This window comes from Trematomus bernacchii, unplaced genomic scaffold (genome assembly GCF_902827165.1).
Source record: "Trematomus bernacchii unplaced genomic scaffold, fTreBer1.1, whole genome shotgun sequence".
In the NCBI taxonomy this organism is placed as follows: Eukaryota; Metazoa; Chordata; class Actinopteri; order Perciformes; family Nototheniidae; genus Trematomus; species Trematomus bernacchii.
The window spans coordinates 1-109,358 of NW_022987806.1; the positions used below are offsets into that span (position 1 = coordinate 1).

A 109,358-nucleotide genomic window follows, 5' to 3' on the forward strand; every position below is an offset into this window, starting at 1 on the left:
TCTCTCTCTCTCTCGCTCTATCTCTTCTTCTATCTCTCGATCTCTCTATCTCTCTCTCTCTCTCTCTCTCTCTCTCTCTCTCTCTCTCCCCCTCTCTCTCTCTCCTGACAGCCTGTCAGTATCTCCTGCAGCTCACTGATCCAGTAATGAGTGACCCGACAGTGAAGAATAAATATATGTATAACTAGTTTATCTTGTTCCAGAGATAGATCAAATAGCTAAGTGTGTTAGGTCTAACTCTTAGGCCCCGCTCACACGGGACCGTTTGCGTTTATGCACAGTATGCGTATTCAAAAAAGTCTTCCGTTCACATGCATTAGTTTCATTTAACGTGTCTGTTCAAACGAGGCCGCTGGAAACGCTGTAGTACATATGCCGTGCCTGTAAGTGGCGCTGTAACTTCCGCCAAAATACACCAAAAGCAGCAGAAGAAGACCCAGAAGCAGCCGCGCAACAATGTTGCCATGGCTACCCTTCCAGTGTTGCCAACATGGCGACTTTCTCGTTAAATTCGGTGGCTTTCCAAACCCTCCGGCTACTTATTTTTGTCAAAAGCGACTAACGACTAATTTAACGACTTGTAATGGTGTTATTAGGGACTTTTCTGGTGTTTGGAGACTCACATATTGTTCAGCAGTTAACGAGCCGCGGGTGCTGCCGTGAGCCCCTCTGCCCTCCCATAGTACTCACAGGCGCTCACCCCGCAGCAGCTCAGCTGCAGTCAGAGCAGAGAGGAGACAGCCACACTCTCCCGCGTCGAGACGGCAAATGAATTGCGCATGAGCGGGATTTAAATGTAAAATGTAAATGTTTCTTAGAAAGAGAGATATTCTCTACAAACACCGGGTGAGATCGCTCCTTTGTCAATATAATGGATCAATGCATGAAATCTGACTCTGTTTATTTTGTTTAAGGAGTATATTGGGCGTTAACAATTCTGGTTTGCCTTTTATAATATTATTTCATTCAAGAACCCCTTGTGCGTTTAATTAACACAGCTATTTTTGATAGTTGCTACAGCAGTGAGCAGGAGAGGTGGGGCTATCGCTATTTTTTCAGGAAATATTCGTATAGAGGTGATTACACGGACTCGGTTGACCCCCCAGAGCGTTTTGTTTGCAAATCTATCCACCTTGGGACCCGTTATCGTTTGTGGGGTCAGTTTCTATCGGCCTCGTGTAAATAATAGGGCTATACGCACGCGAAACTATGCAGATACAAGCAGTTTTCTCCTCGTGTAAACGGCGCCTTAGTGTGTGTGTTGCTCCGCTCACCGGTCCGTCACAGCGGGTGGAGCTGCAGGATTTCTGCTTCACACACACGTTGCATACCGCTATTTTATTGTCTTTTTCGGACACTCGACACCAGTTACTGCCAGACTGGTGAAGCCATGTTGGCGAGCTTGTTTTGCCGCGCACAGAGAAAAGTGTTATGTATTTTACGTCATAATTTTACGTCATGCATTCGGCATTTTTAGAGAGCACCTGCTCGATCGGCAGAGAGTGAGTATCGGCCGATATCGATCATCCCTAAACGTAGATGTACTGGATATCTATCTTTCTGTAATGGTGGTAAAACTTGAAAAGAAAAATCAAATATTTACGCATGGCTTTCTTCTTTTTTTGGCAGAAAATCACCACCAAGAATGCCTTTGGTCTGCATCTGATTGATTACATGGCTGATATTCTCAAACAGAAGGACTCTGAGCTCACAAACTTCAAGGTATGAGTTGTTGTTTTTTGTCCACTCTTATAACAACTCCCTTGTTTCCTGAAGTTGAAAAACATGTAGCTAACACTTTGCATCACCTGTAGAACAAAAAAATGTGTGTTTTGATCATTTTATAAACCAGTATGCTTTCTTTGTTCTTTGGAGGAACTGTGATTTAGGACCTAAAACGTTTTTCATTCTCCTTTTTAAAGGTCTTGAACCCAGTGAAGTAGAGCAGTCATGTGTTAAATGACTTAAAAAGTGTGTTATCTGACAAACAAATCAATCTTCTTACTTTGATCAAATCTGTGGCACTCAGATTAAAAACCTTACAAAGGTCTGATTATGAGCCGTGTCATTTGAGGTTGCAATGGAAAAATCATTATCAGAATTAATAATATAATGTATAAATACTTATTTTTTATTGCATATATATTTGAATTTAGTTATTGTTTTAATCTTATATACAATGTGCACATTTTTACAAATTCTTACCTTTTCAAAATATATATTTATTTTATCTATCTTGGAATGTTTTAATACATATTTTATTCTATTTAATTTTAGTCTTTTATTAAACGTCTTATGTTGTTTTTTTATATTATATTTAATGTAATTGTTTTATTGCACATTTCTTTACTAAACTGTTATTCTAAATTAAAAACAACTGTCACAAAAATCCCCTTCCTCTTTATTTGACACCCATTATGTCACACATTGCCCCTTAGTGTTACAAAACCTCAAATGGACCTGTGTGTTCTGTGTGCTTTCCTCCTGCAGGTGGCAGCTGGTACTTTGGATGCCAGCACTAAGATCTATGCTGTGAGGGTAGATGCTGTTCATGCCGATGCCTACAGGGTCCTGGGGGGTCTGGGGGCCGAGACCAAACCTGGAGAAGGTGAGACCCTCTCCAATGTGTATTTTCATACATTGTCGGATTACAATTTTTAATAGACTGAATCCCACTGGAGATAGCATGCAGGATTTATCACCTTTTTCCTACAAATTGAATCCAATATTTGACATTTTTTGTGTCCTTTTTTTCCAGACCAGGGTTCAAAGGATGATGAAAACGACGGGGACGGTGAAGCGACCACCAAGCAGCCGAAGAAAAAGAGACCCCCGAAGAAAACTGTGGAGCAAAACCTGGGAAACATCAACAGCGCCGAGTCTGAGAGGAAGTGTGAGGTACGGGGGCGTCTTTACAGGAACATATTTAACACCTTTTCTAATACGATGATAGTTGGACAGAATCAACCTAACAATTCATATGAATATTTACCATTTTCTAATTCTTAAAATCTATGAAATCATCGGTTTTTGTGCTCAAACTCAGGAACTAAACCTGTGTTTCGAGCTGAAAAACTAAATGTAGTTCCTTTACTAAAGTTAAACATATAATATGTAATAATTCTGCATTAAAATATATTTAAAAAAACCCGACTTGACATATGTTCGATATTCTGTCGAGTTGTGTACTTACATTACCTTGAGATATATATAATTTGAATCAGAATTATTCCTTTATTAGTCCCACAGAGGGAAGTTTTACCTCGTTACAGCAAAATAATAAACAGTATTTAGTAAAGCGGCAAGCACATATAATAATCATTTTAAATCAAATAATAATTACATATTCCCTTTTTAAAGTAACAAGTTAAGTAGCAGCATAAAGAAAGAAAATTAAGTAAGTAGAAGCAGGGTGTCCGCGGGGTCTTAAAAAGTATTCAAAGTTGATCAATTTAGTGAAAATGAAGGCTATTAAAAATAATTAAACGGCATTTTCCAAGGTATTACATGTTGTAGCTAGTTTCCAATAAGTATATAAATTGTCCAAAGAGGTTGTATTCTACAGTCTGCCTGAATGTAATGATTGCGTAGGTGTGTAGTGTGATTCTGTGTAGTTTATTTATGGCATCCCGTTGGATTTGACGTCATCTGAACAGGACATCGCACACTCACTGCTTGATAGCGTGCGAAGGTCCGTTTACGCCGGTTGTTAAACAACATCGTTATGGGGAAATGCAAGTCTGCGTCCAAATGGTTGGAAGATAAGGAGGAAGGACAATCAATACTGTATATAGTAAATGTGAGGTAAAATGTGTCGCCAATGTAACCGGTTAGAACTCAAAGTGGCGATGAGGTCTTAAAATGTATGGAAAGGGTCTTAAAAAAGGTCTTAAAAGGTTTTACATTTGACTTCAGGATTCCTGAGAAAGTAATGTGGGATAGTAGCTGGAAGATAACGGTAGTAAATACTATATTTCCTAGTATATAAGTATATATTCAGGGCTCGACAGTAATGGTGGCCATTGGCATCCATTCAGAAAAAATGTCAACCACTTCTTGGCCTTTGGTTGCCATCAGTGGCAACCACTTTTTAACATAAAGAAATAAGGACAGCAAACCGCTAAATGTGCACCCCAAAATAGATAAATGTTAATTATTTGTTGTATTAAGAGTGATATTTAATTATTGTTGTGACCAGTCGGAACCTGATACTTATGTTGCACGTGCATTGGTGTGATTACGGAGCCAGAAAGCGATGCACATTTACTCGCGTGCGTGGTGTGTTTGTTTTACAAAAAATGGCGAAGCAAATTAAGTTGTTTGACTGTGGGGTAAAAAGTTCGGCCAACCCGTCAACATCTCAAACGAATGTCCAAAGTGATTCAACTGATATAGCGCAAGATGAACCCGAACGAAAGCAAAGAGGAAATGTGTAAAGTCTTGGGAGGCGAAATATAAGTATATTCTCCTCCGTTGTGCATTCACTTCCGGTAAAAGTTCCTTCAAAATAAGAGTCCCGATCTTATTACTACCAAAATAAAAGTGCTAAACGAAACTTTACCATAGGAAAATATTGGCATACAAATATAATCACTTCTATAAAAAGGTAACACATTTTAAATATAGTTAGACATATTAAAGGTAATTTACAGCATTAATAATTAATATCTAATTCTTAACTGTGAATGGTTTTCATTTATTTAACATTAGAAATGTATTAGTCTGGCCAATCAAGACTTCAATGTTGAAGGGCCAGTGGATCTGTGGTGGGGGTCAGCACAAAGGTCAAGACTTCAATGCTGAAGGGCCAGTGGATCTGTGGTGGGGGTCAGCACAAAGGTCAAGACTTCAATGCTGAAGGGCCAATGGATCTATGGTGGGGGTCAGCACAAAGGTCAAGAAACCCACATTTGAAAGGGAGACAACAGATGACCAAGAAACTAGTGACTTGCTCAATTCATTTGTGAGGGATCTGTGAAGAACATAACAACAGCTGCACTACTGGTATTTTGTATACCAGCAATTGAGGGTGGACAAGTTTACTACCACTTAAGTTTCAAATAATTGTGTTAATTACTTATTGTAAAGCATTTGAACATTCTTTTGTGTCACATTTTCATTATTAAGTTGATGTATAACGGTATAGTATCTTAATTATTTAAAATATAAGGTGACTAAAAATGGCAACTGTATTTTCAGTTTTGGCAACCAAAAGCTGATGCCTGGCAACCAGCCTGGCAACCACTTTTAAAAGTTAGCGTTGAGCCCCGATATTACACTCAAGGTAACGGTGGGTTTTATTCGGTCTCCTGCTATCGCGTTGTGTTCCCTTAAGTTTGCTTGTTGTTGTGGTTATCTTCTGGTATTAATCAAGCATTTTGCATCATTGTTCAATCCGTTATCGATCTAATTTGACCTATTTACACTCAAAATGAATATTTTAAATGGTATTTCCAGGTTGAGTTCCTCTTTTTCCATCATTTATGAGACCAGTTTAATATTCAATCAGTGGTGAAAACTTCAAAAACATTTAAATATCTGCTGAATAATGACTGATTGCTTGTGATGAGTAAGATAAATGTTTAGACGTGGGTCAGTCGGCTATCATCTCAGGAGCTTTGAGAGATTTAAATCCCCTTTCACTGATCCTCATGTTCAGATAACCAACATATATGAAGGACATTTTACTCTGGACTCTGTTTGAGTGCAATATATAATATGTTTTGACCTTGCTCCTGTTTTCATTTGACTTATATTAATAAATCTCTCTTCCCCCCAGGTGGACCCCATGTTTCAGAGAATGGCCGCCTCGTTCGATGAGAGCAGCACGGCGGGCGTCTTCCTGTCCGTCCTCTTCTGTCAGAACAGTCGCTGCGAGCTGCTGTTTCCCTCCAACATGACCCTGCTGCAGTCCACTCCCTCCTACTCTCCCCCCCGACCCCTGACCGTCCCTGCATCCCCCTTCATGGGTAAAGAAAACATTTAAAAGCTTCAATAATGTGCATGGATGAGATATGATATGACCCTGAAGGCAGCATCTATCTGGTTCCCTCCATAAAAAGCCAATAGGATATAATAAGAAATGATTTCATCGTTTATGATACTTATCTGTTAGTTCAGCAGGATAATCTCCACATACTACGACACTTTATGATTTGTGAAGTAAAAAGCTAACGTTGGGCTATAAAGGAACTACAGCACGGTCACATTACTTCACGTCACCACCGCTAAGCTAAAGGTGGCTAATGTTGGGCTATCAAGGAACTACAGCACGGTCACATGACATCACGTCACCGCCGCTAAGCTAAAGGTGGCTAATGTTGGGCTATCAAGGAACTACAGCACGGTCACATGACATCACGTCACCGCCGCTAAGCTAAAGGTGGCTAATGTTGGGCTATCAAGGAACTACAGCACGGTCACATGACATCACGTCACCGCCGCTAAGCTAAAGGTGGCTAATGTTGGGCTATCAAGGAACTACAGCACGGTCACATGACATCACGTCACCGCCGCTAAGCTAAAGGTGGCTAATGTTGGGCTATAAAGGAACTACAGCACGGTCACATGACTTCACGTCACCACCGCTAAGCTAAAGGTGGCTAATGTTGGGCTATAAAGGAACTACAGCACGGTCACATGACTTCACGTCACCACCGCTAAGCTAAAGGCGGCTAATGTTGGGCTATAAAGGAACTACAGCACGGTCACATGACTTCACGTCACCACCGCTAAGCTAAAGGCGGCTAATGTTGGGCTATAAAGGAACTACAGCACGGTCACATGACTTCACGTCACCACCGCTAAGCTAAAGGCGGCTAATGTTGGGCTATAAAGGAACTACAGCACGCAGAGTTCCCGTTAGAATATTTTTTTGCCGGTCAACATGTCCGTTAAAGTTGAAATCTTCTTCTTTGTTATTTATTGAGCTTTAAAACAAATTGATATGATTCGATATTAAGCAAACTAATTATAGTAGATTAACTACATTATTCAAACGTGTACAGTAACTTACAAAAACGCGGGAATAATAAACGGAGCGCTCTCCCCCTCTCCTGACAGCTCGCGGATCCAGTAATGAGTGACCCGACAGTAAAACTAAACGTATCTATAACTAGTTCAGGTAGTTTGAGAGGTAATTAAAATAGCTACGTGTGATATTCTAACCTGAAGTGTGTGTTTTGCTCCGCTCACCGCTGCAGGTGATCATGCAGAGCTGCGTGTCGACTCGTCAGCAGCAGCTGGTCTCTCTCTCCCGTCAGATTAGACTTCACTTGCGTTTATGTCCATATCGATCAGTTCTAGCTTGTTCTAGCTAATGATATGACTACCTGCTTATTAAAAGACACCTAAACAATAAGCGTCGCTATGCAACTGGGTGAGGCCATAAGTATTGCGTATAATTATGCATTTGTTTACATGCCCACCGGAACCCAGAGGCATTACCAACAGATCAACGCACAATCAACCCATACAGGACACTCTTTCTCCACGTTACGTGTGAGACATTAGAATTGACTCTTCTTGTCTGTCACATACTCTTCTTGTCTGTCACATACTCTTCTTGTCTGTCACGTACTCTTCTTGTCTGTCACGTACTCTTCTTGTCTGTCACGTACTCTTCTTGTCTGTCACGTACTCTTCTTGTCTGTCACAGACTCTTCTTGTCTGTCACAGACTCTTCTTGTCTGTCACGTACTCTTCTTGTCTGTCACGTACTCTTCTTGTCTGTCACAGACTCTTCTTGTCTGTCACATACTCTTCTTGTCTGTCACATACTCTTCTTGTCTGTCACATACTCTTCTTGTCTGTCACATACTCTTCTTGTCTGTCACGTACTCTTCTTGTCTGTCACGTACTCTTCTTGTCTGTCACGTACTCTTCTTGTCTGTCACGTACTCTTCTTGTCTGTCACGTACCCCTCTTGTCTGTCACGTACTCTTCTTGTCTGTCACATACTCTTCTTGTCTGTCACATACTCTTCTTGTCTGTCACATACTCTTCTTGTCTGTCACATACTCTTCTTGTCTGTCACATAAGTGGCGCAACTGATGCGGTATTGCGCTAAGGGAAAATTATTTTGACCGGACATTTTGACCGGAGAGATTTAGATTTGCCGGTCTTCAGCATATTTTACCGGTAATTACCGGCTAACGGGAACTCTGACAGCACGGTCACATGACTTCACGTCACCACCGTTAAGCTAAAGGTGGCTAATGTTGGGCGTGATGACACTTGTTAGCAACCTCCATTTTTAAATTCACCAGTGGGGTATTTACTGGTGCATTTTTTGTCGTAGGAGAAACATCTCTTGACCTTATTTCAAGAAAACAACCATAAACACATTCAGAAAGCATTGACCTGTGGACAGGAAGGGATAAAAGGCTGACTATTTTCTGGGTTTTTGGACTCATTCCTGCACCACTCCACTTCCATTAAGTGTTATCTATTCCTCAGTATAACATCATCTCTGTGTGTTTCCTGCAGCTGGACTTCAGCGCTCCAAAGAGAAAACTTCCATCTGCCCGTCGCTGCAGGACTTCTCCTTCACCAGCTGGGACCCTGAGCAGGTCAGAGAAACCACCAAACCTTATATTATAAATTAAATTAGAAACATATTTCCAAAGGTATTCGAGCATCGTAATAATCCCGACCCTGTGAACCTCCCTGCAGACGAAGAACCAGCTGCTGGAGAAGATGCAGCAGGGCGACCACGTGTTCGATGTGAACGCTGAGCCGGAGCCCGAGGAGGACGACGGACCCGACTTTGACGCCGACTACGACGATGCCGACTGTGAGGAAAGAGGGAAGGAGTTCAAGGAGCGCTGCGAGGCGTCTGGATCTGGCAGCGGGAGGTAAGATCTTCGTTGCCAACGCCACCCCTAAACATACTATCCATAGCTCTTTTATGATAACATGTCTGCAGAAGTATTTCAGACCCTGGTCACTGTGGTTGAAACACCTCAAACGTTTCCTAGCCCCCTGGGAAAGTTACTGGGGTTAAAAAGGGGCTTAAGAGACATCGGGTGTATCAGATAAGTGTATTCATTTATAATGATAATAACTGCTTACATTTATATAGCGCCTTTCAGGGGACTCGAGGTCGCTTTACAGAAAAACAGTCAGACAAATGGTAAAACAAATAAACTAGGAGCAGAAGGCCTTGGCAAATAGGTGGGACTTGAGGGCTTTTTAAAGGTGTCAAGAGATATAGTTATTTTACTTTTCTGAGGTGCTATATTTGATAAGATTTGTATAAACTCCGGCTTCGACAGCGCGCAGTAAGATCGGGGATTTTATGATTGAACAGTTATATTTGTTTTCTAATGAGGAGTAGAGACACTTACCCTTTTATCACAGACTACAGACTGATTTGTTTGATTGTATTTTGTATAATCTCAGGCTCACATATTTAATTCATTAGGCCATACTGAAAGGGTTAAAATACAAACAATCCAGCCTCGTTAACAGAATCCTGATTCATTGGATGCTCATTGGAAAATATTGGTTTCGGTGGATCACACGTAGATATTTAATCCATTTAGATCATGCAAAAAGGGTTCGTGTGTGTGTGTGTGTGTGTACTGTTTAATGTGTCCTCATGCTGCTGTGTTGTCGCTTCAGGGACGTTATTCCCATCGGAGAGGGAGACATCGCCACCATGTGTATGCAGCTGTCCTCTCAGCCCAGAGAGTATTCCTACTTCAGCCCCAGAACCATGGCCGCCTGGGCCGGGCCCGGGTACTGGCAGTTCAAACCCAAACACAAGCGTGAGTGGAAATTAATATCAAATATAACCTCCCTTTTATATTAATAGAACAATAATGTCATTGTTAGATAATGACATTATTGTTCTATTAATATAAAAGGCTGTTTTAAAGAGTACCTGACCTCCCTTTATATTAATAGAACAATAATGTCATTGTTAGCTAATGAATGTTTCCATGCTGAACAACGGCAACATGACAACGTTTTCATTGGTCCCTCTTCTTTAGAGAAGACCAGGAAATGATGGATACACGGATCGTGTTCAAATCAATAGGCACGCAATGACTCTAAATAATAATGATCACGCCACCAAACACACATTCAAACTAAAGGAACCAGCCTGTTTGGGAAATGTGAGAAGTAGAAAGTACAGGTATTTGTGTTCAACATGTGAGAAGTAGAAAGTACAGGTATTTGTGTTCAACATGTAAGAAGTAGAAAGTACAGGTATTTGTGTTCAACATGTGAGAAGTAGAAAGTACAGGTATTTGGGTTCAACATGTAAGAAGTAGAAAGTACAGGTATTTGTGTTCAACATGTAAGAAGTAGAAAGTACAGGTATTTGTGTTCAACATGTAAGAAGTAGAAAGTACAGGTATTTGGGTTCAACATGTAAGAAGTAGAAAGTACAGGTATTTGGGTTCAACATGTAAGAAGTAGAAAGTACAGGTATTTGTGTTCAAAATGTAAGAAGTAGAAAGTACAGGTATTTGAGTTCAACATGTAAGAAGTAGAAAGTACAGGTATTTGTGTTCAACATGTAAGAAGTAGAAAGTACAGGTATTTGTGTTCAACATGTAAGAAGTAGAAAGTACAGGTATTTGTGTTCAAAATGTAAGAAGTAGAAAGTACAGGTATTTGTGTTCAACATGTGAGAAGTAGAAAGTACAGGTATTTGTGTTCAACATGTAAGAAGTAGAAAGTACAGGTATTTGGGTTCATAATGTAAGAAGTAGAAAGTACAGGTATTTGTGTTCAACATGTAAGAAGTAGAAAGTACAGGTATTTGGGTTCATAATGTAAGAAGTAGAAAGTACAGGTATTTGTGTTCAAAATGTAAGAAGTAGAAAGTACAGGTATTTGTGTTCAACATGTAAGAAGTAGAAAGTACAGGTATTTGTGTTCAACATGTAAGAAGTAGAAAGTACAGGTATTTGTGTTCAAAATGTAAGAAGTAGAAAGTACAGGTATTTGAGTTCAACATGTAAGAAGTAGAAAGTACAGGTATTTGTGTTCAAAATGTAAGAAGTAGAAAGTACAGGTATTTGAGTTCAACATGTAAGAAGTAGAAAGTACAGGTATTTGTGTTCAAAATGTGAGAAGTAGAAAGTACAGGTATTTGTGTTCAACATGTGAGAAGTAGAAAGTACAGGTATTTGTGTTCAACATGTGAGAAGTAGAAAGTACAGGTATTTGTGTTCAACATGTGAGAAGTAGAAAGTACAGGTATTTGTGTTCAACATGTAAGAAGTAGAAAGTACAGGTATTTGGGTTCAACATGTAAGAAGTAGAAAGTACAGGTATTTGAGTTCAACATGTAAGAAGTAGAAAGTACAGGTATTTGGGTTCAAAATGTAAGAAGTAGAAAGTACAGGTATTTGTGTTCAACATGTAAGAAGTAGAAAGTACAGGTATTTGGGTTCAACATGTAAGAAGTAGAAAGTACAGGTATTTGGGTTCAACATGTAAGAAGTAGAAAGTACAGGTATTTGTGTTCAACATGTAAGAAGTAGAAAGTACAGGTATTTGTGTTCAAAATGTAAGAAGTAGAAAGTACAGGTATTTGAGTTCAACATGTAAGAAGTAGAAAGTACAGGTATTTGTGTTCAACATGTAAGAAGTAGAAAGTACAGGTATTTGGGTTCAAAATGTAAGAAGTAGAAAGTACAGGTATTTGAGTTCAACATGTAAGAAGTAGAAAGTACAGGTATTTGTGTTCAAAATGTGAGAAGTAGAAAGTACAGGTATTTGTGTTCAACATGTGAGAAGTAGAAAGTACAGGTATTTGTGTTCAACATGTGAGAAGTAGAAAGTACAGGTATTTGTGTTCAACATGTGAGAAGTAGAAAGTACAGGTATTTGTGTTCAACATGTGAGAAGTAGAAAGTACAGGTATTTGTGTTCAACATGTAAGAAGTAGAAAGTACAGGTATTTGTGTTCAACATGTAAGAAGTAGAAAGTACAGGTATTTGTGTTCAAAATGTAAGAAGTAGAAAGTACAGGTATTTGTGTTCAAAATGTAAGAAGTAGAAAGTACAGGTATTTGTGTTCAACATGTAAGAAGTAGAAAGTTCAGGTATTTGTGTTCAAAATGTAAGAAGTAGAAAGTACAGGTATTTGTGTTCAACATGTAAGAAGTAGAAAGTACAGGTATTTGGGTTCAAAATGTAAGAAGTAGAAAGTACAGGTATTTGTGTTCAAAATGTAAGAAGTAGAAGGTACAGGTATTTGTGTTCAACATGTAAGAAGTAGAAAGTACAGGTATTTGGGTTCAACATGTAAGAAGTAGAAAGTACAGGTATTTGTGTTCAACATGTAAGAAGTAGAAAGTACAGGTATTTGGGTTCAACATGTAAGAAGTAGAAAGTACAGGTATTTGTGTTCAACATGTAAGAAGTAGAAAGTACAGGTATTTGTGTTCAACATGTAAGAAGTAGAAAGTACAGGTATTTGGGTTCAACATGTAAGAAGTAGAAAGTACAGGTATTTGTGTTCAACATGTAAGAAGAGAAGTAGAAAGTACAGGTATTTGTGTTCAAAATGTAAGAAGTAGAAAGTACAGGTATTTGTGTTCAAAATGTAAGAAGTAGAAAGTACAGGTATTTGTGTTCAACATGTAAGAAGTAGAAAGTACAGGTATTTGTGTTCAACATGTAAGAAGTAGAAAGTACAGGTATTTGTGTTCAAAATGTAAGAAGTAGAAAGTACAGGTATTTGTGTTCAACATGTAAGAAGTAGAAAGTACAGGTATTTGGGTTCAAAATGTAAGAAGTAGAAAGTACAGGTATTTGGGTTCAAAATGTAAGAAGTAGAAAGTACAGGTATTTGTGTTCAACATGTAAGAAGTAGAAAGTACAGGTATTTGTGTTCAAAATGTAAGAAGTAGAAAGTACAGGTATTTGTGTTCAACATGTAAGAAGTAGAAAGTACAGGTATTTGGGTTCAAAATGTAAGAAGTAGAAAGTACAGGTATTTGGGTTCAAAATGTAAGAAGTAGAAACCACCTTTCTGGGTTTTTTAAAATGTACTCTATCTTTTACAGTGGACCATATGCCCGACAAGGAGCCGCGTAAAAGGAAACCCAAGAAGACGGTGGAGATCGACTTCAATGATGACGTCAACTTCGACGCGTTCTTCCGCACCACCAGAGTAAGAGCCAGACACAAAATATATCCACTGTTGCATTGTGGGATTACATTTCAGCGTTGTAGGGAGAGATCTCGGTATACAGAAACCCCCCTGTGCTATTTGTAGCTGTATTTAGCCTCCTGCCACTATCTAGTTCAGTGTTTCTCAATATGTGGTCCGTGAGCGACCCCTAGTGGTCCGTGAGTATATTGGTAAAATGTAAATAATACATTCAAAGTGTTTCTCAAATTGTTTAAAAGTGACTTGTATAGGTGGTAACAGAGACACGCAGTGCGTAAACAATGCTAAATAAATGGAACACTGTAAATAATTAACTTGTGTTTATCGTTGAATTCATGTTAAACTTGGGACTGCAACCATAGCTTTACTGTATTTTCTATTTAGAAAATCCACAGCGGAGGTTTGTGTCGTACTAAAAGCGGTGCATTTTGCATTTCTCTCAGTAGCCAAAGATATTCGGACATAAACTCCGTAATAAATGTAGTCTACGTTTCATATGAGGTGTAAAAGCTGAGCATTTAAAATTACATATGAAGGAAATACTTGTAGAATCTGTGGTTGTATTTGTATTGTTGATTTAATGTATGAACGAGGCGATACAGAGAAGGTGAGGCTGTAATTTGTTATAAACTGTTGGAGTGGTAAGCAGGCCTATTGTTTTTGGATATTTGGGGAGTTCGGTGGTCCGTGTGTGTTTTTTATTATTGGTCAAGTGGTCCTTGGCATGAGAAACACTGATCTAGTTTCATATGATACCAGTATCTCCAATCTCACATGTCCTACTTCCTCTCTTCTCAGGCGGCCACCACCATCAGTAAGTCTGCCCTCAGTGTGAGCAACAAGAAGACCACTCTGCCCGCAGACTTCCAGTTTCCCCCAGAGAGCCTGTCCCAGCTCAACCTCAAGCCCTCCAGCTCGGTGAGTGAAAGGTCAAAGGTCGACACGCAATAAAACACACACATCCCCTTCAGAAATACAGTCAACTGTTGGCTGAAGCTTGACATTATTCATCAATTAAGTCCAAGTAAATATCAGCAAAAATGTCGCATAATGGTTGTCAGCTTTTTATTCTAAATTTGACTCACAGCCCAAAGTGCTTTATAGAGTATGACAAAAAAATGACAATAACAAATGAGGAACATAATCAAAATATGTAAAAACAATACAATACTACTAAAAATGATAAGCCAAATCAAAAAGATAGGTCTTTAATTTACTTTTTAAAAATTCCAATTGAGGTTGCTGTTCAAAGATCAAATGGTTTGGGGCCATAAAAACAGAAAGCAGCCTCTCCAGTTTTCTTGTAAAGCACTCTAGATACTTTTAAAAGTGAAGCATTGGAGGATTAGTGTCCTTGCAGGTTGATAAAATGAGAGACAGCCACTTAAATATGTCGGGGCAAGGTTATGTAAATGATTAAAAGCACTTCTGAAGGACACCGGTAACCAGTGCGTGACATTATTCATCAATTAAGTCCACGCAAACATCAGACAAATGTTGTATAATTCTAATTGTTGTCTGCTTTTTATTCTAAATTTGACTTCCAGAAAGTTTATACATGCTACAGTTATCATATAATGTGCTCTGAATATCTGTAACTGGTTAGATGGATAGATGGATAGATGGATAGATGGATAGATAGACAAATGGATGGATAGATGGATAGATACTTTAATGATCAGACTTTATAATACAATACTTTAAATTCTTTAAAAAGTCGAAAAGAGAATTAACAATTAAAAATAAAATGAAAAATATGATATCTTATATGAAATATCAACAAAAAAATATACAATATTCTGGATAATTAAAAAAATAAAAAGTCAAAAATACAACAGGATCCAAAAATACTCCAGAGGCCTGTACTACGAAGCCGGATTTTCGCTTAGCCGGCTGACTTCAGGGTGGCAGGCTAAGAGATCAACTCAGTGAAAGCACCGCCTGCTGACCAATCAGAGCTCCGTGTGCGGAGTTTAAAGCGATCAAGTCATATTACAGGATAGAGGAAATACAGAAAAACTGCCGTTGCAGGAAAGACAGCCGGCCAAAATCAACTGACTGTGTGAACGTGAAAATTAATAGAATATCCCCTCCCATCTTCAGAGCAATCTGACTATTAGAACATTAGCGTTAAGAAAGCTTACTTAAATATCTGCCACGACATAAGTAACCGGATCAGAGTAACATTAAGTACAGTCCGCGGCACTGTGAGTGCAGACGTCGATGTGTGCCATTATCATTCATATCATATCACATCATAATGTATCATATATTTCCTTATCTGAGTCAGCTTCTTGAGCCGTATCTGGCCGTGCAACACTCACAGTGTCACATACTGTATGCAGAAGTATTATTTTAAGCAACACATTAAGTTAGGGCTGTGCGATTATGGCAAAAATCATAATCACGATTATTTTGGTCAATAATTGATATCACGATTATTAAATACGATTATTCATGGCTTTGAAAACATCCATTTATTGAACTTTTAAATACAAATAATAATTTGCACAGTATCTTTTTAACTGTTGATTTCCCTGAGCGTATAATTCAACTGAAAAACCAATACAAAAATAAATTAAATAAATGATACATTTAAAGAAATAATATCAAAATAATAAATACCAATAAACAAGATCAACAAATATTTTGGAGCGCACTTCAACAAGCTACTAAACATATATAAATATGATAAATACAAACACATTTGATCAAATATGTTGCAGTGCACTGTCACAACCTAGCAAAGCAAAAATAATCGTTTTTTTCGATTATGTTGTTTTCGTAATTGTGGCAGGCCAAAATCGTAATTGCGATTAAAATACGATTAATTGCACAGCCCTACATTAAGTTGACGAAACACTCGAGTCAAATGTAATTAAAGTCAGATCCACTCGTGTCTTGGACGGGGCAGTGATTTCATAAACCTGTTAATGTACGCATTCAAACGCTTTTTCTTTTACCAGCTGTATTCACCTTGCAGGTGCAGCTATGTGGCTTTTATCCTGGATACAGTGTTTAAGTCATGGATGTTTAAAGTTTAACTTCTTCATATTTGACTAATATTAAAGTTCACTTTTCATTCAGGAAGTATGACCCTTCGCTGTCAGTACGCTTGTCCATGTTTGTGATTGGTCGAATGCTCCAAATACCACCCCTTTCATGTGAACGCGCACCTAACTAGATAGGACACGGCTGGCTTGAGCGATCCACTTGATAACCAGCGTCGTAGTACAGCTTAGCGAGAGCGCGTATGTTTTGGATTGGGCCAACCGGCTAACTCCAACATATCCAGGTTAGGTTGAACCAGCTTCGTAGTACAGGCCTCAGGTATCATGTTTTTGTGTTTTAATATCTTGTTTTTGTACCTATAGTTGACTCAGGAGGGCCAGAAGAGGCTGTCAGGAGAGGTGGGAGAAGGAATCGGAGATTACGACTACAACAACGCCAACGACACGGCCAACTTCTGTCCAGGTCTCCAGGTCTGAACTGCTTCTTATATTTCTTTACATTCAATATGTTTTTATTAAAACCAGTTCCTCCCCAAGCCTGTTTATGATATCATGAGGATCTAATGATAGAGGATTATCATCAGACATCTTTTTAATATTCCAGCTCTTCTCCTTGTAACAACGTCCAAAAATCTAACTTTGCCTCTCTGATTTATATCTCAAAATATTCAAACTTTTCTCTTAAAATATTCAAACTTTTCCCTTAAAATATTCAGACTTTTCCCTTAAAATGTTCAACATGTTTTTCTGAAAATGTAACAACTTTTTTCTCCAATTATTTGAATTTTATTTCACAAAATATTCCCCAAAAAAATCTCAAAATATTCTAACTTTTTTCTCAAAATATTCAAACTTTATTCCTAAAATTTCTCCCCAAAAAATCTGAAAATGTAACAACGTCCAAAATCTAACTTTGCCTCTGCAACAGGTCTAATTGTGTGTGTGTGTGTGTGTGTGTGTGTGTGTGTCCGTCTTCCTCTGCAGGGTGGAGACAGTGATGATGACGCTGAAGGGTTTGCAGACGACCCTTCAGCAGAAAGCTTGCCCCCCCCCTCTCTGGAGGAAATCACCACCTACGGGGAGCAGGATTTGGTGCCGGAGCCGCATCGGGTCAGTGCCGGGCTTTAATGCTCAAAAGATGTTTTAATAATATAGTTACGACACAAAAATCTAATTTATTTACTTCACTGGAATTATCTCAGAGAATGGATCAGATAATTTGGAGCTTTATTTATACCCTTGGGGAAATGCAGGCGTTTATTCACACAATGTAAAGATAAAAATAGAATACAAATTACAATAATAATAATACAGCAAAGAAAAAGTGATAAAGTCACTATTGAAACAAGATATCACAGTAAATAGTTGAGTATTTGTATGAACATGTTACATATATTTACATTAGTGTGCAGATGTGAGTGCAATCACATAGCATTTACAATTAAACTACAATATTAGGCAGGCTACACATTGAAAAATACATTTCTTTATACACACTTTCTCCTATTTGTAGCCAATAAACACATCCCTGTTTAAAAATTTAAATATTTCTTAACATATGTTCCCTTAAACTAGTGTTCATTTAGTTAAAATAGGTGTTATCTTTATATTGTATAAAATAATACCGTCACCAATATTTTAGGACATCTTTGAAATCCTTTTAAAGTGTGGGAATTTTATAGAGAACAACAATATCTTGTAAGTTAAAAACAAACAAACAATGGGTCATGTAAAGCATTTTTTTTTGTTTCTTCTTGCCTCGAAAAAGCTCTTAAAGTAAAAAGCAATGTAATAATAAAATCGTCTTTTTATAGCAAAAATTACCTCGATCTGTAAAATCTAGGAGAATAAGTCTGTAAAATCCTTGCATTTAATGTTAAAGGGGACCTATCATGCAAAATGCACTTTTGTACGTCTTTTATACATGAATATGTGTCCCCGGTGTTCCAGGGAACTCACCAAGTGTCAGAAAACACAACCCTCTCTATTTTCCTCCATACCCAAATCTCTAAAAAAGGGGCTGCAACGGATCTGATAAAAACTGATCCAGATTTGAACACTGTCCTGACGTCAGGACGGTGGCGCTACGGCTATTGGGCCAACTCCACCAATCAGGAGGAGACAGCCACGGCCATTGCCGTTCGAAAGCGCTGGAGACGCTGTAGTACATATGCCAGGCCTGTAGATGGTGCTGTTCTCACAGAATCTGCCCAGAGCTAGACATTTTTAAATTGAGCGAAATGAGGCATGATCTGTTTGGTATTTTGAAAAAAAAAGTATAAATATGCCTTATATAGGTATGGTCCTACACTATATTATTCAAATATAGCATGATAGGTCCACTTTAAACAAGGCGTTGAAACCCCAGACAAGTATCTTGATATATATTTCCTGACCCTTACTTGTAGTTACATGTTAGAAAAATATCACTGGTCACCGGCTTGAGCTTCAATCTCAGGATCCATGTATCTCTGATCCTCTCCAGAATGGAAGTAGTCATCACATACAGAGCATCAACTAGTTCCTGAACAGTGTCCTTCACATGCTGATATCCAAGAGAGGGAGTTACACAGTCACAAGATGGAGGAATAGAAAGCAGTGTTCAATGTTTACTTCAGATTAGCTCCACGTCAGAAATGATCATGCTTGTCATATGTCTATCTCCATAGAGGCTGAATCATCATGTTAATCACATAGCTATCATATGCCTCAAACAGTCCTGATGCTCTTCTAGGTAATCAGACATCCTGTCATGTACACAGCTACAGTTGGGATACCTTTGTTATCATGTTACTCTCATGTTGGAAGAGGACATTCAGTATTTTCCCAACATTACATGTTTGCTTTCTGTATTTCAGGTCAACAAGATAGAGATAAATTACGCTAAAACGGCGAAGAAGATGGACATGAAGAGATTGAAGAACGGCATGTGGAGCCTCCTGACCGAGAGCCCCGACAAACCGTCGCAGGTAAAAAAACACTCAAAGGTTTACTTTGCATCTTCAGGTGTATACATTCAGATGTTTTGCTCAAAATAAATATAATCTTTTCACAAATTATTTAAACTTCTTTCACAAAATATTCAAACTTTTTCCTAAAAGATTCCAACATTTCTGGTATGTCCAGAAATTCAGATCTTGTTTTTCAGAAAATGTAACAACTTTTTTTCTCAACATATTTAAACTTTTTTTCACAAAATATTAAAGGTAGGGTAGGTAATTTTGGAGAAACCAGCTTGAGTGCGCTAGAATTTGAAAATACACAACCGGAGAAAATCTGCCACTTCCTTACAGAGCCCCTCCTCCAACACACACGAACGTGCACATGACCAATGAGGGCACGAGATAAGTTTGTGCACAGATGGAAGGCTGACAGGCAGGTAGGCCATCCAGTTACTTTAGCCGGGCCGGCTAAAATTATTGGTCGTGCTTTTTACAGTACTACGGCTTCCACAGATGACATTTATTTTATGGATTTATTGTCAAAGCACTTAAGATATTCATTGCTATCGGGATGTTAAGAGCATTCCATGGAATATAACAAAAAGTGTATCTCTAGCCGGTTTCTCAAACTTACCTACCCTACCTTTAAAGAAATCTCAAAATATTCAAACTTTTTTTCACACATTTTCAAACTTTTTATCTTAAAATATTCAAACTTTCTCCTCAAAATATTCAAACTTTCCCCTCAAAATATTCAAACTTTCCCCTCAAAATATTCAAACTTTCCCCTCAAAATATTCAAACTTTTCTCACCAAAATATTCAAAGTACTTTCACAAAATATTCAAACTTTTTCCTTAACATTTCAAAAATTTCTGGAAATTTCCAGCATTTTTTTGTAACAACTTTTTTCTCAAATTATTAAAACGTTTTTTCACAAAATATTCAAAAAAAAATCTCAAAATCAAACTTATTTTCACACTTTTTTCTCAAAACATTCAAACTTCACAAATTATTCAAACTTTTTTCTCAAAATGCCCAGCATGTTTCTGAAAAACTGATTTATTAATTAATCACTTCTTGTGCTAGAATTGAGAGATGTGTGTTTCTGGTTGTAATACAGTGTGTTTTATTGATGTCCCTGCAGGAGACGGATGCTGTGGAGAAAACAGAAGTGTTTGGAGAGAAGGCTTTCAGTCAGACCACAAAGATCCTGCTGCAGAGGTACGAACACGAGCAACAAATTAACAGATTTTAATATTCCGAGATCAGGGTTTCTACTTGGTTATAGAAGACCAGAGATGGGAAGTAAAAGTACTGCACTTTAGTACAATTTAGAGGTACTTTACTTGAGTATCCCCATTTTATGCTACTCTTAGTACTTCTACTCCACTACAGTTCAGAGGTAAATGGTGTACTTTAACTCCACTACATTTATTGAATACCATTACTTACTTTACAGATTTGGATTAACGATGTGAAATATAATCAACAAATGTAATTAAAATCAACGGATCTGTATATAATGTAAGTATTATAAGTGTGTCTAAGTAGCAAAAAACACACAAATAGTGCACTAATCAGAAAGAATTTTTTATTAATAAAAACAGAAAAGATGTGTGTGCTAACAAAGAGGCTTGTGCCCATTGCCTCAAAACAACATAAAGGAAATTAATTAAATTTAGTATAAAATAATTAAATACAAGATTTGTGTACAGAATGTTCTTGGTGTTTCTATTTTTGGGTTTAATTACATTGTTTTGTTTTTGTTGTTTTTCAAAAATGTGTTTCATAAGAGCTGTTAAAGAACAACAGCAGCACGTAGTACAAAAGTACTGTAAGAACTGGCAGTAAATATGAAGAAAACTGCCGTCGTGATTATTCAGAAACGCCAGCTGAATAGGGTTTATTTGATATTTTATTATCTTTTTTCACAAAATATCAGCTTTGTATTCCATTCAGTGCAAAAATACTAAAGACAAAAGGTTTGTGTTGTCCATTATTTATACTCAGTAAATTGCACAAAACAGAACGGTAATATTACAACAACAATAGTTAAAGGTTACAATACAATTAACAGTAGAAATATAACATAAAACAACAATAATACATTATAAATAAATAGCAGTATGAACAAAATAATTAACGCACAGTAATTATCAGTACTTTTACTCAAGTACAAGATCTGAGTACTTCTACTTTTACTCAAGTACAAGATCTGAGTACTTCTACTCAAGTACAAGATTTGAGTTCTTCTCCCATCTCTGTAGAAGACTCCATTTTGTATTTTGAGCACGGCAAAAGTCCTGCAGGTTTTTGCTCATCTGTCATTTGTTTTTAACCTGTTAAGCCCTGAGCCTGTTTTTCAGGTCTCAGGCTCGAAAATGACATTCCCAGAACAAATGACCATATCTTCCCTTCTAAAAGGGTTAAATTAATAATCTTTTTTCTCAAAGTAATGATAAACCTGTGAGTTGGATTTAGAAAAGTCAGAATCAATATAGATGTTTTTTATTTTAAAGAAAATTCAGATTTTACATAGTAAAAAACTGTAAATTATAGTGTCCGTCCAAAAATTATTTTTTACTTATAGTGAAAACTACCCTTGGATGATGGTAAGGTAGACTAAAAGCTTTAGGAATCCAAAGTACAACATATAAGTACCCTGTATCAAGATTGATGCAAAACAAGTGACATTTGACCTTTTTAGAGAGATTTAGCCAAAAGAAACCACTTCTGGGGTCATTTGGGTGGATTTTCCATATCTCTGGCCCCCCTTGCTCGATTTTGATGGTTGACACCTCTTTCTGACCGTTAGAGCCAATAGAATCGAAGGGGGAGTCCCCCACACACACATGTTGTGAAGAGAAAAGGTGGGGGCTTCGCGCATGTAATTTTCAATCAGAGTGAACCTATCTCTAGCTTTGACATCTGGAAACGGAAAAGCAGTTTTAATGCTTATGGATTATCAGAAATCATTTCAAAGGGACACAGACACATTGGATTAACTTCAGCAGCGTTTTTATCGTTTTAATGCCATTGAAGACCACTTTGGAGAGACTACAGAGCCAAGGTAAAAATGTTAGCATTTTTAGCTACCTAGCGTCACCTGTTTTGATGTCCGTTTTTGCTTATAACGTCGCAAATACATATAATTCAGTGGTAATGTCGGTGTCAATAGATTCTGTGTCACCTCACGATGTGAATCGATGTGTTGGATGTGGTGAAAAGATAAATAATAAGGTTTTGTGAGTGATTTTCGGTGCAGTAAGGTGTTAGCATTTTTCGCTCGTTGCTAATTCAGAGGCTCAGTGTTAGCATTGTAGGTTTTCTTTTGAAAAAAAAAAAAAAAAAGATCAGTTAGATGAGTTTCTTCCCGTTACATGGATATAAAACATTCATAGTTTTATTAAATGAACATGCCCTCAGACACTGTTTCCTGCAAGATGTTGCGGCAGTGCCCCGGTACCGGGGTCTCTCGGGCTTAACAGGTTAAACCCAACAAAACACTGTGAAAAATATCTGGTAATCATCAGATTGTTCTTATTGTCCTTGAAGGCACCATGTTTGTACACTATGATGAATATTCAGTAAAATGCATGGTGTTTCTCTCTTTGTCCAGACTGCCGAACACCATGGCTCAGAACCTCTCGGTGCCGCTGGCCTTCGTCGCTCTGCTCCACCTCGCCAACGAAAAGGTGACATTTTGTTTTATAGATGCATATTTATCAGAATCAGAATCGTTATTTTTTTACTTTGTTATTTGCCCCTTTTGTTTGTTTGTTTGTTTGTTCACCATGTAAAGCGGCCTTAGGTCTCTTGAAAGGCGCTATACAAATGTAATCTATTATTATTATCAGAATCAGAAACAGGTTTATCACCAGGTAGGTAACACATACGAGGAATTAAACTAGGTGTCGTGGTGCATACATACAAGTAAAACACAAATTAAAAACACAGATAGAAAACTATTTTAAGAAAACTATAATAACACAAAAAAAAAAGAAAGAATATAGCAGTATTTACATTGAATATGGTTGAAGTAGGATTGGTATAAAATATGTATAATGAAAAACAAGATGCAACATTAATGTAATGCATAAAGTCTATGATGTGGCTGAGGGTCAGTGACAGTTTGGGTCCCACTTATTATGCAATATGCAGTTTTTAGCATCTTAATATAATAAAATGTCTGGAGATTTTCTGTTTTATATCATATTTAAGGGAATGCCAAATACATTTGAGAGTAAATAATGTGCATGTAATTGGAGTTGAAGCCCTACTACTATAATATACAGTACAGTATTCTGCTATTAATTTTCTTTTAAAGACATAACGGGGCATTTCTTGTACAAAAAAATGGGGAAAATGGTTCCAAACATGCTTACTAAAACATTGTACAAGGGGACATTTTAGTATTAGATGTGTGGCCATGTATTGAAGAATGTAAAGTATTAATTTCCTTTATTGTAGTTTAAAATGTGGAATATTCTTTGTCTTTTTCACAGAATTTGGAGCTGGTGAAGGTGGACGACATGTCGGATATCATCATCAGACAAGGCCACTGAGGAGAAATGAATTATGGGAATATGTTACCTCTTCCTTCTCTCCTTAACTCTTTACTGTGTTCTATCTCTGTGGTTCTCGCTTGTTTAGTTTTTATAATATTTGTATTCATCCTCCAGCAAATAAAGTGTGAAATTAAGAAATCTTCCTCGTCCTTTGAAGAGAGTTTCCCATGTATATTGTCAAAAGAATAAAAACCTTTTTCTAAAAAAATGCCTACTTCATGTTAAAATGCTTTTAAAGGTGGGGTAGGTAAGTTTGAGAAACCGGCTCGAGATACACTTCTTGTTATATTCCATGGAATGCTCTTAACATCCCGATAGCAATGAATATCTGAAGTGCTTTGACAAAAAAATCCATAAAAAAATGTCATCTGTGGAAGCCGTAGTACTGTAAAAAGCACGACCAATCATTTGAGCCGGCCCGGCTCAAATGATTGGATGGCCTACCTGCCTGTCAGCCTTCCATCTGTGCACAAACTTATCTCGTGCCCTCATTGGTCATGTGCGCGTTCGTGTGTGTTGGAGGAGGGGCTCTATAAGGAAGTCTGAAGGAAGTGGCAGATTTTTTCCGGCTGTGTATTTTCAAATCCTAGCGCACTCGAGCTGGTTTCTCCAAAATTACCTACCCCACCTTTAATATTTGAGAAATATATAATTTGTATCTGTTCTTTGTGCCTTCAAAGAAAATACTTCAGGTCACCACCGCTAAGCTAAAGACAGCTAACGTTAGGCTATAAAGGAACTACAGCACGGTCACATGACTTCACGTCACCACCGCTAAGCTAAAGGTGGCTAATGTTGGGCTATAAAGGAACTACAGCACGGTCACATGACTTCACGTCACCACCGCTAAGCTAAAGGTGGCTAATGTTGGGCTATAAAGGAACTACAGCACGATCACATGACTTCACGTCACCACCACTAAGCTAAAGGTGGCTAATGTTGGGCTATAAAGGAACTACAGCACGGTCACATGACTTCAGGTCACCACCGCTAAGCTAAAGGAGGCTAATGTTGGGCTATAAAGGAACTACAGCACGGTCACATGACTTCACGTCACCACCGCTAAGCTAAAGGCGGGCCCCTTTATGTTACATTTTGACATGATAATTAAAATGTCTCTCAAATGGCTCCTTTAAAGTGGACCTATCATGCTATATTTTAATAATATATCGTAGGGCCATACCTATATAAAACATGTCTGTGAAGTTTTTTTTTCAAAATACCAAACAGATCATGCATTTTAGCCATGCCTCATTTCGCTCTATTTGCTCTTTTCCAGCCCTGTTTTTGCAAGGGCTGATTCTGTAAGAAGTCTTCTTCGCTGCTTTTGTGGCAGACTACAGCGCCACTTACAGGACTGGCATATGTACTACAGCGTCTCCAGCGCTTTCGAGCGGCAATGGCTGTGGTCGTGGCCCTTTCCCCTGATAGGTGGAGAGTTGCCCATATAGGCGGAGCTCCCTGTTTCTGACGTCAGAACAATTTCAAATCTGGATCAGTTTTTATCAGATCCGTTGCAGCTCCGTTTTTAGAGATTTGGGTATGGAGGAAAATAGAGAGGGTTGTGTTTTCTGACACTTAGTGAGTTCCCTGACACACCGGGGACACATATTCATGTATAAAAGATGTACAAAAGTGCATTTTGCATGATAGGTCCCCTTTAACCAATGCCGTATTATTTCTGACGTTGTTTAATCTTGATATATAAAGTGTTTTCTTACATTTTCAAATATTTGTTGTTGTTGTAGCAGACTCATAGAGGGTTATTTTTAGCTGCTTGTGATTCCCAGCAGTTGTCTGACTCAGTATCAAGGTGTCGCTCTGCCCTGCTGATGGAGGAGAAACCAGTCGGTGCAGCTGTGACAGAGCAGATCTGCAGGGAGGAGCAACATTAAACACTTATCTAACCTTTAGCCAGAGATACAGTCCGTCAGGGGTGAAAGAAGTTGAAGTAGAAGTACCAGAGCGTAGGAATACTCTGTTACAGTAAAAGTACTGCATTCAAAATGTTCCTCAAGTAAAAGTAAAAAAGTATTATCAAAATATAGTGAAAGTAGCAACAGTAAAAGTAGTGATTGTGCAGATTGGTCCATTTCAGAATAATATATATGATATGTTTTATAATGATTGATCATGAAAGTGTTCTCAAAGCTGGTAAAGGTGCAGCTAGTTTGAATGACTTTGTATACTGCAGGGTAGCTTGTGAATTTACTCCAGGTGGAACTAAAGTCTGATTTAACACTTGATTATATTTCACATCATTCATCCACATCTGTGAAGTAACTAAAGGGATTAAATACATGTAGTGGAGTAAAAGTACACCATGTGCTGGAATCATTGAACTGGTTATCCGTGTCTTTCAGAATAAATTTTAAAGTGCTTTTAATGATTTACACGGCTTTACGTAACCTGTCCCCTACACACATCAAATACTGCCTTTCATTTATAACAAAGACACTTAGATCCTCCAATGCATGTGTTTTAGAAGAACCTGAAAGTATTACAAAATAAATCTGGGGAGGCTGCTTTCTGTTTTTATGGAATTAATTGGATCGTACAGCAAACTCCATTTAATTTGGGGTGATTGTAGTCGTATCACTGTTCATGTGTTATTGTATAAAGTGTAGGAAAGATGGCTTTGTTTTTGACATTTTTAAGGATTATATATCATTTTCCAAACGATAATAAAACACAGCATGACTTTTAGACCGGCTTTGTTTTGAAAATCAAGAAGTAGTCCCTACGTTATTGGCCGCTTTACACATGACGCGGAGGAATTTGCTTTGAAAGGAGGAAAAAAAAAAGCAACCAGGAAGTCAGGCAGAAGAGGAAACGCTCGCTGTTGTTGGAGCATAAAACTCTGTAAACAACTAAAAAAAGAGTTGAATAAAACTTGTAAACAACAACAACTACTTTGAACCAACTTCATCCACCTTTTGGGGCTCAATCGGGACTATTTCCACCAACATGGACATTGATCCGGTAGGTGATAATGGCGGAAGCTTGTTTGTTTCTTCACCGTCACCGTGTTTAGCGACACTCAACAGGTGGATTTTATGGATGAAATAACTTTAAATCATGTCATAAAGTTAGTTTAATAAGTGTGTGTTTTAACTTAGCGTTGATTGAGAGAAAGTCCCTTTATTTCTCTGTAGAAACCAAACACTCTTTGGTGGAAATACAGGTTTTATTGTGAATTAATTTAGGCCAAAATCTTAAAATAACTCTTTTATTCGGTTTTAATTAATTGGCATCTTTTTATTTCGCTAATTAAGTGATACTAATGGTGGTTTTCCGCATATTTTAAAACACTTTCTTCACTGGTTGTCGTCTGTAAATACAAAATAAAATAGTGCAGGAAAGAAATAGACATTTAAAATAAGGTAAACATAAAACGATTAAATAAACATAAATAGGAATAATATAAAACTTGCATTTCAAAAAAGTTAGAATCAAACAGTGCAAGATAAAATTAAAACAATTAAATAAAGAGTTTTTAACTACATACTTTACTCTCTGATATAGTGGTAAAAAGTGCCACATTTCCCTCTCAAATGCACTTTTTGGGGGTAAAATTCCTACTTTTACATCCTGAGCTAGTTCGATAGTTTACTTTTAAGTTATATTATTATTTTAAATTGATCTCAGGGTTATATTTAAGTCATACATCACAACTTACATTTTTTTCCCTCTGATATACACCTGAACATCAGCAGGAGAGGACTCTTTAAAGTAGAGACACTACATACTGATATACACCTGAACATCAGCAGGAGAGGACTCTTTAAAGTAGAGACACTACATACTGATATACACCTGAACATCAGCAGGAGAGGACTCTTTAAAGTAGAGACACTACATACTGATATACACCTGAACATCAGCAGGAGAGGACTCTTTAAAGTAGAGACACTACATACTGATATACACCTGAACATCAGCAGGAGAGGACTCTTTAAAGTAGAGACACTAAATACTGATATACACCTGAACATCAGCAGGAGAGAACTCTTTAAAGTAGAGACACTACATACTGATATACACCTGAACATCAGCAGGAGAGAACTCTTTGAAGTAGAGACACTACATACTGATATACACCTGAACATCAGCAGGAGAGAACTCTTTAAAGTAGAGACACTACATGCTGATATACACCTGAACATCAGCAGGAGAGAACTCTTTAAAGTAGAGACACTACATACTGATATACACCTGAACATCAGCAGGAGAGGACTCTTTAAAGTAGAGACACTACATACTGATATACACCTGAACATCAGCAGGAGAGGACTCTTTAAAGTAGAGACACTACATACTGATATACACCTGAACATCAGCAGGAGAGGACTCTTTAAAGTAGAGACACTACATACTGATATACACCTGAACATCAGCAGGAGAGGACTCTTTAAAGTAGAGACACTACATACTGATATACACCTGAACATCAGCAGGAGAGGACTCTTTAAAGTAGAGACACTACATACTGATATACACCTGAACATCAGCAGGAGAGGACTCTTTAAAGTAGAGACACTAAATACTGATATACACCTGAACATCAGCAGGAGAGAACTCTTTAAAGTAGAGACACTACATACTGATATACACCTGAACATCAGCAGGAGAGAACTCTTTGAAGTAGAGACACTACATACTGATATACACCTGAACATCAGCAGGAGAGAACTCTTTAAAGTAGAGACACTACATGCTGATATACACCTGAACATCAGCAGGAGAGAACTCTTTAAAGTAGAGACACTACATACTGATATACACCTGAACATCAGCAGGAGAGGACTCTTTAAAGTAGAGGCACTACATACTGATAAACACCTGAACATCAGCAGGAGAGGACTCTTTAAAATAGAGACACTACATACTGATATACACAACAATAGCTCAGTTTCATACCAAGTATTAGCCGGGCTCTTAAGGCTATGTTAAGGTAGCTATTTAAAATAGCTAATTATGTTTCATCAAATCAAAAAATCACAAATCCTCAAGTGCACTTTTTTGGGGGGTAAAATTCCAACTTTTACATCCTGAGCTACTTTGATAGCCCGGCTTATATTTGGTAGAAAAATGAGCTAAAAATACATTTTTAAAAGTTCATATATCACCTAAAATAAATCATAGAATTATTATAGATTTGTTTTATGTCATTTACACAGCTATAGTTGTGCATTGAAAAACTTGGGTTCCTCAAACAATGCAATATAAATGTATATAAAAGACATAAAACAATTGAATAAAAACCATTAAGATAGTGCTCAGGAGTTTAGCAGTCTTATATTTGTGGGATATACTTTACTGAAGGCTTAAAGGTGGGGTATGTCATTTTGGAGAAACCAGCTCGAGTGCGCTAGAATTTGAAAGTACCCAACCGAAAAAAATCGGCCCCTTCCTTATAGAGCCCCTCCTCCAACACACACGAACGCGCACATGACCAATGAGGGCACGAGATAAGTTTGTGCCCTGATGGAAGGCTGACAGGCAGGTAGGCCATCCAGTTATTTTAGCCGGGCCGGCTCAGATGATTAGTCGTGCTTTTTACAGTATTACGGCTTCCACAGATGATATTTTGTAATGTATTTATTGTCAAAGCATTTAATGTATTCATTGCTATCGGGATGTTAAGAGCATTCCATGGAATATAACAAAAAGTGTTTCTGAAGTGAATGACCTACCCCACCTTTAAGGTAGTTTAAAATAGCTAATTATGGTTTAACATTTTAGGTTTAAAGCTGCTCTAAGTGTGTTAATAGATATATATCATGTTTTTGTATATGCTTCCTTACTGTAGAGCTGCATTGATGAGTCAAATAATTTATTAGTCGACCTGCAGAAAAATAAATGCCAACTCTGTTGAAACTTTAAATCCAAAATGAACACAAAATGATATTTTTAGTTTTCAAAATGAGGAGATTTGCTGCTTTTCTTGGTTTTTATATCGTTTTGAATTGAATATCTAGTTAGTTTTCACACTTGAAGACCAAACGAGACATTTACTAAATGATTAATCGATTACTCAACATTATCATTTCCACATTAACCTATATTTAATAATTGTTGATCGCAGCCTTATATTGTGCTAATAACAACTCTGTGATAATGGGTCTAACTCGCACCAAAATAAATCCAACAAAGTGCAAAACTTGGCTTTAAAAATAGTGATTTCTGAGGTTTTTGAAACATTAAAAGTCTAGAAAACCCCTTTTTAATGTACGCTACACTGACTCGGAGAGGAAGGGATAAACCCTGCAGAATATATGAGTGTTGTTTTACATAATCAGTGTCAAATCTAACTGCCTGTTGTTGCACATTTGACTAGATAAGGACCGGAGCAGTGAGGATTTAAAGTGATGAATGAATGAATGAAATCCACGCTTTGCATTTACAACTGCATTCAAATGACTTGGAGTCGATTCAACGGATTCACATTTCAGAGAGCCCTTTATCCGGATTCCTTTATGCACCTTTAAGCATATTTATCATACTTTAAAGAGTCCTCTCCTGCTGATGTTCAGGTGTGTATCAGTATGTAGTGTCTCTACTTTAAAGAGTCCTCTCCTGCTGATGTTCAGGTGTATATCAGTATGTAGTGTCTCTACTTTAAAGAGTCCTCTCCTGCTGATGTTCAGGTGTATATCAGTATGTAGTGTCTCTACTTTAAAGAGTTCTCTCCTGCTGATGTTCAGGTGTATATCAGTATGTAGTGTCTCTACTTTAAAGAGTCCTCTCCTGCTGATGTTCAGGTGTATATCAGTATGTAGTGTCTCTACTTTAAAGAGTCCTCTCCTGCTGATGTTCAGGTGTGTATCAGTATGTAGTGTCTCTACTTTAAAGAGTCCTCTCCTGCTGATGTTCTGGTGTATATCAGTATGTAGTGCCTCTACTTTAAAGAGTCCTCTCCTGCTGATGTTCAGGTGTATATCAGTATGTAGTGTCTCTACTTTAAAGAGTCCTCTCCTGCTGATGTTCAGGTGTATATCAGTATGTAGTGTCTCTACTTTAAAGAGTCCTCTCCTGCTGATGTTCAGGTGTATATCAGTATGTGGTGTCTCTACTTTAAAGAGTCCTCTCCTGCTGATGTTCAGGTGTATATCAGTATGTAGTGCCTCTACTTTAAAGAGTCCTCTCCTGCTGATGTTCAGGTGTATATCAGTATGTAGTGTCTCTACTTTAAAGAGTCCTCTCCTGCTGATGTTCAGCTGTATATCAGTATGTAGTGTCTCTACTTTAAAGAGTCCTCTCCTGCTGATGTTCAGGTGTATATCAGTATGTAGTGTCTCTACTTTAAAGAGTCCTCTCCTGCTGATGCTCAGGTGTATATCAGTGTGTAGTGTCTCTACTTTAAAGAGTCCTCTCCAGCTGATGTTCAGGTGTATATCAGTATGTAGTGTCTCTACTTTAAAGAGTCCTCTCCTGCTGATGTTCAGGTGTATATCAGTATGTAGTGTCTCTACTTTAAAGAGTCCTCTCCTGCTGATGTTCAGGTGTATATCAGTATGTAGTGTCTCTACTTTAAAGAGTCCTCTCCTGCTGATGTTCAGGTGTATATCAGTATGTAGTGTCTCTACTGTCTCCATGCTTTAATGTTCAAAAAGCTCTTTATGTTTCTCACACTGTGCTGCAGCACCTCTTTTCACCCTCTGTCTGAAACCAGAGCTGCTCTGATTGGTTAGCTGGTCGGCTCTGTTATGATTGGTCAACCGCTTAGAGATGTCCCGCCCCTTAGCCTATCACTTACAATGTGGAGCGCTAGCCAATAGGAGCGGGAGTGTTAAATAGTGATGTCAGTATGTTATAGAAGTAAACAAAGGAGGGATGTTAGCCTCTGCAGACCATTGACATGCACTAACACCTATATAACACACTAACTACATAACACACTACAGGAGCGGGGGAATGGCCTCTGTAAGTTCATGAAAGGAGCAGAGTAGAGGAGGTAACAGGAGAGCAGGGAGACATCAGGTGACTCAACAAAACCTGCTCTGTGTCCTGGAGACCGTTGTGTTTACAGCCCTGTTGCCTCATGGGAAATGGCTGCCTCTTATTACTCAACATAGAGTAAAGGGATTTTATTCTTACAAAAGCTACAGCGTAATAAAAGTGCAAAGATCCAGACTCCTTCATCTCCTACAATAAGTTGCAGAAATAATAAACAAATGTGGATTTTATTTACGACTTTGAGACATTTTCTTAGACAAAGTTATCCTGTGTTTGCTCACGTTTCTGTAGCTCATGATTCAAAGACTTAAAGGCTTTATTGTCATTTACAGGGTTACAGCTTCAGCTTAGTTTGTCAATGGAAATCTGAAGTCTCTTTCAATAATGCAACATGCAATAAACTGAAGACATAAAGAAACATACAATTGTGCAAGTGCAGTAATTTGCAAGAATACAAAAAAAAGCACTAGCTCCAAACTGGCCCTTTGGTGGGAAAAGGGCATTAAAGTCGATTGTTGTGTCGTTTTGATATAAGTTGATTACGCTTTGTGATTATTCATTATTTTTGTTAGTTTTGACATGCTAAGCTTCTTCTTTTCCGAAGAGTTGTACACTAAGTGCATCTCTTCAAAACAACATTTTAAATAAAGAGCTTTTTGGGGATTCTTTTTGGAGAAACTGGCAGGTCTAGTTCAGTACACATTAAATAGCTCCTTCATGAAAACTGCTATAAATAAGATCTGAGGATTATATTGAGTAACCTGGTCATATTTCATAAGTTTAAATTGGTGTTTTATAAGCTACAACTATTTTGATAATCCATTTATTGTTAAAGGTATTTTTCATGCAATTATGTCAGAAAATGCTGTTTAAACGTCTCAGAAATTGAGATATCCTTCTTTCTTTCTGTTTTACATAATACCTAAGTGAATATCCGTAAGTGTGGGACTGTCAAAACGAGACATTTATAGACTAAACAATCAAATCTATTGATTAATAATTGAAGATGAATTGAAAATGGAAATATTCTGTAGTTTTAGCCCATATCACATTCCACTTACTGTAAATTAATCCAATAAAACTAACTTTTGACAACTTTTAAGTATTTTTTAATTATTGTTTTTAAAGTAGTTTTAGCCCTACACCATACAGTTTATAATAATAATAATAATAATAATCAATTTTATTTATAAGCGCACTTTTCATTTGAGTAAACAAAACTCAAAGTGCTACAGAGTAAAATGGTTGAAACAAAACAACAAAAACTAATAAAACGACTAAATAAAAGTAGTGAAGTTTTACGTCGGCATGGCAACAAGTGGGTTTTTTAAAGATTTAGTAAATATATGCGTTTTTAAAAAAAAACACTGCCGCTCCCATGTGTAATGCTACTTTCCTCAACACATTTCTACATTGAATTACTTTTCTTTTTCTGTGTGGTCCCAGGAGCGAGGAGGAGCCGAGGCGGCGCCCGAGCCCAAAGACAAGGTTCAGATCCTGAAGGACCAGGTGGACGGGGTGAAAGACATCATGACGCAGAACGTGGACCGCATCCTTGCCCGTGGCGAGAGGCTGGACGACTTGATGGGGAAATCTGAGGATCTCCAGACGGGGGTGAGTTCTAGCTAATAATAGACTAAGAATGCCTAAATTAAAACTGATTAATGTCTCAAAAAACTAAGATGATGGTTAGTGACTTTACCGCCTGTAACTCCAGCTCGATGATCTGTTCCTAGAGCGTAAGAGTACGCCTTGTTCTCTCTCTTAATGTTGCCCTTCTTGGTGGTTTCCTTCTGGGCACTGCAGAAAGAGAGTGGAAGACAGAAGTTAATAAATGCTAAATATAGTGGTCTCAACGTTTATGCTACCGCTAAGCTAAATGCGGCTAATGTTGGGCTATAAAGGAACTACAGCACGGTCACATGACTTCACGTCACCACCGCTAAGCTAAAGGTTGCTAATGTTGGGCTATAAAGGAACTACAGCACGGTCACATGACTTCACGTCACCACCGCTAAGCTAAAGGTGGCTAATGTTGAGCCCATAAATGAACTACAGTACGGTCACATGACTTCACGTCACCACCGCTAAGCTAAAGGTGGCTAATGTTGAGCCCATAAAGGAACTACAGCACGGTCACATGACTTCAGGTCACCACCGCTAAGCTAAAGGCGGCTAATGTTGGGCTATAAAGGAACTACAGCACGGTCACATGACTTCACGTCACCACCGCTAAGCTAAAGGTGGCTAATGTTGGGCTATAAAGGAACTACAGCACGGTCACATGACTTCACGTCACCACCGCTAAGCTAAAGGCGGCTAATGTTGAGCCCATAAAGGAACTACAGCACGGTCACATGACTTCACGTCACCACCGCTAAGCTAAAGGTGGCTAATGTTGGGCTATAAAGGAACTACAGCAAGGTCACATGACTTCACGACACCACCGCTAAGCTAAAGGTGGCTAATGTTGAGCCCATAAAGGAACTACAGCACGGTCACATGACTTCACGTCACCACCGCTAAGCTAAAGGTGGCTAATGTTGGGCTATAAAGGAACTACAGCACGGTCAAATGACTTCAGGTCACCACCGCTAAGCTAAAGGTGGCTAATGTTGGGCTATAAAGGAACTACAGCAAGGTCACATGACTTCACGACACCACCGCTAAGCTAAAGGTGGCTAATGTTGGGCTATAAAGGAACTACAGCAAGGTCACATGACTTCACGTCACCACCGCTAAGCTAAAGGTGGCTAATGTTGGGCTATAAAGGAACTACAGCACGGTCACATGACTTCAGGTCTACACCGCTAAGCTAATGTTGGGCTTGTGTTAACCACAGACCTTATTTCAGGATAACAACCAGAAACACATTCAGAAAACAATTGATTTGTGCTAAAATGCTGACTAATTTCCTGGTTTTAGGACTCATTCCTGCACCACTCTATTTCTCATATGTGCAGCGATGCATCTCTGGTGTCTCTGAGTTTGTAAATAAAGATGACCTCATTGATAATCATCAGGAAAACCAGTACAACCAGTTCGTTAGTGAGATTAAAGACATTTCAAATGAACCTGACTAACATATAGTCCACATGGACATGGGAATGTTTCCTACTTTCTAATTTAAAAAAAGTATGTCCACAAAAGGACGATATCCATCCAAAATATATATTCTGTGGAGGCCAGTGGGACAACACACACAAGTCTTGTTTAATTTTCAGTCTGTAGCTTCGATGTCAACTAAAAAAGGCTTCAATTGGAGAGAAGCTAGAGCGTAGTTGTTTCCTCTAACAATGCTATATAGAATATACTTATAAATAAACCATCTGCATGTCAAATGTAAAGAAATATTAAGTTCAATCTACTATTGGATATTGTTCAGTGGGAAGAAATACTCGTTATGTAAAATTAGAGTGGTACAAGGATGTCTTATTTCTGTGTTGGACCCTGAAGGCAGCATCTCCCTGGTCCAATGGGATTTCTCCATGTGACAAACGCTTATGATGTCAAAAAAAGTACCAAAAACACATTATGAAAAACACAAGAAGTGCTAAAATGCTGACTCATCTTGGGGATTATTATGACTCATTCCTGCACTCATTCCTTGTGTCCCTCCCCATGCTAAAATCGTTATGACATCATTAAGTTGCCCAAATCTGATCAGCTCATTTTCAGACAGGTTTTTATATAAATGGATCAGGAGAAAAAGAGAGAGAATCTTTGTTCCTGAAGCTTTCAGAGTCTCTTTCCACAGAGGGGACACATGTTGATGTAGAAGAGACATGAAGAAGAGGGGACACATGTTGATGTAGAAGAGACATGAAGAAGAGGGGACACGTGTTGATGAAGAAGAGACGTGAAGAAGAGGGGACACATGTTGATGTAGAAGAGACGTGAAGAAGAGGGGACACATGTTGATGTAGAAGAGACGTGAAGAAGAGGGGACACATGTTGATGTAGAAGAGACGTGAAGAAGAGGGGACACATGTTGATGTAGAAGAGACGTGAAGAAGAGGGGACACATGTTGATGTAGAAGAGACGTGAAGAAGAGGGGACACATGTTGATGTAGAAGAGACGTGAAGAAGAGGGGACACATGTTGATGTAGAAGAGACGTGAAGAAGAGGGGACACATGTTGATGTAGAAGAGACGTGAAGAAGAGGGGACACATGGTGATGTAGAAGAGACGTGAAGAAGAGGGGACACATGTTGATGTAGAAGAGACATGGAGAAGTGGATTTTGCATAATAGGAGACCTTTAACATCACGCGTTCAGACCAGAAACACATTCAGAAAACTTCCATATAAGGGATCAAGAAGTGCTACAATGCCCATTAATCTTAGAGCTTATTATGACTCATTCCTGCACTCATTCCCATTGTGTGTGTGTGTCCCCCCTCAGGCTCAGCACTTCAAGCAGACGTCGGTGAAAGTGGCTCGTACGTACTGGTGGAAGAACGTGAAGCTGGTGGTGGTCATCGTGGTGGTCGTGCTCATCATCGTGCTCATCATCGTCCTCCTCTCCACCGGGGTCATTCCCACCACCACAAAGCCAATTACACCCACCCTACCACCCCATAAGCCATAAACACACACACACACGCACACACACGCACACACACACACACACACACACACTCTTGCACAATGTACATACCAAGTTACAGTAAAACAGAAAAGTAATATATAGACTCAAAGAAGAATAATAATAACTGCTGTCTTGGGGAAACGGTTTCTGCTTCATGCTCATTATGGTATTTGAAGACCAGTGCTTTTTTCTAGTTTATTGGTGATTTAGTTTATCACAATTCCAGCCTATAGTTAATTTTTTTAATTTGTGAGAAACTAAAGACAAGTGTCGCCTGACGGCAGCAAAAACATCTGCCCGAAAAAAGCCAGCTGCTCTTTGTTAACGATTATTATCCTGAAAGAAGTCAATTTAAAGAGTCCCTATTATCTGGGTTTTTATATAGGTTTTAGTTCCTCCATTGGACTCCTTTGTTTACTTCCAGACCAAAATGACATCACTATGCAAGACTCAGGCTCCTATTGGCTAGCACTCCAATACATTTTACATGATAGGCTAAGGGGCGGGACATCTCTAAGTGGTTGACCAATCACAACAGAGCAGGCAAGCAGTCTAAATCTGGGCAGATTAGGGCGCCTTTTAAAGTGGATTTCTTCAGTCTTTTACCAGACATTATTAGTCTTGAATGTAATCCCCCTAAATGCACCTTTACAACGAGAAGTTTGTATAGTTTAAAAGATAAAAATGCAGTTTAAAAAAAACATGTTTTCTGACAAATCTGTAATTTTTAGGTCAGTGGAAAGCTAAATTGTATATTGGATATGTATGTCACCGTCTGTGGGCTTATTATTATTATTATTAGTATTATTATTATTCCTGCTGTCACTTTTCTTCGTAGTCAGACAATCTAGAAAAGGGAATCATGTTATCAAATTATATTTACATTTGTAGGAACTTTTGTGCAATCAGATACTTGGTGGTGTGTTTGAGGAGAGGTTTGTTATATTAATAATACAACGTCAACGTCTAAACAACTGTTATTTTACACAGAAATCTAATAATATACCTGGGTTGGGTTTCAAAACACTTTAACATAATCTGTAAATATACATCAGAGTCTTATTAGTTCTAGAAAATACCTTTATTTAAGAAGTGGGGAAACATTTGCTAATGTCAAAAACATTTAAAAAAACAACCAAAGTTAGAGAATATCCAACGTTTGCAAGTTTAAAAAACAACATTTGAAGTTTCCTGTAGGACTTCTATCTTAATACTCGACCAAATGTAAAAATAAAAGTCCCAAATAATATAATATCACTTAACGTTGTGACTGATTATGGTTCAGAGCGTCCATTTTGTTTGTAATTGGGGATTGTTGAGTGTTTCCAGTCGTTATGCTAAGCTAACAAGGGGCTAGCTGTAGCTTCATATCAAACGTACAGACCAACAAATAACCCAAAGTGAAAGGTAAACCATCAAACATTCGTAGATGTAACTTTGACAGGAGATGCACATATTTCCCTCGATACTCTTGATACTCAATACTACATTTCAAAAATAATTATTCCAATTAACATCTAGTCACTTAGCGCTGCGACTTGGCTGAGGCAGAACTCAATGGGTTTTGCACAAATTGAGCAAATGAGATAGAAAGCTATTTTTGAAATTGTTGTTTGAGTCTTTAAGCTAAGCTAAGCTAACCAGCAACCGGCTGTAGCTTTATATTTACCATACAGACCAACAAACACACACAGAAGGTTTATTCCTAGTGTTTTCAGACGCTTATAATGCAAATCGGAGCCTAAAACTAAATATTAGTGGACGAACGTCAATTTGCTATCCTTGATATTCAACATACTTTTTTTTAAATGACCCCAATTGGTAAATAACACACAACATTTTGAGATAAATTAAGTCCTGATTGTTCCCACACTTCCATTTTTTGTGCATCAGGCTCTAACATTAATTAAAGATTATAACAATTGGTACAAAGACCCTGTGTGTCCCCCCCCCCCCCTCTTCTACCTGCTGTTGCAGTACCAAGTTATTCTCTAAAAATGTCATAATAATGATAAACTGTAAATAGTCAGCACAGTCTCTCCTCTTGTGTATATTTGCAAAGTGTTAACGAGTTCTTAACGAGGCTGTTTATTCAACGCGTCATGTCTTCTTCTTTTTTTCTGAACCTCAATGAGTCAATGAAGTGATTTCTGATTAGTCATGTTGATAATTGTCTAAAGGAAGCTGTGTATTTGTGACGCTCTGGGTGAAGGAGTGATGATAATCTTCCTGTTCTCACTCTGCGGTTTGTGATCACTGTCTGATTCGACCTGGAAACAGAAGATGCACCCTGCTCCGCTGACCTGAGACCAGCAGGGTTTTATCCTAATGACTTGTGATGTTTAATGGTTTTAATGGTCCTGAAATAAATGAATAGTATTTACCTCTGAGCTGTTGTCGTGCTGTTTGTTGATCCGCCACAAGATGGAGACACAGAGTCACAATAAGATCAACGAAAAGAGCAAAGGTCATCAAGATGTTCACTGAGGCGGAGAAGTACTCTGATCTGGTACTGTAGTAAAAGTAGAAGTACTCTGATCTGGTACTGTAGTAAAAGTAGAAGTACTCAGATATTGTACTGTAGTAAGAGTAGAAGTACTCTGATCTGGTACTGTAGTAAAAGTAGAACTACTCAGATATTGTACTTCAGTAGAAGTACTCAGATCTTGTACTTGAGTAAAAGTAGAAGTACTCAGATCTTGTAGTAAAAGTAGAAGTACTCTGATCTGTTACTGTAGTAAAAGTAGAAGTACTCAGATAATGTACTTCAGTAAAAGTAGAAGTACTCAGATCTTGTACTTGAGTAAAAGTAGAAGTACTCAGATATTGTACTTCAGTGAAATTAGAAGTACTCAGATCTTGTACTTGAGTAAAAGTAGAAGAACTCAGATCTTGTACTTGAGTAAAAGTAGAAGTACTCAGATCTTGTACTTGAGTAAAAGTAGAAGTACCAGAGTGTAGGAATACTCTGTTACAGTAAAAGTCCTGCATTCAAAATGTTCCTCAAGTAAAAGTAGAAAAGTATTATCATCAAAATATAGTTGAAGTAGCGACAGTAAAAGTAGTCATTGTGCAGATTGGTCCATTTCAGAATAATATATATGATATGTTTTATAATGATTGATCATGAAAGTGTTCTCAAAGCTGGTAAAGGTGCAGCTAGTTTGAATGACTTTGTATACTGCAGGGTAGTATTGATATGTTGGTAATGTGAAGGATTGTCTCCGGCAGCCTCCTCCATCACTAACCAGCAGCATGTCATTTTGATGTCATTTTTTTATGTTTTCAGTTTCTAAATTAGCAACCTATAGATTAAGTAGTAATATGTTTTCAAGGCAAGACAGAACAATATCCAATAACTTGAGAAACCTTTTAAATTAAATTACAGGTTGAATGAAAGTCAATGTACCAGTGTCCAGTTCAACAAACGTGTACAATTATTTAGAAATATCATGGCACAAGTCGCGACCTTCTCGATTTCTTTTTAGAAAATGAACACATTTCATGTATTTTCCATTGTCTTAGTCTTACTCTTTAGTTTTTACTGTATTTACTACCAACACATTGCTTTTGAAAAGCTAAGACATATTTGGATTTTGCAGTGTATTAATCCAAAAAATCCAAATGAAGTGACAGGAAGAAGCCTAATGTTTCCTGAAGCCTTACAGTGTGTGACGTCATGCTTCTTCTTTCCCCAGAAATGTTTCACTGTCTTCAGTCATCGAGAGCACTGTCAGAGTGGAGGGACAGCGGGAGGTAACGGTTTCCTATTACTATTATTTACCACATTGTACCGTAGATGGATTCTTTAAAATTGTATTCAAAAAGGCTCACACCTAGAATAGCTAAGCATGGGTTTTCCCTTTATATATGCAGTCTATGGTTTATCACTTTTCAGAGAGAAAAGTTGAGCAAGGTGAAAAAAGACCAAAGCATTGATAACTTTTTCTTTTTTGTGGAAAATGTAAAAGCTTTTGTAGGCAGTAGAAATCTAATTTAACCAGGACGAAAAGTAAGATTCATATGAGGAAAGCTGTTTCTTTCAATTCGATTACACGGCATAAATATGTCTTACTGGCAGTCACTAACTTTAAGCACTTAAAAAGGGGAAGTATAAGCAGGCCGGAAATGTGTACAATACAAGAGGTTCTCTATGTACTTGGGTGCCAGACACTGTACGCTCAGGATTATGTGTGTGTGTGTGTGTGTGTGTGTGTGTGTGTGTGTGTGTGTGTGTGTGTGTGTGTGTGTGTGTGTGTGTGTTTGGCTGACACCCTTAGGTATGCTATGAAGATGTTTCCTTCACATCCAATACTTTGGTCCAGTTTGCTGGTTTTATTTGCCTTACAAATTGGTAGGTAACACGCACACACGCTTGACGCACACACATTCTTCCTAAATCACGGAAAAGACCGTTAATTAATCCACAAAAAATGTGGATTAATTAAGCATGGTGTACTTTGAAGAAAATATGCCTTCATATTTTGTATAATCTGAATGGAAATGCATTGATGCTTACATTGGACCACTTGTGTGTGAGGGTCTTTAAAGTTAGAACTTGACCATCCGTTGCCTTTGGTTTCCCCCCCGTGCTAAAACTCCAAACGTATTTACTCCTTTAATAGAGGCGGAAGCTGACATTTCAGATGTCTGTCAGGATACAATGTCTTCTGATGACGTGAGAATCAATTTTTTTAATATTGTCCAAAGGTCACACAGTCACATGAAAGCCACCCACTTTAATGCAGATGTATCTTGTTGTTTGTGGTACTTTTTTCAGATCGATGTACTGAGTACTTTAGTGAAGGAGCATCATGTAGAGATGGAAAATATACATGATACAAACCTTACCTGCCTCCTTTACCCAACAAATATACTCAACTGCTCCTGGTCATTTAACACCTTACACCAGGATACTCAGCTCTTTGTCAACATCAGGTATTTTTTTAAATGATACATTACACATGTGGCATAGAGAGTATTTATGAATAATTAAAGGCATACTTACATCCTTACATTCTCTTTCCCTCTGTTTTCATGCAGCATCTGTGATGGTAACAAATCAGTTCAGTCTCCTGACCTGTCGTCTGAGGAGAAAGTCGGATCAAGGTCTTTAGCTCTGCATGATCACAAGATGTCACTTTTAATCCTACACTTCAACTTCACCCTGCACGGCAACTGGACAGTCTACGCCTCCAAATACGACCTCAACATGCTAGGTAATACAAGACAAACTCTCATTGAGCTCTATAGGGGAAACAGGGTAGGTTTACTTCTAGGGGTCAAAAGGTAACCAATAGGGCAATATCACGATGAAATAAACTTGATAATGGAGTGACAGGAATGTTGGTGTCTTACGTAAAAAAAATCAAACCATTTTTACCATATAAAAAGAGAGGGGAAAGCTATCGTTGATTTTTTTCACTGGCTAGTAACATATGGTTGTAAGCTTAGTTGCTAGCGGAAATCCGCAGTTCCGCCTGCATTTTTAATAATTATTGTACTAATGTTGTCGTTGTGTGTGCCACAGAGGTCCTGTCTCCACCCCAAAACATCTCTGCATCAATCAAAGATGGAGGTCTATTGGTGACATGGGGTTCGCCCCACTGTAGAGTCGACAACGACCCCTTCTGCTTTGAATACCAGCTGGACATGGGTGACCAGGTACAGTATACATGTGTGGATATGGATGTCAATTATTCAATAATGTAGGTTACGCTTCCTATGATGCTTTATAATGCATTGTAAACATACTTCTTATACAGAATAATGCTTGTATCACTGGTTGATTATCAAAATAAACATTTACTCCATTAAGCTACACCAGAATGCATTCTACCTATAAGGATACAACCTGTTTTAGCAAAAGGGCAAATGATATCCAACAAAGCCTTTCCTCTAGCTATCTCACTAAAATCCCTAAGAAAGCAGAACCTGCAGTGTCAACTCTTTCTGCCACATAATAAGGCAACATAATAAGGCAACAGGTGCTTTATTATGTGACAGAGGATTTTTATTGATCAGATCAGTAGACCTCAGTACGTTTTGAATGATCTGAACTCCTCCAGCGCTACACCCCAGCCAGAGCTTTAAGGTCTGCTGACCAGCTGCTGCTGGTAGTGCCCAAGACCAGGCTTAAAACCCGAGGGCACCGAGCCTTCGCAGCAGCTGGCCCGAGGCTCTGGAACACTCTGCCCCTCCATGTGAGGTCGGCCCAGACCCTAGGGGTTTTTAAATCTACTCTTAAGACACACTTCTTCTCCCTGGCCTTCTAGTCAGAGCGGAGCACGACTCCTGACTTTTCCCTGTGTTTTCTTTTTAAATATCTGTTGTAATTTATTGTCTTTTATTGTGATTATAGAAATGTGTTTTTATGTGATTGTAGTTATTACATGTACAGCACTTTGGCCCGAACAAAAATCGCTTTTAAATGTGCTTTATAAATAAACCTTGATTTGATTTGATTTGATTTGATCTGAGTGGGTGAGAGAGCGCACTGGACACAGCTTCAGATCCTGTCACTTAGTTGATGCTAGTGTAATAGAAAATTAGTTTGGAAATGGCATAACAAGGGCCTTAATTCTGATTTATACTTTATTGTTCTTTATTCTTTAGTCTTCTTCCGGTTTAATACTTAGATTTTGTATGAATTCTACCATTAGGTTATGTTTTGGCTTGTTTTTTCCATCTGTCTGTCAACAGGATTAGGGAAGGAATCAGACAGTGATGCCACTTTGTTTACTTCAGTAACATAGTGACATCACTATGTAACATTCACGATTCTATTGGTTAGTGCTCAACACTTGTACGTGACAGGCTAAGGGGCGGTTCATCTCTAAGCGGTTGACCAATCACAACAGAGCCGGCCAGCTAACCAATCAGAGTGGACTGGGCTCTGGTTTCAGACAGAGGGTGAAAAGAGGTGCTGCAGCACAGGCAGTATGAGAAAAATAAAGAGCTTTTTGAACATTAAAGCATGGAGACATGTCCCAGTAGAGACACTACATACTGATATACACCTGAACATCAGCAGGAGAGGACTCTTTAAAGTAAAGACACTACATACTGATATACACCTGAACATCAGCAGGAGAGGACTCTTTAAAGTAGAGACACTACATACTGATATACACCTGAACATCAGCAGGAGAGGACTCTTTAAAGTAGAGACACTACATACTGATATACACCTGAACATCAGCAGGAGAGGACTCTTTAAAGTAGAGACACTACATACTGATATACACCTGAACATCAGCAGGAGAGGACTCTTTAAAGTAGAGACACTACATACTGATATACACCTGAACATCAGCAGGAGAGGACTCTTTAAAGTAGAGACACTACATACTGATATACACCTGAACATCAGCAGGAGAGGACTCTTTAAAGTAGAGACACTACATACTGATATACACCTGAACATCAGCAGGAGAGGACTCTTTAAAGTAGAGACACTACATACTGATATACACCTGAACATCAGCAGGAGAGGACTCTTTAAAGTAGAGACACTACATACTGATATACACCTGAACATCAGCAGGAGAGGACTCTTTAAAGTAGAGACACTACATACTGATATACACCTGAACATCAGCAGGAGAGGACTCTTTAAAGTAGAGACACTACATACTGATATACACCTGAACATCAGCAGGAGAGGACTCTTTAAAGTAGAGACACTACATACTGATATACACCTGAACATCAGCAGGAGAGGACTCTTTAAAGTAGAGACACTAAATTCTGATATACACCTGAACATCAGCAGGAGAGGACTCTTTAAAGTAGAGACACTACATACTGATATACACCTGAACATCAGCAGGAGAGGACTCTTTAAAGTAGAGACACTACATACTGATATACACCTGAACATCAGCAGGAGAGGACTCTTTAAAGTAGAGACACTAAATACTGATATACACCTGAACATCAGCAGGAGAGGACTCTTTAAAGTAGAGACACTACATACTGATATACACCTGAACATCAGCAGGAGAGGACTCTTTAAATTAGAGACACTACATACTGATATACACCTGAACATCAGCAGGAGAGGACTCTTTAAAGTAGAGACACTACATACTGATATACACCTGAACATCAGCAGGAGAGGACTCTTTAAAGTAGAGACACTAAATACTGATATACACCTGAACATCAGCAGGAGAGGACTCTTTAAAGTAGAGACACTACATACTGATATACACCTGAACATCAGCAGGAGAGGACTCTTTAAAGTGGAGACACTACATACTGATATACACCTGAACATCAGCAGGAGAGGACTCTTTAAAGTAGAGACACTACATACTGATATACACCTGAACATCAGCAGGAGAGGACTCTTTAAAGTAGAGACACTACATACTGACATACACCTGAACATCAGCAGGAGAGGACTCTTTAAAGTAGAGACACTACATACTGATATACACCTGAACATCAGCAGGAGAGGACTCTTTAAAGTAGAGACACTACATACTGATATACACCTGAACATCAGCAGGAGAGGACTCTTTAAAGTAGAGACACTACATACTGATATACACCTGAACATCAGCAGGAGAGGACTCTTTAAAGTAGAGACACTACATACTGATATACACCTGAACATCAGCAGGAGAGGACTCTTTAAAGTAGAGACACTAAATACTGATATACACCTGAACATCAGCAGGAGAGGACTCTTTAAAGTAGAGACACTACATACTGATATACACCTGAACATCAGCAGGAGAGGACTCTTTAAAGTAGAGACACTACATACTGATATACACCTGAACATCAGCAGGAGAGGACTCTTTAAAGTAGAGACACTACATACTGATATACACCTGAACATCAGCAGGAGAGGACTCTTTAAAGTAGAGACACTACATACTGATATACACCTGAACATCAGCAGGAGAGGACTCTTTAAAGTAGAGACACTACATACTGACATACACCTGAACATCAGCAGGAGAGGACTCTTTAAAGTAGAGACACTACATACTGATATACACCTGAACATCAGCAGGAGAGGACTCTTTAAAGTAGAGACACTACATACTGATATACACCTGAACATCAGCAGGAGAGGACTCTTTAAAGTAGAGACACTACATACTGATATACACCTGAACATCAGCAGGAGAGGACTCTTTAAAGTAGAGACACTACATACTGATATACACCTGAACATCAGCAGGAGAGGACTCTTTAAAGTAGAGACACTACATACTGATATACACCTGAACATCAGCAGGAGAGGACTCTTTAAAGTAGAGACACTACATACTGATATACACCTGAACATCAGCAGGAGAGGACTCTTTAAAGTAGAGACACTACATACTGATATACACCTGAACATCAGCAGGAGAGGACTCTTTAAAGTAGAGACACTACATACTGATATACACCTGAACATCAGCAGGAGAGGACTCTTTAAAGTAGAGACACTACATACTGATATACACCTGAACATCAGCAGGAGAGGACTCTTTAAAGTAGAGACACTAAATACTGATATACACCTGAACATCAGCAGGAGAGGACTCTTTAAAGTAGAGACACTACATACTGATATACACCTGAACATCAGCAGGAGAGGACTCTTTAAAGTAGAAACACTACATACTGATATACACCTGAACATCAGCAGGAGAGGACTCTTTAAAGTAGAGACACTAAATACTGATATACACCTGAACATCAGCAGGAGAGGACTCTTTAAAGTAGAGACACTACATACTGATATACACCTGAACATCAGCAGGAGAGGACTCTTTAAAGTAGAGACACTACATACTGATATACACCTGAACATCAGCAGGAGAGGACTCTTTAAAGTAGAGACACTACATACTGATATACACCTGAACATCAGCAGGAGAGGACTCTTTAAAGTAGAGACACTACATACTGACATACACCTGAACATCAGCAGGAGAGGACTCTTTAAAGTAGAGACACTACATACTGATATACACCTGAACATCAGCAGGAGAGGACTCTTTAAAGTAGAGACACTACATACTGATATACACCTGAACATCAGCAGGAGAGGACTCTTTAAAGTAGAGACACTACATACTGACATACACCTGAACATCAGCAGGAGAGGACTCTTTAAAGTAGAGACACTACATACTGATATACACCTGAACATCAGCAGGAGAGGACTCTTTAAAGTAGAGACACTACATACTGATATACACCTGAACATCAGCAGGAGAGGACTCTTTAAAGTAGAGACACTACATACTGATATACACCTGAACATCAGCAGGAGAGGACTCTTTAAAGTACAGACACTAAATACTGATATACACCTGAACATCAGCAGGAGAGGACTCTTTAAAGTAGAGACACTACATACTGATATACACCTGAACATCAGCAGGAGAGGACTCTTTAAAGTAGAGACACTACATACTGATATACACCTGAACATCAGCAGGAGAGGACTCTTTAAAGTAGAGACACTACATACTGATATACACCTGAACATCAGCAGGAGAGGACTCTTTAAAGTAGAGACACTACATACTGATATACACCTGAACATCAGCAGGAGAGGACTCTTTAAAGTAGAGACACTACATACTGATATACACCTGAACATCAGCAGGAGAGGACTCTTTAAAGTAGAGACACTACATACTGATATACACCTGAACATCAGCAGGAGAGGACTCTTTAAAGTACAGACACTAAATACTGATATACACCTGAACATCAGCAGGAGAGGACTCTTTAAAGTAGAGACACTACATACTGATATACACCTGAACATCAGCAGGAGAGGACTCTTTAAAGTAGAGACACTACATACTGATATACACCTGAACATCAGCAGGAGAGGACTCTTTAAAGTAGGAGACACTACATACTGATATACACCTGAACATCAGCAGGAGAGGACTCTTTAAAGTAGAGACACTACATACTGATATACACCTGAACATCAGCAGGAGAGGACTCTTTAAAGTAGAGACACTACATACTGACATACACCTGAACATCAGCAGGAGAGGACTCTTTAAAGTAGAGACACTACATACTGATATACACCTGAACATCAGCAGGAGAGGACTCTTTAAAGTAGAGACACTACATACTGATATACACCTGAACATCAGCAGGAGAGGACTCTTTAAAGTAGAGACACTACATACTGATATACACCTGAACATCAGCAGGAGAGGACTCTTTAAAGTAGAGACACTACATACTGATATACACCTGAACATCAGCAGGAGAGGACTCTTTAAAGTAGAGACACTACATACTGATATACACCTGAACATCAGCAGGAGAGGACTCTTTAAAGTAGAGACACTACATACTGATATACACCTGAACATCAGCAGGAGAGGACTCTTTAAAGTAGAGACACTACATACTGATATACACCTGAACATCAGCAGGAGAGGACTCTTTAAAGTAGAGACACTACATACTGATATACACCTGAACATCAGCAGGAGAGGACTCTTTAAAGTAGAGACACTACATACTGATATACACCTGAACATCAGCAGGAGAGGACTCTTTAAAGTAGAGACACTACATACTGACATACACCTGAACATCAGCAGGAGAGGACTCTTTAAAGTAGAGACACTACATACTGATATACACCTGAACATCAGCAGGAGAGGACTCTTTAAAGTAGAGACACTACATACTGATATACACCTGAACATCAGCAGGAGAGGACTCTTTAAAGTAGAGACACTACATACTGATATACACCTGAACATCAGCAGGAGAGGACTCTTTAAAGTAGAGACACTACATACTGATATACACCTGAACATCAGCAGGAGAGGACTCTTTAAAGTAGAGACACTACATACTGATATACACCTGAACATCAGCAGGAGAGGACTCTTTAAAGTAGAGACACTACATACTGATATACACCTGAACATCAGCAGGAGAGGACTCTTTAAAGTAGAGACACTACATACTGATATACACCTGAACATCAGCAGGAGAGGACTCTTTAAAGTAGAGACACTACATACTGATATACACCTGAACATCAGCAGGAGAGGACTCTTTAAAGTAGAGACACTACATACTGATATACACCTGAACATCAGCAGGAGAGGACTCTTTAAAGTAGAGACACTACATACTGATATACACCTGAACATCAGCAGGAGAGGACTCTTTAAAGTAGAGACACTACATACTGATATACACCTGAACATCAGCAGGAGAGGACTCTTTAAAGTAGAGACACTACATACTGATATACACCTGAACATCAGCAGGAGAGGACTCTTTAAAGTAGAGACACTACATACTGACATACACCTGAACATCAGCAGGAGAGGACTCTTTAAAGTAGAGACACTACATACTGATATACACCTGAACATCAGCAGGAGAGGACTCTTTAAAGTAGAGACACTACATACTGATATACACCTGAACATCAGCAGGAGAGGACTCTTTAAAGTAGAGACACTACATACTGATATACACCTGAACATCAGCAGGAGAGGACTCTTTAAAGTAGAGACACTACATACTGATATACACCTGAACATCAGCAGGAGAGGACTCTTTAAAGTAGAGACACTACATACTGATATACACCTGAACATCAGCAGGAGAGGACTCTTTAAAGTAGAGACACTACATACTGATATACACCTTGAACATCAGCAGGAGAGGACTCTTTAAAGTAGAGACACTACATACTGATATACACCTGAACATCAGCAGGAGAGGACTCTTTAAAGTAGAGACACTACATACTGATATACACCTGAACATCAGCAGGAGAGGACTCTTTAAAGTAGAGACACTACATACTGATATACACCTGAACATCAGCAGGAGAGGACTCTTTAAAGTAGAGACACTACATACTGATATACACCTGAACATCAGCAGGAGAGGACTCTTTAAAGTAGAGACACTACATACTGATATACACCTGAACATCAGCAGGAGAGGACTCTTTAAAGTAGAGACACTACATACTGATATACACCTGAACATCAGCAGGAGAGGACTCTTTAAAGTAGAGACACTACATACTGATATACACCTGAACATCAGCAGGAGAGGACTCTTTAAAGTAGAGACACTACATACTGATATACACCTGAACATCAGCAGGAGAGGACTCTTTAAAGTAGAGACACTACATACTGAATACACCTGAACATCAGCAGGAGAGGACTCTTTAAAGTAGAGACACTACATACTGATATACACCTGAACATCAGCAGGAGAGGACTCTTTAAAGTAGAGACACTACATACTGATATACACCTGAACATCAGCAGGAGAGGACTCTTTAAAGTAGAGACACTACATACTGATATACACCTGAACATCAGCAGGAGAGGACTCTTTAAAGTAGAGACACTACATACTGATATACACCTGAACATCAGCAGGAGAGGACTCTTTAAAGTAGAGACACTACATACTGATATACACCTGAACATCAGCAGGAGAGGACTCTTTAAAGTAGAGACACTACATACTGATATACACCTGAACATCAGCAGGAGAGGACTCTTTAAAGTAGAGACACTACATACTGATATACACCTGAACATCAGCAGGAGAGGACTCTTTAAAGTAGAGACACTACATACTGATATACACCTGAACATCAGCAGGAGAGGACTCTTTAAAGTAGAGACACTACATACTGACTATACACCTGAACATCAGCAGGAGAGGACTCTTTAAAGTAGAGACACTACATACTGATATACACCTGAACATCAGCAGGAGAGGACTCTTTAAAGTAGAGACACTACATACTGATATACACCTGAACATCAGCAGGAGAGGACTCTTTAAAGTAGAGACACTACATACTGATATACACCTGAACATCAGCAGGAGAGGACTCTTTAAAGTAGAGACACTACATACTGATATACACCTGAACATCAGCAGGAGAGGACTCTTTAAAGTAGAGACACTACATACTGATATACACCTGAACATCAGCAGGAGAGGACTCTTTAAAGTAGAGACACTACATACTGATATACACCTGAACATCAGCAGGAGAGGACTCTTTAAAGTAGAGACACTACATACTGATATACACCTGAACATCAGCAGGAGAGGACTCTTTAAAGTAGAGACACTACATACTGATATACACCTGAACATCAGCAGGAGAGGACTCTTTAAAGTAGAGACACTACATACTGATATACACCTGAACATCAGCAGGAGAGGACTCTTTAAAGTAGAGACACTACATACTGATATACACCTGAACATCAGCAGGAGAGGACTCTTTAAAGTAGAGACACTACATACTGATATACACCTGAACATCAGCAGGAGAGGACTCTTTAAAGTAGAGACACTACATACTGATATACACCTGAACATCAGCAGGAGAGGACTCTTTAAAGTAGAGACACTACATACTGATATACACCTGAACATCAGCAGGAGAGGACTCTTTAAAGTAGAGACACTACATACTGATATACACCTGAACATCAGCAGGAGAGGACTCTTTAAAGTAGAGACACTACATACTGATATACACCTGAACATCAGCAGGAGAGGACTCTTTAAAGTAGAGACACTACATACTGATATACACCTGAACATCAGCAGGAGAGGACTCTTTAAAGTAGAGACACTACATACTGATATACACCTGAACATCAGCAGGAGAGGACTCTTTAAAGTAGAGACACTACATACTGATATACACCTGAACATCAGCAGGAGAGGACTCTTTAAAGTAGAGACACTACATACTGATATACACCTGAACATCAGCAGGAGAGGACTCTTTAAAGTAGAGACACTACATACTGATATACACCTGAACATCAGCAGGAGAGGACTCTTTAAAGTAGAGACACTACATACTGATATACACCTGAACATCAGCAGGAGAGGACTCTTTAAAGTAGAGACACTACATACTGATATACACCTGAACATCAGCAGGAGAGGACTCTTTAAAGTAGAGACACTACATACTGATATACACCTGAACATCAGCAGGAGAGGACTCTTTAAAGTAGAGACACTACATACTGATATACACCTGAACATCAGCAGGAGAGGACTCTTTAAAGTAGAGACACTACATACTGATATACACCTGAACATCAGCAGGAGAGGACTCTTTAAAGTAGAGACACTACATACTGATATACACCTGAACATCAGCAGGAGAGGACTCTTTAAAGTAGAGACACTACATACTGATATACACCTGAACATCAGCAGGAGAGGACTCTTTAAAGTAGAGACACTACATACTGATATACACCTGAACATCAGCAGGAGAGGACTCTTTAAAGTAGAGACACTACATACTGATATACACCTGAACATCAGCAGGAGAGGACTCTTTAAAGTAGAGACACTACATACTGATATACACCTGAACATCAGCAGGAGAGGACTCTTTAAAGTAGAGACACTACATACTGATATACACCTGAACATCAGCAGGAGAGGACTCTTTAAAGTAGAGACACTACATACTGATATACACCTGAACATCAGCAGGAGAGGACTCTTTAAAGTAGAGACACTACATACTGATATACACCTGAACATCAGCAGGAGAGGACTCTTTAAAGTAGAGACACTACATACTGATATACACCTGAACATCAGCAGGAGAGGACTCTTTAAAGTAGAGACACTACATACTGATATACACCTGAACATCAGCAGGAGAGGACTCTTTAAAGTAGAGACACTACATACTGATATACACCTGAACATCAGCAGGAGAGGACTCTTTAAAGTAGAGACACTACATACTGATATACACCTGAACATCAGCAGGAGAGGACTCTTTAAAGTAGAGACACTACATACTGATATACACCTGAACATCAGCAGGAGAGGACTCTTTAAAGTAGAGACACTACATACTGATATACACCTGAACATCAGCAGGAGAGGACTCTTTAAAGTAGAGACACTACATACTGATATACACCTGAACATCAGCAGGAGAGGACTCTTTAAAGTAGAGACACTACATACTGATATACACCTGAACATCAGCAGGAGAGGACTCTTTAAAGTAGAGACACTACATACTGATATACACCTGAACATCAGCAGGAGAGGACTCTTTAAAGTAGAGACACTACATACTGATATACACCTGAACATCAGCAGGAGAGGACTCTTTAAAGTAGAGACACTACATACTGATATACACCTGAACATCAGCAGGAGAGGACTCTTTAAAGTAGAGACACTACATACTGATATACACCTGAACATCAGCAGGAGAGGACTCTTTAAAGTAGAGACACTACATACTGATATACACCTGAACATCAGCAGAGAAGGACTCTTTAAAGTAGAGACACTACATACTGATATACACCTGAACATCAGCAGGAGAGGACTCTTTAAAGTAGAGACACTACATACTGATATACACCTGAACATCAGCAGGAGAGGACTCTTTAAAGTAGAGACACTACATACTGATATACACCTGAACATCAGCAGGAGAGGACTCTTTAAAGTAGAGACACTACATACTGATATACACCTGAACATCAGCAGGAGAGGACTCTTTAAAGTAGAGACACTACATACTGATATACACCTGAACATCAGCAGGAGAGGACTCTTTAAAGTAGAGACACTACATACTGATATACACCTGAACATCAGCAGGAGAGGGACTCTTTAAAGTAGAGACACTAAATACTGATATACACCTGAACATCAGCAGGAGAGGACTCTTTAAAGTAGAGACACTACATACTGATATACACCTGAAAATCAGCAGGAGAGGACTCTTTAAAGTAGAGACACTACATACTGACATACACCTGAACATCAGCAGGAGAGGACTCTTTAAAAGTAGAGACACTACATACTGATATACACCTGAACATCAGCAGGAGAGGACTCTTTAAAGTAGAGACACTACATACTGATATACACCTGAACATCAGCAGGAGAGGACTCTTTAAAGTAGAGACACTACATACTGATATACACCTGAACATCAGCAGGAGAGGACTCTTTAAAGTAGAGACACTACATACTGATATACACCTGAACATCAGCAGGAGAGGACTCTTTAAAGTAGAGACACTACATACTGATATACACCTGAACATCAGCAGGAGAGGACTCTTTAAAGTAGAGACACTACATACTGATATACACCTGAACATCAGCAGGAGAGGACTCTTTAAAGTAGAGACACTACATACTGATATACACCTGAACATCAGCAGGAGAGGACTCTTTAAAGTAGAGACACTACATACTGATATACACCTGAACATCAGCAGGAGAGGACTCTTTAAAGTAGAGGACACTACATACTGATATACACCTGAACATCAGCAGGAGAGGACTCTTTAAAGTAGAGACACTACATACTGATATACACCTGAACATCAGCAGGAGAGGACTCTTTAAAGTAGAGACACTACATACTGATATACACCTGAACATCAGCAGGAGAGGACTCTTTAAAGTAGAGGACACTACATACTGATATACACCTGAACATCAGCAGGAGAGGACTCTTTAAAGTAGAGACACTACATACTGATATACACCTGAACATCAGCAGGAGAGGACTCTTTAAAGTAGAGACACTACATACTGATATACACCTGAACATCAGCAGGAGAGGACTCTTTAAAGTAGAGACACTACATACTGATATACACCTGAACATCAGCAGGAGAGGACTCTTTAAAGTAGAGACACTACATACTGATATACACCTGAACATCAGCAGGAGAGGACTCTTTAAAGTAGAGACACTACATACTGATATACACCTGAACATCAGCAGGAGAGGACTCTTTAAAGTAGAGACACTACATACTGATATACACCTGAACATCAGCAGGAGAGGACTCTTTAAAGTAGAGACACTACATACTGATATACACCTGAACATCAGCAGGAGAGGACTCTTTAAAGTAGAGACACTACATACTGATATACACCTGAACATCAGCAGGAGAGGACTCTTTAAAGTAGAGACACTACATACTGATATACACCTGAACATCAGCAGGAGAGGACTCTTTAAAGTAGAGACACTACATACTGATATACACCTGAACATCAGCAGGAGAGGACTCTTTAAAGTAGAGACACTACATACTGATATACACCTGAACATCAGCAGGAGAGGACTCTTTAAAGTAGAGACACTACATACTGATATACACCTGAACATCAGCAGGAGAGGACTCTTTAAAGTAGAGACACTACATACTGATATACACCTGAACATCAGCAGGAGAGGACTCTTTAAAGTAGAGACACTACATACTGATATACACCTGAACATCAGCAGGAGAGGACTCTTTAAAGTAGAGACACTACATACTGATATACACCTGAACATCAGCAGGAGAGGACTCTTTAAAGTAGAGACACTACATACTGATATACACCTGAACATCAGCAGGAGAGGACTCTTTAAAGTAGAGACACTACATACTGATATACACCTGAACATCAGCAGGAGAGGACTCTTTAAAGTAGAGACACTACATACTGATATACACCTGAACATCAGCAGGAGAGGACTCTTTAAAGTAGAGACACTACATACTGATATACACCTGAACATCAGCAGGAGAGGACTCTTTAAAGTAGAGACACTACATACTGATATACACCTGAACATCAGCAGGAGAGGACTCTTTAAAGTAGAGACACTACATACTGATATACACCTGAACATCAGCAGGAGAGGACTCTTTAAAGTAGAGACACTACATACTGATATACACCTGAACATCAGCAGGAGAGGACTCTTTAAAGTAGAGACACTACATACTGATATACACCTGAACATCAGCAGGAGAGGACTCTTTAAAGTAGAGACACTACATACTGATATACACCTGAACATCAGCAGGAGAGGACTCTTTAAAGTAGAGACACTACATACTGATATACACCTGAACATCAGCAGGAGAGGACTCTTTAAAGTAGAGACACTACATACTGATATACACCTGAACATCAGCAGGAGAGGACTCTTTAAAGTAGAGACACTACATACTGATATACACCTGAACATCAGCAGGAGAGGACTCTTTAAAGTAGAGACACTACATACTGATATACACCTGAACATCAGCAGGAGAGGACTCTTTAAAGTAGAGACACTACATACTGATATACACCTGAACATCAGCAGGAGAGGACTCTTTAAAGTAGAGACACTACATACTGATATACACCTGAACATCAGCAGGAGAGGACTCTTTAAAGTAGAGACACTACATACTGATATACACCTGAACATCAGCAGGAGAGGACTCTTTAAAGTAGAGACACTACATACTGATATACACCTGAACATCAGCAGGAGAGGACTCTTTAAAGTAGAGACACTACATACTGATATACACCTGAACATCAGCAGGAGAGGACTCTTTAAAGTAGAGACACTACATACTGATATACACCTGAACATCAGCAGGAGAGGACTCTTTAAAGTAGAGACACTACATACTGATATACACCTGAACATCAGCAGGAGAGGACTCTTTAAAGTAGAGACACTACATACTGATATACACCTGAACATCAGCAGGAGAGGACTCTTTAAAGTAGAGACACTACATACTGATATACACCTGAACATCAGCAGGAGAGGACTCTTTAAAGTAGAGACACTACATACTGATATACACCTGAACATCAGCAGGAGAGGACTCTTTAAAGTAGAGACACTACATACTGATATACACCTGAACATCAGCAGGAGAGGACTCTTTAAAGTAGAGACACTACATACTGATATACACCTGAACATCAGCAGGAGAGGACTCTTTAAAGTAGAGACACTACATACTGATATACACCTGAACATCAGCAGGAGAGGACTCTTTAAAGTAGAGACACTACATACTGATATACACCTGAACATCAGCAGGAGAGGACTCTTTAAAGTAGAGACACTACATACTGATATACACCTGAACATCAGCAGGAGAGGACTCTTTAAAGTAGAGACACTACATACTGATATACACCTGAACATCAGCAGGAGAGGACTCTTTAAAGTAGAGACACTACATACTGATATACACCTGAACATCAGCAGGAGAGGACTCTTTAAAGTAGAGACACTACATACTGATATACACCTGAACATCAGCAGGAGAGGACTCTTTAAAGTAGAGACACTACATACTGATATACACCTGAACATCAGCAGGAGAGGACTCTTTAAAGTAGAGACACTACATACTGATATACACCTGAACATCAGCAGGAGAGGACTCTTTAAAGTAGAGACACTACATACTGATATACACCTGAACATCAGCAGGAGAGGACTCTTTAAAGTAGAGACACTACATACTGACATACACCTGAACATCAGCAGGAGAGGACTCTTTAAAGTAGAGACACTACATACTGATATACACCTGAACATCAGCAGGAGAGGACTCTTTAAAGTAGAGACACTACATACTGATATACACCTGAACATCAGCAGGAGAGGACTCTTTAAAGTAGAGACACTACATACTGACATACACCTGAACATCAGCAGGAGAGGACTCTTTAAAGTAGAGACACTACATACTGATATACACCTGAACATCAGCAGGAGAGGACTCTTTAAAGTAGAGACACTACATACTGATATACACCTGAACATCAGCAGGAGAGGACTCTTTAAAGTAGAGACACTACATACTGATATACACCTGAACATCAGCAGGAGAGGACTCTTTAAAGTAGAGACACTACACACTGATATACACCTGAACATCAGCAGGAGAGGACTCTTTAAAGTAGAGACACTACATACTGACATACACCTGAACATCAGCAGGAGAGGACTCTTTAAAGTAGAGACACTACATACTGATATACACCTGAACATCAGCAGGAGAGGACTCTTTAAAGTAGAGACACTACATACTGATATACACCTGAACATCAGCAGGAGAGGACTCTTTAAAGTAGAGACACTACATACTGATATACACCTGAACATCAGCAGGAGAGGACTCTTTAAAGTAGAGACACTACATACTGATATACACCTGAACATCAGCAGGAGAGGACTCTTTAAAGTAGAGACACTACATACTGATATACACCTGAACATCAGCAGGAGAGGACTCTTTAAAGTAGAGACACTACATACTGATATACACCTGAACATCAGCAGGAGAGGACTCTTTAAAGTAGAGACACTACATACTGATATACACCTGAACATCAGCAGGAGAGGACTCTTTAAAGTAGAGACACTACATACTGATATACACCTGAACATCAGCAGGAGAGGACTCTTTAAAGTAGAGACACTACATACTGATATACACCTGAACATCAGCAGGAGAGGACTCTTTAAAGTAGAGACACTACATACTGATATACACCTGAACATCAGCAGGAGAGGACTCTTTAAAGTAGAGACACTACATACTGATATACACCTGAACATCAGCAGGAGAGGACTCTTTAAAGTAGAGACACTACATACTGATATACACCTGAACATCAGCAGGAGAGGACTCTTTAAAGTAGAGACACTACATACTGATATACACCTGAACATCAGCAGGAGAGGACTCTTTAAAGTAGAGACACTACATACTGATATACACCTGAACATCAGCAGGAGAGGACTCTTTAAAGTAGAGACACTACATACTGATATACACCTGAACATCAGCAGGAGAGGACTCTTTAAAGTAGAGACACTACATACTGATATACACCTGAACATCAGCAGGAGAGGACTCTTTAAAGTAGAGACACTACATACTGATATACACCTGAACATCAGCAGGAGAGGACTCTTTAAAGTAGAGACACTACATACTGATATACACCTGAACATCAGCAGGAGAGGACTCTTTAAAGTAGAGACACTACATACTGATATACACCTGAACATCAGCAGGAGAGGACTCTTTAAAGTAGAGACACTACATACTGATATACACCTGAACATCAGCAGGAGAGGACTCTTTAAAGTAGAGACACTACATACTGATATACACCTGAACATCAGCAGGAGAGGACTCTTTAAAGTAGAGACACTACATACTGATATACACCTGAACATCAGCAGGAGAGGACTCTTTAAAGTAGAGACACTACATACTGATATACACCTGAACATCAGCAGGAGAGGACTCTTTAAAGTAGAGACACTACATACTGATATACACCTGAACATCAGCAGGAGAGGACTCTTTAAAGTAGAGACACTACATACTGATATACACCTGAACATCAGCAGGAGAGGACTCTTTAAAGTAGAGACACTACATACTGATATACACCTGAACATCAGCAGGAGAGGACTCTTTAAAGTAGAGACACTACATACTGATATACACCTGAACATCAGCAGGAGAGGACTCTTTAAAGTAGAGACACTACATACTGATATACACCTGAACATCAGCAGGAGAGGACTCTTTAAAGTAGAGACACTACATACTGATATACACCTGAACATCAGCAGGAGAGGACTCTTTAAAGTAGAGACACTACATACTGATATACACCTGAACATCAGCAGGAGAGGACTCTTTAAAGTAGAGACACTACATACTGATATACACCTGAACATCAGCAGGAGAGGACTCTTTAAAGTAGAGACACTACATACTGATATACACCTGAACATCAGCAGGAGAGGACTCTTTAAAGTAGAGACACTACATACTGATATACACCTGAACATCAGCAGGAGAGGACTCTTTAAAGTAGAGACACTACATACTGATATACACCTGAACATCAGCAGGAGAGGACTCTTTAAAGTAGAGACACTACATACTGATATACACCTGAACATCAGCAGGAGAGGACTCTTTAAAGTAGAGACACTACATACTGATATACACCTGAACATCAGCAGGAGAGGACTCTTTAAAGTAGAGACACTACATACTGATATACACCTGAACATCAGCAGGAGAGGACTCTTTAAAGTAGAGACACTACATACTGATATACACCTGAACATCAGCAGGAGAGGACTCTTTAAAGTAGAGACACTACATACTGATATACACCTGAACATCAGCAGGAGAGGACTCTTTAAAGTAGAGACACTACATACTGATATACACCTGAACATCAGCAGGAGAGGACTCTTTAAAGTAGAGACACTACATACTGATATACACCTGAACATCAGCAGGAGAGGACTCTTTAAAGTAGAGACACTACATACTGATATACACCTGAACATCAGCAGGAGAGGACTCTTTAAAGTAGAGACACTACATACTGATATACACCTGAACATCAGCAGGAGAGGACTCTTTAAAGTAGAGACACTACATACTGATATACACCTGAACATCAGCAGGAGAGGACTCTTTAAAGTAGAGACACTACATACTGATATACACCTGAACATCAGCAGGAGAGGACTCTTTAAAGTAGAGACACTACATACTGATATACACCTGAACATCAGCAGGAGAGGACTCTTTAAAGTAGAGACACTACATACTGATATACACCTGAACATCAGCAGGAGAGGACTCTTTAAAGTAGAGACACTACATACTGATATACACCTGAACATCAGCAGGAGAGGACTCTTTAAAGTAGAGACACTACATACTGATATACACCTGAACATCAGCAGGAGAGGACTCTTTAAAGTAGAGACACTACATACTGATATACACCTGAACATCAGCAGGAGAGGACTCTTTAAAGTAGAGACACTACATACTGATATACACCTGAACATCAGCAGGAGAGGACTCTTTAAAGTAGAGACACTACATACTGATATACACCTGAACATCAGCAGGAGAGGACTCTTTAAAGTAGAGACACTACATACTGATATACACCTGAACATCAGCAGGAGAGGACTCTTTAAAGTAGAGACACTACATACTGATATACACCTGAACATCAGCAGGAGAGGACTCTTTAAAGTAGAGACACTACATACTGATATACACCTGAACATCAGCAGGAGAGGACTCTTTAAAGTAGAGACACTACATACTGATATACACCTGAACATCAGCAGGAGAGGACTCTTTAAAGTAGAGACACTACATACTGATATACACCTGAACATCAGCAGGAGAGGAACTCTTTAAAGTAGAGACACTACATACTGATATACACCTGAACATCAGCAGGAGAGGACTCTTTAAAGTAGAGACACTACATACTGATATACACCTGAACATCAGCAGGAGAGGACTCTTTAAAGTAGAGACACTACATACTGATATACACCTGAACATCAGCAGGAGAGGACTCTTTAAAGTAGAGACACTACATACTGATATACACCTGAACATCAGCAGGAGAGGACTCTTTAAAGTAGAGACACTACATACTGATATACACCTGAACATCAGCAGGAGAGGACTCTTTAAAGTAGAGACACTACATACTGATATACACCTGAACATCAGCAGGAGAGGACTCTTTAAAGTAGAGACACTACATACTGATATACACCTGAACATCAGCAGGAGAGGACTCTTTAAAGTAGAGACACTACATACTGATATACACCTGAACATCAGCAGGAGAGGACTCTTTAAAGTAGAGACACTACATACTGATATACACCTGAACATCAGCAGGAGAGGACTCTTTAAAGTAGAGACACTACATACTGATATACACCTGAACATCAGCAGGAGAGGACTCTTTAAAGTAGAGACACTACATACTGATATACACCTGAACATCAGCAGGAGAGGACTCTTTAAAGTAGAGACACTACATACTGATATACACCTGAACATCAGCAGGAGAGGACTCTTTAAAGTAGAGACACTACATACTGATATACACCTGAACATCAGCAGGAGAGGACTCTTTAAAGTAGAGACACTACATACTGATATACACCTGAACATCAGCAGGAGAGGACTCTTTAAAGTAGAGACACTACATACTGATATACACCTGAACATCAGCAGGAGAGGACTCTTTAAAGTAGAGACACTACATACTGATATACACCTGAACATCAGCAGGAGAGGACTCTTTAAAGTAGAGACACTACATACTGATATACACCTGAACATCAGCAGGAGAGGACTCTTTAAAGTAGAGACACTACATACTGATATACACCTGAACATCAGCAGGAGAGGACTCTTTAAAGTAGAGACACTACATACTGATATACACCTGAACATCAGCAGGAGAGGACTCTTTAAAGTAGAGACACTACATACTGATATACACCTGAACATCAGCAGGAGAGGACTCTTTAAAGTAGAGACACTACATACTGATATACACCTGAACATCAGCAGGAGAGGACTCTTTAAAGTAGAGACACTACATACTGATATACACCTGAACATCAGCAGGAGAGGACTCTTTAAAGTAGAGACACTACATACTGATATACACCTGAACATCAGCAGGAGAGGACTCTTTAAAGTAGAGACACTACATACTGATATACACCTGAACATCAGCAGGAGAGGACTCTTTAAAGTAGAGACACTACATACTGATATACACCTGAACATCAGCAGGAGAGGACTCTTTAAAGTAGAGACACTACATACTGATATACACCTGAACATCAGCAGGAGAGGACTCTTTAAAGTAGAGACACTACATACTGATATACACCTGAACATCAGCAGGAGAGGACTCTTTAAAGTAGAGACACTACATACTGATATACACCTGAACATCAGCAGGAGAGGACTCTTTAAAGTAGAGACACTACATACTGATATACACCTGAACATCAGCAGGAGAGGACTCTTTAAAGTAGAGACACTACATACTGATATACACCTGAACATCAGCAGGAGAGGACTCTTTAAAGTAGAGACACTACATACTGATATACACCTGAACATCAGCAGGAGAGGACTCTTTAAAGTAGAGACACTACATACTGATATACACCTGAACATCAGCAGGAGAGGACTCTTTAAAGTAGAGACACTACATACTGATATACACCTGAACATCAGCAGGAGAGGACTCTTTAAAGTAGAGACACTACATACTGATATACACCTGAACATCAGCAGGAGAGGACTCTTTAAAGTAGAGACACTACATACTGATATACACCTGAACATCAGCAGGAGAGGACTCTTTAAAGTAGAGACACTACATACTGATATACACCTGAACATCAGCAGGAGAGGACTCTTTAAAGTAGAGACAACTACATACTGATATACACCTGAACATCAGCAGGAGAGGACTCTTTAAAGTAGAGACACTACATACTGACATACACCTGAACATCAGCAGGAGAGGACTCTTTAAAGTAGAGACACTACATACTGATCATACACCTGAACATCAGCAGGAGAGGACTCTTTAAAGTAGAGACACTACATACTGATATACACCTGAACATCAGCAGGAGAGGACTCTTTAAAGTAGAGACACTACATACTGATATACACCTGAACATCAGCAGGAGAGGACTCTTTAAAGTAGAGACACTACATACTGATATACACCTGAACATCAGCAGGAGAGGACTCTTTAAAGTAGAGACACTACATACTGATATACACCTGAACATCAGCAGGAGAGGACTCTTTAAAGTAGAGACACTACATACTGATATACACCTGAACATCAGCAGGAGAGGACTCTTTAAAGTAGAGACACTACATACTGATATACACCTGAACATCAGCAGGAGAGGACTCTTTAAAGTAGAGACACTACATACTGATATACACCTGAACATCAGCAGGAGAGGACTCTTTAAAGTAGAGACACTACATACTGATATACACCTGAACATCAGCAGGAGAGGACTCTTTAAAGTAGAGACACTACATACTGATATACACCTGAACATCAGCAGGAGAGGACTCTTTAAAGTAGAGACACTACATACTGACATACACCTGAACATCAGCAGGAGAGGACTCTTTAAAGTAGAGACACTACATACTGATATACACCTGAACATCAGCAGGAGAGGACTCTTTAAAGTAGAGACACTACATACTGATATACACCTGAACATCAGCAGGAGAGGACTCTTTAAAGTAGAGACACTACATACTGATATACACCTGAACATCAGCAGGAGAGGACTCTTTAAAGTAGAGACACTACATACTGATATACACCTGAACATCAGCAGGAGAGGACTCTTTAAAGTAGAGACACTACATACTGATATACACCTGAACATCAGCAGGAGAGGACTCTTTAAAGTAGAGACACTACATACTGATATACACCTGAACATCAGCAGGAGAGGACTCTTTAAAGTAGAGACATTAAATACTAACATGAACCTGAAAATCTGCATAATATGCCCTTTTAAAGGCAAACAATGACCACTTAAAGTTACTTCTAATTACAATATATTACATTCTAAAAAAGATTATAATGTATTGCGACTGTATGAATCATAATACACTATGACATTTGCAGTAAAAAGTTAGTGAGTCAATATCAAATACTTTATCATTTGCAGATTATTGTTATAAAGCATAATTTAAAAGTTCTTTCAACAATAATAACAGCGCTATAACAACAAATAAGTATGTTTATAATGCATTATAGACCAGGGCATCTTAGTAAATGTTCATATATTTGAGCTTTAAGTGCATTATTTTCTTGATCCTTTATTTTCTTTTAAACAGGAAACACCTAAAGAGTTCAGTGACCGGCTGTCCTATAGAGAGCCCAAAGTAGATCCCTCCTCCACCTACAGAGTGACGATGAGGACAAGGAAGGGCAACCAATGTGTGGAATTTTCTCAATGGAGTGAATGGAGCCATGCTGTCAGTGAGTGGGGCTTTTTACATCTTTAAATCATCCCCATCCATCTACACACAAGTTTAATTGGTGTCATCTGTATGTGTGTATGTGTGTATGTGTGTATGTGTGTATGTGTGCTTGTGTGCTTGTAGCTGTGGAACAGTCCAAACTCAACAATCTAGTGATCGTCTCAATTTCACTTGGAATACCCATGATCCTCCTGGCTGTGCTGCTGCTGCTGCGCCATCAGAGGTACTGTTTCTGTCTCCCGCTGAATAACTAAAGCATGATGATTGGTGTGTGAGACGCACACACTCACATCTGAACATCCTCAGAGACTATTTGATATGATTTGTATTCTGCTTCAGTTTTCTGTTTCTAATCTGACAACAGACACTCTGTCCTGTCTTCTAAATGTGAAACAGTGTCAAACAGACGACAACAACCATGTTGTAGAGTAAGTAAGAGTATGGGTGGTTGCGGTCCACACTAAACTTCCTTAACGTTAAGACAGAAACCCCCCGGAGAGACACAGGGGAAAACACAACATGAAACGCTGAAGAACACTAAGGACGGATGTGCATCTTTTCTTCCAATTTCATTATGGCAGTTTCACTTTAGATGGTCGACTTATTAATATATTAATTCATACAATGTCATAAATGGCAATGTGTGTACTAAAATGTGAGTAACACTTTATATGTCCAGGTCTATATAATGCATTAAAAACACACTTCTCAAATATCCTACTCAAAACTGTAGTTATTGCTTTAAGCAATCATAATAACTTTACATAATACTTTATAATCGCAGGTCACTTACTTTCTTTTTGTGGAAGGATCATAGTGTATTGAAAATATCATAGTTGTAATCCATTAGAATGTTTTTATATTACATTATAATGTGATTTAAAGTGGACCTATCATGCTATATTTGAATAATATAGTGTAGGACCATACCTATATAAGGCATATTTATACTTTTTTTTTTCAAAATACCAAACAGATCATGCATTTTAGCCATGCCTCATTTCGCTCAATTTGACATTTTTTAGATCTGTTTTAGCAAGGGCTGATTCTGTGAGAACAGCACCATCTACAGGCCTGGCATATGTACTACAGCGTCTCCAGCGCTTTCGAACGGCAATGGCCATGGCTGTCTCCTCCTGATTGGTGGAGTTGGCCCAATAGCCGTAGCGCCACCGTCCTGACGTCAGGACAGTGTTCAAATCTGGATCAGTTTTGATCAGATCCGTTGCAGCCCCTTTTTTAGAGATTTGGGTATGGAGGAAAATAGAGAGGGTTGTGTTTTCTGACACTTGGTGAGTTCCCTGGAACACCGGGGACACATATTCATGTAGACCATGTAGATCCACTTGATAACCGGCGTCGTAGTACAGCTTAGCGCCAGCGCGTATGTTTTGGCTTAGGCCAACCGGCTAACTCCAACATATCCAGGTTAAGTTGAACCAGCTTCGTAGTACAGGCCTCAGGACAGCCAGACAATAGATGTTGTGTGTACATTAAAAAGATAACACATTTACAACGTAGCTAGTCCAGATGCTGGAGAATGCATGTGTCTGTAAATAAGAAGAAGATGGATCCAGGTGGATGTCAACAATCCTGTGGGAGCCATCAGAGAAGTAGTATGGTGAGCATCATACATTTATACCACAGACATGTCGACAGGAGCTATTTAAGGTGCAGTATCTTGTCCAAGAACACTTCCCCATGTGAACTGGAGGGGGTGGAATTGGACCACTGATCGACTGGTAAACCCCATCTTTTAGCCATAACTCCATGAAATGATGAAGGTTTGGATATCAGTATGTCCAAGTTCAGGCTGTGTTTAGCTATCAGTGAATCATTAATGGACAAACATTGATATAAAACTGTATGCCCACTGAAACCCCCTTTGGACCTGCATGATGGTCAAATAAACGCTTTCATAACCGTCCAAAAGTTTAAACTTGGCTAAAAATGTAGATAAAGTAAAACCCAGAAGCTTCAATAAAGGCTGAGGCCCGATGAGGCTCAGTCGTCTTTCCCTCAGCTAGGTAACGTCATTAGCATCGTTAGCATTGTTAGCATCATTAGCATCATGTGTCTCCGAGGTCTCCTGCTGGTATCCGGGCTGTTTCTGAGCAGCTGGGCTCTGACTCCTGAAGAATGCAAGCCCTTGGTGACGCCACTCTCTCTGGCTGACCCCTCCATGGTAAGACCGCCCTCTGGTTCTTTTATTCACTGTTAGCTTCAATGCTAATAAGGACAACGCTACAGGTACAAAAAACTAAGGTAAAATATTTCTTGTGTTAATCTAAAATACTGTCAACAGATGTTTTGAGTAATAAAGTATGAAGAAGAGTCTGGAACAAAGACAGGGTTTTAAACTGCATAAAATAGTTAATAAATTGGAGAGATATAAAGTAAACGATACTCTGATGAAGATGACTGGGTTCAGTTTAAAGCCTTACCTCGTACTCTAAAGATGTGATGTTTGATGTTTCTTCAGATGTACGGACAGTCATATATCCTCGCCGGTTACAATGATAACGATGTGTTTAAAGCCATCCTGAAGACCCTGGAGAGCGCCTGGATGAATGTCACTGACTCACCTTCCGGGGTCTTCATGTCTCAGTTTAACAAACTGTGAGTGGATAACACTGTGCAGCTGCAGAAAAACAACTTTATAAAAAAATGCACATATCCTAACCGTGACAGCCAATCCACCACTATGCAGATAATACCAGGGGTGTTGCTTCATTGTTAAACCTATTTTTATGCAGTTTGAGGCGTAAAAAGTAAGCCTGAAGACAGCCTATGTATTTAAAAAAGTGATTATTATATAATCTTTTTCATTTAATTAATATAGTTCATTAAACTATCAGCTCCTTTGCAAAAAGCACAACAAATATTTGTGACCTCATTTTATACCTCATAATATAATTATTGTTAACATAACTCTTCCTCCTAATTTTTGTCCCAGTCTTCCTGTCTTCTCTCGAGAGAAACTGTCAACGTCACTTTTGACGGGAACACAGCATCAGTGTCATGTAAGGAACATCAGGCGAAACCATAGACTGTATATATAAAGAGAAACGTGCTGCAGCTTCAGAAAGGATGCAGCTATAAAAACCCAAATGTTCCACATGAAGAAACATCTTCAGCAACTTGAAAACACATGCAGCATTTAGAAAACATTCAGCAACTTGAGGAAACATGCGCAGCGTTTACTAAAAGCTGCAGAAACCAAACGCTGCAAATACAAAACGCTAATGAAAAGGAAATTACACCCCAGTAAAAAAGATTACTACTCTGAAGTATTTGCTCAACTATAAAAGACTCAACCAGTTCTGGATCGGCCCTAAAAATACTCACTACTTGATTTTAACTGTCTCTGTTGTTGGAAACTTACCTAAACAATGTTATGGTCTTATTTTAACAATGTGAAATGTGTTACTGAAGATCTGCTGTAAGCTAGCTAGCTAACGTAGCTAACCTTGTCATTTCAGATATACTGACAAACACTTACAGTTATGAGACAAACTAACTCTGAGACTCTGACAATGCATTGTCTTTTTATGCTGCTGAAACGCAAACATTTCCCAAATTGGGATCAATAAAGTACTTCTTATCTTATGTTATCTTATCTTATAAAATTGTTTCTGTCCTCAGTCATCAACATGAGCACGACGATGCTCATCCTGCCGGGCGGCAACGGTCTGACGGTCACCAGCGTCAACAGCACCGTCAAACACTTTGACCTGGCGCTTGAAAAGCTTAATATCCCCAGTGAGAACAGAGAGGAGATCAGCCTCCGAGCTCTCTACCTGATGGGTAGGTAGCTTAGTCTGTGCTTACTTTAACTGCTTTACATCCCTTTGTATTGGAAAGGATTTAACTGAGGTTTCATTATCTCCAGATTCTGTCAACATAAAACACAACGGAGGAAGAAGTATTTATATTCTTTACCTGAGTTTTAACACCAAGACTCTACAAGTAAAAGTGGAAAACCTTAAAAAGTAAAGCATTGAAGTTGCCGTTGAGTCTGTGCTCATTTTAGCTCCTCTACTTCTGGATTGTGTAAATGATGTATCTGAGGTTCTGGGTTCATTATCTCCTGGTTCTGTCTGCAGGCAGAGAGGCGACCCTGAAGGACTCGGACCTGGAAGAGTTCACGAAGCAGGCGAGCTGCCTCGGGTTCTCCGGAGAACCACAGTTCATCTACAACCCCAAGAACGGTGCTTTAAAATCACCTGATTAAACTATCTAAGGAATATATATTTAGATAATATATAACTGATTTATGTTTCTCTATCTGCAGGTTTCCTGCAACGTTTTGATCCTTAAACCCTTTAGATAATGCTGAAAACATGTGAAGTCGATCGGACAAGGTCTCTTTTCTACTTAGCAACAGTCTGTTCTACTTAGCAACAGTCTGTTCTCCTTAGCAACAGTCTGTTCTCCTTAGCAACGGTCTGTTCTCCTTAGCAACAGTCTGTTCTCCTTAGCAACTGTCTGTTCTCCAACTCTCTGTTCTCCTTAGCAACAGTGTATTTTCCTTAGCAACAGTCTGTTAGCGAGAATTAACAACCTCTGGAATGTCCAAACTGACCAATCAGAATAAAGTATTCAACCAAGCCGTTTAATAAGTCTTATTATTAAATCGTGGGACTCTGTGTTAATATGTTATTATGGTAGTGCTTATGAGTACACTGTAAAAACAGTTCCGATGGTGAAGTCAACAAAACTCAATTTTTTAATGTAATTTACTTTTTTTTCAATGTGCGTTTAAATAAGTAACACGTAAGCAACAATGAGAACATGTTTTAAGAACTCATTAAGTTGTAAATGAATATCACATTTTCTGAACTTTCTTTAAAAATAAGTTTTGGAAAACGTAATAAAAATTCTTTTGTCAACGCCACGGTCATGCCACGCCCTCAAACGAAAATACCGCGGTGTGAGACTTCCTGTTCCTCTTTGCAGCGGTTCTTCTAGTGATGGCAAAATGAAGCTTTGAATGAAGCATCGAACCACTTGGACAATTGTGTCGGAAATAGGTTCATTTCTCGAAGCTTCAGTTACAGCGACCTCTCCTGGCGAAGTGCAAGGCTGCAGTGGGTTTAACGTATCTTTGCCTTGAAAAATATTCGATGCACACACACACTAAGACTGAATATCATGTTCTATTTGCAATTAAAGATTGATAATTGTGTGTATTGGGTTATTGAGAAGAGACTAGAGAGTGCTGGAATTTTTTTTGGGCGGAGAGGGCCTTTTATCAGTTAATAAAGTATTAAAGTTGAAAAGGAATGATTAAACGTTCATCCGTTCCGGGCTTCGAACCAGCTGCGCGGAGGTCATCGCCACTTTGGGCCGCCGGCTCTAACCACTGGGCTATCTATACGTCAAGCTATACACATGTTTTTTATATTGGTGTTAATTGTCTTTTTGTTCACAACTTCTCCACATTTCGAAGTGTTTCCCGAGCCAGAACGACCTATCTTTCTTCCTGGCTTGCTCTATAATGATCCAATTAAAATGCAATACCAACAACAACTCAACAGCAACAACGCAAACTACCCACACATTGCGCATTGTTTAGAGCTGTTATAAGTGTTGAAGCGCTCAAATTCGAAACTGTTTCAACCTGTCACCTGTCAGAATAGAGACGAGGCAGTGCATTGAATCACGTGATTGGACCGCAAACCAGTCAAGTGATTCATTCAGGAAATGAAGCAGTTGCTGCTTGGACGTCATATGTCACGTGATTTGAAGCAGTTGCTGGTTCGGACGTCATATGTCACGTGATTTTAAGCAGTTGCTGGTTCGGACGTCATATGTCACGTGATTTGAAGCAGTTGCTGGTTCGGACGTCATATGTCACGTGATTTGAAGCAGTTGCTGCTTCGGACGTCATATGTCACGTGATTTGAAGCAGTTGCTGGTTCGGACGTCACATGTCACGTGATTTGAAGCAGTTGCTGGTTCGGACGTCATATGTCACGTGATTTGAAGCAAGCTTCGAATCACTGCTTCTATGGAATAAGAAGTCCAGGGTTGAAGCTCCGTTCAAAGCTTCAGTGTCAAACTGCCATCACTAGGTTCTTCAGCAGTTGGACACGTGTTTGCGTTGGATCCTCCTCAAACCATCGTAAAACAAGTAAGCATGCCACCTGAGTTATTAATTACTGCTTTTTAACTAGAAAGTGTTATTTACTTTTGTGTAGCATCTAACCTTTTACTCTGACATGTGTTATCTCCTTTAAGGAAAGGCCTTGGTGCCATATGTGTTGTTGTCCCCAGTGTGAGACCGGTCAACTTGACTGGCACGTAGGGTAATTGTTGTGAGAACACTGAAGCACTTCTTTATCGGTGTTTGTGGGCTCTCGGATGTGAAATCCTTGAGGCCATGAGCGTTGGACGCAGATGATTCAGTGTTTAGTCTACTCCTTCAGAGATGTTGATTTCTCTCTGTGAACCTGTTAAAAGGTCTAGCATAGAGAGAGGCTCTTCAGAATTGATGTGGCAACTCTACCGTGTGGTCAGAACCTCTGACTCTTTGATTTGTGATGTGAATCCTCCGGCCGAATACTCTGAATAAACCCATCAGTGTTTGACATCAAAGCTCCAACTCCCACCGTGTCTCCTTCCTGAGTCGGTGACTCCATGCATTACTACACAGAAGTTTCCTCCACAAATTGGCGTTGTCGGCAGGATACCAACATATCTTCAGAGACTGGTAAGTGTGATTTCAAATCTACATTTGGACATTGCCTTACTAGAATCTGTGATTGACGGTATCCTAAAATTATCTGTGAAGCTAAGCGGCTGCGTTTCGTTTTGGTTAATGAACATTTGGGCCTATTAACCCCAGGGGATCATCCAGGGACTCTGTCTTGGCTGGTTCCCTCTGTGTGTGATGCTCGGACGTATGTGCCGTGCAGGCATACACGGAGATGTTTAAAAAAAAACTTAATGAGGGCAGCAGTAAAGTGGAACTTCTGTGTGAAATCAAAATAGAGATTTGTAATGAACAAATCGCCGAGATTCCGGGGGTTTCAGCGGCCAACACTAGCAGTTAACTAAAGCAGCCATAGATATTACCCCCAGCGCCTCTAAAAAAAACACGGCTCCAGCTGCTGCGGCTCCGGGGAATGTGTGTCAAATGCCTCCCCGTATCTGCATGAGCTGGTGAAATGAACTCAGAGGGAGAAAATCACAGCTTTTGTCTATAGCTTTAACTCACACCACCGCCGTCTCTATTAAAAACGAGACTGTTTAAAAAGCACTCTCGTGGCTTGTGGCCATTTACATTCAGAGATGTGCTGGCAGGTGCGAGGTGCGTGCATTACCTGATGCGACAGGCACCCTACATTGCTGAGGAGCTGATGTCGGTCCGGGGTGCATACATAAAATTATAGGCTAATTGATCATGGGTGGGCAGTGGTATGCAAGTGTAGAGCAAAACTGTGTTTCATCGTTGGGATGAACATGATGGGAGGTGTGTAGGCTGGTCGAGTAGGACTACAGTTAACTGTGGTTTCGGATAGAAAGGGTAGAGGAAAAAAGTCTATGTGCTCCTGATCGGGGGGGCATAGCACCACTAGAGCAGGGATAGTGGAGTCGCAAGAGGATAAGCTAGTTATTGCTCTTGGACGGTCTTCAGGCACCGATCTAAGGACTTGTATACAAGGGTGGCGGCACGAGTCAAGGTGCCCCACTGGATTCCCACTGGGAGATATCAAATAGTCCCTACCCCCTCTGAAACCTCTTTAATCCGGACTAAATTGAGCTGGATGAACTTTTGCTGTCACGCTGGTGTTTATTATGAGTTCATCATGTTTGTTTGTCTGATTGTTTGTATCAGGGGTCTATATTGGTTTGTCTAACCGCCGTCTTGTGCATGTTTTGTAACAACTAATAATTAATCAGTCCATAGCCAGGGTAAAATAAACTAAGCTTTACAGATGAAGCGTCTTATTTTGGACAGTTTAAAGTGCGAGGGTCGTGATCGGTTCATGCACGTTCCGTGATGGCCGGCCGGCCCCCAGTCAGACTTGATACCGCCCCCATGATAAATACATTTAATTATTGTGAAGCCAGCTGCAATGGATCATTGATCCACCAGGGGGTGCAGTGGGGTTCCACACTGGAGTCATGTGAAATCAACTTCTAAATAATAGATGTTGTTTAGTCGGAAAAAACGAACGAGCCGGCTCTCCCGATTTTTAATCCTAATTTAATCATCATCATTGATGTTTATGTTCGCCGAATTGACATGAAATCACTGACAAATATGAATATTCTGTATTCAACTTCATTGAAACGATCAGGATGGGTGTTATTTTTCCCCACAATGACCAAGTCGCTGCAAATGATCCCATGTATTACATGTACATGGCCACATTCTCAACAAAGTTACGTAACGAAACATTCTGTATTCCTTGCTTACTTTTTATTTAATGCTTTATAACAGCTGGAATAGTTCGTTTAGAACAGGCACCTCACTCGCAATCTGCTCCTCCGCAACGCCTACCACCTACCTCCGGCTGAAATTATGAATGTACAGTAAGGCATAGTAATCATAGATAACACGGCAGGGTCCGTTAGTTTGTTTTCATCTGATTTCAAATATTTCAAATGTCTGAAGTTAATAAATACATTCTCAGTGTTCAAGTCAATAATAGTCATATAAGAAAAGTACTGATCTAATAACAGAGATTTTATAAGGACTTTTCAATGTTCGACATCGCTCATGTAAACTGGATGTTGTGGTGCCGAGAGGCGGGGTATCAAAAGTACAAGCTAAACTTTTATTTAGCATCTGAACACACTTGTAAACAACGTGATGCCCGGGAAGCGAAGACCCGGCGGAAACAGCTGGTCTGGTTCACTAAAATGTCCGTGTACAGTATATCTGGTACTAATGTATAGCGGATCTTTGTTAAGATCCATATGTCACGGATAGATATTATATATAGAGATGGGATGGCAGAAGGTGCTATATATATATATATATATAATTCCAAAGCTGGTAAAGACCTTTCAAATTTAGCAATAATAGTCATATAAGAAAAGTACTGATTTGTTCTTGAATATTATAATAAAATAAACACCGGCTGTTGTTATGCCTGCTGTAACGTTTACTTTCTCCGTTCTCCGCTTAAGTAATTATTACTTCCTGGTTAGCTTTCCGCTCGAAATTTAAATCTGAAAATGGCAAAATAACGGAGAAAAAAACGTTCACAGAGAAGACGACAACAATTGTCACTTGCACTTGTCATTTAGCATCTGAACACACTTGTAAACAACGTGATGCCCGGGAAGCGAAGACCCGGCGGAAACAGCTGGTCTGGTTCACTAAAATGTCCGTGTACAGTATATCTGGTACTAATGTATAGCGGATCTTTGTTAAGATCCATATGTCAGTAGAGATGGGATGGCAGAAGGTGCTATATATATATATATATATATATATATATATATATATATATATATATATAATTCCAAAGCTGGTAAAGACCTTTCAAATTTAGCAATAATAGTCATATAAGAAAAGTACTGATTTGTTCTTGAATCAACTTTTTTATGGAAAATGTTTTATGTAATTTTATTTCATTTTAAATAAAATTAAAGACATTCACAGTTAATGTAATTAGATATACATTATTAATGCCATACATTTTTAAATGTAATTAGATATACATTATTAATGCCATACATTTTTGCATAAATATTTATTCAGTATGATAGCTGTCTAACAGAAGTTAAATCCATTTCTCACTTATTCTGACAATGTACTTAACCCCAAATAAAAGAACCCAATAAAAATAGTTGTTAAATAATAGTGAAGTCACGTTGTAATAACAATAACTCATCTCTCTCGGTTTTTTTTGTTTTCTTTGTGTGCTTTGCCAAAAGCCACTGTGTCAAGTGTCCTAGTTGGGTTACCGTAACGAACAGCAGCCGGCTCTCGATTTTTAATCCTAATTTAATCGTTTATGTTCGCCGAATTGACATGAAATCACTGACAAATATGAATATACTGTATTCAACTTCATTAAAATGTTATTAACGTGCCTAAACTCAGTAATTCACTAAAAAGTACTGATCCCTCCGCGTCGCGGAGGGATCTTGATCCCTGGGTGTTATTTTTCCCCATAATGACCAAGTCGCTGCAAATTATCCCGCTTATTACATGGCCACATTCTCAACAAAGTAACGACATGACTCCCAATATTAATTAAAATGCTTTTATGGATTTAGAAAATATTTTTATTGATTTAAAACATAGTTCTATGTATTGATTTAAATTTACATGCATCCGCTAAGAAAAATAGTCCGTTGTTACCGTTTTTTAAACAGTCAGAATGAAACGGCAGCTCTCAGCTGTGTGTTCACACTCCTAACTCTGATCTTTCTTTTCCAACAGTTAAGTTAACTGTAGGTTACTCTGAGTGACAAGCTTACAGTTAGTGAAGTAACACCTTTTTTTTGTGAGTCACGACCTCGCTGTTTCATTCTAACATAACGCTCCAAATATGACTGTTTCCACTCGGACTTCAATACAGCAACACCATTGTTTGGTTTCCATGGTAGCGTGTCTCTTTAGTAGCGTGCACTCCTTTCCTGTAAATTACAGGTCCAGCCAGGCAAAACAGTAATATGAAATATGAACGTTAGTTTTTAACTGAAATGATCAAATAAAGTCAAAATGTCACAGTGTTTACAAACATTGACCATACCGTTCACCAGCCCCCACCCCACTCTTTGTTTAAAACGAATTGGCCATCGGAATGTGTGTGTCCCAACCCCCCCCCTGTGATATCTCTTCACAGGGGGGAGAGAGTTAGACGCTTGTGAATTGTCAACGGGGGGGGGCCTCTCTGCACGGAGGAGCCGCGGAGAAGTGAATCACAGTGATCTGCTATTTTAAAGTAAATTCAACACATATCGACCCTAAATATAGCATATATTAAGAACGAGAAAGTGTTAACATCGTTTTTTGTAAACATATGACCAATGTGCGAGGGTGATGACATCAGAGCATCGTCCTATGGGCTTAGCCCCGGACAGGTACAACAGGTATTCACTGAGAGGGGGGTAGTTACCCATTTACATGTCAAAAAGCAACATACAGTAGGCGGGTGGGGGATGGTGAACGTTTACATTTCTCTACAGCAGTGGTTCCCAAACTTTTTGTGCCCAAGGCACACCAAAGGACAAGTAAAAATCTCAAGGCACACCTATTGTGCGAAATAGCCCTTATAACACGTGTTATCACTCATATCATGTAAAATATCTGTAAATGTGCATAATTATTTACTAATGCCAAATAAAATGTATAGATAGAACAATCAGTGGTTCAAGTTAGTATATTCCTCAGTGTAACATATCCACTAGTTGCAAAGCTTAAACATTTTTATATATTTTTTTATTTTAAGGGAAAGGATGTTTTCACTACTCAGTTTGTCAACTATGTTACGGACAAACTTGATGTCATTACAATCATTTGATTAAGTCCTGCACTTCAAGTAAAATCAAATTTGAAAGGCTCTTGAGTCTATTCTACCATATATCCAAAGATTTTTTAAAGTTTAAAAAATAATTGTATTAAAGTTTTGTTTTTTCATGTGATATGTTCAGCACTGTCATTAAGTTTAGGGATATTTTGTATTATAAAACTACCATACAGGTCATTTTGATAGTTTTAAGAGATGTCATGTAAAACTCCAACCTGTGTAGATATACATTATACTATAAAGGATATCAGAAGCACTATTTTAGATATTTTAAATTTGAAAAAATGAGGTGCAACATAGTTGACAATGAAAGTCAAACATTTGACGCAAATAACATAGTTGACTGGACACATTATTAACCATCAGCACTATGTTAATTTCAAGGCAGAAGTGCAACATTCCATTGATAATGATGTGTAATGACGTCTACATGTCGTACAAATTGTCAACTAGGTTACCTGTCAACTAAGTTACTACAGTTATTACAGTACTGGGTAACTCAGTTGACAGGTAACCTAGTTGACAATTTCCCTATTTTGACCCATCATTTCAATGGTAGGCCTTGCCTGGATGACCACATGTCATTTTCTTGAACAGGTTAACATCACATTTGCACATATAATTGAATTAAAATCATTAAACAATTGTAAACCATAACAATGTACGTAACATTGTTGATTGTCAATGAGTATATTAATTGACCATGTGCTATTATACATAAAATATTGTAAAAATGTAGAGGACAATCACCACAGTGTGTTCAAAATGTCTGCCAAAGAGGAACATGGCATCATGTGATGCTGGTGACATGGTATTGGGACAAACAATTTTTGAGTTAAAGGGGGAAGTTCTGTTAGTAACATAGTTGACAGAACTTTTGCGGACATTCATATATTAAGATATTTAAATTATTTAAAGGGGGAAATCAATTAAAAATATGTTATTATTCTTTAGTATTTAGACTTTTGAAATAAATGAATCATTTTTTAAATTTACTTTAATGGTTTTTATTCATTATTTTGAATCCAAGACACCCTCAACTGAAAAACGGACATAGCAAAAACTGACAATTTAAGAACATCATGACACATTTCAAGCTAAATAAAGCATAGGATGCACATAATGTTTGTGTGATATTATAACATGCTTTCCAATAATAGGCAAAATATGATATTTTTGAAGAAAATAGTTAGAATAATTATAATTATCATCAATGGACATCAATGGACATGGAATGTACCCTAAATTGTAGAATCACTCAGCAGTTACATACACCAAACCTTCCAGTTATATTCCTATCAATATTATGAAGGCTTTTACAGAAGGGTTTGGTCATATATAATTCATAGCCTGAATTATATAACATTTTATACCTAAAAACATGGTGAAAATTGATATTTTAGGGCTGTTGACAGTATTTTCTGATTTATGGAGTGATACAAAGAGATATCCAAAATCCCTTCTGTAAAAGCCTTAGATACTAATATGACTACAAAATGAAACAATAATTTTGATCCTGGCTTTATCCAAAGTTCAGATTTCGGTTCCTGAAATGTATTAAAATATGCGCATATTTCATGAGATAATGGTTCATTTGGATATTTAAACATGCTATTTCAGAAAACTTGTAATACAAAAAACAATTGCCTTATTGTAAGTAATTAACTGGAGAAATATTTAGCTGATATCTTTAAGTTAAAAATACCCTATTCACCTGGGGTGTCTCGCCTTAATTAGATGTTTGATAAGTGCAGATCACATAGTAAAACACGTACACAGATACATTATTTTGTATTTTTATTAAATTCGACAATGTCAATTTCACTTTCCACTATGTCCACCGTTGTTTTTCACAACCAATGGCAGAACTTTATTGAGGCCTGTAATTAGTCAACTACAGGTCTCTTGAGTCAGTCTTTTTCTTCCAAAAAGCTTGTGACAAGATGTTATTGCTCTTGGGGCATTAAAAACAAGATTTTAACTTTAGTTTTTTATATAATATCTGCATTTTCTATTGTGAAAAACTAAGTCTTAGTTATTTAATATATAGCGCCATCTCCTGGTTAAACCCTGAAATTGGAGAATAGTGGGAGGGCCTAACATTCCTGAATACTGGTCTTTGGCAGGCAACTGGCTGGCAACTGGCTGGCAGTCGGCAGGAAGCTGTATGCTGGGGTCCAAAATAAGAGGCTCCATCTGTAGTTAACTCACCAAAAGTAAATGACTTGAGAAAGATAAATAATATATAGTGTTTTGCAAAATTCTGGTAGTATAGATGTGCTGCAAAATGAAAATAAATAGCAAAAGAGTGTTTTATGTCCTGCATCTGAGTGTGCAGAGGAAATGTAAACAAGAAGCACACTGTTCAGGGTGTGCGCTGCATTTGAGTGTGCAGAGGAAATGTAAACAAGGAGCACACTGTTCAGGGTGTGCGCTGTAGGTGTAAGAAGAAGAGAAGATTATATTACTTTAAGAATACATTCTTAAATTGTATTGCTGGTATGTTAAGATATGTTTGTGACCTTTTATAAACCCTATGCCCCGTCCTGCACCCTAAGACCCTAAGAGGCATCACTGCTGGTCGTAAAAAACCTGCCTGAGGAGGTCAGGGTGGCAAAATCTGTCTGCTGTTTTAGGTCAATATTGTATTATTTGTTTCATTTATTCTTAAATCTATGTATTGTATGGTAATAATGAAAAAAACGTAATGTATTGAACACATTCCGAAACAAAGCTGATAAGACAGAACTAGACTCAGACATAATACAAATTATTGTTGAAACCTTTTGCGCTGTTGCTGCAAAATGGAAACTTTGTTGATTATCTGTTCCAACTGGCCACTGGATTCAGATAATTAATATAAGTTGAAGTTTAATTACAGTTTTAAATATAGTTTAACATTCTTTATTAAACTGCTTCAAATGATTTCTCGTATCAACCAATTGGTCTCCATAGACATTACTAAAATTCTAATAGTTGTTAAACTACTGACAAGTTTTCTGAAACCGAGCTTATGAACAAAAGAGTAAAGGTCGCTGGTTAAGCCAGGATCAATATATTTGTTGACGTTTTCATTACAGTGTGCATAATAAATGTGTTAAATGAATTGAGCAATTCTTTAAAAAGTATAATGTTGCAATCTCTTTACAATAAGTAATTACAGTTAAAAGAAGTAGAGGTTGTTTTCCAAGGGCCTCTCCTTCACAGCCCTACACTTTAAATCATGAGACTTTCAAATCATAACAGACAGAGATCGGTATCACTTTGTGTTGCAAGCCAAATCCATGTAAAGGTTCTACTTGAGCCCAATTTAAATACCATAAAGAAAGTATTGAACCCAGCTCAAGCTAAATGTCAAATGTATTTAATTAATGTACAAGTGTTTTGATTTATTTCAAATGTTCTAATCTCAGCTTCTTTCGAGTTCAGTATAAGCAACAAATTGTTTCTCATAACATTCTCACTGCTGTCCCAAATGTTTTAACCTTGGGCAGACAAGCTGTTCACACACCCACACACACCCACACACTTTGGATAAGTAGTCACCTTATCCACATTGTAAATTGTTGCCTTCTTTAAAGTTATTAGTAATTTAAGATTACTTATTAAATTAAATGTGGTACATAAGATAAAATAAATAAAATAACTTGACTTGATCATTTTGTTCACAACATTAGACCTGTCCTCTAATCTCTACTAGAATAAGATAAGTGTGCATGTTTGGATGTTTTAACACTCCTGTAATGTACCTAATCTTGATATTTTTTTCATTACAGAGCTGGGAAAATGGTGTATTGATTAGATTCTGATCCGTGCAAGTCCAATTTTGACTGACTTTAGTTCTAATGTTAATGTTAATTTGACTTCAACCCATAAGTAATTATTTAAATTAACTCTAAATGTCACATGATGATGGATTAGTGTTCCACATTTCTTCCACTAATTTGTTTTACAATTAGGCCAAAGGTAAAGAGAGACATTGATGACCTTGTGTCCCTTTTGTTAGTACGTGGTTCCATTTTGTCTATGGCCTTGGACGGCTTCACTAAAAGTCACCCAGTTCTGCCCTGCTGCAGTCCGGCTGAGTGCAGTCACAGAGATGCTATGGCTGCTCTACATGACATTAATGGTCTGGTCTGAATGGACACCATTTCCTGCTCCCAGAGAGAATGACACTCCTCAAACTGAACATTACAGCCGTTGATACTGTCTCACATGGGTCTGCTCCCCCCCACTGAGCCATGAACTGAAAGCATGACATCTGCTATAAACACTTGGAAGCCTCCCTGTCACACCAGCACCAACCCTTGGGTCAGTCAGATGAGACTAACGGCTTCACTTAGGGCATTTGGTTCAGATACATGACTCTCGTTACCGCAGAGTGGGTTGTTTTTAAGGCTATTCATACTGCTATGCAGAGGACGCCTGTAAGTTGGCGAGCTGGTAAAAGCCCCTACTATTGTTTCAAATAGGCCTAATGTCAGGGGTCTCTTAATGTCTAGTTCTACATGTATTCACATTATATAGACAATGTTTCCACCTGGTAAAACTAAAGGCTGCACAAAACTCAGGCTACAATACAACCATTATGTTCTGCTCTAACGATTCAATGTATAGATTCTACATCAAAACAATTAGCTTTTATTGTTTCCAATGATAACGTCACCTTAAGTGGAGGAATGCAAACCTGTTTTCAAATGTAAGGTTTTGATTTTGTTTGACATTTCTCAGTAATGACACCCTCAGACACCCAATATCATTCATGCTATGCCTTCAGTAATAACTCAGATGTTAAAGGGATGAAACTTTTCCTCCCAAATCAGATATGCTTTGTTTTTCAACAAATGTATCAATTTCCTGCATAATATATGTTTATCACAATGTTTTTTGTAAGCCGCACACAGGTGATACTGAGTCTTCTCGATTAATAGATTATAAACTATACCATGCATTACTACACAGAAGTTTCCTCCATTGTTTACAAATGCTTAAATAGACTCCTAAGTTATTATTTCATATGTACCATATGTAAGAAAAGGAGGGAAGAGTCAATTATATTGAGTAATTGATTTTATATTGGGTAATTTATTTCTCAAACCTATGTTTTATGGAAGAGACAAAATATTTCGGATAAACTAATATTTTATCAAAAGGTAAATGGTGAATTAATAGACATTTAGAATCATTGAGAAGGGGTTATATCCACAGGGACAAGCTCACCTTTAACTTACAATAACATGTCTCTGCTATGGACTGATGAGTATATGATTCTTGCATGTTAAATGACTAACACAAACCTTCAAAATGATAATGTGCATGTGTCAGGAAGGCTCCCAAATAATTCTGAGGGGCCTATCCTATTTTTGTAATTAAATGATAATGTGCTAATCCATTACTTTGAGTTGTCTTCACTCAGAAAACATCCCTATCAGGTGGTAACCCAATAACTAGGACAGCTCTCAAGGCCAAGGGTCAGAGAGAGAGGGTCACACTCTCCGGGTGCAGAGAGCACCCCCAGCCACGTGCAAGGAAGCACGAGGTCGTTCGAGATGGGATGCTTCTCTTCACCTTTCTGATAAGAGGGGGTTCTTCTCTTCATCTTTCTGCTCGGTGGGCTCTAGCAGACAACCCTGCAGGACGAGCGAGGGCTTCAGAGGCTTCTATAATACAATGTTCCATGTTTCTTGGAGGAGTTTGATGTCTTCCTAACCTCTCCCATCACGGGGGGGACACCTGGATGCATCAGGAATACGCAGTTGTACTCAAGCAGATAGCAGAAGGAATACCGGCAGATGAGCCTCCGTCTCACTGGGGGATCAACTACAGTGCTCACTGAATGAGCCACACAAAAGCAGAGCAATTGGGGGGTTGAAATATGGCGCTCTGATGAAGAAGAGTTTGAGCCAATCAGCACCTTAGTGCTAATCTACAGTATCAGGATGCCTTTACACACCAGACACTCGGTGTCATAAAGGGAGGAGGAGTCAGGAAGACTGACGGACATGTTCTTCCAGCTCTTGTACAAAGATGAACTTTGAATTGAATGACCAGATGTTTAAAGATGTACAAGTAATGATTGTTTTTTATATTTCCAATGACCAGACATGTGTTAAATAGTGGTGATAAATATATTTAGTCAGATCTGATTACATTTTCACACTAAACAAAATTAATAAATAAATATTCTCAGATTATAAGGTATTGAATAATAAGGTATTTCTAATATTATAACAGATAATGTTAATATCCTTAATCATCCAGCAATCAGGCTTAACAACACTACTCTGTAATGTATTACCCATGCACAGACATACCTACAATGATGTTTCAAGTACTGGATTAATTTCAGTTTTGGCCCAAAACAAATATTTATAATAATTGATATAACAATTATGTAGCATATTTGATCCTCAAATTAGAGAATTATAATTTAAAGAAATTGATATTCTATATTCAACATTAGATAAACACAGAAGAACCCTTTCCAAGTACCATAACTAGATGATCAGGTAAGTATGGCTAATAAGAATAAGTGATAGACTTAATTTGGTACAGATCAGTTGTAGCATTTACAAATGTATGAATTAAAGTTTTAAGAATGTTTAATCTTTCCTTTCCAGGTTTTTACAAAAGTCTTTGAATATTTGCCTAACTTTTCCTTTTCAGATTTTGAACAATGTACTTGACTAAAATGAATGTATTGATTTTACTAAGACTAAGTGCCTTACTCTTGACTAAAGCGTAATGAAGTAAACGTAAAGTAATCCTAAAATTGAGGACACTGCAACTTTGCCGATTACAGATTGATCAAATCACCACTGTGATGTTATGCCTTAGCTGGATCTCTTATGATCCTAAGTTTTAAATGCTTTTGACTAGTGATTGTCTTAAAGCAAATCTTTAAGCTGTTTCTGGTTTTGATTTTATAGTTTGCTATTATGTATCTGTGTTTTTATGTGTGTTCATTATTGTATTTTTTGACAAAAGATGCTCCAAACACTGATGAGAGATAATTTTTCCTATTATGATTGCCTGTATCAATCATTGTGATTGAATGTTTCAATCTTACTCTACTTTGTGATGTAATTGAATGTAAGGTGAGACCACACTCAAATCTGAAGACGCCTGTTGATTTAAGTATTGACCAGAATTATTAGACTAATGTTTTAAGGTTATCAAAAATGATAAAAAGAGAGGAACTGTTAAGGAATAATTCTTCTAGATGTCTAACCTTTTACTCTGACATGTGTTATCTCCTTTAAGGAAAGGCCTTGGTGCCATATGTGTTGTTGTCCCCAGTGTGAGACCGGTCAACTTGACTGGCACGTAGGGTAATTGTTGTGAGAACACTGAAGCACTTCTTTATCGGTGTTTGTGGGCTCTCGGATGTGAAATCCTTGAGGCCATGAGCGTTGGACGCAGATGATTCAGTGTTTAGTCTACTCCCTCTTAGGTGCCTTACAAACAATGGACGTCCACTCTCGGGAGCGTCGGAGTGGTGCGGTCACCCTAAGTGACAGACCTAAAGTATCCGGGATTCAGGCATCTTCCCTGGCTTGTACATTTTTGGTGATGCGCCCTGGAGGTATCAGACTATTTTAAACAACTTTTCCCCGCTTTTCAAACACTTATTCCGAGGTTTTAGCCAGTCATTTTGCACGAAATCATTTAACATTGACGGTCTCCTGAAAAAGCACATATTCTGTGCATTTTCAGGAGAGCGTCTATGTTAAATGATTTCGTGCAAAATGACTGTCTAAAACTCTCTTCCAGACATTTAAAAATACTTTCCCCGACCATTTAAACATTATTTCTGGCTTGTAAAGTGCAGTTATGCGCCCTGGAGATATTGCACTATTTACAAAATGTAGCACTCTGTTTATTTCACACCTCCAGGAGAGACCAGGGGGAAATCACCTCTCTCTGCCCCCTCACAGAGCCCCAAGGACGGACTAATTACCTCCAGCATGGGCCCCTAACAGTGGGACTCTGCACCTCCAGCAGAGACCAGGGGGAAATCACCTCTTTTTGCCCGCTCACAGAGCACCGAAGGACGGACTAGAGACCTCCAGCACCAGTCCCTAACAGGGGGACTCTGTTTATTTCACACCTCCAGGGCGGAGACCGGGAAAATCACCTCTCTCTGCCCGCTCACAGAGCCCCAAGGACGGACTAATTACCTCCAGCATGGGCCCCTAACAGTGGGACTCTGCACCTCCAGCAGAGACCAGGGGGAAATCACCTCTCTCTGCCCCCTCACAGAGCCCCAAGGACGGACTAATTACCTCCAGCATGTCCCCATAACAGTGGGACTCTGTTTCTTTCACAGCTCCAGCAGAGACCAGGGGAAAATCACCTCTCTCTGCCCCCTCACAGAGCCCCAAGGACGGACTAATTACCTCCAGCATGTCCCCATAACAGTGGGACTCTGTTTCTTTCACAGCTCCAGCAGAGACCAGGGGAAAATCACCTCTCTCTGCCCCCTCACAGAGCCCCAAGGACGGACTAATTACCTCCAGCATGGGCCCCTAACAGTGGGACTCTGCACCTCCAGCAGAGACCAGGGGGAAATCACCTCTTTTTGCCCGCTCACAGAGCACCGAAGGACGGACTAGAGACCTCCAGCACCAGTCCCTAACAGGGGGACTCTGTTTATTTCACACCTCCAGGGCGGAGACCGGGAAAATCACCTCTCTCTGCCCGCTCACAGAGCCCCAAGGACGGACTAATTACCTCCAGCATGGGCCCCTAACAGTGGGACTCTGCACCTCCAGCAGAGACCAGGGGGAAATCACCTCTCTCTGCCCCCTCACAGAGCCCCAAGGACGGACTAATTACCTCCAGCATGTCCCCATAACAGTGGGACTCTGTTTCTTTCACAGCTCCAGCAGAGACCAGGGGAAAATCACCTCTCTCTGCCCCCTCACAGAGCCCCAAGGACGGACTAATTACCTCCAGCATGTCCCCATAACAGTGGGACTCTGTTTCTTTCACAGCTCCAGCAGAGACCAGGGGAAAATCACCTCTCTCTGCCCCCTCACAGAGCCCCAAGGACGGACTAATTACCTCCAGCATGGGCCCCTAACAGTGGGACTCTGCACCTCCAGCAGAGACCAGGGGGAAATCACCTCTTTTTGCCCGCTCACAGAGCACCGAAGGACGGACTAGAGACCTCCAGCACCAGTCCCTAACAGGGGGACTCTGTTTATTTCACACCTCCAGGGCGGAGACCGGGAAAATCACCTCTCATTGCCCGCTCACAGAGCCCCGAAGGACGGACTAATTACCTCCAGCATGGGCCCCTAACAGTGGGACTCTGCACCTCCAGCAGAGACCAGGGGGAAATCACCTCTTTTTGCCCGCTCACAGAGCCCCAAGGACGGACTAATTACCTCCAGCATGGGCCCCTAACAGTGGGACCTCCATAACCTTGCACACCCTGAGTCCCCGGGCCCCCACAGTTAAGCACTCCCCCACGGACTAAACACAGGTATTCACACCCACCAGAACCTCGTGCCCCTGGTGACCTTACAAGGGGGTGGTTTTATGGTGCTTCTGTGTCCGCCCATCAGCATCCATATTGGGCCTTCTTCACGGCATCACCCCCCCTTCTGTGGAGGGTATTCTCGTGCCCCTGGTGACCTTACAAGGGGGTGGTTTTATGGTGCTTCTGTGTCCGCCCATCAGCATCCATATTGGGCCTTCTTCACGGCATCACCCCCCCTTCTGTGGAGGGTATTCTCGTGCCCCTGGTGACCTTACAAGGGGGTGGTTTTATGGTGCTTCTGTGTCCGCCCATCAGCATCCATATTGGGCCTTCTTCACGGCATCACCCCCCCTTCTGTGGAGGGTATTCTCGTGCCCCTGGTGACCTTACAAGGGGGTGGTTTTATGGTGCTTCTGTGTCCGCCCATCAGCATCCATATTCGGCTTTCTTCACGGCATCACCCCCCCTTCTGGGCTGGAGGTTCAAACACTTTAACTTTTGTTCACCCTCCTCTGGCTTACACCTCCTCCGCCAACACTTGAGCGCTCATCACAGGGTTCAGCACCAAGGAGAGTGCCTCCCCGGTGCTGATGGAAAGTGGCACTTTTTCTGCCCCTGGTAATCATCAAGGTTATTGTTTTTTTTTTTTTTTTATTTTATTTGAACAAAAAACACAGTTGACAGTACAGAGAGGCTAAAACATAAACTATTTACACGTACTACTGCTACTATAACAGTACTACTAAATTTCTTAACCTACGTTTTAAAGTGCAGTTATGCGCCCTGGAGGTGTTGCACTATTAACAAAATGTATGCCCAGGATTCTGGCACCTTTCCTGGCTTGTAAAGTGCAGTTATGCGCCCTGGAGATATTGTACTATTTACAAAATGTATACACAGGATTATAATAATAATTATATACACGGTATACATATTCACAATGTTTAGCGGGATTCAGGGGACCAAATTAGGCGTCTAATTCTCACGGTGCACCAGGGCAAACAGGTTGAGTCCACGGCCCCTGCCCCATCATCAGGAGTGTCAACCAGCCCCGGTCCCGACTTCATTGGCCTCTTTCCCTCCCGCTTCCGCTTCCGCTGCTGCTGCCGCTCCAATGACCCATCAGGTGAAGATGATAGAGTTGTACTGTTATAGCAGCCCTCTTCGGAGGTCTCCCCATCTGACAGCGGTAGACATCCTTCTGATGATGATGCAGCTGCTGCCGCATCTGATGACGCCCTGAACATGGAGCGGATTCTCAATGCCTCCTTTATACCTGGCGCATTCGCGTAGAACCGGTCCGCCGTGGTTACGTCGTGACACATAAACCTGGCGAGAATCGACCGGCTTTCTGGATCTTGGTGATGCTTGATATTGTCAGCCAGGGCAGTGCGCAGGATTGTGAAGGTGACGGCTGTTTCTAGCCCAGCATCAGCCCATGCCCTCTTCAAGTGAGCGTTCAGGTTCTTGGAGGCCCGATTCCCCCTTGTGAAAAGGAAGAATTCATTCTGAGGACCCAGCAATGCCTCTTTAATCCCCATCCACCGCATGACCCAGCTAAACTCCTCTACTGTAAGCGCCAGCTGTGCTTCGCCATATGTCTTGGCCGTCTTGTGATCCTGCACATGGATGATGTAGCCCTCAGCAGTTCCCCTTATGGCTGCCTCTAAGACCTCACTGTTTTTCATGTTTGCGTACACGCCCGTACGGTGGCCATACAGGAGGCTCCAATGGAGGGTGAGATAGCCATAGAGAAGCTTCTGGGTGGTTGAGGTCGGCGTGCCGGCCATCAGGTCGAGGAGCTCCGGGATGCGCTTCTCAGCGGCCGCCATGGCGGCGAGAAGCTCCGCCTGGCTCGGCAGACGATCCAGTTTGTTCCTCTTCACCTTAAACTGATGTAGAGTGACTGCCTTATTCAAGTGTTTCATGTTGGCTTTCACCTCTCTCATTATGTGGGTCATATCAGACTGGGTGAGCTTGCACCCCCGGGGCTTTGACTCAGACATGTACCCCATGAACTGGTGCACATTCTTCAGGAAGAACTCTGATGTTGTGACTGCCCGGCCCGGCTTTACAATATACTCGCTCCAGCCACGGATCATCTTCATGTTTCTTAGGAACAGCCAGTCTGACAGGCGGTTAACACCATGGGCCATGTATACTATGAAGTTCTTTATCCGGCTGATCTTCGACACAACATTGTCTTTCTGTTTTACTGTCGGAGCGACACCCAAACAGTGATCCAAGTATGTCTGAAGGTACGCCTCCATGCTTCTAGGCAACGTGATTTCACGCATGGTATTCCCCCGTCCACACCCAGTGGACCAGTAATTTGAGGGAGAGGGCAAGTCATTAGCCAGCTTAGAGGCACGGGTCTTCCGGCATACAGGGGTCTCGCTACCGGAGGCTACTGCAAACATGACAGTTTCCACCGGGGTCTTCACAGGGGTCTCGCTACCGGAGGCTACTGCAAACATGACAGTTTCCACCGGGGTCTTCACAGGGGTCTCGCTACCGGAGGCTACTGCAAACATGACAGTTTCCACCGGGGTCTTCACAGGGGTCTCGCTACCGGAGGCTACTGCAAACATGACAGTTTCCACCGGGGTCTTCACAGGGGTCTCGCTACCGGAGGCTACTGCAAACATGACAGTCTTCACCGGGGTCTTCACAGGGGTCTCGCTACTGGAGGCTACTGCAAACATGACAGTCTTCACCGGGCTCTTCTCAGGGGTCTCGCTACCGGAGGAAACTGGTAATATGACAGTCTTCACTGGGCTCTTCACAGGGTTCTTGACCGGTCTCTTTCCACCGGAGGCTACTGCAAGCATGACAGTCTTCATTGGGCTCTTCACAGGGTTCTTGACCGGTCTCTTCCCACCGGAGGCTACTGCAAGCATGACAGTCTTCACCGGGCTCCTCACAGGGGTCTCGCTACCGGAGGTTACTGGGGACTGCATGACAGTCTTCACCGGGCTCTTCACAGGGGTATTGCTGCCTGAGGCTACTGTGTTTATGCCGGAGGTATTTGGGATTGCCAGGCCCTTAAATCGTATACATTCGTCCTCTTCCTCAAGAACAGCAGCACTCTGCTTCCTGGGTTTTAGCTCCTTTTTCAGCCTGGAGCGCAGGGTCTTCACCTCATCATTGAGGGCATCCTTCTGAGCCCTCAATGCCACATTTTCCAGCATCACCTGCCTGCAGTCCTCGTTGTCACACTCGGTATGTGGGGAGAAGGGTGGAGGGTGCCCGGGGTATTCCTCCTCATTGTCTATATCCAATGATGTAGCCATTCCAATGATGGGGTTAGTCTCACGGAGGTCATGGAGCAACTGCAGTGCCACACTATGCTTCAGCCTTGCCATGACCTGATGTGCCTTATGTCGGGACAACTCAGGGTGGTCATGTTTTACATGACGGTCCAGTCTCTTCCCAGCGTACGAACACCCAGCGATGGGACAGGGTTTGGTCCGAACATTTATCCTTCCACTGGCTATTTTCAGGAGGATTCCCCTCTCCTCCAAGTTCCGCACTGCATGCTTGTGCTTAAGGTGTTTGTTCAATGCCAGATAGAAGAGTCTGCACACCGGGCATTCAGATGACATCCTTCCTGAAACACACATAATGATTTTGATCAAAATTATGTTATAGTTCTCCGTTTATATGCGTTAGCGTGAGCGGTGGTTGCGACACTGGGTCCGATGCATCAATTCATGGTGCATGGACGAAGGGAAGTATTGGGTTACCACCGGGTCAGATGGTCCCACTTCCGCACCAACGCGGGGCTGGTGATGGCAACATTGGGTCCGATGCATCAATACATGGTGCCCCGACCATGAGAGGGTTTGGGGTACCCCGGAACCAGGCACCACCCCAGCAGGAAACGGGTTGTATGGTCAAAGGAGGAAAGAGTGATAGAACCGGGGTAAAGCAAAGAAAGTGTCCGACAATAGTGACTTGTGAGGCGGCCAGAGAGTCTGTCATATCTCGGTCCTATCCTCCAGGCAACGCTGTGGCCAAAACTGGGCTAAAAACTAAAAAAACTAAAAAATATTTCATCCAGGGAAATTTGGGTGAAAATGAAAAAAAAGTACCCCAAAATAGTCCTTCATTAGCCAGCAGCAGTCCCCTGTCGACTCATGTGACATTCCTCCAGGGTTACATAGAACCAGGGTGTGGGCTCCGAGCCATCTCCGAGACATCTCTAGTCCGTGTTGATAATGGGGGAAATGTACCCCAAAATAGTCCTTCATTAGCCAGCAGCAGTCCCCTGTCGACTCATGTGACATTCCTCCAGGGTTACATAGAACCAGGGTGTGGGCTCCGAGCCATCTCCGAGACATCTCTAGTCCGTGTTGATAATGGGGGAAATGTACCCCAAAATAGTGCATCATGACTCAGCAATCATCACACTCAACTTTGGTGAGAACCGGGCAAAATGGTCAAAATCCGTCAATGTGGGGGGTGAAACGGCTGTAAGCGAGCCCTGGGGGGGGCACCCGGGACCGGGCAGTGCCCCCGGGAGAAGGAACCGGGTCAAACGGGCCAAAACAGGGAAAAAAAATAAAAATAAAAAGAACCAGGCAAAAGGGGGGAAAATGGGAAAAAAGTGTCCGAAAATAGTGCCTCATGACCCCGCAGGAGTCCCCCGCGGACTCCCCTGACATTCCTCCATGGTCGAAATCATCCAACTCAACTTTGGTGAGAACCGGGAAAAGGGGTCAAAATGTAAAAATTGTACCCCAAAATAGTGCCTCATGACCCCGCAGGAGTCCCCCGCGGACTCCCCTGACATTCCTCCATGGTCGAAATCATCCAACTCAACTTTGGTGATAACCGGGCAAAGGGGTCAAAATGTAAAAATTATACCCCAAAATAGTGCCTCAAAATCGGGTAGAGTCACCTGCAAAGTGCCCTCGCATTCCTCCATGGCTCAAAATGTCGAACTTAAACTATTTGGAGAACCAGAGAAATGTAAAAAATACGCCCCAAAATAGTGCCTCAAAATCGGGTAGAGTCACCTGCAAAGTGCCCTCGCATTCCTCCATGGCTCAAAATGTCGAACTTAAACTATTTGGAGAACCAGAGAAATGTAAAAAATACGCCCCAAAATAGTGTCTCATAATCGGGTAGAGTCACCTGCAAAGTGCCCTCGCATTCCTCCATGTCAAACTTTAAGTATTGAGAGAACCAGGCTGGGGGGTCCTTGAGGCACAAAATTAGGCCCACTCAAAGTGCTTGGTGAGCGGATACATTCTTCCATGATTTGCAACAGCCGTTATTTTTCTGAGTGCACCCAAAAACTGGGTTTCCGATTTCGTGCAGACGGTAGTTTGAAAAGTATGGATGAATCTTTTTAACAGAGAAGTGGAAATGAAGCCCAGGGACTTTTTCCCCTTCTCCGTTGTACCAACCATCGGAGAAGGGGAAAAATCGGCCTGAAGCGCCAATAGTCTGGCCCCTTCTCCCGTTGGCACTCTGTCATTTTTTTGACAATTTTTCAAAACTTCATTTTTGATTATTTTAAGTTATAATTAAGCGTTTTCTTCAATTTTTTTTGCTTTCCACGGGTGGGGGCGCCTGGCAGGCCGCCTATGAGCACCCAAATTCGGCCTGGATCATCCAGGATTTGTGGGCTAAGCTCCATAAACTGACTAAATCACCCAGAGAGGTCACCTTTCTAGCCCAAATATATATAATACAAATACATTTAAATAGTAAAAGGTGCACTTGTGCTCTGCATTACCCGGAATTTTATTTTCATAGCCCCATGATAGTGATTAAAAATCATTTTCATGGGAAAAAGTGTTAAAACGCCTGATTAAATTATATGCAGGACCCCAGTGAGCTCCAGACTATGTGCATTGTGTTGGGGAACCATATAAATGATAGAATAAATGCATTTAAATGCAAAAATAATGATTTAAAATCATTTTAGGGGGACAATTGTGGAGAGGAGCCTGAAAATGACTCTGCAGCAGGCTGCCTATGAGCACCCAAATTCGGCCTTCTTCACGGAACCACGACCCCTTCTGTGGAGGGTATTCTCGTGCCCCTGGTGAGCACACAATGACCCAGGAAAGAGTCTTCAAAACACAGGTAAAACTGTGTTAAACAGTGGGGTAACATGTTTGAAATGACAGCACACTGCTGCTTGTTGGCAGCCTGACTCACTTGACTTGTCTCACACACACCCAGGGGGGGAGAAAGAGGACACATTGACCCAGGAAAGAGTCTTCAAAACACAGGTAAAACTGTGTTAAACAGTGGGGTAACATGTTTGAAATGACAGCACACTGCTGCTGGTTGGCAGGCCTGACTCACTTGACTTGTCTCACACACACCCAGGGGGGGAGAAAGAGGACACATTGACCCAGGAAAGAGTCTTCAAAACACAGGTAAAACTGTGTTAAACAGTGGGGTAACATGTTTGAAATGACAGCACACTGCTGCTTGTTGGCAGCCTGACTCACTTGACTTGTCTCACACACACCCAGGGGGGGAGAAAGAGGACACATTGACCCAGGAAAGAGTCTTCAAAACACAGGTAAAACTGTGTTAAACAGTGGGGTAACATGTTTGAAATGACAGCACACTGCTGCTTGTTGGCAGCCTGACTCACTTGACTTGTCTCACACACACCCAGGGGGGGAGAAAGAGGACACATTGACCCAGGAAAGAGTCTTCAAAACACAGGTAAAACTGTGTTAAACAGTGGGGTAACATGTTTGAAATGACAGCACACTGCTGCTGGTTGGCAGGCCTGACTCACTTGACTTGTCTCACACACACCCAGGGGGGGAGAAAGAGGACACATTGACCCAGGAAAGAGTCTTCAAAACACAGGTAAAACTGTGTTAAACAGTGAGGTAACATGTTTGAAATGACAGCACACTGCTGCTGGTTGGCAGGCTGACTCACTTGACTTGTCTCACACACACCCAGGGGGGGGAGAAAGAGGACACATTGACCCAGGAAAGAGTCTTCAAAACACAGGTAAAACTGTGTTAAACAGTGGGGTAACATGTTTGAAATGACAGCACACTGCTGCTTGTTGGCAGGTAAACATTGTTTAATTGTTTAAGTGTTTTTAAATGTATGGAACAGTGTTTTGTCTCTTTCAAAACTCTCCCGTCATTGGCCGGATACATGGGGACGATTTTATATTCACTATGACCGTTACTATTCCAGTGAGACGAAGTACGTCCGGTGACAGGAGTGATCCCATGTTAATTTTGTCCAAAAACCAGAGCATTCCCTTATCCCTCAGAGATGTTGATTTCTCTCTGTGAACCTGTTAAAAGGTCTAGCATAGAGAGAGGCTCTTCAGAATTGATGTGGCAACTCTACCGTGTGGTCAGAACCTCTGACTCTTTGATTTGTGATGTGAATCCTCCGGCCGAATACTCTGAATAAACCCATCAGTGTTTGACATCAAAGCTCCAACTCCCACCGTGTCTCCTTCCTGAGTCGGTGACTCCATGCATTACTACACAGAAGTTTCCTCCACAGTATTCACTGTTTTGAACGAAACATCGACATTTTAATGCATGCCAGCGCCATTACTGCTGTTAAAGTTAGACTCAGCCCTGTCGTGCTCATGTAGTCTATTTCTTCACGCAAAGTTGTTGGGCAAAGTTTGCATCAAGTGCTTACCGACGCAATTCTGTTAAAAGTGGTTAAGTTAAGAGTACGTATTAAGAATCAACTCCGCAAACTCTTCCCCTATGCCGCTCTAAGCGTTGGCCCGGGCACCGTGATGCGGCCGCGGGGCTCAGAGGCTCTCCTGCCGTGCATGTTGTGCGGTAAAATACCTCCGTTAAAACTATTCCCTACTACTTTATAACCCAGCGGTTATGTAAGAGTAAGTTACTAATGCGCCTATTTGATATTAATTCCTCTGTATGTATTTCACCGTTTGTTTTACTGTGAGCAATGAATTATCTTTCTACAATCTTAGTGTACCCAATTTATACTCATAGTCTGCAGTTACAGCATCGAGTTGTTATTATACAATATGAAGTGCAAACTACATTTTTCATGCTTATGCAACGCTATAGATGCAAATCCATGTTGGAATCTGCAGGAGAGTTAACGTTAGCTCTCAGAAGAAAGTGACGGAGGTGACTTCAGTTAAGGTGCATTCAGGCGCAATTCAGTAAAAGTGTGTATTGGGCGAGGATGCATGGATAACGTCAGCAAGATGTGTTCAATGTAGTACAGTAAAATGCAGTCTTTAGCGAGAAATATCAATAATACAGTTTTATTAAGGAGATGTTTTACTACAACATAAAGTAGATATTAGACAGTAGGCAAACGAGATAAAGGAGTGTATATTGAAGTAATTAGGATCTGCTGTGTAGAGAATCATGGAATTGTACTGGTATCTAACAATACCATCCTTAATAAATGCCATCCTTATAAATGTATATAAATACAATACCGTTTTAAATGATACTTGTGTTTTAATGTTTGATTCCATTAATTGAATTAAATATGTTTTAATGAATTCTACTGAAATGATTGTTACATTGTCATCATGTAACTATTTTGTTCTTTCATTTGCCTCACCAGAAAACAGTCACACCTCCTCTTGAAGACATTTTGCCTCCTGCTATGGACTTCAGGTTCACATTAGGTAAGCCCTTGAGTGTGTCAGACTAGAGTTGTTGTTTCAGAGGTTAATTCAAGACGTGTTATGTTTACATACTAATATAATTAGCATCAGGTAAACGTACCCATTTCTATTTTTTTAATCACAGATGGGATGGAGATGTTAACTGTGCAGCACTAGTGTCACCACTCAAAGTTGTTAAGGAATAATTCTTCTAGATATCTAACCTTTTGCTCTGTGACATTTTATGATCTACTCTGACATCTGTTATCTCCTTTAAGGAAAGGCCTTGGTGCCATATGTGTTGTTGTCATCAGTTTGTGACCGGTCAACTTGTCTGGCACGAAGGGTAATTGTTGTGAGAACACTGAGGCACTTCTTTATCGGTGTTTGTGGACTGTAGGATGTGAAATCCTTGAGGCCATGAGTGTCGGACGCAGGTGGCTCAGTGTTCCCAGCTGTTTAGTCTACTCCTTCAGAGATGTTGATTTCTCTCTGTGAACCAGTTAAAAGGTCTAACATAGAGAGAGGGTCTTCAGAATTGACGTGGCAACTCTACCGTGTGGTCAGAACCTCTGACTCTTTGATTTGTGATGTGAATCCTCCGGCCGAATACTCTGAATAAACCCATCAGTGTTTGACATCAAAGCTCCAACTCTCACCGTGTCTCCTTCCTGAGTCGGTGACTCCATGCATTGCTACACAGAAGTTTCCTCCACAAAAGTGATATTTTAAAACATTATCGACTCCATCATGGAACCTTTGGACAGAAACGTGCCTTGCCCTGCATTCATGTAGACTGGCCTGCGCTCTCACTTATCAAGATAAAAGTTGAAATAATCGTCTGTTCTTTTTATTCTAGGACCCATGTGCCACTTTATATAAATCTCTGAGCATGAGGTGGGGTTAAAAATATGTAGTTGGACATTTTATGAACTATATCAATATCATGACTATTTGGTTCATTTTCTTGCAAACCAGCCTTTTTGTTGATGGCTTAAACCCCTTGTAATGCATGTGAATAGCACCTCTGTTACCGTCTGTTAACAGCTAATGTAAACTGGCTCGTTATGTTTTCAAGACGGATTTGATTTTTGTTTTGAGGAAAACACATGGTGTGTCCTGATTTGTACTTGTACTATTTGTACTTGTACTTTAGTGTTTTGTTTGTATACAGGGAACAGCAGAGGTCGAAGTGCAACAGGCTCGTGATGCACAGCATGAAGTGATACATTGCCCAAGAGCCAGATGCAGTTATAACCATCAAGTAATAACCATGTGTCTCCATGTATGTTAATGTGTTGTGCTTTTAAACAAACTTGTTACTCTTTTATGACAACTGTTTTGAAATAATCAAATTTTAATAAAATGTATTAACATGTCCATAACGTTCCCTTTTTTAATTTATTTGTTTAATCTGCAATGTTTCAATGCTATCAAATATTTAAAGGGTTGGATTGAAATCAGGAAGAGTTTGTCGTATATAGGTTCCGGCAACTCAATTGTGTTTTATAATTTACTTTATTCTCGTGTGGTTCTTAGCAGATTGTTATTTGCATTGGTTACACTTAATATCTGGGCTTTTAATTGTAGGCTCATCTCATCTTTTCATATGCAGAGAAAATCACATTAGTGAGTTTACCCAACGCCTATAATTGCTTGGAACTGCTTGACACATATTTTTTAAGTTTTAGCAAAGTAACACATTCTTGAGTAGAGGAAAACTAAAAAAAGTACATTTCACCAACTCAAAGAATGCAAAAGTTGACTAAACTCTTAAAATTGCTTGGAATCACTTGACACATATTTTTTAAGTTTTACCAAAGCAACAGTTTTTACAGTGTAGAGTTTTTAAAGGGTTACTCTACAATATTTGAGCAGATTATCGTTAAAGGCAGCATCAGCATCTGTCATTTGTAAAATATGAGTTAAAATGTGAATGTTGACATTTTCAGCAGTATGGCAGTAGGAGTCAGTCTCTGTTTAACTATCAATGAATCATTCATGCACAAACAGGGTCAAATATCACAAGCATGACTGTGCAGAAAAATGTTAATACTGGGAAACCAATGAGCTGCTATAAAAGGCTGAGCAGCTGAGGCTCAGTCGTAGGTTGCTTTCCCGTTAGCTTCGTTAGCATCGTTAGCATCTTTAGCATGGTTAGCATCATGTGTCTCCGAGGTCTCCTGCTGGTATCCGGGCTGTTTCTGAGCAGCTGGGCTCTGACTCCTGAAGAATGCCAGCCCTTGGTGACGCCTCTCTCTCTGGCTGACCCCTCCATGGTAAGACCCCCCTCTGGTTCCTTTATTCACCGTTAGTCACTGTAAGAAGAAGTACTCAGAACCTTAACTTAAGTAAAAGTACAAATAATATGGTCTTAAAGTACTCCACTAAAAGTAAAAGTGCAAAAGTATCAACATATACTTCACGTACATTATTTCAGAATAATATAAAGTACAGCATAATTTCACTTATATATCTTAACAGTAATATTATTAAGGTTATTTTATTATCCGCCTTTAATACCGCAATTTTAGTTTTGTAGTTTTCTCAATGTGGACCAACTTTATATACTTTAAATACTGTATCGTTTATTAGTACAGTACTGCATTATACTATATCAGCATATTTGTATATGTACAGTAGAAGTATAAAGTAGCATTAAATTGAAATACTCAAGTAAAGTACAAAACAGCACTTAAGTACAAAATGTACTTGCAGTGGTGTGTTACTTTCCACCTGTTACACTACAGGTGAACAGGGTTAAACACTAATGACACTTCAGTGGATTCTAAGGACAATTATTATTTGTATTTCAAGTTTTCCGAAATGTTTTTTTAAATTGTTCAATGTGCAAAACTGTGAATAAAACTAAAACGGAGCTCAGATTTTATTTCTGCTTTTTAAACTGTAGTATGTGCTCATTGTGTTTAGGCTACTGCCTGAATGTGCTGAATGCAGGTTGATGAAATATTCCCATAAATGTCTTTGTATTGCATTTTATATTCAGGTAAAGTGATCAGGTAAAATTACCTTTATATTGTGACACTTTTACAGATAACTAGTAACAGGTTATTAACTAAAGTTACCCTCCCAACCCTGGTAATAATTAAAACACTTATGCACAATAAAAAATAAAATACATATTTCTCACAACACAAGCAGCCCAACAAGAAGTCCACATGTATGGACAAATTATTCTAAACATCTATTGCAGAGGATCAGGGCCAGATGTTTTTCAGATTTCTGACTTTTTCGATACATTTTGAGTTTGAACCAAACAAAAAAAATGCACTGTTGGTCAAACCTCAAAAAGGTTCACATGTGGCCCTTATCCTCTCTTTTTAGGGGCAGGGTTAATTGTGTGTGTGTGTGTGTGTGTGTGTGTGTGTGTGTGTGTGTGTGTGTGTGTGTGTGTGTGTGTGTGTGTGTGTGTGTGTGTGTGTGTGTGTGTGTGTGTGTGTGTGTGTGTGTGTGTGTGTGTGTGTGTGTGTGTGTGTGTGTGTAGATGTACAACAGGTCCCACCTCCAGGTGGGTTACACAGATAATGCAGTGTTTGGCGCCATCCTGAAGCACCTGGAGAGCTCCCGGTTGTACATCAGCCCGTCTCCGTCCGACCCCAAGGGGATCGTTTTTGCCTTTGAGGACAAACTGTGAGCATCTGCACTCATGCAAAAATATAATAACAAATACCAGGAAAAACCAAGATCATTTACTATATTTCTTATCATTTTAATTATATAGCATAATAGTTCTCTATCTGTGGTTTTCATTTTCGTTTTACTTTTATGTATGCACCAAGTCAAATTCCTCATATGTGTCAACCTACCTGGTGATAAACCTGAATCTGATTCTGATTCTGCAGAACCCAATTCAATAGCTCTCCAGATGATACTCTGATTAATCAGTGAATCCTCTCCTGATTTGAAATACATCTCAGTTCTCGTGCTCTGAACACATCAAGTTTCTTCATATTGACATTCAGACCTTTATATATACAGTCTATGATTTAGACCCAGCGATAAACTCACCTCCTCCTCTTTCTCCTCAGGAATGGTATCTGCATGTCAACAACTGCCAACATAACTATTGAGGGCGACACAGCCTCAGCGTCAGGTGAGTTTCACAATCTGACATTTCTTTTAGGCGACTGAAACTGCCAGAAGGAAAGACAAAGGTCCACAGTGCTCACATTTATAATACAAGTTAACTCGAGACCATAATAAATAAATGTAAAAAGTACAGTGTGATTTTAAGTCCAGTTATCCAAAGAGAAGCGATGGAGCATTGTGAGCCTGTTAGCATGCTGACGGATCATTCAAATTCAAAGATTCAAAGGTTTTATTGTCATATGCACATAGCTATGAGAGAAGTGGAGATATGAAATTCTTCTGACCTGAGCTCCTTGCTGAGAATCTTGAATCTTTGAATCTTTGATGTATCCCAGGTACAGCCTCAGTTTCCTGCATAGCTCTGTATCTCACCTGTGTAATCAGGTATTCTCCTGTCTGTTTTCAGTGGGGAACGACTTCTCCACCACCTTCCACCTGCTGCCGGGCTGTGATGGATGTCTGGTCCTCAGCAGGAACGTCACGTCCAAAGACCTGGACACCTTGGTCAAGCTGCTGAAGATCAACATCACGGTGACAGCGGAGGAGGTCAACCGGCGCGGCGTCTATCTGTTAGGTAGGAAGCATGACGGGAAATAATAATGTATTATTACTTAACCTCAACCTAACCCTTGTCGTGGATCCGGTGTAACACTCACAACATTAAAGAATAAGACGAAGAGAAATCAATAAAACACAGACACAGAGATGGTTGAAGTCAAATATTATATTGCTGTACAGCACCATAAGAGACACATTACCTTGCATCAAAGCAGTCTATAGTGTAATGTCCCTTAGACCAAGAGAATCTTACAGCTTATACACCTGATAGATAGATAGATAGATAGATAGATAGATAGATGGATAGATGGATTACTCTTGACTTAAAAGTACTTAATCATGCTTGTTTTAAAAACTTAATAAAAGTAGAAGTCATGCTGAAATCCTTTCCTAAAGTCAGGTATTTAAGCGTCTCTGTGTTTCTGTCTGCAGGCAGAGAGGCGACCCTGAAGGACTCGGACATTGACGATTTCAAGAAGCAGGCGAGCTGCCTCGGGTTCTCCGGAGAACCACAGTTCATCTACGACTCCAAGAACGGTGCTTTAAAATCACCTGATTAAACGATGAAACAGAGATTTCACAGATAACTGATCTCACTGTTTCTCTCTCTGTTTGCAGGATACTGCGCTGAAGGCGAGGGCGTTAAGATTGAACTGAATAGCGACGGTGATGAATAAGTGAAGATGAGGAAATAAAGAGAAGTGACTCAAAACATCAAACGTGTGGTTTTATTTATTATCTAATGAGAAGATTTTCAAACTGTGGAGGGAAGGTATTTTAACAGTGTGTCTAAAAGAGACGACTAAACGTCATCACGCCTCCTTTAGCTTAGCGGTGGTGACGTGAAGTCATGTGACCGTGCTGTAGTTTCTTTATAGCCCAACATTAGCCACCTTTAGCTTAGCGGTGGTGACCTGAAGTCATGTGACCGTGCTGTAGTTCCTTTATAGCCCAACATTAGCCACCTTTAGCTTAGCAGTGGTGACGTGAAGTCATGTGACCGTGCTGTAGTTCGTTTATAGCCCAACATTAGCCATCATTAGCTTAGCGGTGGTGACGTGAAGTCATGTGACCGTGCTATAGTTCCTTTATAGCCCAACATTAGCCACCTTTAGCTTAGCGGTGGTGACGTGAAGTCATGTGACCGTGCTGTAGTTCCTTTATAGCCCAACATTAGCCGCCATTAGCTTAGCGGTGGTGACGTGAAGTCATGTGACCCTGCTGTAGTTCCTTTATAGCCCAACATTAGCCACCTTTAGCTTAGCGGTGTTGACGTGAAGTCATGTGACCGTGCTGTAGTTCCTTTACAGCCCAACATTAGCCCACCAGTGATAGACTAGTTAATGATAGAAACACTAGTTAATGATAGAAACACTAGTTAATGATAGATTCTAGTTAATGATAGAAACACTAGTTAAAGATAGAAACACTAGTTAATGATAGAAACACTAGTTAACATACCTGCCAACCCTACCGATTTGGGCGGTAGTCTACCGCTTTTGACATGTTTCTACCGCCTACCGACTTAGCTGACTCTCCCTACCGATTTTCAATCTTCCCAAACTATAACAAATAAAAATGACACTACATAGACACTGGACTCGACTTTTGGCGGACACCGTTTGCAGCGTGTCTGTGATCCCATCATACAAACAGTCCTCTGTGTTTCAGTCGATCGCGAGATGTGTCTAAAAATAGAACAACAATATTCTGTTTTATCGTTAATGTCCTATAACATAATCTTCCTGTGCCAGAATAATGCACATGAACGCATCAAAGCTTTGTGATTGGCGTGACCCCATGTATCGGGGCGTGGCTGGTAGGCAGTGGGCAGTGGGCACTAGTTTGCTGTGCAGTCCGCACACACAAGACCACAATTATGGCAGAAGCAAAAGAGCCCAAAATATATAATTTTCACTCTGAGTGGGGAGGATGATTATTTTTGTATCTATTCCAATTCAAAGTCTATCTGTCTCATCTGCAATGCGAGCGTGGCTTTATCGAAGAAGGGTAATTTAGGAGCGGCATTTCAAAACAGTGCACAAACGCTACGGAATTCCCTCCTAATTCTGCCCTACGCTCCCAAAAGGTGAGGGACCTGAAAGGACAGCTAAATGCACAGCAGTCCATTTTCACCAGGCCCAACAACAAGAGCAAGGCTGCTACCATAGCATCTTATCGTGTCAGTCACGTTCTTGCAAAACACATGAAGTCTTTCAAAGACGGCGAGGTTGTGAAAGAAGCATTCCTGGAGGCTGCCGACGCGCTTTTTGGGGACAGTAAAAATAACAGTAGCATTTCAACAGGTTTTTGATATATTATAAAAACTCAAGTTAGATACCGTTATTAATCAGCTGTAAGTTTTAGTTTGTTTGAACTTATTCATTATAATTATTGTACAAAATGGTATAAGAATGCAAACTTTAAGATCTGTTCTGTTTAAATTGATTATAGTCTATTATCAATTCAGAAACTAGTGTTGCTTGCATCCTATTTTAAAGGCATTTCTTTTTATACTCTACTAAAATGCAAAAAAAAGAAAAGGGTTTGATTCTATTAATTTTGTCTTTTTTATTGCACTCTGGCAGCAGATTCCTGTGTAGCTTCAGATCTGAGTGGTCTTATTAGTCAAACTAATTTATACTTTTGTAGCAACACTATTTTTATATAATGGCAAAGACAGGGTTCAGTCTTTTCTTTTTTTCCTGTGTCATATGTGGCAGCACTGTTCAATGTTTCTTGAAAACATGACCCACTGTAGTTTGTGACGTGTGAATAAACTCCCAACTCTGTATCAACAACACTGTTGTGTAACTTCAGTTAAATACTTGTGTGTGTGGAGATTAGAAAGAGGTAAGATAAAGGATCTGCAGTATTTTATGAAGTATTAATCGTACAAAGGTCAGTTTTATACAAGTAGAAGTGTGTATTTACCTGGTAGTAGGCTGTCAGTAATGGCTACACCTCTCTATTTGGACTGGTAGATCTCGGCAGACTGGCAACTTTAAAAGTAGCTCTCGGTTCAAAAAAGGTTGGGCACCCCTGATCTACACTGTCAAGGTTCAAGGTTCTTTATTGTCAAACTAACACAGCTACAGAGTAATTATGTCGTTGAAAATCTTATGTCACAGGCTTCTCCAACAATGCAACTGAAAGAGGACCAGAAACACATTAAAAATATAATAAAATGTGGAGACTTTGGGATATTTATCTCCCATTCTTTTACTTTTCGGGCATTTTACAGACCAAACATGTCGTTGATGTCACTGTTTAGTGTTTACCAAACTACCACTTTTTCTGAAAAATGCATAAAATGATGCAATATATGTTAAATACATGGTTTATACATGTAATTACTGGGGTTCTGATTACCTAATTTGGGCGTGCACATTTGCCGCGCGCAAACCTACCTCTTTTGGATTTGGAAAGGTTGGCATGTATGAGTTAATGATAGAAACACTAGTTAGTGATAGAAACACTAGTTAATTATAGAAACACTAGTTAATGATAGAAACACTAGTTAGTGATAGAAACACTAGTTAATTATAGAAACACTAGTTAATGATAGAAACACTAGTTAGTAATAGAAACACTAGTTAATGATAGAAACACTAGATAATGATAGAAACACTAGTTAATGATAGAAACACTAGTTAGTGATAGAAACACACCAGTTAACGTTATAAACCTCGGGGAGAGCAACATATGAGGATCCCTCTCCAGGACAGCCAGACAATAGATGTGGTGTGTACATTAAAAAGATAACACATTTACAACGTAGCTCGTCCAGATGCTGGAGAATGCATGTGTCTGTAAATAAGAAGAAGATGGATCCAGGTGGATGTCAACAATCCTGTGGGAGCCATCAGAGAAGTAGTATGGTGAGCATCATACATTTATACCACAGACATGTCTACAGGAGCTATTTAAGGTGCAGTAACTTGTCCAAGAACACTTCCCCATGTGAACTGGAGGGGGTGGAATTGGACCACTGATCGACTGGTAAACCCCATCTTTTAGCCATAACTCCATGAAATGATGAAGGTTTGGATATCAGTATGTCCAAGTTCAGGCTGTGTTTAGCTATCAGTGAATCATTAATGGACAAACATTGATATAAAACTGTATGCCCACTGAAACCCCCTTTGGACCTGCATGATGGTCAAATAAACGCTTTCATAACCGTCCAAAAGTTTAAACTTGGCTAAAAATGTAGATAAAGTAAAACCCAGAAGTTTCAATAAAGGCTGAGGCCCGATGAGGCTCAGTCGTCTTTCCCTCAGCTAGGTAACGTCATTAGCATCGTTAGCATTGTTAGCATCATTAGCATCATGTGTCTCCGAGGTCTCCTGCTGGTATCCGGGCTGTTTCTGAGCAGCTGGGCTCTGACTCCTGAAGAATGCAAGCCCTTGGTGACGCCACTCTCTCTGGCTGACCCCTCCATGGTAAGACCGCCCTCTGGTTCTTTTATTCACTGTTAGCTTCAATGCTAATAAGGACAACGCTACAGGTACAAAAAACTAAGGTAAAATATTTCTTGTGTTAATCTAAAATACTGTCAACAGATGTTTTGAGTAATAAAGTATGAAGAAGAGTCTGGAACAAAGACAGGGTTTTAAACTGCATAAAATAGTTAATACATTGGAGAGATATAAAGTAAACGAGACTCTGATGAAGATGACTGGGTTCAGTTTAAAGCCTTACCTCGTACTCTAAAGATGTGATGTTTGATGTTTCTTCAGATGTACGGACAGTCATATATCCTCGCCGGTTACAATGATAACGATGTGTTTAAAGCCATCCTGAAGACCCTGGAGAGCGCCTGGATGAATGTCACTGACTCACCTTCCGGGGTCTTCATGTCTCAGTTTAACAAACTGTGAGTGGATAACACTGTGCAGCTGCAGAAAAACAACTTTATAAAAAAATGCACATATCCTAACCGTGACAGCCAATCCACCACTATGCAGATAATACCAGGGGTGTTGCTTCATTGTTAAACCTATTTTTATGCAGTTTGAGGCGTAAAAAGTAAGCCTGAAGACAGCCTATGTATTTAAAAAAGTGATTATTATATAATCTTTTTCATTTAATTAATATAGTTCATTAAACTATCAGCTCCTTTGCAAAAAGCACAACAAATATTTGTGACCTCATTTTATACCTCATAATATAATTATTGTTAACATAACTCTTCCTCCTAATTTTTGTCCCAGTCTTCCTGTCTTCTCTCGAGAGAAACTGTCAACGTCACTTTTGACGGGAACACAGCATCAGTGTCATGTAAGGAACATCAGGCGAAACCATAGACTGTATATATAAAGAGAAACGTGCTGCAGCTTCAGAAAGGATGCAGCTATAAAAACCCAAATGTTCCACATGAAGAAACATCTTCAGCAACTTGACAACACATGCAGCATTTAGAAAACATTCAGCAACTTGAGGAAACATGCGCAGCGTTTACTAAAAGCTGCAGAAACCAAACGCTGCAAATACAAAACGCTAATGAAAAGGAAATTACACCCCAGTAAAAAAGATTACTACTCTGAAGTATTTGCTCAACTATAAAAGACTCAACCAGTTCTGGATCGGCCCTAAAAATACTCACTACTTGATTTTAACTGTCTCTGTTGTTGGAAACTTACCTAAACAATGTTATGGTCTTATTTTAACAATGTGAAATGTGTTACTGAAGATCTGCTGTAAGCTAGCTAGCTAACGTAGCTAACCTTGTCATTTCAGATATACTGACAAACACTTACAGTTATGAGACAAACTAACTCTGAGACTCTGACAATGCATTGTCTTTTTATGCTGCTGAAACGCAAACATTTCCCAAATTGGGATCAATAAAGTACTTCTTATCTTATGTTATCTTATCTTATAAATTGTTTCTGTCCTCAGTCATCAACATGAGCACGACGATGCTCATCCTGCCGGGCGGCAACGGTCTGACGGTCACCAGCGTCAACAGCACCGTCAAACACTTTGACCTGGCGCTTGAAAAGCTTAATATCCCCAGTGAGAACAGAGAGGAGATCAGCCTCCGAGCTCTCTACCTGATGGGTAGGTAGCTTAGTCTGTGCTTACTTTAACTGCTTTACATCCCTTTGTATTGGAAAGGATTTAACTGAGGTTTCATTATCTCCAGATTCTGTCAACATAAAACACAACGGAGGAAGAAGTATTTATATTCTTTACCTGAGTTTTAACACCAAGACTCTACAAGTAAAAGTGGAAAACCTTAAAAAGTAAAGCATTGAAGTTGCCGTTGAGTCTGTGCTCATTTTAGCTCCTCTACTTCTGGATTGTGTAAATGATGTATCTGAGGTTCTGGGTTCATTATCTCCTGGTTCTGTCTGCAGGCAGAGAGGCGACCCTGAAGGACTCGGACCTGGAAGAGTTCACGAAGCAGGCGAGCTGCCTCGGGTTCTCCGGAGAACCACAGTTCATCTACAACCCCAAGAACGGTGCTTTAAAATCACCTGATTAAACTATCTAAGGAATATATATTTAGATAATATATAACTGATTTATGTTTCTCTATCTGCAGGTTTCCTGCAACGTTTTGATCCTTAAACCCTTTAGATAATGCTGAAAACATGTGAAGTCGATCGGACAAGGTCTCTTTTCTACTTAGCAACAGTCTGTTCTACTTAGCAACAGTCTGTTCTCCTTAGCAACAGTCTGTTCTCCTTAGCAACGGTCTGTTCTCCTTAGCAACAGTCTGTTCTCCTTAGCAACTGTCTGTTCTCCAACTCTCTGTTCTCCTTAGCAACAGTGTATTTTCCTTAGCAACAGTCTGTTAGCGAGAATTAACAACCTCTGGAATGTCCAAACTGACCAATCAGAATAAAGTATTCAACCAAGCCGTTTAATAAGTCTTATTATTAAATCGTGGGACTCTGTGTTAATATGTTATTATGGTAGTGCTTATGAGTACACTGTAAAAACAGTTCCGATGGTGAAGTCAACAAAACTCAATTTTTTAATGTAATTTACTTGCCCTAAATTAGTTTTTTTTCAATGTGCGTTTAAATAAGTAACACGTAAGCAACAATGAGAACATGTTTTAAGAACTCATTAAGTTGTAAATGAATATCACATTTTCTGAACTTTCTTTAAAAATAAGTTTTGGAAAACGTAATAAAAATGCTTTTGTCAACGCCACGGTCATGCCACGCCCTCAAACGAGAATACCGCGGTGTGAGACTTCCTGTTCCTCTTTGCAGCGGTTCTTCTAGTGATGGCAAAATGAAGCTTTGAATGAAGCATCGAACCACTTGGACAATTGTGTCGGAAATAGGTTCATTTCTCGAAGCTTCAGTTACAGCGACCTCTCCTGGCGAAGTGCAAGGCTGCAGTGGGTTTAACGTATCTTTGCCTTGAAAAATATTCGATGCACACACACACTAAGACTGAATATCATGTTCTATTTGCAATTAAAGATTGATAATTGTGTGTATTGGGTTATTGAGAAGAGACTAGAGAGTGCTGGAATTTTTTTTTGGGCAGAGAGGGCCTTTTATCAGTTAATAAAGTATTAAAGTTGAAAAGGAATGATTAAACGTTAATCCGTTCCGGGCTTCGAACCAGCTGCGCGGAGGTCATCGCCACTTTGGGCCGCCGGCTCTAACCACTGGGCTATCTATACGTCAAGCTATACACATGTTTTTTATATTGGTGTTAATTGTCTTTTTGTTCACAACTTCTCCACATTTCGAAGTGTTTCCCGAGCCAGAACGACCTATCTTTCTTCCTGGCTTGCTCTATAATGATCCAATTAAAATGCAATACCAACAACAACTCAACAGCAACAACGGCAAACTACCCACACATTGCGCATTGTTTAGAGCTGTTATAAGTGTTGAAGCGCTCAAATTCGAAACTGTTTCAACCTGTCACCTGTCAGAATAGAGACGAGGCAGTGCATTGAATCACGTGATTGGACCCGCGAACCAGTCAAGTGATTCATTCAGGAAATGAAGCAGTTGCTGCTTGGACGTCATATGTCACGTGATTTGAAGCAGTTGCTGGTCTCGGACGTCATATGTCACGTGATTTGAAGCAGTTGCTGGTTCGGACGTCATATGTCACGTGATTTGAAGCAGTTGCTGCTTCGGACGTCATATGTCACGTGATTTGAAGCAGTTGCTTCGGACCATATCCGTATAGCAGTTGCTGCTGGTTCGGACGTCACATGTCACGTGATTTGAAGCAGTTGCTGGTTCGGACGTCATATGTCACGTGATTTGAAGCAAGCTTCGAATCACTGCTTCTATGGAATAAGAAGTCCAGGGTTGAAGCTCCGTTCAAAGCTTCAGTGTCAAACTGCCATCACTAGGTTCTTCAGCAGTTGGACACGTGTTTGCGTTGGATCCTCCTCAAACCATCGTAAAACAAGTAAGCATGCCACCTGAGTTATTAATTACTGCTTTTTAACTAGAAAGTGTTATTTACTTTTGCTGTAGCATCTAACCTTTTACTCTGACATGTGTTATCTCCTTTAAGGAAGGCCTTGGTGCCATATGTGTTGTTGTCCCCAGTGTGAGGACCGGTCAACTTGACTGGCACGTAGGGTAATTGTTGTGAGAACACTGAAGCACTTCTTTATCGGTGTTTGTGGGCTCTCGGATGTGAAATCCTTGAGGCCATGAGCGTTGGACGCAGATGATTCAGTGTTTAGTCTACTCCTTCAGAGATGTTGATTTCTCTCTGTGAACCTGTTAAAAGGTCTAGCATAGAGAGAGGCTCTTCAGAATGTGATGTGGCAAACTCTACCGTTGTGGTCAGAACCTCTGACTCTTTGATTTGTGATGTGAATCCTCCGGCCGAATACTCTGAATAAACCCATCAGTGTTTGACATCAAAGCTCCAACTCCCACCGTGTCTCCTTCCTGAGTCGGTTGACTCCATGCATTACTACACAGAAGTTTCCTCCACAAATTGGCGTTGTCGGCAGGATACCAAACATATCTTCAGAGACTGGTAAGTGTGATTTCCAAATCTACATTTGGACATTGCCTTACTAGAATCTGTGATTGACGGTATCCTAAAATTATCTGTGAAGCTAAGCGGCTCTGCGTTTCGTTTTGGTTAATGAACATTTGGGCCTATTAACCCCAGGGGATCATCCAGGGACTCTGTCTTGGCTGGTTCCCTCTGTGTGTGATGCTCGGACTGTATGTGCCGTGCAGGCATACACGGAGATGTTTAAAAAAAACCTTAATGAGGGCAGCAGTTAAAGTGGAACTTCTGTGTTGAAATCAAAATAGAGATTTGTAATGAACAAATCGCCGAGATTCCGGGGGTTTCAGCGGCCAACACTAGCAGTTAACTAAAGCAGCCATAGATATTACCCCCAGCGCCTCTAAAAAAAACACGGCTCCAGCTGCTGCGGCTCCGGGGAATGTGTGTCAAATGCCTCCCTGTATCTGCATGAGCTGGTGAAATGAACTCAGAGGGAGGAAAATCACAGCTTTTGTCTATAGCTTTAACTCACACCACCGCCGTCCTATTAAAAACGAGACTGTTTAAAAAGCACTCTCGTGGCTTGTGGCCATTTACATTCAGAGATGTGCTGGCAGGTGCGAGGTGCGTGACATTACCTGATGCGACAGGCACCCTACATTGCTGAGGAGCTGATGTCGGTCCCGGGGGGTTGCATACATAAATTATAGGCTAATTGATCATGGGTGGGCAGTGGTATGCAAGTGTAGAGCAAAACTGTGTTTCATCGTTGGGATGAACATGATGGGAGGTGTGGTAGGCTGGTCGAGTAGGACTACAGTTAACTGTGGTTTCGGATAGAAAGGGTTAGAGGAAAAAAGTCTATGTGCTCTGATCGGGGGGCATAGCACAACTAGAGCAGGGATAGTGGAGTCGCAAGAGATAAGCTAGTTATTGCTCTTGACGGTCTTCAGGCAACCGATCTAAGGACTTGTATACAAGGGTGGCGGCACGAGGTCAAGGTGCCCCACTGGACTTCCCACTGGGAGATATCAAATAGTCCCTACCCCCTCTGAAACCATCTTTAATCCGGACTAAATTGAGCTGGATGAACTTTTGCTGTCACGCTGGTGTTTATTATGAGTTCATCATGTTTGTTTGTCTGATTGTTTGTATCAGGGGTCTATATTGGTTTGTCTAACCGCCGTCTTGTGCATGTTTTGTAACAACTAATAATTAATCAGTCCATAGCCAGGGTAAAATAAACTAAGCTTTAGTTAACTCACCAAAAGTAAATGACTTGAGAAAGATAAATAATATATAGTGTTTTGCAAAATTCTGGTAGTATAGATGTGCTGCAAAATGAAAATAAATAGCAAAAGAGTGTTTTATGTCCTGCATCTGAGTGTGCAGAGGAAATGTAAACAAGAAGCACACTGTTCCGGGTGTGCGCTGCATTTGAGTGTGCAGAGGAAATGTAAACAAGGAGCACACTGTTCAGGGTGTGCGCTGTAGGTGTAAGAAGAAGAGAAGATTATATTACTTTAAGAATACATTCTTAAATTGTATTGCTGGTATGTTAAGATATGTTTGTGACCTTTTATAAACCCTATGCCCCGTCCTGCACCCTAAGACCCTAAGAGGCATCACTGCTGGTCGTAAAAAAACCTGCCTGAGGAGGTCAGGGTGGCAAAATCTGTCTGCTGTTTAGGTCAATATTGTATTATTTGTTTTCATTTATTCTTAAATCTATGTATTGGTATGGTAATATGAAAAAAAACGTAATGTATTGAACACATTCCGAACAAGCTGATAAGACAGAACTAGACTCAGACATAATACAAATTATTGTTGAAACCTTTTGCGCTGTTGCTGCAAAATGGAAACTTTGTTGATTATCTGTTCCAACTGGCCACTGGATTCAGATAATTAATATAAGTTGAAGTTTAATTACAGTTTTAAATATAGTTTAACATTCTTTATTAAACTGCTTCAAATGATTTCTCGTATCAAACCAATTGGTCTCCATAGACATTACTAAAATTCTAATAGTTGTTAAACTACTGACAAGTTTCTGAAACCGAGCTTATGAACAAAGAGTAAAGGTCGCTGGTTAAGCCAGGATCAATATATTTGTTGACGTTTTCATTACAGTGTGCATAATAA

General features: G+C 39.8%; 4 protein-coding genes across 4 annotated transcripts; all 4 read left to right on the forward strand.

Annotated features, from left to right (window-relative positions):
• Positions 1 to 1,629: 1,629 nt before the first annotated feature.
• ncaph (non-SMC condensin I complex, subunit H) lies at positions 1,630 to 23,869 on the forward strand (the record flags this gene model as incomplete). The annotated part of the gene is given in 15 exon segments (XM_034150855.1): positions 1,630 to 1,722; positions 2,491 to 2,608; positions 2,759 to 2,898; positions 5,780 to 5,969; positions 8,488 to 8,570; positions 8,674 to 8,855; positions 9,625 to 9,770; positions 13,032 to 13,138; positions 13,937 to 14,056; positions 16,513 to 16,620; positions 17,134 to 17,259; positions 19,008 to 19,118; positions 20,238 to 20,314; positions 22,713 to 22,788; positions 23,599 to 23,869. Coding segments are annotated over 15 exon segments (1,737 nt in total), but the record flags the coding sequence as incomplete, so codon positions are not given.
• A 2,574-nt stretch (positions 23,870 to 26,443) lies between these two features.
• On the forward strand, positions 26,444 to 38,602 carry vamp8 (vesicle-associated membrane protein 8 (endobrevin)). Its single transcript, XM_034150856.1, has 3 exons — positions 26,444 to 26,643; positions 33,067 to 33,234; positions 36,027 to 38,602. Exons 1-3 carry the CDS (start codon positions 26,629 to 26,631, stop codon positions 36,210 to 36,212), a joined length of 369 nt encoding a protein of 122 aa, XP_034006747.1. The 5' UTR covers positions 26,444 to 26,628; the 3' UTR covers positions 36,213 to 38,602.
• A 1,324-nt stretch (positions 38,603 to 39,926) lies between these two features.
• On the forward strand, positions 39,927 to 64,944 carry LOC117498717 (granulocyte-macrophage colony-stimulating factor receptor subunit alpha-like). The gene is made up of 7 exons (XM_034150858.1): positions 39,927 to 39,968; positions 40,838 to 40,890; positions 40,993 to 41,150; positions 41,256 to 41,431; positions 41,743 to 41,876; positions 63,827 to 63,971; positions 64,097 to 64,944. Exons 2-7 carry the CDS (start codon positions 40,876 to 40,878, stop codon positions 64,225 to 64,227), a joined length of 759 nt encoding a protein of 252 aa, XP_034006749.1. The 5' UTR covers positions 39,927 to 39,968; positions 40,838 to 40,875; the 3' UTR covers positions 64,228 to 64,944.
• A 30,707-nt stretch (positions 64,945 to 95,651) lies between these two features.
• On the forward strand, positions 95,652 to 98,962 carry LOC117498718. The gene is made up of 6 exons (XM_034150859.1): positions 95,652 to 95,854; positions 97,081 to 97,226; positions 97,625 to 97,689; positions 98,092 to 98,259; positions 98,676 to 98,780; positions 98,862 to 98,962. The coding sequence occupies exons 1-6, from the start codon at positions 95,729 to 95,731 to the stop codon at positions 98,918 to 98,920; spliced, it is 669 nt and encodes a 222-aa protein (XP_034006750.1). The 5' UTR covers positions 95,652 to 95,728; the 3' UTR covers positions 98,921 to 98,962.
• Positions 98,963 to 109,358: the final 10,396 nt, after the last annotated feature.

Excerpts from the sequence above, each read along its gene's own strand:
- vamp8 (XM_034150856.1), top strand. Across the intron at positions 33,235-36,026 it reads CTGAGGATCTCCAGACGGGG|GCTCAGCACTTCAAGCAGAC; the intron begins GTGAGTTCTAGC and ends GTCCCCCCTCAG.
- LOC117498717 (XM_034150858.1), top strand. Across the intron at positions 41,151-41,255 it reads CAGCTCTTTGTCAACATCAG|CATCTGTGATGGTAACAAAT; the intron begins GTATTTTTTTAA and ends GTTTTCATGCAG. Across the intron at positions 41,877-63,826 it reads AGCTGGACATGGGTGACCAG|GAAACACCTAAAGAGTTCAG; the intron begins GTACAGTATACA and ends TCTTTTAAACAG.
- LOC117498718 (XM_034150859.1), top strand. The coding sequence starts at position 95,729 with ATGGTTAGCATCATGTGTCTCCGAGGTCTCCTGCTGGTATCCGGGCTG. Across the intron at positions 97,690-98,091 it reads CGACACAGCCTCAGCGTCAG|TGGGGAACGACTTCTCCACC; the intron begins GTGAGTTTCACA and ends GTCTGTTTTCAG. Across the intron at positions 98,260-98,675 it reads GCGCGGCGTCTATCTGTTAG|GCAGAGAGGCGACCCTGAAG; the intron begins GTAGGAAGCATG and ends TTCTGTCTGCAG.